General features: G+C 34.2%; 6 protein-coding genes, 2 long non-coding RNA genes and 1 other non-coding gene across 16 annotated transcripts; 3 read left to right on the top strand and 6 right to left on the bottom strand.

The window, feature by feature from the left end:
* Positions 1 to 17,340: 17,340 nt before the first annotated feature.
* Positions 17,341 to 17,447, bottom strand: LOC121218740 (small nucleolar RNA R71). Its single transcript, XR_005915217.1, has one exon. It is a non-coding gene; the product is annotated as a small nucleolar RNA R71 (small nucleolar RNA).
* A 21,943-nt stretch (positions 17,448 to 39,390) lies between these two features.
* Positions 39,391 to 41,251, bottom strand: LOC107915044 (serine/threonine-protein kinase OSR1). Of its 5 annotated transcripts, XM_016844147.2 has the most exons (7): positions 40,934 to 41,248; positions 40,507 to 40,568; positions 40,378 to 40,422; positions 40,182 to 40,263; positions 40,002 to 40,070; positions 39,777 to 39,924; positions 39,391 to 39,665 (listed from the first exon to the last, which is right to left on the bottom strand). In XM_016844147.2, exons 2-7 carry the CDS (start codon positions 40,542 to 40,544, stop codon positions 39,652 to 39,654), a joined length of 396 nt encoding a protein of 131 aa, XP_016699636.1. In that variant the 5' UTR covers positions 40,545 to 40,568; positions 40,934 to 41,248; the 3' UTR covers positions 39,391 to 39,651. The 5 variants fall into 5 exon arrangements, with proteins under 5 accessions (XP_016699636.1, XP_040951677.1, XP_016699633.1 ...); XM_041095743.1 differs by lacking the exon at positions 39,777 to 39,924 and having other exon boundaries at positions 40,934 to 41,251; XM_016844144.2 differs by having other exon boundaries at positions 39,391 to 39,924; positions 40,934 to 41,249.
* A 9,024-nt stretch (positions 41,252 to 50,275) lies between these two features.
* On the bottom strand, positions 50,276 to 50,958 carry LOC107915043 (uncharacterized). Its single transcript, XM_016844143.2, has one exon. The coding sequence runs from the start codon at positions 50,822 to 50,824 to the stop codon at positions 50,477 to 50,479; it is 348 nt and encodes a 115-aa protein (XP_016699632.1). The 5' UTR covers positions 50,825 to 50,958; the 3' UTR covers positions 50,276 to 50,476.
* A 460-nt stretch (positions 50,959 to 51,418) lies between these two features.
* LOC107915500 (eukaryotic initiation factor 4A-13-like) lies at positions 51,419 to 52,163 on the bottom strand. Its single transcript, XM_041095562.1, has 3 exons — positions 52,121 to 52,163; positions 51,603 to 51,922; positions 51,419 to 51,508 (listed from the first exon to the last, which is right to left on the bottom strand). Exons 1-3 carry the CDS (start codon positions 52,161 to 52,163, stop codon positions 51,419 to 51,421), a joined length of 453 nt encoding a protein of 150 aa, XP_040951496.1.
* Positions 52,164 to 69,291: 17,128 nt separating this feature from the next.
* Positions 69,292 to 70,959, top strand: LOC121218496 (uncharacterized). The gene is made up of 3 exons (XR_005914766.1): positions 69,292 to 69,608; positions 70,071 to 70,293; positions 70,517 to 70,959. It is a non-coding gene; the product is annotated as an uncharacterized lncRNA (long non-coding RNA).
* Positions 70,960 to 71,811: 852 nt separating this feature from the next.
* Positions 71,812 to 72,489, bottom strand: LOC121218385 (uncharacterized). Its single transcript, XM_041095561.1, has one exon. It carries the CDS (start codon positions 72,487 to 72,489, stop codon positions 71,812 to 71,814), a length of 678 nt encoding a protein of 225 aa, XP_040951495.1.
* A 3,076-nt stretch (positions 72,490 to 75,565) lies between these two features.
* Positions 75,566 to 78,551, top strand: LOC107915039 (eukaryotic initiation factor 4A-8). Of its 3 annotated transcripts, none has more exons than XM_016844139.2 (6): positions 75,566 to 75,722; positions 76,188 to 76,288; positions 76,379 to 76,448; positions 76,548 to 76,654; positions 76,731 to 77,161; positions 77,691 to 78,551. In XM_016844139.2, exons 3-6 carry the CDS (start codon positions 76,381 to 76,383, stop codon positions 78,324 to 78,326), a joined length of 1,242 nt encoding a protein of 413 aa, XP_016699628.1. In that variant the 5' UTR covers positions 75,566 to 75,722; positions 76,188 to 76,288; positions 76,379 to 76,380; the 3' UTR covers positions 78,327 to 78,551. The 3 variants fall into 3 exon arrangements, with proteins under 3 accessions (XP_016699628.1, XP_016699625.1, XP_016699627.1); XM_016844138.2 differs by having other exon boundaries at positions 75,580 to 75,722; positions 76,162 to 76,288; XM_016844136.2 differs by lacking the exon at positions 76,188 to 76,288.
* A 30,858-nt stretch (positions 78,552 to 109,409) lies between these two features.
* Positions 109,410 to 110,381, top strand: LOC121218495 (uncharacterized). Its single transcript, XR_005914765.1, has 2 exons — positions 109,410 to 109,512; positions 110,243 to 110,381. It is a non-coding gene; the product is annotated as an uncharacterized lncRNA (long non-coding RNA).
* A 902-nt stretch (positions 110,382 to 111,283) lies between these two features.
* Positions 111,284 to 116,288, bottom strand: LOC107915038 (uncharacterized). Of its 2 annotated transcripts, none has more exons than XM_016844134.2 (13): positions 115,538 to 116,288; positions 115,258 to 115,369; positions 115,096 to 115,157; positions 114,648 to 114,698; positions 114,508 to 114,534; positions 113,957 to 114,061; positions 113,733 to 113,840; positions 113,554 to 113,625; positions 113,382 to 113,432; positions 112,994 to 113,056; positions 112,785 to 112,909; positions 112,444 to 112,642; positions 111,284 to 112,162 (listed from the first exon to the last, which is right to left on the bottom strand). In XM_016844134.2, exons 2-13 carry the CDS (start codon positions 115,355 to 115,357, stop codon positions 111,449 to 111,451), a joined length of 1,677 nt encoding a protein of 558 aa, XP_016699623.1. In that variant the 5' UTR covers positions 115,358 to 115,369; positions 115,538 to 116,288; the 3' UTR covers positions 111,284 to 111,448. The 2 variants fall into 2 exon arrangements, with proteins under 2 accessions (XP_016699623.1, XP_016699624.1); XM_016844135.2 differs by having other exon boundaries at positions 113,554 to 113,592.
* Between the last annotated feature and the right edge of the window lie 17,595 nt (positions 116,289 to 133,883).

The raw sequence follows: 133,883 nt of genomic DNA, 5'->3' as shown, positions 1-133,883 counted from the left end.
AATTGATAGATTTACTTAGTTATGAAAGTACTAGGTATGTTTGGTTGTTATTTTACATAGGACTAAAATACTGTGAATTGAGGTGAATTTAGTAATATTGTCACCCCTATTGACCTAGTCGGAATGGTTTCGGCCGCTAACCGAGTTGCAGAAATAATTGAATATAATATTTATGTCTAAAATATGTGATCATGCATGTGTGAATTTGAATGCTTTGATTTTTGTCAATTTGAATGTGTTTCTAAATAAAAAGGACTTATGTGAGAAGCTTTGAATATATGTGTGGCTTATTTTAAGTGATTAATTATTGAATGATGCAAATAAGTGGGTTTGCATGCCAATTTGCCACTTTTAATGCTAGTGGCCGGCCAAGCTTATAAGTATGGGCATTATATGCATGGGTTAATATTATTATATTTATTAGTGGTGAGAAATATGTAATAAAAAATGTATTAGATGAATCAAAGATGAATAAAGAGTATGGGTAATAAAAATAATGTGTTAGTGGGGGAGAAACCAAAGTTGGTTTATTCCTCCATTGCTGTAGCTAGGAAAGGGTGGAGAAGAAATTTCCTTTTGTTGTTAAAATTTTCAGCTAAGGAGATTGCTAGATCAAGGTATGTACATGCTACTCTTGGAATTCATGCATAAATTGAATGGTTAGTTTGAATTCTACCTATTTCATGGCTCAAATTTTTGTTATTTTGGAAGATTGAAATTCGGCCAAGGAGCTTGAATTCTTAGTAGTTGTTCTGATGTCATTAGCATGGAAATTTATGTTGGATGTGTTGAATTTGCTAGTTGTTTTGGCTTGGAAGTTAAGGTTTAGTGTTTGATTATGTGATTGCCGAATGTGTGGATAGTTGAAGGAAAATTTGTTAAAATGCTTAGTAAATGGATATTGGTTAATATTGTGTATATTAATTACTTAAAATATAAACTTTAAATGAGTACTAAAGGTTGTATATAAATTCGGCCTTGGGAGAAGTGTTAGTATAAAATGCTTGAAAGTTAAATAGGTGATTGCTTTAATGACCAAATGTGCCAAAGAATAATGCATGATCTAGTTGACCAATATGTGTTAAGGGAACATGAATAAATATATTTCGATGAGCTATACATTCGGTTATAGTATGAAATGCAATGTTAATACATAGTTGCTGTATGTATATGTGTGCTGGCCGAATTTGAACTTGAATAATGATTTGAGCACATGTATTGTATTGAGAATAGGCTTAAGTGAAATTGTGATGAAATTGATTGGTGATATACATGGTTAAATAATATGTAATGCATTAGTTAGTAAAATGTATGCCATTTATGTGTGTATTAAGTATATAATCGGCCTGAACATAGAATGCATATTCGGCCATAGGAAGAAGATTGGTGTTGCATGTATTCGGTTAGAGGCAAGCATATTGATGCTTTGTCTTGCTTAGAAAATTCGGCCAAGGGGATATTAGCTAAAATGTTGAGTTTGATTCATGATTCCATATATATATGTGACTCTAATGCCTAAAGTATATATGGCTAAGTACCTTGAGTTTTCTTTTGATGTTCGAATGATTGTATTAAATTGCTTGATGTGATTAAAAATGCATATGACCATTGTTAGTTGAGCTAGAAGGTGGCCATATGACCAATCAAACTCCTTTCATATTCGCCATAAGCTAGCATAATGAACTTTAATAAGTTAAATTGTTTGAATTAGCTCAAGAGCTTAGAGGACCACAGTTGGATAGGGAAAGGAAAAATGATCGAATCGCCGAAATTTTCGACCACATCCGAGGTAAGTTTTAAGTGATTAAACGTTGAGTAAATTCAATTATAATAGGACATGATGAGTTGATTTAATAAGATATGATGTGGCCATGATAGTTCTAAGCTCAATGGTAAGTTCTTAAGTGTTTGAGCTTGGAATTCAGTAATGAAATCTGCTAGACAGCAGATACGTATTTAGAAAATCACATAATTTATGATTTGAATTAGAGCTTATGAACATGAAATTAAGCTAATGAGTCTAGTTCTTATAAAAGAAACCGTGTAAGCAAAGATTCCATAATGAGATACTTAAAGTTGTGTAGACAGCGCAGAATGACACTGAAATCCTTGTTCTGTTTAAAAATCATTATAAATGTACAAAATGTTATAAGATAAAATTTATATGCTTAGACTCCTTAATGAGTCTAGTTTCAATGATATCAAATACAACACATTTTGAATTCAGTAAAATGAGAAATTTATTCGTAGTGAAGATGGTCAGATTAGTCAAACAGTGAAACAGGGAAACTTTAAGAAAAATCTGGTATTGATTGGCCAAACCTAAAATTCTGGAATTTTATGGATGGAATATATACGAGTCTATATTCAGGAAAAATAACGGAAAGTGATTTGGAGTTTTGTAGCTCCAGTTATAAATAATTAGTGACTATTGCTCAGGAAAAATAGCTTGTGCTGAATTTGAGATTATGTTGTGAACCTTGATAAACTTGTTTTAGTTGCTCATAGCTATTGATTAAACCCATACTTGAATTCTAAATCGTGATATTGTAAGTTTATGAGTATTCGATATGAAATGATAGTAGGCCTAATGGCCGATGTGATGAATGTGAAAGTGTATATATATGTGATAAGGCTAATGGCCGATGTGATGAATGTGAAGTGTATATGTGTGATAAGGCCTAATAGCCGATGTGATGAATGTGAAAGTGTATATGTGTGATAAGGCCTAATAGCCGATGGATGAATGTGAAAGTGTATATATGTGATAAGGCCTAATAGCCGATGTGATGAATGTGAAAGTGTATATATGTAATAAGGCCTAATGGCCGATGTGATGAATGTGAAAGTGTATATATGTGATAAGGCCTAATGGCCGATGTGATGAATGTGAAAGTGTATAGATGTGACGGGGCCGAGTGGCCAACGTGATGGATGTGAAAGTGCATAAATGTGATAAGTCGCGAAGGGCATTTGTGTCAGTACTATATCCGGGTTAAAACCCCGCAGGCTTTATGCGAGAATATTATCACTGATTAATGTCCGTAAGCTTCGTGCTCGTACTATATCGAGCTCTAAAGACCCGATGACTACGTGTGGAATTTTGTCCGGGTAAGACCCGATAACTTCGTGTGGAGATTATGTCCGGGTAAGACTTCGTAATAAGAATTGCTTATAAAATATTCAATGCGAAAGGTTAAACAGGTATGTACTCCAAGTTTATATGTGAGCTTGATTTGCACTAAATCATAAGGTAGTTATGTGATGCATACGAGAGCAATCTATGAGACTATTCCTATGATTATGTGACATCGGATCAGTGTGAGAGGTGATGTGAAATCATACGATATATCTATGTCACATGAGCTCACTTTTATGTGAAAGTTTATCTGCCTATTGTATATGAGAATGTGCATATTCGGTAAAGGGATGGTATGCCCGAAGGAAGAGTGAAATAAAAATACGAACAACTATGTTATAATTTGATTGTTATCTGTTGACACTGCTTAAAACTTACTAAGCATTGTAATGCTTACTCCATTTACTCTGTTTCCTCTGTTTTATAGATCTCATTGCGAAGCTACAGGCTCGGGGATCGTCAGCAACTAGTCACACTATCACTATCCATTGTTTGGTACTGCTATGTTTTGGATTATCTTATGGCATGTATAAAATAGACTAGTGGCGGAAGAATATTTTGGTTAATGTATATAGTCATGCGAAAATGGCTTATATATGTTTGAGCATAATGTTATAATCATTTGGTATGGAATGGTTAATCACTATCATAATTTGTGCTATTTATGCTAAAGGGCTAGTTGAATCATGAAACTATGAAATAGGTAAGTCTACCTTAAAGGCAGATGCTGGCAGCAGCAGTGATGTAGATTTTGGAAAATCACTAAAAATAGTAGGATTGGAATTAATAATGAATAAATTATGTAAACGAACCTTGATGAATCTATTTTCATAGGAAGTAACGAAACGATCATATGGACAGTATGTTAAGAGATATTCAGGTTCTCGTGAGACAGGGCCAGAACGGTTTCTGGATTCCCTGTTCCGACTTTGGAAATTCATTATAAATTAACCAGAGATAATTAGGAGTCATTCCATATATGTATAGATTCCACTCTGAGTCTAGTTTCTATAGAAACAAACGGCATCAGTATTGAAGCTCTGTGCAGGGAGATATCCAAGTCGTAATGCGCAAAGGTCAGTGTAGTCGATCCCTGTAACATGGGAGACTTTGACTAATAAACTGTACTAATTGGCCCAACCAAAATTCTATAAAACATATGTAGATGGACATATGAGTCTAGTTTCAGGGAAAATTTACGGAACTGGATTTCGAGTTTCAGAACTCAAGATATGATTTTTAAAGCGACTAGTACGCAGACTGGCAGCTTGTCTGGGAAATTTTTTAAGTGGTTTGAGTCTGTTAACACTCGTGTTCGACTCCGGCGACGGCCTCGGGTTCGGGGTGTTACATTTGATTGGTATCAGAGCTACGGTTTAGTCGATTCTAGGACTAACGTAGCACGCGTGAGTCTATTTATACATGCCATAAGTGATAAAATGATAGTGTGATGATTTTGGCTATTAAATGTGTTTGCTGTATTTAATGAATCTTGATCCGATCGAGCTGTAGCAGCTTCTGACTATGAGAATTTGCGATATAACTTCATTTAGATATGCCTAAATTATTAAGTTGATCAGTACGTATCATGTACTCGTATTTGAATTTCGATTTGGATTAGATTATAAGGTATAAGTGATGCAATTTTGAAGGAGTGTTATGACTATAAATGTGATTTTTGTATGTGGCTACGGAACTGGAAGTTGAATGGTCGATAGCATGTTGTGTTTGTATTCAAGTAATGTAAATGATATACTAATGTGTATTGCTATATGTGTATATGTATGTAGAGACGAAATTGTCGAATGTAAAAGGCAGTGAAGCGTATAGAGTGGTTGGTTTTCAGCACTAAGTGTGCGGGCAATAAGTGTTCACGGTTGTGAGATTGGCACTAAGTGTGCGGGCAATAAGTGTTCACGGTTGTGAGATTGGCACTAAGTGTGCGGGCAATAAGTGTTCACGTTGTGAGATTGGCACTAAGTGTGCGAGTTTAAAGTACATGGCACTAAGTGTGCGTGGTTGATTATTAAGCACTATGTGTGCGAACCCACTATATATATATATTTTCTATCAATTATTTATATTAAGGGTGCGACCTTACCAAGTCGATTTCGGACAGCGGAAAGGGTAAGTTCTTGAGTAATAGAGCTTAAATTATGATTTGATTAGATCATGTTTTAAGCAAATCAAAATCATGCTCTTTGTGTGTGGCTATTGAGCCGAAATTGCAAGAATGATAAGTGTCTTGTGTTGAGTTTTGCTAATGAAATGAATACGAATGTGTCATGATTTATTGTTAAATGTGCATGTTATTCGAATGATGTCCGGGCTAAGTCCCGAAGGCTTTGTGCTAAGTGACCATATCCGGACTAAGATCCGAAGGCATTGGTGCGAGTTACTAAATCCGGGCTAAGTCCCAAAGAGCATTCATGCTAGCGATGTATCCGGGCTAAGTCCGAAGAGCATTCATGCTAGTGATGTATCCGGGTTAAGTCCCGAAGAGCATTCATGCTAGTGATGTATCCGGGCTAAGTCCCGAAGAGCATTCATGCTAGCGATGTATCCGGGCTAAGTCCCGAGAGCATTCATGCTAGTGATGTATCCGGGCTAAGTTCCGAAGAGCATTCGTGCTAGTGATATATCCATGCTAATCTTGAAGAGCAATCATGCTGGTGACGTGTATTCAGGCCTTCGTGCCTAGTAGGCTTCGTGCCGGTAATTTGAGCAAAGTTTAAGTATTCATTACTATACGAATTCAAATTTAAATGAGATGATATGTTTAAAAGTGTACATACATGATGTTTATAGACTTGGTTAAGTCATATCAATGTGTATTAACGAATGAATAAGAGCACTATGTATGTGAATAATTAGAGGCACTGTGTGTGTGCGAATTCCTTTAACCGAGCACTATGAGTGCGAGATCGGTCAGTGGGCACTAAGTGTGTGAAGTGGAATTCATGTAAGACCTCGTTTGGGACGAAGGCATTGATTTGAGATAGTGTGTAAGACCATGTCTGGGACATGGCATCGGCTCGATATGTGAGAATATGTAGGACCATATCTAGGATATGGCATTGTAAGAGCTATATGTGCTATTGCTGAATGGACACTATTTTGTTAATCTTGTTCAAGAAATTATTTTGATTAAGTTTCGACATTCGAAAGTTTGAAAGAATTTTGATGAATGTTGATAATTTTGGATATACGAGTTATGCGCTAGAATAAATCTCATGCCAGAGTATTATATTAGGCTTTATGCCTATTCGACTGTATACGGGTAACGTTAACTATGATTGAATGTGCTAAATGAACTAAATGTTCAGGTACGTGGAAGTTGACTTTTCTTTTGGAAATGAGTTAAGTTGAATATTGAGATGTGATAAAGTTATAAAGGATATTTATTGGGATGTTTGAGTATATGTTCGGTTAGGTTACAGCTTATTTATGAATGAAAACATGGGTTACAAATATGTGGGTTGATGATGTGAATTATACATATTAATATGTGCTTAATATGTGTTTGAGATGCAATTGTGAATTAAATTAAGTGATTATTACTTATGAAATCAAGAAAATGAGATATATGTGCATACTTGTAGAAATGTTTATGTATTTGTTTTAAGATAAGAAAATGATTTTACAGATCGATGCGAAATCAATAATGAATTACAATTGCCATCGATGAGCTAATGTTTATATGAATATAATTCAATAAGAGGACGTTATCCTAAACTATGCATCAGTAGAAATTTTCGGGGACGAAAATCCCTAAAGGGGGAAGAGTTGTGACACCCCTAATTTGACCTTAGTCGGGAAGTGGTTTCGGGACCGCTAAACCGAGTTGCAGAAATAATTGAATATAATATTTTATGTCTAAAATATGTGATCATGCATGTGTGAAATTTGAATGCTTTGATTTTTGTCAATTTGAATGTGTTTCTAAATAAAAAGGACTTATGTGAGAAGCTTTGAATATATGTGTGGCTTATTTTAAGTGATTAATTATTGAATGATGCAAATAAGTGGGTTTGCATGCCAATTTGCCACTTTTAATGCTAGTGGCCGGCCAAGCTTATAAGTATGGGCGTTATATGCATGGGTTAATATTATTATATTTATTAGTGGTGAGAAATATATAATAAAAAAATGTATTAGATGAATTAAAGATGAATAAAGAGTATGGGTAATAAAATAATGTGTTAGTGGGAGGAGAAACCAAAGTTGGTTTATTCCTCCATTGCCGTAGCTAGGAAAGGGTGGAGAAGAAATTTCCTTTTGTTGTTAAATTTTCAGCTAAGGAGATTGCTAGATCAAGGTATGTACAATGCTACTCTTGGAAATTCATGCATAATTGAATGGTTAGTTTGAATTCTACCTATTCATGGCTCAAATTTTTGTTATTTTGGAAGATTGAAATTCGGCCAAGGAGCTTGAATTCTTAGTAGTTGTTTTGATGTCATTAGCATGGAAATTTATGTTGGATGTGTTGAATTTGCTAGTTGTTTTGGCTTGGAAGTTAAGGTTTAGTGTTTGATTATGTGATTGCCGAATGTGTGGATAGTTGAAGGAAAATTTGTTAAAATGCTTAGTAAATGGATATTTGGTTAATATTGTGTATATTAATTACTTAAAATATAAACTTTAAATGAGTACTAAAGGTTGTATATAAATTCGGCCTTGGGAGAAGTGTTAGTATAAAAATGCTTGAAAGTTAAATAGGTGATTGCTTTAATGACCAAATGTGCCAAAGAATAATGCATGATCTAGTTGACCAATATGTGTTAAGGGAACATGAATAAATATATTTCGATGAGCTATACATTCGGTTATAGTATGAAATGCAATGTTAATACATGGTTGCTAGTATGTATATGTGTGCTGGCCGAATTTGAACTTGAATAATGATTTGAGCACGATGTATTGTATTGAGAATAGGCTTAAGTGAAATTGTGATGAAATTGATTGGTGATATACATGGTTAAATAATATGTAATGCATTAGTTAGTAAATGTATGCCATTTATGTGTGGTATTAAGTATATAATTGGCCTGAACATAGACATGCATATTCGGCCATAGGAAGAAGATTGGTGTTGCATGTATTCGGTTAGAGGCAAGCATATTGATGCTTTTGTCTTGGCTTAGAAAATTCGGCCAAGGGGGAATATTAGCTAAAATGTTGAGTTTGATTCATGATTCCATATATGTATGTGACTCTAATGCCTAAAGTATATATGGGCTAAGTACCTTGAGGTTTTCTTTTGATGTTCGAATGAATTGTATTAAATTGCTTGATGTGATTAAAAATGCATATGACCATTGTGTAGTTGAGCTAGAAGGTGGCCATATGACCAATCAAACTCCTTGTCATATTCGGCCATAAGCTAGCATAATGAGACTTTAATAAGTTAAATTTGTTTGAATTAGCTCAAGAGCTTAGAGGACCACAGTTGGATAAGGGAAAGGAAAAGTGATCGAATAGCCGCCGAAATTGTTCGACCACATCCGAGGTAAGTTTTAAGTGATTAAACGTTGAGTAAATTCAATTATAATAGGACATGATGAGTTGATTTAATAAGATATGATGTGGCCATGATATGTTCTAAGCTCAAATGGTAAGTTCTTAAGTGTTTGAGCTTGGGAATTCAAGGGTAATTTGAAATAGTCTGCTTAGGACAGCAGCAGTAACGTGACTTTAGAAAATCACCATAAATTTATGGATTTGAATTAGAGGCTGTATGAGACATGAAATTAAAGCTTAATGAGTCTAGTTTCTTATAAAAGAAACCGTGTAAGCAAAGGAATTTCCGATAATGAGATACTTAAAGTTGTGTGAGACAGCACAGAATGACACTGAAATCCTCTGTTCTGTTTTTAGAAAATCATTATAAATTGTACAAAAATGGTTATAAGATAAAATTTATATTCTTAGACTCCTTAATGAGTCTAGTTTCAAATGAAATCAAATACAACACATTTTGAATTCAGTAAAATGAGAAATTTTATTCGTAGTGAAGAGTGGTCAGATTAGTCAAACAGTGAAACAGGGGAAACTTTAAGAAAAATCTGGTATTGATTGGCCAAACCTAAAATTCTGGAAATTTTATGGATGGAATATATACGAGTCTATATTCAGGAAAAATTAACGGAAAGTGATTTGGAGTTTTGTAGCTCCAGTTATAAATAATTTAGTGACTATTGCTCAGGAAAAATAGCTTGTGCTGAATTTGAGATTATGTTGTGAACCTTGATAAACTTGTTTTAGTTGCTCATAAGCTATTGATTAAACCCATACTTGAATTCTAAATCGTGATATTGTAAGTTTATGAGTATTCGAATATGAAATGATAGTAAGGCCTAATGGCCGATGTGATGAATGTGAAAGTGTATATATATGTGATAAGGCCTAATGGCCGATGTGATGAATGTGAAAGTGTATATGTGTGATAAGGCCTAATAGCCGATGTGATGAATGTGAAAGTGTATATATGTGATAAGGCCTAATGGCCGATGTGATGAATGTGAAAGTGTATATATGTGATAAGGCCTAATGGCCGATGTGATGAATGTGAAAGTGTATATATGTAATAAGGCCTAATGGCCGATGTGATGAATGTGAAAGTGTATATATGTGATAAGGCCTAATGGCCGATGTGATGAATGTGAAAGTGTATATATGTGACGGGGCCAAGTGGCCAACGTGATGGATGTGAAAGTGCATAAATGTGATAAGTCCCGAAGGGCATTTGTGTCAGTACTATATCCGGGTTAAAACCCCGCAGGCTTTATGCGAGAATATTATCACTGATTAATGTCCGTAAGCTTCGTGCTCGTACTATATCCGAGCTCTAAAGACCCGATGACTACGTGTGGGAATTTTTGTCCGGGTAAGACCCGATAACTTCGTGTGGAGATTATGTCCGGGTAAGACTTCGTAATAAGAATTGCTTATAAATATATTCAATGCGAAAGGTTAAACAGGTATGTACTCCAAGTTTATATGTGAGCTTGATTTGCACTAAATCATAAGGTAGTTATGTGATGCATACAAGAGCAATCTATGAGACTATTCCTATGATTATGTGACATCGAATCAGTGTGAGAGGTGATGTGAAATCATACGATATATCTATGTCACATGAGCTCACTTTTATGTGAAAGTTTATCTACCTATTGTATATGATGAGATGTGCATATTCGGTAAAGGGATGGTATGCCCGAAGGAAGAGTGAAATAAAAATACGAACAACTATGTTATAATTTGATTGTTATCTGTTGACACTGCTTAAAACTTACTAAGCATTGTAATGCTTACTCCGTTTACTCTGTTTCCTCTGTTTTATAGATCTCATTGCGAAGCTACAGGCTCGGGGATCGTCAGCAACTAGTCACACTATCACTATCCACTGTTTGGTACTGCTATGTTTTGGATTATCTTATGGCATGTATAAAATAGACTAGTGGGGGAAGAATATTTTGGTTAATGTATATAGCCATGCGAAAATGGCTTATATATGTTTGAGCATAATGTTATAATCATTTGGTATGGAATGGTTAATCACTATCATAATTTGTGCTATTTATGCTAAAAGGGCTAGTTGAATCATGGAAACTATGAAATAGGTAAAGTCTACCTTAAAGGCAGATGCTGGCAGCAGCAGTGATGTAGATTTGGGAAAATCACTAAAAATAGTAGGATTGGAATTAAATAATGAATAAATTATGTAAACGAACCTTGATGAATCTATTTTCATAGGAAAGTAACGAAACGATCATATGGACAGTATGTTAAGAGATATTCAGGTTCTCGTGAGACAGGGCCAGAACGGTTTTTGGATTCCCTGTTCCGACTTTGGAAATTCATTATAAATTAACCAGAGATAATTAGGAGTCATTCCATATATGTATAGATTCCTCTCTGAGTCTAGTTTCTATAGAAACAAACGGCATCAGTATTGAAGCTCTGTGCAGGGAGATATCCAAGTCGTAATGCGCAAAGGTCAGTGTAGTCGATCCCTGTAACATGGGAGAATTTGACTAATAAACTGTACTAATTGGCCCGACCAAAAATTCTAGAAAAAAATATGTAGATGGGAATATGAGTCTAGTTTCAGGGAAAATTTACGGAACTGGATTTCGAGCTTCAGAACTCAAGATATGATTTTTAAAGCAACTAGTACGCAGACTGGCAGCTTGTCTGGGAAATTTTTTTAAGTGGTTTGAAGTCTGTTAACACCTCGTGTTCGACTCCGGCGACGGCCTCGGGTTCGGGGTGTTACATAATAAATAGTAGAGGGTCTATAATGAATGTATTTGAGGTCAATTTTCAAACCGTAGCTTAAATTAAAAGTTATGACTATTTTGATTTTAGGGACTAAATTGAATAAAATGTAAAACTTTAAGGGCATCAAAAAATGAAATTTTATAGGTTCATACATATCATGACATAATATAAAAATGTTTGGTACTGATGAATTGTCTAAAATAATTAAATAGATCAAGAATTGGATCAAACGAAGTTAATAGGGGAAAAGCAAAAATTGTCGATTAGTCCATAAAGATTTGGTTGTTTGATGTTTTAACCAGGTAAGTTCATATGGAACTTACTATTTTATTTTATATTATGTTGATTTTGTGTTCTATTTTATATATGTGTTAGATTGAAATGAATTAGTAAATTTGACACTTTTAACTAAAAAAGGAACTAAATTGTAAATTCATGAGAATATTGGTTATATGAAAATAAAACAGAATGCAAATGAGAATATAGATTGAATATATGTTTCATATGAGAAATGAAGCTTGGTACAGAAATTGATAATGTCATTTATACGGAAATGAAACCTGAGTGAACTTAGTAGAAGGTTAAGATACGTATGGCATGTCATTAGGGTTTATACACGTAATTGATCAGAGATTTACATAATGTTACGAGATATAGAATTTATTACAAATTATTGGATTATATGTATCGTTGGTTTAGCTTGAACAGGTAACCTTGATACGTTGTCAGCTTGTGTAAGCAATACCGTTAAAATGGCAGCTTATGGGAGCATAACATTTTCGTATATTCGAGTCTATTTTACTATAGTTCTGTCGGGTGATGTTCATTGATTGGAAATGGAGTTTAAATCATGAATTAAAAATTAAATGGTATTGATGATACTTAACTTATAGATTTTTATATGGATCTATTTTAAATGTTGACAGTATTTAGGATTCGAGAATATAACTAACGTATTCGATTTATGGTGATGTTTCGTGTAGAGATATGTACTAATTTTCCAAGGAAAGTAATTTCATAGATAATATAATAATTTTTTATGCTTAAATGGTCAAGGTAAATTTTAATACCGTATGAGTTTACTAAGCATTTTATATTACTCCATTTATTTTCCCTTTTCCCTGTAGATTGTCACATTGCGAAACACGTCAAGTCGAATCGTTCTGAAGCTCACACTATCTTCATTTCAGTAGATTTTTATTCATCTTGAGTCAAGGATTGTGGCATGTATATAATTGTTTTGGTATATACCTTATTGTATATATCTTGATGTGTTTAGTAACTTATGATGGCTTGATGTTTTAATTCATATGTGGTGGTAAATATATATATGCATTTCATGTTTATTGAGGTGATGATTTATAGTTATGTGAATGGCATATGGAATGTCATGATATGGTTAAGTTGAAAAATACATTGAATTGGTATGTTTGAATGGTACACTTGAGATGTGAAATAGTGAATGGTTGAATTAGTTCATGTTTAAGATTTAAAAGCCATTAATGTATAATGTATACTTATGCGCATGAAAATGAATTGATAAGGTATGTTACAATATGAATTAGCATAGGTAAAGTCTTGTGATTGAATGATTTGATTGGTATATTATTTAAGACCTGAAATTTATAAACCTAATTGATGAATTAGTGTGGAATGTTTGGTTTGAAGTTGAAATTGTATAATTGAACTCAATTGTTATGTTTTTTTTTAATAGATTGGAAATGGTATTTAGGTGCATCTTTGAATGGTTGAATTGGTAAGCATGATATAGGTACTAAATGGTTCATTTTTACCAAAAATAAGAGCCACGTTGTGACCTTGAATTTTGAACGCCACAACGTTGCCATTATAGTGAGTGACATCATGACGAGCTAGGACTTGTCGTTGCAACGTGACATACTGTAATGGCCACATCATGACGAGGACAAGATGAAATCACGACATTGATCCTTACATTTTAAAATTTTTGAAATTTGATCCTATTTAGTGTTTGGGTTGACAAAAGAGCTTTCGTAAGCTCGATTAAAACTCGAAATTTATGTATTATTGTAATTTAATCTTGATTGATGTTTGAATGCATGTGAAAATGAGATTTTTACCATATATTTGACTGTAGTTGCTACGACAACAAATGTAGTATTTCGTAACTCGGACCTAGCAATCGAGTCACGCGAGGGGTGTTACACTACTTGTTCCTTATTTTTTCTTGAAATACTATTATTTCTTGAAATGAAAATTTTATACATCAAATATTTTTTAAAACATAAAATTGATTAAACTACTAAAAATCGATTAAACCGATGCTAATATTCGATTGGACCAAGTTAAAGCTAGTTTAAGAATTTAATTTTTTTGTTATAATAAAATTAATGTTTATTTTTCTATTATTATTTATTTTTGCTCTTAATTTTTTTCCTTTTCTTTTAGAATTTTCTATTTTTTCTTTATCTTTTTATGAATTTTTTTAGAATTTTTTATCTTTCATGATTGAGTCGACAGTTCAATCGATTGAAAAAAAAATAGTGGTCTAACTGGTTTAACTACGATTTCATCTTTACAACAGTGCATATTATCTGCTATGTATTCATATGATCACCAGTTAAAAAGATGAAAGGAACAACACTCTCTTGATTACACATTTCAAACATAAAACATAATACTATTTACCACAATTTTTACATACAGTCGTGTTCATGATTTGTTAATTAGGTTTATTTGATTCATTGAATAATTTATTTGTATTTTAATTGTTAATGTTGTGTAAGATAATTAACTTATAAATAAAATTAATATTGAAATTTAATTATGTCGCAAATATTTGATGTGGCTTTATTCATAACTTAATTTTAGGTCACCTAAATTTCATGATACATGTATATAAGTTGTGATTAGGCTTGTTCAAGGGTCGAGATACACACTTAAGCTCGAAGGTCAATTTGAAATATGAGAAGGTTTAAAAAAAATAAGAGAATTGAAAAATGGGTTTAGGAAAGAAAAACCCGTTTAAAATATGAGTCAGGCTTAGGCTCTAAAATTCAAGGCTCGAGTCTAGCTCGACTGATTTTATACTTTTGTAACATATTGTTTATTTTATTTTTATTTTTATTTTTATATATTATGTAAATTATATTATATGAAATTAAATATATAATGATATAATATAAATATTAATAAGAGACAATAAAGTAGATTAGGTTATGGGCTTCATGATTAATATTAGTAGAATGAATAATTTGCAAGAGAAGTTAAAAGGGCATTCGCAAAGGTTTAAAGTTAGTGAAATGTTTATCTATTCAACCTCTAATTTTTGAAATGGATGCATTAACGATTGTTCATTTTAAAACTAAGCCTCTTTAATGCATGATTGTTCGAGAATAATGGCTAAGGGATTGGTGAAAGCGGTCAAGCTTATTTTCAAGGAAAGTAACAAATGTGTGCATCATCTCGCAAACCTTGTCCAGAGCAAAGAATTAGGATCAGTGATTGTAGATATGGAAATACGAAAATGTACACACTTTTTCATACCCTTTTTAACTCAAATTTATACAGTTTCGGTAAAATTATTTTCAAAAAATTTATAATTATTATAAAATAATTATTTTGTACTTAAATTGTTAACTCATAATATAATTATGTGTATTAATTGTGTATTAATTCACAATATAATTAATTTTAATCCAATTTAATTTGGGTTAAATAAATTATTATTAATTAATTATGAAAAGTGGCCCAGTTAAGCTGAACCAAGAAAATCGATCCAACCGAGCACTGGCCAACCCAAAACCGTCCCACATGCTGACCCAATCAGCTTGTTTAGCTGATTATTTGGCTTGCAAAATAGCCCTTGAAGACTCTTTCCAATTGTATTCAAACCCCTCCGCTATTTATGCATTTCTAGATTTCCCCTACCTTAAAATATCAAGTTTGAAACCTTCAAACTTGCCACATGTGTGGCCGGCCATAGAGAGACTCTATGGCTACTGATTTTTGCTAATTTTAGTAGCTTTATCAACCTATAAATACCCCATTGACTACGCACTTCAAACACATCTCAAATCAGTTCATTTCTTCACTTCTCTCTAACTTTTCTCTCTTCATTCCCTTCCATCGTTCTTCATTTTCTTCCCCCATTCCCTTGTCGATTTCACCTCTTGAAAAAGAGTTATTAAACCACCATTTGGAGCAGCATTCAAGTGTTCGTGGAAGCCTCGGTTCAACAAGAACAAGCAGAGAAGGAGGAGCAGAGCAAACTAGTCAAACCTTGGAGAAACACCGAATTTGATTATTGTTTCCTATCCTTTTAATTTTGTTGTTGTTATGATGAACATGTCTATGAATATTTGTGATGTTGATATGTTTAATTTAATTAATATGGCTTAAATTTAATTTGTGTTAGGTTGATTGCATTTTGTATACTTAATTTATTAAAATTGTGTTTGTGTTGTTATAAGCCTCGGTAAGATTTTTGATTAAGTAAACACATGACTAAGTTATTCTTGAATTACAATTGTAAGGTAACTAATGAATTAATTATTTAAACGGATTGAAATTGTAATTAATTGACACGATACTTAATCAGTGCATATTTAATCATCTAAGGTAGCTGAGGGTTAAATTAGCAACGGTATCTAACGATACATTAGCCTTGCATAACTTGCAAGATTATTGTGATTAAACTTTTTTCAAGGTAGAAATACGTTGTTACCTCGCATAATCTTTTATGTGCCTATGAGATTGAATTAGTTGTTTGAATTGGCATAGAGATATGTACAAGAGATTATTTTAATTTCATAAGTATGTATGGGCATTAACACATTTGCTTATTAAAATTTGTTTAATCGGTTGAATTGACATAGAGATATAGTCAAGAGATAAATGGATTTTGGTAGGTGAGTATGTTCATAAGTTAGCAAATTACCGAGTTGCCGTGAATTTATTTGTAACAACATGAACATGAGTTTAATTATTCTAAGTTAGGAAATGTAATTAATCTAACACAATTATGTCATCTTGATTAAAATCATCTTTTGAAATCGTGCATTGAAACTTTTATTTTATTTTTATTTATTTTTCTTTGTTAAAATCCTAGTTTTTAATCACCTCTTCAAATCAAAATATTTTTCTTCACCAAAGTGGTTTTAAAATTACATTCATAAATAATTCTTTCTGCAATCCCTGTGGGTACGATAACCCGACATTTACTTGTCACTTTATTACTTGTTGCGATTGTGTACACTTGCACATTTTCGTCGTTCCAAGTTTTTGGCGTCGTTGCCGAGGACTTTTTAGAAAGTCATTATTTGTGATTTTGTTAATTTTGGATTTTGGTTTATTTTTCTATCAATCTTAACTTAATTAATTTTTCTGTGTTTATTTCAGGTGTTTATGAGTATTGATCGAATCATCAATTTACTCCCCATAGACCCTGAGTTTGAAAGAACATTTTGATAGCAAAGAAGACAAGCAAGTCAAAGAAGGACCGAAGAGATGAACTTCGAAACGGAGCAAACCCTGCTCAAAATCCTATCCTTATTGTTGATGATAGGGATAGAGCTCTAAGACAATATGTCGTGCCAGTGCTTCATGATTTTAATTCGGGTATTAGGAGACCCGAAATTGAGGCACAATAGTTCAAGCTGAAGCCAGTCATGTTCTAGATGCTTCAGACAGCGGGCCAATTTAGTAGAATGCCTACCGAAGATCCTCACCTGCACTTAAGACTGTTCATGTAGGTGAGTTATTCTTTCAAGTTAGCCGGAGTACCCGAAGATGCACTACGATTGAAGCTATTCCCATATTCGGTAAGAGACAGAGCTCGAGCCTGGTTGAACTCATTGCCACCAAATTCAATTTCCACATGGCAAGAGTTAGCAGAAAGATTCCTCATGAAGTATTTCCCGCCTAGCAAGAATGCTAAGTTGAGGAACGAAATCACTGCTTTCCAACAAATGGATGATGAGTTCTTGTATGAGGCATGGGAAAGGTACAAAGAATTATTACAGAAGTGCCCTCATCACGGAATCCCACATTGCATCCAACTTGAGATATTTTATAATGGTCTCAATGCTCACACGAGGATGGTAGTGGACGTTTCTACTAATGGTGCTCTCCTTTCTAAGTCTTACAATGAGGCTTATGAAATCATTGAGAGGATTGCCAATAACAATTATTAATGACCAACCAATCGAGCAGCGTCAGGAAGACGATTCGCTGGAATACATGAAGTAGGCGCTCTCACTTCACTCACATCTCAGGTATCCTCGATTTCCTCAATGCTTAAAAATTTTACCACTAATGGGTTTAATAGTTTTGCACCACAACCAGTGAATCAATTTGAAAATATAGCCTGTGTCTATTGTGAGGAAGGACATCTGTTCGAAGAATATCTTTTGAACCAAGAATCCGTTTATTACGTAGGTAACCAGAACCAAAACCGAGGAAGGTAAGGACTACAATCCAATTCCTATAACCCATCGTGGCGAAACCACCCTAATTTCTCCTGGAGTAACCAAAGGGCTAGACCCAGTAACACATACGCCCAACCTAGACCAGCCTAGCCACCTATTTTCACCCAACAAGTTCATAAACAACCTCAAGCTAAACCATCCAATGGCTTGGAAAACTTGTTGAAGGCATACATAGCCAAGAATGATGCCTTAATCCAAAGCCAAACAATTACATTGAAAAACCTAGAAAACCAAATGGGCCAGCTTGCAACTGAACTCAGAAGCCGACCACAAGGTGCTTTACCTAGTGATATGGAGAATCCGAGGAATTCAGGGAAGGAACATTGTAAAGCATTGACATTGAGGAGCGAAAAGACATTAAAGCCCAACACTATCGAAGTTGAAAATGAGCCAACTAATGCTCAAGGCTCAAAGGAAGTTCAACCGAGTGTTGAAATTTAAATTTCACCGGAACTTGAATCTATAAAATTTGATAAGGTAACTTCTAAACCAGCTAATTCTGATAAACTAACAACTCTACTAGATGCAGAATTGACATAAAAGACAAATCAACCAGTTCCAGTAAAGAATCCTCCACCACCTTACCCTCAAAGACTTCAGAAGTAGAAGCAGGAAGTTCAATTCAAGAAGTTCCTAAACGTACTCAAGCAACTTCATATCAACATTCCGTTGGTTGAAGCACTTGAACTAATGCTGAACTACGTCAAATTCATGAAGGATATCCTATCAAAAAAATAAAGACTTGGAGAATTTGAGACGATATCCCTGACAAAGGAATGAAGTGCATATCTTCAAGACAAACTACCCCCAAAGTTGAAGGATCCTGGATGTTTTACAATACCTTGCAACATTTGAGCTGCATATTGTGGTAAGGCACTATGTGATATTGGTGCGAGTATCAACTTGATGCCCATGTCAATATTTAGGAAGTTGGGGATAGGTGAAGTTAGACCTACTCGGTTACACTTCAATTTATTGGTACGTGTTGGTATGTATAGACAAATTTATTTTTTCTATTGACTTTGTTATTCTAGACTTTGAAGCAGACAAAGAAGTGTCAATCATCCTAGGAAGGCCTTTCCTAGCAATTGGAAGGACCCTTATTGATGTGCAGAAGGGCGACCTTACTATGTGTGTTCAGGACGATCAGGTAACATTTAATGTTTTTAAGTCTATGCAATTTCCTCACACAATTGATGATTGTTCTGTAGTGTCCGATTTAGACGAATTAATCATGAAAAAGGAACTCAAATATGTTGAGGACCTATTGCAACAAATTTTGACATCAGACCCTCCAAATGATGAAGAGCAGGATGAATACTTAGCTTTGCTAGAAGCTAATCAAAGGGGATTTAATCTGCAATCTCGTTTTGAATCTTTGTAGTTAGAGAATAGGGATTATGCCCAACCAAAATCGTCAATCGAGGAGTCTCCTAAATTAGAACTGAAGGTACTTCCTCACATTTAAAATATGTTTATTTAGGAAACGCTTCTACATTGCCTGTGATTGTTTCAGCGGAATTAACCATTGAGCAAGAAGAGAAAATCAGCCTAGTATTGAAACAATTCAAGAAGGCTATCAGATGGACCATAGCCGATATTTACGGCATTAGTCTGTCTGTATGCATGCACAAGATCATCCTGGAAGATGGCGAAAAAGGGATGATTGATGGACAATGAAGACTAAACCCCATCATAAAGGACATGGTACAGAAAGAAATTATCAAGTGGTTAGATGCGAGTATAATTTACCCCATCTCAGACAGTTCGTGGGTAAGTCCAATGCGTGCCAAAGAAAGAAGGTATTACAGTCATTGAAAACAAGAATAACGAGTTGATACCGACTAGAACGGTTACAGGATGGAGAATTTGCATCGATTATTGAAAGCTGAATAAGGTGACTAGGAAAGATCACTTTCTTTTGTCATTTTTGGACCAGATGCTGGATAGACTCACAGGGCGAGACTATTACTATTTTCTCAATGGATACTCGAGGTATAATCAGATTACGGTAGCACTAGAAGATCAACACAAGACAACACTCACCTACCCATATGGTACATTTGCATTTAGATGCATGTCATTTGGTTTATGTAATGTACCTGCTACATTTTAAAGATGTATGATGTCTATTTTTACTGATATGGTTGAGAAATACTTAGAAGTATTTATGGATGATTTTTCAGTATTTGGAGATACATATGATGATTGCCTAGCCAATCTAGACAAGGTACTAATGCGATTGGAAGAAACAAACCTCGTACTCAATTGGGAAAAGTGTCATTTCATGGTACGAGAAGGTATTGTTCTAGGGCATCAAATAACAAGACATGGAATCGAGGTAGATAAAGCAAAGGTAGATGTTATTGAGAAACTCCCACCTCCAATATCTGTAAAGAGTGTTAGGAGCTTTTTGGGCCACGTCGGTTTCTATCAAAGATTTATCAAGGACTTTTCCAAAATTGCTAAACCCTTATGCAAATTATTAGAGAAGGACACGACATTCAAATCTGATGAGGAATGCTTAAGAGCTTTTAAAGATTTGAAGAGTCGGTTAGTTTTGGCACCCAAAATCGTCACACCATACTAGGATCGCAAGTGACTTCACGATAAAAGCTGTCATGGGCCAGCGGAAGAACAAAGTTTTTCATCCCATCTACTACGCAAGTCGGACTCTGACAGGAGCTCAACTGAATTATACGGTAAAAAAGAAAGAGTTACTTGCTATTGTATTTGCTTTTGACAAGTTTCGATCCTATCTTGTAGGTACTAAAGTGACTGTCTATACAGACCATTCGATAATTAAGTATTTACTTGCCAAAAAAGAAGCTAAGCCGAGACTGATCTAATGGGTACTTCTACTTCAAGAGTTTGATCTAGAATTCAAGATCAAAAGGGAGTAGAAAACCAAGTAGCAGATCACTTGTCCAGATTGGAGCTGTAAGAAGGGAATTCTCCACTTATACCCATTCAGAAGACATTTCCAGATGAACACATATTGAAGGTAAATCAATGTCCATAATACCCCTTGGTTTGTTGATATTGCTAACTATTTAGATTGTGGTTTGATGCCGATTGATAAGACGTATAATCAAAAGAAAAAAAATTTCTTTACGATATGAAGTACTATTTCTGGGTGCAAATCAACTGATTAGGAGATGTGTGGTAGAAGATGAAGTACATAAGATTCTGTATCATTGCCATTTAACTTTGAGTGGGGGACACTTCGGAGGTACACATATTGTAGCCAAAGTATTACAAGCCAGATTCTTTTGGCCAACACTATTCAAAGACGCGTATGCTTACGTAAAGAGTTGTGATCGATGTCAAAGGGTTGGAAACGACACCAACAGAAATGAGATGCCCTGGACAAACATCATTGAGGTAGAGTTATTCGATGTTTGGGGTATTAACTTTCTTGATCCTTTCCCTCCGTCATTTGGTCACAAGTACATATTGGTAGCAGTAGACTACGTGTCTAAGTGGGTTGAGGCCGAGGCATATCTGACGAACGATGCTAACGTTGTGATGAAATTTTTGTAGAAGCATGTGTTCACAAGGTTTGGATCCCCAAGAGCTATCATCAGTGATGAAGGGTCCCATTTTTTTAACAAATGGTTGAAAAGGTTACTCGACAAACATGGAGTGAAGCACAAGGTTGCCACAACTTACCATCCGCAAACGAATGGGTAAGCTGAACTGGCAAACAAAGAGATCAAAGGCATACTCGAGAAGGTAGTTTGTCCAAACCGACGAGATTGGTCAAAAAGACTGGATGATGCCTAATGGGCCTACAGGATAGCATACAAGACACCTTTAGGGATGTCACCCTATAGGTTGGTCTTTGGGAAAGCCTATCATCTGCCCTTGGAGTTAGAACACAAAGTTTACTGGGCTCTCCAACAACTCAACTTGGATCTTAAGCTTGCTAAAGAGAAACGAATGCTCCAACTCAATGAGTTAGAAGAGTTCTGAATGTTCTCATATGGGAATGTCAAATTACTCAAGGAAAGACTTAAGAGATGGCATGACAAACACATTCAGGTTTGAGAATTTGAGGCAGGTCAGTAAGTCTTGTTATTCAATTCCAGATTAAGGTTCTTTCCAGGTAAGTTAAAATCACGTTGGTCCGGTCTATTTACAATTCACGAAGTTTACCCATATGGAATTGTCGAACTTCAAAGTAAAGGAGGTAATTTTCAAGTCAATGCTCAGCGCTTAAAACATTATTGGGGATATAAAATTGAACGGGATCAAATCTCATTCATTTTACCATATATTTATTTTTTCTTGTTTTTCTTTTTAAATAAATGATTTAGGGTATATTTTTGTGATTATTATGTTTAAATAAATTCGTCTAGGAGATTGGAACTTAAGCGGGATCGTTTGTGACCCCTCCAATCTTTCCTGGGAATTGATTTTAACATAATCTTTCGAGAAATTATTCCTTAAATGGAAAAATAAATTTTTAGTATTTCAAATAAAATGGTCAATTTTGATCCAAGTTTTAATTGCAACTCAATTTCAAATTTTCCTTAAGTCTAGGTACTTAATTGAATTATTTTTCAAAATTTGGTTGCTCTTTTTTGTAATATTAAAAATTAGATGTCTCTTTTTATAAATATTTTCAAAAGGCATCTAGAATGAATGTTTTTAATTTAATTTAATAAATAAGATGATAATCATTAATATATAATTATATCAATTATAATATATATTAATTATTATCAACTTCGCATAGAATTAGGATTAGTTTAAATTTGATCATAATTTATTTAATAAGTATTTAATTTTAATAAATTAATAGAAAATAATAATTTAATATGCATTATATTAATTATTAATTGTTGTTAACTCAATGTAGAATTAGAACTTGGAATATCTTAATTATTAATTTGTTCTAAGAATCCTAATTAAACTCCTACTCCTTTCACTATAAATTTCACCCGCCTTTGCCATTTCTTTCACTCATCCCTCCATCAATCCTAGCATCCAAAACCCACCAAGTACCGAATCACCTAGTGTCGTACTCTCTAGCTGTAATACCGTCTAGCTCCGCATGTCACCCTCACGCCTAGCAATAGCCCCATTCGGCCAGCAGCTCACACACGCACCAGTAGCTCACGCCGCTACTGCCGCTCGTGCTAGACCTGCACTAACGTACCCACTCATACGCACCAACACACCAGCCATGTTGTTTGCCCCACAGTGTCACCTGTTGTCTGCACATCTATTTACACCGCACCTTGCTACTCACACCAACACCCTTGCCTATCGTACTACACCATCAAGACACCCTACAACCATCCCTAAACCAACCCCTTTTTCTTTATATTTATTTTCTTTGAGTTTTTAATTTTTATAAAAAAGTCGCAAGACAAATTTTGCTCCTAAACTTTAATTTTATTTAATTATTTAATTTTCCAATTTATTAAATTATTAATATTTTATACTTATTAAATTTTTAAGAAAATATTTGTTTCCATCGTATGTTCAGGTTAATCATGCCTTGCAAGAGAACTCGTGCCTCTGTCCAAATTGACGAATCACAAAACAAATTCCACTGTGAAGAAGCCAAAGCAAGATACGAAAGCGTTTTCAATAACCAACAGATGCACCCAAAAAAAGGTTTTATGCTGAAAGAAAACAACTATATTGATTTCATGGCGCGCATTCAACAAATTGCAAAAGCTCTCAATTGGGAGTTATATTGTGATAAAAGACCTAGTGCAGATGAGGAGTTAGTTAGTAAATTTTACGCAAATTTGACCTCAAGCGAATTGACGAAAGTTTCTGTTTGCGGAATCAAGGTACCAATAACCTAAAATACTATTAATGAATTCTTTAAATTACCTGACTCCGAAGACGGTGAATATTCTTCCTTGATGAGCAATATTGAGTTTCCAAATCTGCAAGAAATTCTTAAGGAACTTACAGTTCCAAGTTCTAAGTGGACTATGTCAAAAGCAAGGAATTCACACTTGTCGTAGAGAATATTTGACACCACTAGTGTAACCCCCCAAAATTTCTAATTTTTTTATTGTGAAAATATGACACAAATATCTGTTAGCTTTAGTGGTTATGTGTTTTGAGAGTGTTTGGAAGGTCCCAAGTTCAAGCCTTTCCTTAGGAAATTTTTGGTATTTTGAATGAATTAGGTCTTACTCTTGTTTAGTATGCTTTTATTTGATTGTTGGGTAAATTACATCAGAATGGACTGCTGGTTTGGTGGTTAAATGGTGTGTTATTATGGTGGAGGTTTTGTGTTCGAATCCCTATGCAGGCAAGGGTATTATTTTTTTGCTCAGATTTTGGGATAGAGTTGTGTAATAAGGTGTTCTGAGTAGTGGATGTGTAGTGGGAATTAGGGGAGAAGATTAAGTGATTTTGGGGGTTATCGGGATTTTTTTTCCCATAACTGAATTTTGACTCTCTTTTCCAAAAAAATTATGTCGTCTATTCTTCTCCCTATCCTCTTTCCCAAATTCTCTAATTTTTCAATCTTTCTCTTCTTTTTCTTCTTCTTGATTTTTCTCTAATCCATTTATTTTCCTTCGTTTTCGCACGCGGTTAGTGCTCGCTTAGTTTCAGTAAGTGTTTCTATTTGTTTCTTTCATGAATCTCTTAATGACTGCAATGGTAATGTTTTTTCTCTACGATTTGGGCGTAGGGGGAGGCTCGGACTGGTGAATTTACTGTTCTCGTCATAACAATAGTTAAACGGAGGGTTATCGTTGGTGGTAAGTTGGGTTTCGGTTCGTTCTTGGTTGTCAATTCCCTTGTAAATCTGTTAAATTGATGTTGAGTGTCTTGATTATAAGCTTTGGAGTGCTCGAGGACTGTTTTAGCATCAAACAAAATCAAGTGTGTCCCGAAACGCAAAAAAAAAAAGAATTCGGTGAAAAGTCAAAATTGCTTGCTGTTTGGACAGCAACAGTAGGCTAACTTTGAAAAATCGCCATAAATTTTGGAAATTGAATTAGAGAATTAATAAAATATAGAATTAAATCTTATTGAGCCTAGTTTATCATAGAAGAAAAAGTGTAAGTAATGGAATTGTAAATCGTGAGGTATAATAAACTTTGTTAGACAAGGTCAGAATGAATTCAGATTCCCCTGTTCTGACTTTGGAAAATCATAAAAAATTGGAGAAAAATAATTAGGGGTTAAAATTTACATGTTTAAATTATTAATGAGTCTATTTTCAATATAAACAAATGTAAACATCATCCAAATTTTGTACAAAGAGATAATTAATTTTTAGCAAAGAAGGGACAAAGCTGTCAAATAGCAGAATAGGGGTAAGCTTGAAGATTTTACTGTACTTATTGGCTGAACCAAAAATTCTGAAAATTTTATGGTAGAAAGGTATTTGAGTTTAGTTTCAAAGACATGAAGCTGATTTTTATTCAGAATTCTGTATCTCAAGATATAAATAATTTAGTAACAGTGACTCAAGTAGACAGCTTTGAAGGAACATATAAGTAAATAGTGAAAATGTATATGAATAATCAACTAGCACAGGTTACATTAAAAAATGGATCACGTGGCCAAGGCTAATTTGGGTCGGGTGAGCCACATGGGTGTGTGAGCCCATTTTTTTGAAAAGTTCTGTAAGGTTGCACGGGTCTTCCAAGTTGACTGTGGACCTACTGTAGGGTTGGTAAGCTTTACTTAGACCCCTATATGTATGATTTGTCTGTCTGGTTTCTATACCGAGCATGACTTATGATATCTGAATGTATGTACTATTAATTGCATAATGGCATGACATATTTTGTATGTTGCATTGCATCGGGGTGGGTTGATGATATTTGGAGGAAGTCTCTGAAATGCTATTAAGCCTGTTATCTGGTAGCTCAACTTCTGATTATGTGCCGTATTTCGATACAGCATTGTGTGTAGGGATGGGTGGGTTGATTGAATCCATACATGGTGTGGAGGGTTAGACGGAGATGGTGTGTAGAGGATGGTGGGTAGGATTTTGATTTACTGTATCTACATTCTATATCTAATATGGGTCAAGGCTTTAATGTCTTTCTGAGACTGTATCTAAATGGGCTAACGCTAAAACTGATTCTGTGATGGGTACGGGACCCAGACTGTATCTAACTAAATTCTGTTGATTATCTGTATGCATGTTTTCTGTGGGGATTACACATTGAGTTTACGAAAACCCACCCTTTCTCTGTTTAATCTGTATAGGTAATCCCCAGACTTGATGGGTCGGTGCAACGGAGGACTCGATAGTGGCCACACGTAAATTTTAGACTATTTTCCGTTAATGCCTGGAATTTATTACTTATTTGGGGTTTTTTATGTATCTTCTGGACTATGGATTGGTTGGCTTTAAATTTGGGACTTTATACTGTTTTTATGGATTTTTTTTTAAAACTGAACTCTACAAAACACGGGTTTTTTTTAAAACTAAGGTTTTTCGTAAATAGAAACGATTTTCCTTAAATTAATTGGTTACAAAAGCTTCCGCTAAGAGATAAGTTTTAAAGCAAATCAACTAATTTTTTTTCGAATTAAATAAAAGCTAACTTACTATAACAGTTTTTAAACTCGATAATTTTGTCTTCAAATTCCTTCCATGTGACATCGCCAGATTCGACCATAACGTCTAGACCAGGTTTGGGGTGTTACAACTAGCGAAGGTATGGTTCTATTTCATTTGATTCAGCCTTATGCCTATTTCACATGGGACTACAATTTCATTAGAGCGAATGGTCTTATTATACTCAATTTTAACTGGAAATACCATTGATGTGGGAAAAATCATCTTGAGCAAAATACGGAATTGTGCCGCTAGACATTCTGGCACAGCTTACTTTCCCTTTACGATAACAATTTTGTGCTTGAAAGTTAAAATTCCTACAAACGTAAAGAAGACAGGTTATAGCCAGGGCACAATCACAAATTGGGACCTCTACCGAATAGCTGGAGACTTTTTCCACAATAACAAGTTGAAGAGAGTGAGGATCCCGAAGAAGAAGAAGAAGAAGAAGATCCCATAGAGATCGAACCAATGCAGTCAGCTGAAATCCCTGATAAGTCAGAACCAATGGAACTAGTAACCGAACTTGACGTCGCAACTTCAATGTTTAGGACTCAATCACCTCGCCCAGATCTTCGAGATGAGCTATTAAAGTTAATGGACATCATACAACATATGCAATGGTAGCAACAAGCTTACTAGAGATATTTAAAAATACGGGATGAATTAATGAGAAATGCTCTTATGAAAATATACAATGACCCGTTTATTTTTGTGCCTGAGTTTCCAGATTTCATATTTGAACCATGAAGCCATAAGTTAAACTTAATGATTACAGCTTAATCTTGAATAAGGGAATAAAATCAAATTGGTAAGGATTTAACATGTCTTTATTAGAAAGCATTTACTCTATTTTTGCTATCATAAGAATAATTGAGATTAATTTGAATGATATGTATACTTAAGTAGCGTAAATCTCAAATTTTTTGTTCTTGAGCATAAGTATATCAAATTCATAATTTTGGAAGAATGTTGTTCTGAAGGAATTTTTCAAAGGTGTTTTTGAAAAAATTCTTTCCAATTTGTGCATTACTCGGGATGAGCAATGAATTAAGTTTGGGGTGCGGAAACACGAAAATGTACACACTTTTCCATGCTCTTTTTCACTTAAATTCATGCAGTTTCGATAAAATTCTTGTCGAAAATTATTAACATTTTGAATATTAATTAATTTTATATCAAATTTTTATTAATTTTGATTATTTTTGACAGATATGCACAAAGGGTGAAAAACGGCTCGGCAGACACTACTAGAAGCGCAAAATCGAGAAGCAATTTTGAAGCATCAAGATGAAATAATTTTTCAGCCTAAGACGATCCAAATTATGTGGATAAATTCATAATATAATTTATTTTTATTTTAATCTAATTTAATTCAGGTTAAATAATTTATTATTAATTAATTATGAAAAGTGGCCCAGTTGAGCTGAACCGAGAAAATCGATGCAACCGAGCACTGGGCAGCCCAAAACCGTCCCACATGCTGACCCAATCAGCTTGTTTGGTTGATTATTTTTCTTTCAAAATAGCCCTTGAAGACTCTTTCAAATTGCATTCAAACCCCTCCACTATTTATGCCTTTCTAGATTTGCCCCTACCTTAAAATAGCAAGTTTGAAACCTTCAAACTTGCCACATGTGTGGCCGGCCATGGCGGGACTCTATGGCTGCTGATTTTTTCTAATTTTAGCAGCCTTCTCAACCTATAAATACCCCCTTGGCTGCTCAGTTCAAACATATCTCAAACCCATTCATTTATTCATTTCTCTCTCACTTTTCTCTCTTCATTCCCTTCCATCGTTCTTCATTTTTTTTCCCCATTCCCTTGCCGATTTCACCTCTTGAAAAAGATTTATTAAACCACCATATGGAGGAGCATTCAAGTGTTCATGAAAACCTCAGTTCAATAAGAACAAGCAAAGAATGAGGAGCAGAGCAAACTAGTCAAGCCTCGGAGAAACACCAGATTTGATTCTTGTTCCCTATCCTTTTAATTTTGTTGTCGTTATGATGAACATGTCTATGAATATTTGTGATGTTGATATGTTAATTTAATTAATATGGCTTAAATTTAATTTGTGTTAGGTTGATTGCATTTTTTCTACTTAATTTATTAAAATTGTGTTTGTGTTGTTATAGGCCTCGGTAAGATGTTTGATTAAGTAAAATCATGACTAAGTTATTCTTGCATTACAATTGTAAGGTAACTAATGAATTAATTATTTAAACGGATTGAAATTGTAATTAATTGACACGATACTTAATCAGTGCATGTTTAATCATCTAAGGTAGCTGAGGGTTAAATTAGCAACGGTATCTAACAATACATTAGTCTTGCATAACTTGAAAGATTATTGTGATTAAATTGTTTCAAGGTAGAAATATATTGTTACCTCGCGTAATCTTTTATGTGCTTATGAGATTGAATTAATTGTTTGAATTGGCATAGAGATATGTACAAGCGATTATTTTAATTTCATAAGTATGTATGTGCATTAACACATTTGCTTATTAAAATTTATTTAATCGGTTGAATTGACGTAGAGATATAGTCAAAAGATAAATGGATTTTGGTAGGTGAGTATGTTCATAAGTTAGAAAATTACCGAGTTGCCGTGAATTTATTCGTAACAACATGAACATGAGTTTAATTATTCTAAGTTAGGAAATGTAATTAATCTAACACAATTATGACATCTTGATTAAAATCATCTTTTGAGATCGTGCATTAGAACTTTTATTTTATTTTTATTTATTTTACTTTGTTAAGATCCTAGTTTTTAATCACCTCTTCAAATCAAAATATTTTTCTTCATCAAAGTGTTTTTAAAATTTCATTCATAAATAATTCTTTTCACAGTCCCTGTGGGTACAATAAATCGACATTTACTTGTCATTTTATTACTTGTTGCGATTGTGTACACTTGCACACTTCCGTCATTCTAAGATACTCTACTAGCAAGTCTTGTTCCTTTACTTCAGACGGATGCATATGGTAAAAGAATTATTAGAATGTTTTTTGTTTTCTCTTTTTGTATAAAATAAAACATAAATATTAAAAAGATATTTTAAGTTGTATGTGTTTAAAATTTTAATTAAAAAAATATCAAATTATTAAATATCAAATTAAAAATAATATACTTGTAATCCTTCAAAATTTTGGTTTTTGAAAACAATAAGTACATTGAATGTGAAAAAAGTATTTGGAAAAGAAGTATGAATAATGAATTCAATAAGGATTAAATTGAAAATTTTTTAAAGTTTGAGGATTAAAAGTGTAAATTTACCCTTTTAAGAAAAGAGAGAAATTTTAAGAAATCTTTTTTTGTGGATGTGACATGAAGACATACTGATATGTGAAGTTGGAAAATCAAAATATGGACTAAATTGAATAAAGTGGAAAAATACATAGAGTAAGTGCAATTTTCCCATTCTGTGGAGGCCTAGACGTAACTTTACCATTATTAATAGATTTTTGAAGACATAATAGTGGGATTAAAATTTCCATACAATGAGGTGCAAAGTGTCACATCCCAAAAACTGGGTTAGAAGAAACTGCGTTAGTGACACCATGAGTAATCACGTCCGGCTTTTGAGTTAAGATTATGAAAATTATGACAAGTGAATTGATTTGGTTTAGTGGTTAGGTGTAGTGTTTGTGTGTGAGAGGTCTAGTGTTTAAATCCCTTCCCTTGAATTTTTGCTACTTTTTGCCTAAACCTCTATATTTGAACTTCTAGTTTATAAATTATTTTCACTTGATCGTAGACAAGAATGAGCTTGTTGATTCAGTAGTAAGGCTTCATTTTATCATTTGATCTTGTGTTTGTGTCCCCTTATGTGCAAAATGAAAATTGTTTTTGTTTTGAGCTATGAGAGAATCTGGTGGGTGGTTAATTAGTGGGATATAGTGGGTTGTGGGTTGTGGTTAGTTATGAAATTATCTCTCCCACTTCCCACTCTCACATTCTTTTCTCCTACTTTCCCCCTTTTCTCTATTTTTTTCTCTCTTCTTCTTTCTTTTATTTTCTTTTCTCCTTCTTCTTTGATTTTTGCTTGATTCCATTCCATTTTTTGCTAGTGGTCGTTCATAGTGCAAGTTTCATTAAATTATCTTTTTATGATACTCTATTCTTAGTTCATTCTTTGATTAAGATGGAGTTCTGTTAGTATAATTTTCATTCTATGTTGTGATTAGTAATTTTGTGGTTCTTGGTTAGTCGATTTGGGTGGAAATCGAAGCCCTCCTACGGATTAAATTTGGGTTTGATCGTTGTTTTGAAGAAGTGCTTGAATTTGATATTAATGGTCTAAAAATTCGGTGCTAGGATGTCTTATGGTTGGGTTTTTTTTGGTTAGTTAATACAATTTATTAAACGAATGTAGGTATCGTGAGTTCCTAGCTATATGGTTGATCGTTTTCGCTATCAGGTGTGTAATTTTATCCCGAGACCTCATTTGAAACTCGAGAAAATCATGAAACTGGGTTGTTCTTCGAAACTTCCCAGAACCACACAGCCGTGTGAAATCATGCAGACAGTGTGGGTAGACCGGATGGACTACACGACCATGTGAAATCATGAAGACCGTGTGGACCATACGAGCTAATTTTTTGGGTCATGTGGGCCTTTTGGACCAACTTTGAGGCCCGATTAAGGGACTCAAAAATTGGGTCCGTGGGCATTATGTAGGCCCAGAAAAGCATAAGTTTCAGTAACCAAACATGGGTAAGTGTAGGGGGTTTGTTAAATAAGCTCTGATAAGTATAAAAATGTGTTATGTTTTACAATCAATAGGCACGTAAGTCAAGCATAAGTATTTTGTAAACCATGTATGTTTTACATATTCTATTATATGTTCTGATAAGCTATTCGATTCAACTATGTAAAATGATATGCTATGATCTGTAAAAAATATATATATGATTAGGTATGCATGTCATACCATTTATATGATATGTATGTGCGTTATTATGATTGTGTATGTGCATTGGGGTGGGTTTTGGATATGATAGAGGAAGTGATTTCTACCAATTTTACTGCAATTTTGGCGGTTAAACCGCAATACCTGTCTGGCAGCTCAACTGCACTATTATGAGTGGCATACCTCCACGCCCCAGTATGATTGGATGGATGGACTCTTATAGTCTTATTTGGTGTTATTGGTTGGACGGAGTTGGTGTGTAGCGGATGGAGGTAGGATCTTTGATTGCATTTGTATCTGAATATGAAATACATCTGATTATGTATAAGAGAATGTGTTTAAGATTTTGATTCTGAAATTAAGAATATCGTTTCAATATATGATTATGAAAATATGACATTTCGATCTGAAAAATGTTTCTAGATGTGACCTTCTGATATAGTTTTTGCATATGTGATTACTAAAAATAAAACTCTGTTTTTATTTTTGCAATTGTGCGGGTTGCAGTAAGAAAATTCTATACGTGGGTTAAATCACTCACTGAGCTTCTAGCTTACTCGTTTGTTTGATACATTTCAGGAATTAGGACTGGATGGTGTGTGGGAGCTCGGATTGGTCTTTGAAATAATATGGTTTGATTTATGTTAATTAAGATTTCTAGACATTTGGTTTTGGACTATGTTTTTTTGAATTTGGTTTCGTTTTTGGGTTTTGATTTGTTTGTCATTTTTTGGAAGTTTTAACGTAAACTGTAAAATCATACTAGCTAACAAATTAGAATTCGGTTTTCAAAACTAAAACAAGCTAAGGATTTTCCGCTGCAAATTTAAAATGGGTTTTATGCAAATTTATAACAAATGTTTTAAGATATTCCCAATTGACGAACTATACTCTTTCACTTATCAAGACCACAGTTTCCAAATTATCAACTCTAGAATTTCCATTGTAAAATTTTATTCAAAATTACAAGTTTTATAAAACTTTAATTTTTTGTTTTGTATCAAGTCACGTTTTGAAAAGTAAATATTTCAACGTATTATTGTAACTCTTCAGATTCGACTATAATGTCTAGGTTGGGTTTCGGGTGTTACACAAAAGAGAGAAATTATTGGCAATTAAGCATGAAATGTGTTGAAATGTGATTAGTTAATAAGATAAGGATGAAATTGAAAGAAAAAGAAAAATATAGAATTTTCTACACAACTGAAAGGCTGAATGGAAGCAGCTCGGGCCAAAAAATTAAAAAGGGAAAGAAAGAAAAGGAGAATAAAAGAAAAAAACGGAAAAAGAAAGAGAGAGAAAAAGAAAGGAAAATCTCTCATGCATTTTTCTTGAGTTTTTCCTTTAAACCATAGCTTAATTTCATATCATAGAGTGCTATGGAAATATTTTCAATCATGGGAACTACTTAGTTAAAGAAGAAAGTGAAGGAAAAGCTTAGGAAAGTGATGAGAAAGTCAAGGAGAAATATGTGATTTTATGGTTTTCCTAAGATTTTCATGTTACTTGGAAATGAAATCATGTATTGATTTTCATGTATTTATGTATGAAGAGAAATAAGTTGGCAAAGGAAAAAAGAAAGCTTTGAATTGAAAAGAGGGAGGTTAAGTTCAAGTGAAATGAATAGGTAAGTACTTAATTGAATTTATGTTTGCTTACTTAATTTAGATATTTAAGTATTTAAATTTAGTATGAAATAACTAAGTAAGATATTAATTTGAAAGTATAATATGATGAACGAAGTTTAGAAGTTATGTGATTAAGTTAAATTATTGTAATAGTTATGTTTAGAAGTAAGCTATGAATGTCAAAATTTATAAGTGAGTAAGAATGAAAGTGAATAAAATATTTATATTTGAATGTGTATAATGAATTTAATGGTAAACACATAAATAGAAATAAGTTACTAATGTGAGAGAGAAAAGAAAGTGCATGTGAAATTGAAATGAAATGTTTACATATACAAGCATTGAAAGGAAATTGAAAAGTTAGTAAATGATTATATATGAAGCTAAATGTCAAGGAACTAAAATGAATAAATGAAATGATACATGATATGGTTATGGTGTGATAAGGGGTTGGGGGTTCGGCTGGGAATAGGGTTGGTGAAACAGGGGCTATGGTAGGATATGTCATGTTTATGTTCTTTGGAACATGGTGTACAGGTTGGATATTAGATTTCTGTTACCAGAGTTCTGTTAAAGGTCAGGTGTTCTATTTTGGTTTAGGACTCTAGGAGTTATGTTATCGATATTCCGGTCGTGATCATGATCTGTAAAATATATAAGTAACATGTGACATGTAAATAAAAATTTATATGATATGATAAGCTATAAAGTGAAAATGTAAAATATTGTGAGAATATATAAAAGAAAAAATAATGAATTTAGTTTAATGATCTATAAAATTGAAAACTAAAATACATGAATTATGTAAGATAATGTTCATGATCTGTAAACGATAAAAATGATATATGACATGTAAATGACAATGTAAGAAATTATATGACCAAATAATATAAATTAATAATGAAATTAGCTAAATACTTTGTAAGTTTAATAGTAGGTTGCATGAAATAAGTAAGATTATGTTATTTCATACTATAAGTAGTTTATTAATTTGTTTTAATTTAAATAATTTAAATAATTTAAAATATGCTTAAATAAATGAATTGGTAAGATACTGAATTCAATTAGGTACTTACCAAGCTATTCACGTAGCTTAATGTGTTTATTTTAAACACATAGGTGAAAGAAAAAAGAAATGAAACTTCAAAGATTTTTCCTTCAGTTTGGATCGCATCACTCCTCAAGGTTCAAGTTTAAGCCCTTTGGTATATAAATTTTGAACCTTAGTTTGGCATGTGCTTATGTCACAGGCCACAGATCAAAGCTCATGACGATTGCATAAAGAGCATCCCATGGAGGTCAACCAATTAAAAGGGGCTTATTCGACTTACTTGAACTGGCCTGATTTGTGAAATATGTAGAGATGTCCGTCTACTTGAAGCCTTTGTGGCCTAGTGAAGCACTAGGGAAAAATTAGGGCTACCTTGGTAAATATGGAAAGTAATCTTAGAAGATTTGATTTTGTAATCTTAAAGGATTGAGCCAATCCTGTCACACCCTCATTTGGCGAGCTAGTACTATTTCGGGAGATTGTGCTAGCTAGATTGCCTAAGTCACGAGACTTAGATATGTTAGCATTGGTAAGCTTCCTGGTGAAGTATTTCACTGAACTTCACCGAGATTACGGAATCTCACTTCACGGATTGGTAAGTTTCTTGTTTTGAAGATAATCGTATTTGGCGAACTCTCCTACAAATAAGTTTGCCACCCGTGTTTTGTGTTGCCATAGATGAGAGTTTAGTGGGTAGTGGGACATGTTTAAGTAATCTAGAATCCTAATGGAGATAACATGTCTATAAATAGGACACCTGAGGAGCCTCGTAGGATGTGATTAATTAGAGGAAGCATGTGAGTATGATTACAGATTAGAGTTTAACCCTGAGTGGGATTTGGGTTAGAGATAACTATAAATAGGACAATCTGGTAGTGGAGAGAATATTTTTAATTCATTTTCTCTGCTAGCCTTCATTATCATCAAAGAAAACCAAAGGTGTTCTTCATCGCTAACGAAAGAGCTTTCTGGTCAAGCTTATAGAAGCTTTTTTCCTTAAGTTGTCTATTGATAAATTCTTAAATCCCTTTTTAAGTTTACCAAATAGAAAGAGTAGTTGCAAGAACTGTTTGTAGGGATTTCATTTGAATACTGGGTAGGAAGAAACTTCCACCCAAAAATTATTTGCATGTTCATCGAATCATGTTATTTCATTAAGTTTTGATTGTTTTTATATTTAAAGAATTTACTTGATTATTTTAGCCAAAGAAATGGGAGAAGGTCCCAGTGATAAAGGAAAATAACCCATTGAATAGGAAAACCTCTGAGTGAAGATTTATGGTGAGTTCCTTTGTGCCTCGAGTCTATTATCTGCATTATTTTGTTTAAATCTATGCACCTTATATTTGGGTAAGTGGCTTCAACTTTTGGTTCTGGTACTTGCTATAATACCCCTAACCCTTATTTGTCACTAAAATAGGGTTTCGGCACATTACTGAAGATTACATTTCAAAATACTCAAAAATTTAAATCATTTACTTCATAACATCAATCATGGCAAGTTCCATTAATAACATACATATTTCCCCTTAAACGAGCCCTCGAGGCCCTAAAAACACAAAAGAAACAAATCGAGACTAAATCGAAAATATATAGAATCTTTCAAAAAAAGGTGAAAATTTTTCAAACTATAGGGGTCACACAGCTGAGACATACGCCCGTGTCTTAGGCCATGTGGACATTCGAAGTAAGGACACATGGTTGTGTCTCAATCCGTGTCCATGCCTGTATAACTCTCTGACTTGGGTCACATGGCCAAGCCACACGCCCGTGTGCCAGGCCGTGCACCCATCGAAATGGCCTCACACACCCGTGTGCCAGGCCGTGTAACTGCCTGACATGCAACCCTTAGTAAGCTACAAGGGACACATGGTCGTGTTTCCTGACTGTGTCTGACACACGACTAAGACACATGCCCGTGTCTCTAGCCGTATGGACGAAAAATAGGTCATTTCCAAGCCATTCTTCTCACCCTTTCATGCACATACCTACAATCAATTTTCCACATATAAACAAGCCTTCAAGTTGCACTTAAAACATGTGTAACCAAGCTAAATTAATATGACATATATTCATACAACCAATATGCCCAAAGGGCACCTCAATCACAACAACTAACAAGTACTTTATAGATGCATGATTTAGGCACAAAACAACTAACTTGTAAACAATTTCAAGCCAACATTTATCTCCATGTTCACATATTATAGTCACACTCATTATACCAATTTTTCCATTTGATGTTCATTAACAAGCATTAGCACAAATAGTCATAAATGTCAACTAAATTTCCTATATCAAATAACCACATTCAAGCATATCAAAGGACAACCCATAGCATTGATTTTTAACTACCATTCCATCTTCCATCAATCAAGCACAATAAGCCATGATATCAACCATTATAAGTCCATACATATATATACCAAACACAACCATAATTCCATCATAAGGCCACATACATATATCAACATATCCACAATTTCAATCATTCAAAAAAAAAACATAATTACAAGCCAAAACAAAATGGCTAAAACATCAACCAAAACACCTATACATGCCATTATAACTAAGACTTAGAAATATCAAAATCTACTTATTTCGTCATTGGATAGTGTGATATAACTTCGACAAGCTTCCAACCCGAGAGAGCTTCCGAATGCACTATAAAACATGGAAAAATAACATAGAGTAAGCATAAATGCTTAGTAAGTTCGTATAATATAAAACTTAACTTATCATTTTAATACATAACATTTATTAAATTAACATGGCATGATCCAACCAAAGCTTGGCCAAAGCCTAAGCATCCACACCAAACATGTTAGCATGCACGATTTGTCTAAATCTAAACGAATAAATTCAACTCAATTCAATAATTATTTTATTCAATTCAATCCAAACTCATATTTTAGCAAAATTACATTTTTCCCCCTATAATTTTGACTATGGGTGAATTGTATGAATTTTTATTTTATGAGCTAGGGACTAAATTGTAATAAAATCAAAATTATAGGGGCAAAAATGTAATTTTTCTAAAATATGAGTTTGGATTGAATTGAATAAAATAATTATTGAATTGAGTTGAGTTTATTCGTTTAGATCAAGACAAACCTCGTACGGCTTTAGATCGAGGTAAGTTCTTATGGGATATATATAATATATTTTTCCATGGAACTCACTAAGTTCTTATGAACTTACTTAGATTCTTTTCTCTTATTTTTAGGTTAGTAGGTTGGACGTTTCGTTTTAAGGATTCAGCTAGATTTGCGGCCTATTTGTGAGCCATTTCTTGTCTTTGTGTAACATGTAATTGCTGAGGTATTAGGACGCATGTTAAAAGCCGCCAGTTTGAACTTAAAAGTTTGTAATTGAAATGTTATTTTGTATTTCAAAATATTTTTTGTGTAACCTTGTTGGGCTTCATGCCAAATCACTTTTATATGAGATTAGAATTTGAAAATGAATTTTAAACTACTTTTTGAGCAATAACTTGAATGCAAATTTTTATTCGAACTTGCAAGTATTTATTGAGCTTTCGCCAAGTGCAGTTCACTCATATCTCAAGTTTAAATGGTGTAGTATTATATTTAAGTTGTTTCCAACCTAATATATGTTTTTCAAAATATCGAGACACCGCTCTAGCAAGCTGGTACCTGCCAAGCTGGGATATTTGGTATTTAGTTGGTGTTGTCAATTTAATGGTTTCAACTTGTGATTCTCCATACTCGAATCTGACGATCGGATTGGGCGTGGGTTATTACAAATCCCTTAAGAACCTCAATTGTAGATAGGATTTAATCTCGACCATCAATATAACTCAATTTGTACCGTTGGTTTTGGGGGAGGCCAACTATAAATAGAGGCCTTCCCCCTTACTTGTAATCATCCTATTCTTTGCATTCTTGTTAGAGTAATAAAATACTTTGGGAGCATTTACTCAAACACTTGGCAGGTTTTACTTTCTTGCGGTATTTTCTGTTCTTTCATTACTCTTTCGTTCTAAGTTGTTTCCACTTTATTTTCAGTGCCTTGGAGAATTTCTATCAAGAATTCTCACTTTGCAAGAGTTAAGCTGACTTAGGCGAATTTGAAACCAAGAAATTGCCTAAGGTTGCACGGATTACGAGACTGAAGTTTTAGCCCATGACACTTAGGCCTATTAGTAATATGTGAATTATGTATAAAAGATAATTTTTTTTATAAGTTACCTCGGTTATAATAAAACGAGAATAAATTTAAATGATGAGTTTAGTGTTCAATGTAGCATTTCTTACTTAGATCTGTTGTAGGACCGGTGAGGGGTGTTACAATAATTTTTTTAAAAATACGGATGGACTTAAAATAAACTTGAGTTTATAAGAGAAAAGATTAAGGAAAATAAAGAAAAAAAAAGTAGATGAAGGAAGAGGATAATCGAAAGGAGGTTTAGATAGAAAAAATATGTAAGTGGACAATGGGTGTGGAATTAGGTTAATTGGAAAGGAAAACACAAGAAATGTATTTAGATAAGAGAGAATTATCTATATATGAGAGGAGGAAATGTTAAATTTGAGATTTCAAGCGGTCAAATTTTAATATGAATATTTTCCCACATTGAACAACTTAGTTTAAGTGCAATTATTTGTGTAATTGAGGTATTCCAATTATATTAAATTTAATGAGACTGATTAATTATAATATTGAAATATACCATAAATAATTTTAGATAATTACACTCAAATTTAATTATTAAATTAATAAATGTGTGTTAATTAAAATTACAATCAATATCCGAGTAATCCCATTATCAAATTTTGAAAGGGTGTTGAGTGTAGAGGTGCTCATGGGCCGGGCCCAAGAAAAAATTTAGGCCCAGGCCCGACCTGGCCCAAAATATGGGCCTAAAAATTTGTCCAAGCCCGGCTTAAGAAAAATTCCTAGGCCCAGGCCCAGCCTGACCCAACCCGTTTTTGACATGATTTAAAATTTAAAACTTAATTCAAGTAATCCTTTGCGTTTAAACAATTGGGATTAAACAATTTAAAACTTAAAAATTCCTAATAAACCTAAACTTAAAAATTGAGTTTAAACAATTTAAAACAATTCAGTTTAAAAAATTTAAAACTTAAAAATTCCTAATAAATTAGAGAGTGAAAACGCAAACAAAAAAAGAATTCATATCCAAAGTTATATAATACTATCATATTTTTTGACATACAGATATACATGGGCATTATCCATCAAACTAAAAGTAGCTGCAATAGTTTCGCTTAGTCTTAAAACCTGAGATGAATGTGGAGCTGGTAGCCTCGAATTATGTTTCTATGACTCAAGTGTGAGATCCAAATACAGGTATGTTCAAATTTTCCAAGTTGTTTTCATGTATTTAGAGGTCATATCCCCATACTTGTATCAAGATGTGTTTAGGACACTGATACTTAAAGAAAATATTAAAAGTTGGTGTAACAAAGCACTAGAATACAAAAACCTAAACTACTAGTACGACAGGAAATAACCTAGTGTTATCAGTTACTTTTGACAAATATAAGAACTCCAGTATTTACCTATGATAATTGCTCATTGTCCTTGTAGAGAGCTTTATTCTGTACAAGAAGATCAGCTTCTTTTGTCTGAGATGTAAGAGACCAGATCAGATTCTACATTAATCCCCCATCTTAAACAAATAACAGATGAAATAAATAAATAAAAAGGTAAGCAAGAGGCCTTTAGCAGCCTTTCACCTAATGGAGAAAGGCCATCCAGAATGGTATGAACAAGATAATCATAGGAGCGTGCATGTTTAAAAAAATGATGCTTCAAAAGCTTCTCGGATGCTGGACGTTTCTTTGGGTCCTTCACTAAGCAAGTGGCTACCATCTCCTTGAAAGACTACCAAAAGTATAACATTACTAGAATTATATTACAAAATGACATGGGTCAGTAGGACACAATCAAATAACACAAACCTTTGAGAACCTCTTGTCCCTTTCGTAGTCAAGACCAGGAGGAGCATTTTGCAAGGTCATCAACAAAACCTGCCAGCAAAAATAGGAGTAAACAATCAAACTAAGAAGTAAAAAAAGAATGAAACCACAAAATACATGCAATAAGAAACTCATTTAATAATCAAAAACTGAGATGTTTACTTTCATCGGTGGATGCTTGGAAAATGGGGCATGGCCATGAGCAAGTTCAAGAGCTGTTATTCCCAAAGACCAGATGTCTGCTCTGTTTACAGGAAAGAAGAAAATGAAACAGAATGATTAAAAAGGTATAACAAAGCAAAATAATGGAAGGAAATGAAAAGAAAAGAAGTATAGATAAGAAAAGTGACTGACTCACTTAAAGTCATAACCATGCAGTTGCTGCATAACTTCTGGAGCCATCCTGATATAAAAGTAATGATAATGAGATACATAGAAGTCATTGTCAACTCTCAAAATCCAACTGGATTTCACACATTAACTTAACATCCTTTTTATCAACTGGATTTCACACTTCCAATGCATGCCCGGAAATAGAAGAGAAACGAACTGTGAACAAAGCCCAACATTAAACTTCAATCATCATATAAAGCAGATTCTTTGATTTGTCTGTATTTAACCATATTAAGATTTAACAGAGAGACAAGCAGGGCCTCCCTTGTTAAAGGCATTAATGTTCAACTTATTTGCTATTTCCATGGTTCAAAGAGTTCCAATGGAAAAGAAAACCAAACTTTTTATTCCAGAGGAGAAGTAAAAGTATTACAAAGGGGACAAGACCCAGAAATCCAAGTTAGAAAGACACACAAGCACTTTAATAAAGAAAACTAACTAAATGTCTAACTAACATACGGTATCATGGATCTTCAATAGTCTAGGCCCTAGGGTTAACACTGTTAATAAAGAAAACTAACCTCTGATTCTGGAAATGGGTGGAGCCGTGGAGGACTGGAGGTGGATCGGTGCCGGAGGTGAAGGGTGAGAAAAAAAAGAGATGAGTGCAATCGGGCAAGGGGTTAGGGATTTGTGGAAAAAGGGAAACGGGAAATAGGGGAAATGGGTGGAGCCATGGAGGACCAGAGGTGGATTGCTACCGGACTGGAGGTGGATCGGTGCCGGAGGAAGAGGTTGAGAAAAAAATGGGGGAGGGCAGTCGGTGTTAGGGATTTCTGGAAGAGGAGAAACGGGGAAATGGGGGAAATGGGGAAGAAAATCAATAAATGTTTTAAAAAATAAAATATATATTATTTTCGGGTCGGGCCGAGCTGGGTTTGGGCCAAAAAAATTTTGCCCGAGGCCCGGCCCATTTTTTAAACGGGCCTCATTTTTTGCCCAAGCCTATATTTTGGGTCTATATTTTTACCCGAACCCTCCCATATTTCGGGCAGGCCGTCGGGCCGACCCAAGCCGGGCCGCCCGGCCCATGAGCACGCCTAGTTGAGTGTCGTCAATTATAATATTTTCGGCTGAGTTTAGATTGAAGACCCTTGTCAATCCTGGACCAGGAAGCTTCAAACAAATACGGTTAGGGTTGGGGAAAATTATTTTTCGAGAAATTGAAAATGGATTCCAATTATAATATCTGAATCGAATTTTTATTAGATAAAATAGATATTTTATATTTAAAATAATAAAAATAACCAAAAAGATTTTAAAAAATTAAAAGTTATTTATGAATTTTTTTTGGAAACTTATTAAATAACATCTAAAAATTATAAAACACAAATCTTATCAAAATAAATTCAAACATCAAACCCAAAATTAATATAAAAAAATAAAAATTGAACTGAATTAATTTGTCATAAATGATTGAGAAAATCTAAAAAAAAAAAACTCATCCTGTCATACTAAACTCTAGCAAGTGCCTATATTTCTCTTATACATGTTCAATAAATTTAAATTCCTATCCTTTTCGAGTCAAGCTGAATATTTGATTTTGGGTTGTAAATTTAAAAAAAAAACATACAAAAAAGATAATAAGCATTAAGCACAACATATTTGGGCATTTTATCAAAAAAGCCCTTTTTTTAAAAAATTACCGAAATGGGCCCATTATTTAATTATTTACCGGAATGGTCCATTTTTTGACAAATCGCGTCCACGTCAACGCGATTTCCTGAGCCACGTAGCGCGCTCCGGGGGACGCGATTTTGCCGTTTTTCCCACGTTAGGTTTTTTCAGCTTTTAGGGCTTAGGGTTCAGGCTTTTAGGGTTTTTAGGTCTTAGAAGAAATAATTTCGAGTTGACGTTTCTGATCAGATAGTATAAAATCGCTTCTAGCAGAATGCTATTTGAGAAGAATTTGTGAAATCATGCCCTCGTGGACGCGCTTTTGCTACAGTAGGTCATGGAAGAAATAATTTTTTTTGACATTTTTGAGCAAATAGTATAAAATCGCTTCTAGCAGGATGCTATTTGAGGAGAATTTAGAAAATCGCGCCCTCGTGGACGGGCTTTTGCTACAGTCGGTCATGAAAGAAATAACTTTTTTTCACGTTTCTGAGCAAATAGGATAAAATCGCTTCTAACAGGATGCTATTTGAGAAGAATTTGTAAAATTGCGCCCTCGTGGACGCGCTTTTGCTACAGTAGCATGTTTGGGTTGAGGCTATAAATTAGGCGGAAAATGTTCTCAGAATGCATAAGTCACAGCAAAAACAATATAGAGAGGCTAAGAAGGTTAGAGTTTCAAATATGAGTGAACGTATTAGTGCTGTTATTTACTACGATGGTGAGGTTTGCCACACCGAGAATGGTGTTGTTTTTTTTCGGAGAATACGGTGCGACTGGTTTTTAACCAGAACATAGATTTGACAGAACTTCGTAAAAGAATTAGGCGTAAAATTTTCGGAACGACACCAATGAAAGTTCTGTCTATCACGTATCGATTTTGTTCTTCTGTTGATCCGGTGACATATGACTCATTCGACATAAAAGGTGCTCGTAGCTTAGAGGCAATGGTGCAGACTCATCTTGCTAGTGGAGCACCTTATATTGAGTTATATGTACAATTTATATCGCCAACTGATGTACTTGCGACCGGTGTTCGAGATGTATACATGACCCTTAGCCGACACTCAGTTAACGGGTTACAAAATACGGAACAGCCCATGTTCGGTAACGGTGTCGAATGCACATTCCCTGCAAGACACTCTGTTGGTGGATGAGACATGTACGTCAGTGGCTCGACATTTGATGCTGCAAATACATACTAGGGAACGGCATCAAGTTCTAGTGGGTGGAAATCTACATCCAATTGGGGATGTTATCAAATGCCCAGAAGAATGGATGACGTACTCCCTACGACGTCAACCGGTGAGGGGACCTCGTACGCTGTAGATGATTGTGGGTTAGAAGATGACTCCAATGTGGATCCACCTCGAGATCCCGGGCTGGATGGTGCAGAAGTTGGCTTATTTTCTGAACCGGAGCCTATTCTAACAAAACCTGAAGATGCTGAAAGGAGTTCAGATGAAGAAGAAAATCCACGATTCAGAGCATACTCACCTCCAGCCCACATGCATAATGTCGATCTGCCCGCTGATGATGCATTAGAGTTTTCAGATCTACCACACCGGTTGCGTGATCGTACAAGTTCGGGGGTAGATTCTGGTGAATTTGAAGTTGGTAATCTGTTTACCAACAATGAGAGTTTTATTGGTGCTTTGAAACAACATAGCATCAAAAATGGTGTTAACTACCACGTCGCTAAATCCAAATCTGATAAATTTGAGGCGAAGTGTACGGTCTAAGACGGCACATGTTCTTGAAAAATCTACGCCTCGTTAAGGAAAAGGACAGGGTTATGGGAGATTAAAAAGTACAAAGGTCCACATACATGTGCTGCAGGTATAGTATTGACGGTTTCTGAATAATACTTTTATTATGCAATGTTGCATTATTTAATGTACTCGGTTTATAGGTGTTTCACAAGATCATCCCAAGATAGATTCAGCTATGTTAGCTAGCTTGATACTGCCCACGGTAAAAGCAAATCCCAGGACTTCAGTGCCAGTGTTAATTGCTAATATCCGTAGCCAAATGGGGTACACACCCTCTTACCACAAGACTTGGATAGCTATGCAAAAGGCGTTGGAGAAGATGCATAATGGGTGGGACACCTCATATAATAAAATATGGCAGTGGTGTCAGATGCTAGAGAGATATGTCACAGGTGCCATCACAAACCTTGAAACGGAACATGCGTACTACAACGGCCGATTGCTACGTGGATGCCAAGTGTTCAAACGCCTGTTTTGGACCTTTAAGCAATACCGAGACGCACTTCCATACTACAATTCGTTGGTACAAATTGACGGTACCTTTATGTTCGGTAGGTATACTCATCGGCTATTGCTTGCAGTGGCACAGGATGGCGGTGGGAGAATCCTTCCAATTGCATTTGCAATAACACCGGGGGAGTCGTCTGATGACTGGGATTTCTTTCTCCATAGGTTAAGGAGGCATATGTGCCCCCAACCTGATATCTGTGTTATTTTAGATCAGGGCACCGGTATATTAGCTGCATTTGATCGACAGGGAAGTTTATGATAGCGCACACCCCATAGATATTGCCTAAGACACGTTGCTTCGAACTACTACAAGCAATATCCATCTAAGAGCAAACGACGACAAGTGACCAACATGGGTATTTAGTCTATATATGTGTTATTTCGTTTGTCAATTTGAATTAGTTTTATTGGTAGAAGTCATATAAATTATTCGCTATGATCTTATATTGGCAGGGTATGAAATAAATAAAGATCGTTTTCACGAGATGTTGGCAATTTTACGTTCAATTAACGGAGAAGGGGCGGACTACCTTTGTAACATACGTTTCGAACAGTGGGCACAATCATACGACGGCGGCCTACGATATGGCCATATGACATCGAACCTGGTTGAATGCATCAATTTTGTTCTTAAAGGAACGCGCCATCTACCGATAACATCGGTTGTGCGAGAGACATATTTTCGTTTGGCGGCGCTATTTCCAAAGCGAGCAGCAAGTTATGCAGGCCAGATGCAGGGAGGACATGTATGGTGCAGTAAGGTAGTTCAAGAAATTAACATGGCCAAGGCGAGGGCAAACATCATGCACATAGTGTGTCACGATCGAGACAATTTATGGTTTCGTGTGACAGAGTTTGACAGACCGCACCAAGGTGTTGTTGGCCAGCAATATCGTTTACACTTGCAAAATAGAACTTGTGACTGTGGGATGTTTGATGCACTTCGTTATCCATGCGCGCATGTTATTGCAGCTTGTTAGAATCTCCATCTGGATCCGATGAGTTATGTGGACGAAGTGTACAAATTAGAAAACATGTACAACGTCTAGAGACACGTTTTTCTACCGGTCCCAGATGAACGTAAGTGGCCGCCCGTACCTCTTGCTCTTGTTAAGCTGTTACCGGATAGAGAATTATGTCGCAAACCAAATGGTCGACCTTGCTCGACTAGAATACGTAATAATATAGATATCCGAGAAACAGCCAGTCAAACGAAGTTGTGCGGATGGTGTAGGAATCCAAGCCATACAAGTCGATCATGCCCTAATCGCAATAGTTGAATGCAATTGTAAAAAAAATAAAGTTTGTGAAATTATTAATTGATAATTTGTATTAATGGTTAGTAAAAATTATCAAATTATGTAAAATTATTAATTGTTAGAACCAGTCAAAACATTTTTCCAAATCTAACATTATGTGAATGTAAAATTATTAATTGATAAATTGTATTAATGATTAGTAAAATTATCAAATTATATAAAATTATTAATTGTTAGTACCAGGAAAAAACATTTTTCCAAATCTAACATTATGTGAAAGTAAAATTATTAATTTAGTTTAGGGTTTTTAATTAAATTAGGTTAGGGTTTATAATTTAATTAGGTTAGGGTTTTTAAGTTAAGGGGGTTAGGGTTTTTAAGTTTAGGGTTTAGGGTTTAGGGTTTAGGGTTTTTAATTTAATTACGTTAGGGTTTTTAATTTAATTAGGTTAGGATTTTTAATTTAATTAAGTTAGGGTTTTTAAATTTAGGGTTTAAGGTTTTTAATTAAATTAGTTTAGGGTTTTTAAGTTTAGGTTTAGGGTTTTTAATTAAATTAGGTTATGGTTTTTAAGTTTAGGGTTTAGAATTTTTAATTAAATTAGGTTAGGGTTTTTAATTTAATTAGGTTAGGGTTTTTAAGTTCATTAGGTTAGGGTTTAGGGTTTTTAAGTTTAGGGTTTAGGGTTTTTAATTTAATTAGGTTAGGGTTTTAATTTAATTAGGTTAGGGTTTTTAAGTTTTGGGTTTTGGGTTTTTAATTAAATTAGGTTAGGGTTTTTAATTTAATTAGGTTAGCGTTTTTAAGTTTAGGGTTTAGGGTTTTTAATTAAATTGAGTTAGGGTTTTTAATTAAATTAGGTTAGGGTTTTTAAGTTTAGGGTTTAGGGTTTTAATTAAATTAGGTTAGGGTTTTTAAGTTCATTAGGTTAGGGTTTTTAAGTTTAGGGTTTAGGGTTTTTAATTAAATTAGGTTAGGGTTTTTAATTTAATTAGGTTAGGGTTTTTAAGTTTAGGGTTTGGGATTTTTAATTAAATTAGGTTAGGGTTTTTAATTAAATTAGGTTAGGGTTTTTAATTTAATTAGGTTAGGGTTTTTAAGTTCATTAGGTTAGGGTTTTTAAGTTTAGGGTTGAGGGTTTTTAATTTAATTAGATTAGGGTTTTTAAGTTTAGGGTTTAAGGTTTTTAATTAAATTAGGTTAGGGTTTTTAATTTAATTAGGTTAGGGTTTTTAAGTTAAGGGGGTTAGGGTTTTTAAGTTTAGGGTTTAAGGTTTTTAATTAAATTAGGTTAGGATTTTTAATTTAAGGGTATTAATGGTTAGTAGAATTCTCAAATAATATCAAAAATTTCTATTTTATTACATCAAATAAACTTTTATTTTATTACATCAAATAATATCAAAATATTCAAAATATTTGTACAAATAAATTTAAATACGACAATCAATGTCTATGCCGGGGGGATTCAGTGCCACATCGCGGCCGTCGACGGTTACGCGCTGGATTCCTCCTTTCTTTAGCTTTCGCGGCGGTTGTTGTTCGTCCGGCAGGGATTTTGGTTCTTCCGGTACGGTATCTGGTTGTCGGACTTGGGACCGATGATCCACCTTCAAAGAATAGTGTATGTAGAGGTGTTTGCATCACGAATGGCGACGGTGTTTGAAACCCATACGTTGGTGGGGATTGGTAAAAAAGAGAGCTCCCCAACAGGCCCTCTTGCGACCCCTCGTACGTCGCTGGCCTATACATCGGCGGTCCACTCGGCATAACAGGAAATGGAGCTGAACTGGGCATTTGGCTCCAACCTACCATAGGACTCGGAAAATGGTACATATAAGGGTTAGGATACATATAAGCGCCAGAAAATGCACCTGGCATTATCTAAAAAGGCGGTTGCGTGGGTATTTTCGATTGAACTGTTGCATCGGATGACTGTGTCGGTGCTCTCGTTGGGCCTGGTGATTGCATGGCCGCTGATGATGAGCCGGGTGAATGTCTGGGCCTCGTTGAGGGGCTGCCTTCATCGTCTTGTCGTCTTGGATTCAGAGGCCCGTGCCTTTCCCTTTCGACATGTATTTGCCGCTGCCTCTCATCTAGTGTCAGTAAATACGGTTTGCCATGGATCCTAAACCATGGCATGTATTCTGGAACGCACGCTAACTCCGGAACGATGATTGGTTCCCGAGTAGGTATATATTCATATCGATCTTCCCACATTTCCATGTACCCGGACCAGCATCTCGTCCAATCCGTATTCAATTGCCAAAGGTCGACTTTGTGTTGATCGTCAAACACCTCAGGATCCACGGGAATCGGTTGTCTACATCCAAACTATCGTAGCACTCTGTCTGTCTGGTGCGGCTCCACGGTTGCGTAGTTGATCAACACGACTTTCATGTGCCAAGCTTGTGGATTTTGTAAGAACTCTTCCGGGATTACTTCCTGAATTGCCGGATCCTCGTATGGTGTCCATTGAAACTATATGAACATGATAGAAATATTAGTTATATACATAATACTAAATACTAAATACTAAATATCAATCGACTAGCGAATGTATCGAAATATCTATTTTATTTAAAACTTACTTGTGCTTCCGACCGTTGGTCCAATAGAAGTCGTATATCTTCAAGAGAGGACGGTAATCGAGCATGACTTGCCGGATGGTTCCACCTAATTAAATAAATTTTTAGCATACTTTTATTTTTAAAAATCTACATAATAATTGTAAAATCTAATATAAAATTTACCTCGTTATGAGTGGGAATGTATATGGGTGGTCCACTCGAGGATGTAGAAATGGAAAGCGAAACCGTGCCCACGACTGCAGTAGTGAAAGCAACCTCTGATTTTTGCTCTCCTCAATCGCGTCGCCCCGCACATCTCCCGATATAACGTTGCGAAGACGGCAGACCCCCAACTCAATTCACCGGCTGCTATAAAATCAACGAGTTTCAGCAGCCATCTTAGATGTACGCGGCTCCATGACGTGTCAGACATCAGATAACCTCCAATTAATTGAAGAATATATGCCCGAGGATATCGGATTCTTTCAATTTCGGTTGAATCTTTATCCGAATCAGGGAATGTGTCACGTAACCAGCCCATCTTGATCTTACCTCCCTCCATTTTCTCCGGAATAGCGCCCAAAAGCTCGTAGCACACCGCCCCCAATCGCTAGATTGGGCAGACCCGGTGACTGGGCTCCCGTCCACCAACAATCCCAATTGCAGACTGACATCTTCTAGAGTGATAGTGCACTCTCCACAAGGAAGATGGAATGTGTGCGTCTTGGGTCTCCACCTCTCGATCAACGCACTGATTAGTTTCGGGTCCACTTTGCATCCCCAGCCTACCGTCGCCACGTGCCTAAAACTCGCTTCCCGCAGGTAGTTCTCTACCAACGGTGATGGAGGAGCATGCATATTCCGGATATTGCATTCCAATATCTGATCTACAGACTTTTATAACAAATAAAAAATTAATAATTATCTAAAAATGCATAAATAAAAAATTCTTAAATAATATTTAAAAATTAAATTTAATACTTACTATTTTCATTTGTTCCACCGATTTTTAATGCTTATCAAGACGAGTCAATTCTTCGGCCATTGCTGAAATCGTACAAATTTTTACGGTTTAAAAAATTTTTAAAAATAGTTTTAAAATTATTTTTAAAAAAGGGAGTTAAGAGAAACTTAAGAGGAACTTAAGAGAATTTTTGAAGGAAATTGAGAGGAAATTGAGAGGAAATTTGAGAGAGGATTAGTTTGTGAAAAAAAAGTGTGGGGGTATTTATAGTTTTTTTTTTACCGTTGGGGGGGGCAATGGTTAAATTTTTGACCATTGGAGCACTGTTCACGCCAAGGTCAGGCGCGATTTGTTGCCATGTCAGCAACTCGCGCTGACGTAGACGCGATTTCCTGGCGCGTCCCCTGACATCGCGTTGACGTGGACGCAATTTGCCAGAAAATGGACCATTTCAGTAAATAATTAAATAATTGGCCAATTTCGATAATTTTTTAAAAAAAGGTTTTTTTTAAGTAAAATGCCCCAACATATTTTTCAATTTTAAAAAATCTTTCACTCATTTAATTAATTATTGTCTATAAATAAAGAAATAGTTGTGGTTTGATTTTATTCCTAACGCTGTTATATTCGACATTGAAATACATGTAACAGTTTCCCATGAAAAAGAAAGAAAACAGATTAGACGTAAGGGCAGAATGAAGACTGATTCAAGCCGTGCCACATTCGATAATGCCAATTGCAATTCACCACACTCATGCCTAATGTCTAAATACTGAACCTCGTTTAAAAACAAAAGTCTTGATTGGCTTGTCCTCCTCAATTCAGATTTTTTATTTGCATTTCTAATTCTCATCATTTTAAAGTTTTGGGATTTCTAGATATTCTACAACATTTGGTAGAGCAAAAGGAAAAGAAACCAAACTTTTGGATTTTTTTTTTGTATACATTATATTATGATTCTTGAAGGAGATATGAATGGCAGGGCTCGAGAGTTCCAATCTCGGCGAACCTAGAAGGAGACCCAACATTCCAAACAGATGAACAAGGCTCTCCATGGAGAACACAATCCAAGGAACAAATGCTTACCATTTAAACAAGACTCTGTGCTCAAAGCTGTTTAAAAAAACCTCAATCACCAAATTGGAACCCTCATTCAATATGCTAACACACTGGCAAAATAATCAATCATTTTAACATATAAAGATACACCTAATAGAGCAGAATTTAACCAAACTTACAATCAAGTTAGTCCACATCAAGAAATTTTATCATAAGCCTTCCTTTTCTAAAATTCAAACTTTTTCTTTCTCTTTCACAACATACCTTGGATACAAGCAAAGATAAACATAAGATGAACAAAAGCTGCCATAATCACCACCACCCATAAACGACTTGTGTGTACTTCACTTTAAGCCACCTAAAGCTTCTCCTCAAGGACCCTTTGACCTTACCTTCAACACTGTACATCTTGTAGCTAGCAACCCTTTTCTTCCGTTGGAACTCAGGGTCAGCAAAGCTCCATGATTTTGAAGATGAAGCAGAAGTGCTCTTCCCTTTCTTCAACTTGAAGTCCCTGTTGTTAGCCATCTGAGACTGTGCATAGGAAACACTATAGGACCTGAGCTCATAACCTGAAGAAGGCCTAGGTGGCACCCCATGGTAGGTATCTAACTGCATCATCCCAGTACCATATGACCTTGATCTGTTGTAGTCTTCCATTGAAAGTTGTGGGAAGATCTCAAAGAGAGATTCCTCAAGGAAGATGGTGGGCTGGTGGAGGCGTTTGTTTTGTTTTTTTTTTGCCTGAATATATAAAACTGTGGGGTCTTATTAAAAAGTAGAAAAAGCTACCGAATAGTTAACTTTGGGAAATAATTTAAGTTGGTAGATAAAATAGTGATTGACTTTGGAGACATGGGAATTGATTCTAGATGGCGTGTTTAAGGGGAAATCATGGTGTCCAATGATCTAATAATTATATGAATCAATTGAAAAAAAATCATCTTTTTTTTTTATAATTTTAAGTTATCAAACCCAGCTCACTAATGTTGATCACGTCGGGTTTGAAAAGTATTTTACTATTTTTCTCCCAACTCGTATACTTTGAAGCAGTCCAAATACTCAACTAAATACATCTTTTTCCATTTTTACTTGGTCGTTGAGAGCTTGACAGTTGAAGTCTACGCATACATTAATCATAACCGTTCATGTGTAAGACCATCCGCCAATGGTGAAAATCGTACTTGTGTGAATGGAGTAGAGCCATCCCGATGAGCTGCATCACGGACCAGGCTCGACAGAAAAGCTAAAGCCTTATCTTAATTGCAAGGCTACAAGCTTTGCTCTTGCTTGGCCTGCAGATGCAGGTGACAAAGGATGGAGGTGGAGAAGCAAAGTGCTAACCTAAAGTTCATGAGTCAATAGGCCATAAAGCCCTGGCTGTTACAAAATGATAAAAACATGTGACTAAGAAATAGTCTAGCAACTAACAAATTGCCTTAACTTTCTTGAGCACACGGCTAGGTGAACCCCACTGGAGAGAATCTGTAGGTCGTCGTAGATACTGGTCACCTACGCAAACATCAACCTTAACACCAAGGTAATCACCTAAAGCCTGCATGATTTGTTGTGCTAATTTTCGGGTTGGTACAAGGACCAATGCTTGGCACTGAACTAAGCTGTAGAGAAGCTGCTGTAGAACTCCAGAGCATAGAGTTGTTGTGTTTCCTGTTCCGGACTGTGCTTGTTGAATCACATCAAGTCCCTTGCAAAATGGTACAGTCCCCCTTTGCTGAATTGCAGATTGCTTCTCAAACCCTTCACTGAAACATATGACTTAGCAAGCAGCTTTCAGTACAGTACTAGACATGTAAAAGAGTAGGTTCTTGATAAATACAAAGAAATGAAAAGCTTAAAAAAAAACCTTTACATGTAAGTTAAAACCTAAATTCAAAGCAGCGGAATTTGAATTCCCAGTAATTGACCAACAAAGTAGTAGCAATAAGACCTAGTTACCATAAGCATATATGCCTCTAAGAAGATTCTCTTGCAATCCCATAGCATTAAAACTGCCATAGATTTCTTTCATTAAAAACCGAAGCCTGGTGAACTATAAACAAACCAGCTAAAGAATCGTAGAAAATAGGAAGAAATATAACAAATGAATCTGAAAGCTTAAATACCTAGAAATCATATATAAGGGTTTAGAGAATAAATGGAATATTGTTAGTCCATTTCATTTGACCAACTTTGAGCCATATTTACCAAACCGTCGTCAACTATACCCGTAGCTAACAACCTAAATTTCGGATTAAAGTACAACATATATGTTAGAGTAAACAGTTAGTTAGTTTGTTAATATTGGTTAGTTGTTAGCATGTGTTAGTTGAGTCAGTTATTCATAACTAAGTTTGCTTCTATAAATAATCAAGCAGCAACTGTACTAAGTAAGTTTTTGATTCAGTAAATACTTTTGCATTTATGATATCTTAACATGGTATCAGTTTTTCTTCTTTTCTTAACGATAGGTTCTTGAGGTCCTGTGTTCTTTATGGCCCTACCTGCTAGTCCATCTGCTGTGCAGTCCGCTACGCCTGTGATGGCTTCAAATCTTTCTGATGCTGTTGTTGACAGTCGGTTCTTTGCTACCAAGAAAATTGGTGTGCTGCTTGATGATAATAATTACTTGTTATGGCGTCAACAAGTTCATTTGGTGATTAAAACTTACAAACTCCAGCATTTTCTTGATTCTAGCACGGTTCCTCCTCCTCGACAGGTTATGGATGAAGATGGAGTTCTCCAGGAGAACCTTGAGTTTGCTTGGTTCGAGCAACAAGATTGTGCTCTAGCTTCTTGGATGTTGTCTTCTGTCAGTACGGTTGTTTTACCGCATCTCATTGGGCTAGATTCTAGTGCACAAATATGGAATGCCATTGTTTCCTTGTATGGTAGCAAAACAACATCTCAGTTGATGTCCTATAGACGGGCTCTACACTCTCAGAAAAAAGGTGATCTTTCTATGAAAGACTTTTTAATGAAAATAAAAAGTTACTGTGATAGCCTTGTTAGTTGTGGAGAGGTTATCAGTGAACATGAACATGTCACTGCTATTCTTAATGGGTTGCCACCTGATTACGAGTCAATTATTACAATTGTTACTGCTAGTCAGGTGCCGTATAATGTTCAGGGGGTGACTACGATTCTACTTGATGTTGAAGCACGTCAGCATGTTACTGTGTTTGAGACTCCTAGTTCGGCTAATCTAGTGTCTCATCAAGCTTCAACTTCGATGGTTTAGGGTGTTCCTACACCTGTGTATCGTTCCTCGTCAAATGCTAGAGGACGAGGGCGTGGTCGCTCGTATAGGTCACGACTCCAATGTCAGCTCCATCTTGTTAACCAATGCTATTATAGGTTTGATGTCTCATACAGGAGTATAGGACAAAGCTCTCACGGTTTTTTTCAAAGAAGGGCCTGTAACTCATTATGAACTGCTGCTTGCCAACACTCGTGTTGCATTGCTTCATAGATGTCAGCAGGTGAATCATTTGACTTAGCAGGAAGGTGAATCGTTTTGTTTCATATATTGCAGTAGTTCATAATGAGTTACAGGCCCTTCTTTGAAACAAAACATGGGAGCTTTGTCCTCTGCCTACTAATAGGAAACTCATCAGGTGCAAGTGGCTATTTAAAGTGAAGAAAATAGCTAATGGGACTGTTGAGAGGTATAAGGCACGATTGGTGGCTAAAGGTTTTTCCCAACATGCTGGTTTTGATTTTAGAGATACATTTAGTCCGGTGGTTAAGGCAATTACTATACGGACTGTTCTTGCTATTGCAGTTATGAAGGGCTGGTCCTTAAGGCAGGTTGATGTGAATAATGCCTTCCTCAATAGGGATTTAATAGAAGAAATCTATATGGCTCAACCACCTGGGTTTGAAGTTGCAGGTGACAATGGTCAGAAGCTTGTTTGTCGATTGACCAAAGCATTGTATGGTCTTAAGCAAGCTCCTCGAGCGTGGTTTCAGACACTAAAACAGTATCTTGTGGATCGTCTTGGTTTTTGTACCTTAAAAGCTGACCCTTATCCATTCATTCGAGCCTCTGCTGGTCAACTACTATTGCTTATGGCTTATGTCAATAACATAGTAGTCACAAGCAGTTCAGTTACTGAGATTGACAAGGTGGTAAGTCAGCTTCATGCTAAGTTTGCACTTAAGGACATGGGTAGACTCAACTTTTTCTTGGGCATTGAGGTGCAACACACGGCTCAGGGCTTATGCCTAACTCAAAAGAAATATGTTGCAGAGATTCTTCATAAAATAGGTATGTCAGGAACTGCACCCACACCTATACCCTTGGTGAGCACTCCAAAAATTGTTGCCTCGGATGGTAGTTCGTTGTTTGCTAATGTTCACTTGTATCGGAGTACAATTGGTATGCTGCAGTATTTGTGTATTACGCATCCTGACTTGGCATTTTGTGTCAATAAACTAAGTCAGTATATGAATGCACCTAGTAAGGATCATTGGAAGGCTGTTAAGCGTGTTTTGAGGTATCTTATAGGGACTATGAATCATGGTTTGCATCTCTCAAAAGGGCAGTTTTAGTTAGTGTGTTATTCTGATGTTGATTGGGCTGCCTCTATTGAAGATCGACGATCTACCTCAGGTTATGTGGTTTACCTAGGACCGAATCCGGTTGCATGGTGCTCTAAGAAGCAAGCAGTGGTCTCCAGGTCATCTTCTAAAGCTGAATATAATAGCCTGGAAAATTGTGTCTCAAAGTTACTATGGGTTAAGCAGCTGTTAGATGAGATTGGACTGTCAGTTTGTCAGACACCAATTGTATGGTGTGGTAATACCTCTACAGTTACATGGCTGCAAATCCAACTCATCATGCTCGAATGAAACACGTGGAGATTGATCACCATTTTGTGTAAGAAAAATGCTTGATAGTGTTCTTCAAGTTAGTTTTGTTCCATCAGCAAGACAAATTGTTGATGTTCTTACTAAGCCTATTCCACCGAAACAATTTGCTACATTCAGACAAGATCTGCAAGTTTGTTCTAGTAGTGGTGAGTTTTCAAATTTTTCAACAGACAAACAAAACTAGGAGAATGTTAGAGTAAACAGTTAGTTAGTTAATATTGGTTAGTTGTTAGCATATGTTAGTTGAGTCAGTTATTCATAACTAAGTCTGCTTCTATAAATAATCAAGCAGCAACTATACTAAGGAAGTTTTTGATTCAGTAAATACTTTTGCATTTATGATATCTTAACAATAAATATGTTATACAATAATAAATTATATTTTAACTCTTATAAAAATATATAATTTAATAAAAAATTTCTGTCAATTCTTTGTAGGAAAAAAGATAACAAAATAAAAAGAGTAAAAATGATGAAATGAGTGTAAATTCAGCACAATCGAGAGACCATCCATTACAAATTGATAGAAAAACAAGTGATAATTAAAAATTAGCCATGATGAATCAGTAATAGCATAAGAATTTTAATAGACGGTATTCGACTACCCTTTTCTGTTTTCTCGATTTTAGGGCAATTTACCAGAAAAAGCTATTTTTTTTCAAAATTTACCGAAATGGGCTGACTTTTTTATTATTTACCGGAATGGACCATTTTCTGGGAAATCGAGCCCACGTCAGCGTGATGTCAGGGTAAATGGCAGGAGGTCCCGTCCACGTCAGTGCGATCTGCTGACGTGGACGCGACCTCCTGTCATTTACCCTGACATCGCGCTGACGTGGGCGCGATTTTGACGTTGATTTTACGTTTGGGTTTTCTGGCTTTTAGGGTTTAGGGTGGAGGCTTTTTAGGGTTTAGGGGTCCCGAAAAAAATGATTTCGAGTTGACGTCTCTGGTCAAATAGTATAAAATCGCTTTTACCAGGATGCTATTTGAGAAGAAATTGTGAAATCGCGCCCTCGTGGATGCGATTTTGCTACAGTAGGTCATGTAAGAAATACTTTTTTTCTGATGTTTCAGAGCAAATAGTATAAAATCATTTCTACGAGGATGCTATTTGAGAAGAAATTGTGAAATTGCGCCCTCGTGGACGCGATTTTGCTACAGTAGCAAGTTTGGGCTGAGGCTATAAATTAGGTAGAACATGTTGTTAGAATTCATAAGTCATTGCAGAAACAATTTAGAGAGCCTAAGAAAGTTAGAGTTTCAAAATGAGTAAACGTATTAGTGCTATTATTTACTACGATGGTGAGGTTTGCCACACCAAGAATGGTGTTGTCTTTTTGTCGGAGAATACGGTGCGACTGTCATTTAACCAGAACATAGATTTGACAGAACTTCGTAAAGAATTAGACGTAAAATCTTCGGAACGACGCCAATGAAAGTTCTATCAATCACGTATCGATTTTGTTCTTGTGTTGATCCGGTGACATATGACTCGTTTGACATAAAAGGTGCTCGTAGCTTGGAGGCAATGGTGCAGACTCATCTTGCTAGTGGAGCAACTTGTATTAAGTTATATGTACAATTTACGTCGCCAACTGATGTACTTCCGTCCGGTGTTCGAGATGTATACACGACCCCTGGCCGACACTCGGTAACCGGGTTACAAAATACGGAACAACCCATATTCGGTAGAGGTGTCGAATGCACATCCCTTGCAAGACACTATATTGGTGGATGGGACATGTACGTCGGTGGCTCGACGTTTGATGTTGGAAATACGTACTGGGGAACTGCGTCAAGTTCAAGTGGATGGCAATCTACATCCAATTGGGGACATTATCAAATGCCCAGAAGAAGGGATGACGTACTACCTACGACGTCAACCGGTAAGGGGACGTCGTACGCTGCAGATGATTGTGAGTTAGAAGATGACTCCGATGTGGATCCACCTCGAGAGCCCAGGCCGGATGGTGTAGAAGTGGGATTATTTTCTGAACCGAAGCCTATTCCAACAGAAGGTGAAGATGCTGAAAGGAGTTCAGATGATGAAGAAAATCCATGTTTCAGAGCATACTCACCTCCAGCCCACATGCATAATATCGATCTATCAGCAGATGATGCGTTAGAGTTTCCAGATCTACCAAACCGGTTGCGCGATCGTACAAGTTCGGGGATAGATTACGATGAACTTGAAGTTGGTAATCAGTTTACCAACAAGGATAGTTTTATTGGTGCTTTGAAACAGCATAGCATCAAAAATGGCGTTAATTACCACGTCGTTAAATCAAAATCCGATAAGTTTGAGGCGAAGTGTGCGGTGCAAGAAGGCACATGTTCATGGAAAATCGTCGCCTCGTTAAGGAAAAGGACGGGGTTGTGGGAGATAAAAAAGTACAAAGGTCCACATACATGTGCTGCAGGTACAAGATTGAATGTATCTGAATAATAATTTTATTTTACAATGTTGCATTATCTAATGTACTCCCTCTGTAGGTGTTTCACAAGATCATCCCAAAATGGATTCAGCTATGTTAGCCAGCTTGATAATGCCCACGATAAAAGCAGATCCCAGGACTTCAGTGCCGGTGATAATTGCCAATATCCGTAGCCAAATGGGGTATACGCCCTCTTACCGCAAGGCTTGGATAGCTAAGCAAAAGGTGTTGGAGAAGATGCATAGTGGGTGGGACGCCTCATATAATGAAGTATGGCAGTGGTGTTAGGTGCTAGAGAGATACGTCTCAAGTGCCATCACAGACCTTGAAACGGAACATGCATACTACAACGGCCGATTGCTACGTGGATGTCAAGTGTTCAAATGCCTATTTTGGACCTTTAAGCAATACCGAGACGCATTTCCATACTACAATCCGTTGGTACAAATTGACGGTACCTTCATGTTCGGTAGGTATACTCATCGGCTATTGGTTGCAGTGGCACAGGACGGCGCTGGGAGAATTCTTCCAATTGTATTTGTAATAACACCGGGGGAGTCATCTGATGACTGGGATTTCTTTCTCTCTAGATTAAGGAGGCATGTCTGCCCCCAACCTGATATCTATGTTATTTCAGATCGGGGCACCGGTATACTAGCTGCATTTGATCGAGAGGGAAGCTTGTGGCAGCGCACACACCATAAATATTACCTAAGACACGTTGCTTCGAACTACTACAGGCAATATCCATCCAAGAGCGAACGACGACAAGTTATCAACATGGGTATTTAGTTTATAACTGTATTATTTCGTTTGTCAATTTGAATTAGTTTTATTGGTAGAAGTGGTATAAAATATTCGCTATTATCTTCCAATTGGCAGGGTATGAAATAAATAAAGATCATTTTCAGGAGATGTTGGCAATTTTACGATCCCAAAATGGAGAGGGGGAGGACTACCTCTGTAACATACGTTTCGAACAGTGGACACAAACATACGATGGAGGCCTACGATATGGCCATATGACGTCGAACCTGGCTGAATACATAAATTATGTTCTTAAAGGAACGCGCCATCTACCGATAACATCGGTTGTGCGAGAGACATATTTCCGTTTGGCGGCGCTATTTCCAAAGCGAGCAGCAACTTATGCTGGCTAGATGCAGGGTGGCCATGTATGGTGCAGTAAGGTGGTTCAAGAAATTAACAAGGCGAAGGCGAGGGCAAACATCATGCACACGGTGTGTCACGATCGAGACAATTTATGGTTTCGCGTGACGGAGTTTGACAGACCGCACCAATGTGTTGTTGGCGGGCAGTATCGTGTACACTTTCGAAATAAGACTTGTGACTGTGGGAAGTTTGATGCACTTCGTTATCCATGTGCTCATGTTATTGCAGCTTGCTAGAAACTTCGTCTGGATCCAATGAGTTATGTGGACGAAGAGTACAAACTAGAAAACATGTACAACATTTGGAGACATGTTTTCCCACCGGTCCCAGATGAACGTAAGTGGCCCCCCGTATCTCTTGCTCCTTTTAAGCTGTTACCGGATAGAGAATTGCGTCGCAAACCAAAGGGTCGACCTTGCTCCACTAGAATACGGAACAATATGGATATCCGAGAAACATCCAGTCAGCAGAAGTTGTGCGGATGGTGTAGGAACTCAGGCCATACAAGTCGATCATGCCCTAATCGCAATAGCTGAATGTAATTTTAGAAAAAAATATATTTTCTTCAATTATTAATTGATAATTGTATAAATTGTTAGTAAAATTATCAAATTAGTTTAATTTCTTAATTGTTAATACCGGTCAAAACATTTTACCAGATCTAACATTATGTAAAATTATATAAAATTATTAAGCCAAAACAATTTTCTTAATGGTTAGAAAAATTTATCAAATAATCTCAAATTATTAAGTCCAAAAATTGTGTTAATGGTTATTAAAGTGTTCAAAATATGTAAAATTATTAAGCCAAAAAAATATGTAAAATTATTAAGCCAAAAAAATTTAGGTTAGTTTTGGGTTTTTAATTAATTTAGGTTAGGTTTAGGGTTTTTAATTAATTTAGGTTAGATTAGGGTTTTTAATTAATTTAGGTTAGGGTTAGGTTAGGGTTTTTAGTTAATTTAGGTTAGATTAGGTTTTTTAATTAATTTAGGTTAGGGTTAAGGTTTTAAATTAATTTAGGTTAGATTAGGGTTTTAAATTAATTTAGGTTAGATTAGGGTTTTAAATTAATTTAGGTTAGATTAGGGTTTTTAGTTAATTTAGGTTAGGTTAGGGTTTTTAATTAATTTAGGTTAGATTAGGGTTTTTAGTTAATTTAGGTTAAGGTTAGGTTAGGGTTTTTAGTTAATTTAGGTTAGATTAGGTTTTTTAATTAATTTAGGTTAGGGTTAGGGTTTTAAATTAATTTAGGTTAGATTAAGGTTTTTAGTTAATTTAGGTTAGGTTAGAGTTTTTAATTAATTTAGGTTAGATTAGGGTTTTTAGTTAATTTAGGTTAGATTAGATTTTTTAATTAATTTAAGTTAGGGTTAGGGTTTTAAATTAATTTAGGTTAGATTAGGGTTTTAAATTAAATTAGGTTAGATTAGGGTTTTTAATTAATTTAGGTTAGATTAGGATTTTTAGTTAATTTAGGTTAGCGTTAGATTAGGGTTTTTAGTTAATTTAGGTTAGGGTTTTTAGTTAATTTAGGTTAGATTAGGGTTTTTAATTAATTTAGGTTAGATTAGGGTTTTTAGTTAATTAGGTTAGGGTTAGGTTAGGGTTTTTAGTTAATTTAGGTTAGATTAGGTTTTTTAATTAATTTAGGTTAGTGTTAGGTTAGGGTTTTCAATTAAATTAGGGTTTTTATTTTATTATATCAAATAATATCAAAATTTTCTTAAAAAATTTCTATGCGTATTACATCAAATAAACTTCTATTTTATTACATCAAATAATAAAATTAAATACGGCAATCAATGTCTATGACCGGGGGATTCGGTTCCACATGGCGGCCGTCGACGGCTGCGCGCTGGATTCCTCCTTCCTCTAGCTTCCGGCGGCGATTGTTCTTCCTTTGGTGGTGATTGTGGTCCTTCCTTCGGTGGTGGTTGTGGTTCTTCCGGTTCCGCATATGGTTGTCGAACTTGGGACGATGATATACCTTCAAAGAATAGTGTATGTGAGGTGTTTGCATCATGAATGGCGACGGTGTTTGAAAGCCATACGTTACTGGCGATTGGTAAAAAAGAGAGCTCCTCGAAGGCATAATCGATCCCTCCTGCGCCACTGGCGTAGATATCGACGGTCCGCTCGGCATAACAGGAAATGGATCTGAACCGGGCATTTGGCTCCAACCTGCCATAGTATTCGGAAAAGGATACATGTAAAGGTTAGGGTACATATAAGGGCTAGGAAACATACCTGGCATCATAGGGAAAGGCGGTTGCATGGGTATCATCTGTTGAATTGCTGCGTCAGGTGACTGCGTCGGTGCTCTCGTTGGGGCCAGTGATTGCATGCCCGCTGATGATGCGCCGGGTGACTGTCTGGGCCTCGTTGAGGGGCTGCCTTCGAAGTCTTCTCCTCTTGGATTTAAAGGCCCGCGCCTTTCCCTTCTGAGACGTAATTGCCGTTGCCTCTCCTCTGGCGTAAGTAAATACGGCTTGCCATAGATCCTAAACCATGGCATGTATTTTGGAACACACTCTAACTTCGGAATGATGATTGCTTCCCGAGTAAGTAGATATTCATGCCGATTTTCCCACATTTCCATGTACTCAGACCAGTATCTAGTCCAATCCGTACCTAATTGCCGAAGGTCGATTTTGTGGTGCTCGTCAAACTCCTCAGGGTCCGCAGGAATCGGTTGTCTACATCCAAACTGTCTTAGCACTCTGTCTGTCTGGTGGGGCTCCACGGTTGCATAGTTGATCAACACCACTTTCACGTGCCAAGCGTTCGGATTTTGTAAAAACTCTTCCGGGATTACTACCCGAATTGCCGGATCCTCGTATGGTGTCCATTGAAACTATATGAACATGATAGAAATATTAGTTATATACATAATACTAAATACTAAATACTAAATATCAATCAACTAGAAAATGTATGGAAATATCTATTTGCAACAATACTTACTTCTACTTCCGACCGTTGGTCCAATAAAAGCGGTATATCTTCAAGTTCAGACGGTAATTCACGAAAACTTGCCGGATGGTTCCACCTAATTAAATAAATTTTTAGCATACTTTTATTGTATAAATCTACATAATAATTCAAAAATGTAATATAAAATTTATCTCGTTACAAGTGGGAATGTATATGGGTGGTTCACTCGAGGACGTAGAAATGGAAAGCGAAACCGTGCCCATGATTACAGTAGTGAAAGGCAACCTCTGATGTTTGCTCTCCTCGGTCGCGTCGCCCCGCACATCTCCCGATATAATGTTGCTAAGACGGCAGACCCCCAACTAAATTCACCGGCTCCTCTAAAATCAACGAGTTTTAGCAGCCACCTTAGATGTACACGGCTCCGTGACGTGTCCGGCATTAGATAACCTCCAATTATATGATTGAGCATATCGAATTCTTTCGATTTCGGTTGAATTTACATTCGGCTCGGGGAAGGTGGCACGTAACCATCCCATCTCGACCTTACCTCCATCCATTTTTTCCGAAATTGGCAGATCGTAGCACACCGCCTCCCAATTGCTAGATTGGGCAGACCCGGTGACTGGGTGCCCTTCCACCGGCAATCCCAAATGCATGCTGACATCTTCTAGAGTGATAGTGCACTCTCCACATGGAAGATGAAATGTGTGCGTCTCGGGTCTCCACCTCTCGATCAACGCACTAATCAGTTTCGGGTCCAACTTGAATCCCCGGCCTACCGTCGCCACGTGCCAAAAACCCGCTTCCCGCAGGTAGTTCTCTACTAACGATGATGGAAGAGCATGCATATTCCGGATATGGCATTCCAATACCCGATCTTTAGACTTTTATAACAAACAATAAATTAATACTTATCTAAAAATACATAAATAAAAAAATCTTAAATAATAATTACAAATTAAATTTAATACTTACCATTTTCATTTGCTCCACCGATATGTGATTGCTATCAAGACGAGTCAATGATCCGGCCATTGATGAAAATATAAAAAATTTAAAATTATTTTTAAAAAATATAAAAAATTATAATTATTTTAAAAAAATGGATTGAGAGAATTTTGGAAGGAAATTAAAATTAAATATGAGTTTGAGAGAATTTTGGAAGGAAATTGAGAGAATTTTGGAAGGAAATTAAAAAAATGCATGCTGACATCTTCTAGAGTGATAGTGCACTCTCCACATGGAAGATGAAATGTGTGCGTCTCGGGTCTCCACCTCTCGATCAACGCACTAATCAGTTTCGGGTCCAACTTGAATCCCCGGCCTACCGTCGCCACGTGCCAAAAACCCGCTTCCCGCAGGTAGTTCTCTACTAACGATGATGGAAGAGCATGCATATTCCGGATATGGCATTCCAATACCCGATCTTTAGACTTTTATAACAAACAATAAATTAATACTTATCTAAAAATACATAAATAAAAAAATCTTAAATAATAATTACAAATTAAATTTAATACTTACCATTTTCATTTGCTCCACCGATATGTGATTGCTATCAAGACGAGTCAATGATCCGGCCATTGATGAAAATATAAAAAATTTAAAATTATTTTTAAAAAATATAAAAAATTATAATTATTTTAAAAAAATGGATTGAGAGAATTTTGGAAGGAAATTAAAATTAAATATGAGTTTGAGAGAATTTTGGAAGGAAATTGAGAGAATTTTAGAAGGAAATTGAGAGGATTAGAGAGGAAAAATTAGATAGGATTTGTTTGTGAAAAAAATAAAGGGGTGGGGGGTATTTATATATATATATATTTTTTGATCGTTAGGGGTACTGTTCACGCGCGGAGAAGGTCGCGTCCACATCAGCGCGATCTGCTGAGGTGGAAGGAAATCGCGTCCTCAACCCCCTGCCATTTACCCTGACATCGCGCTGACGTGGGCGCGATTTCCCGGAAAATGGTTCATTCCGGTAAATAATCAAAAAATCGGCCCATTTCGGTAAATTTTGAAAAAAAGGGGCTTTTTTCTGATAAATTGCCCTCGATTTTATCCCTTTGTTGCTATTGTGCGGCGTCGTTTGGTTATTGTTATTGTTATTATCCGTTTACATATGTTGATCCAATGGGTCAAAAGGAAAACACAAATGTACTTAAAAGCTTAATTGAAAATAATAGTAATAATCTATAACTATATATTAAAACGTAAGCAGCTGGGTTTTTTTTCTTGAGAAAGTAACGGAGAAAAAAGGTATAATTATCCCTCAGTCCCTGTACTTTTTTAACTTTTGGATTACGTCCCTCTACTTGCTTTTAGTTTTAGGAATTGCATCCATCTACTTGTTTTATTTAAAAATTAAAGTTAAATTGATAACATTATTAAATTATGTCTATAAATTTAAATATGAGTTATCAATTAAATTTAAATTTTTAAATTAAATCTTTAAACATTAAAATGTTGCATATTCAATCGATTTTAATTTTTCAATTAATTGCAGAGGAGCTAAAAGTATTAATTTTTATTTTGAATGAAGTATTTAGATAATTTTTGTCCATGCATCTATTTTCAAATAGATTGAAATCCATATTTTAGGATTATTATCCACTTAAACAAAATTACAAATCTAATATAAATTTAAATAAGCTCTTTTTTCAAATTTAAATAATAATTTATTTAAAATAATTAATTTTGATAAATTATCATAATTTTAGTTTAAACAATTGATAGAATATATTATTAATAGGCATATTTTTAATCTATACATAACTCTAAAAAAAATTTAAAATAGTTCTACTGTATATTTGCTTAGAGTTTGATTTATATCCAAATTTAGTCCATTCAAGAATGATCTTACTTTAAAATGATTCACACATTAATATATAGTCAATTTTAAATGGTTGTCGTCATAATATATTAATAATATTATTACATAATAAATTACTTAAAATAATTTGTTCAATATTTAATTATAAAAGGTGATGCTCTTTCCTCTCTCTTTTTAATGCCGGTTGAAGAAAAAATTGGTTATGATTCCGGCGTCGTCCATTTTTAATTTATTAAATTACAATAATAAGCTTCGGTTCTTTTGGAAAGACCCTAATGTATTTAAAATATTGTACCCATACAAAAATGGTGTATGTTTAAGTTTCTAATGTATTTAAAATATTGTACCCATTTAAGGTTCAACATATCAAAATATTATACTTAATTGCGTTGGTTACAAGGCAATATTATTTAAAGCACGTAAGTAATTTTTAAAACAGTTGATAAAATGGCTTGTATTAGAGAAAATTTTGTGTGAAATTTAAAATATTTGTATAGATGTTGTGTTATTAAATAGCGTTTTTTTTTTAAAGTAAAGAGTATTAATTGTATTTATTTGTTTATTTATGAGATATTTTTAATATTTAATTTTATTTTAGTTTTATTTTTATTTTATAATTCATGTTTGAAGTTCGGGTTTTTTATTAAAATATTATAAAAGAAATTAAAAATAACCAAAATATTATATATTTTTTATTTACCAAAATATACCAAAAAATAACAAAAAACAGAAAAAAAAGCTGCAGTCGATTTGACAGGCCACTGATAGATGGCACCAAAGGTGTCATTCCCATGGGCGGCACTGCCCTTATAATGGGGACCATTCGGCTGGTGGGTGGGGGGAAGAGAAGGAGAGGGAAAGAAGAAGAAAGAAAGAAAGAAAAAGAAGGAAAGAAAAGGAAAGGAGAAGAGAAAAAAAGAAGAAGAAGAAGAGGGGAGGAAGGAAAAAGAAAGAAAGAAAAGGTAATTTTTTATTTTTAATTTTAATTTTTTGTAATATTTGTGTGTAAAAAAATTATGTTATGTATATTATACGTGTTTTATTATGTTATTTAGCATATAAATTTTATGAAATTTATTTAGCATGACAAAATTTATGAAAAAATTCATGTTATGTACATTGTATTAGACTTGTCCATGGGTCGGGCAGCCCGGCCCGGCCCGAAGGCTCGCCTGAAATATGGAAGGGTTTGGGTAAAAATATAGGCCCGAAATATGGGCTTGGCAAAAATTTAGGCCTGTTTAGAAAACGGGCCGGGCCTCGGGCACAGTTTTTTTGGCCCGTGCCTGGCCCGGCCCGGCCCAAAAATATATTAAATATATATATTTTTTATTTTTAAAATATAATAGTTTTTATTTTAATACTTTACTTTCATTTCCTCATCAGAACAGAAAATGTACCAAAATCCCTAACCCTTGTGTTGTGCCTCACCCAAAATCCCATTTCCAAAATCGACAGTCTTCTAGTACCGATCCACCTCCACCGTCAAGACCTCCACCGATCCACCTCCGGCCGGTTTGTTTATTCCCGAATAGCCAAGTAGAAGCAAGCATACAAGAACGAGGAGTTTGGTACAGGTACGGGTTTGCTCATCTTCTTCGGTTTCCTCGTTTTCATTCTCTTTAAGATACTTCATTTCTTCTGAATCAATGGTTACGATTATGTTATCTTCCTTGTTAATGGCATTTTGGGAAGGAAATTATATTAATGTTGTTGTTGTTGATGAATCCTTGTGATTGTATGATCAAATATGGCTAATCGAAACTTTCGAACCGCCAAAATTTTATGTTTCCTCGTTCTTTGTTTTGCTTATAGGAGTTCCTAACACGTTGAATGTGATCACCAATTTCCCATTTCTGATTGTGGGTGTTCTTGGGTTTGTTCTTTGCCTTGGAGGAGGAAGCTTTTTCAATATAAGGTGTTTTTTGCCCCCTTTTTTTTAAAAAAACTTAGATGTCTTTAAGTTGTAATTTGTAAAGGATAAATTTGTGACCATTTGCTGATTAACTGATGTTTATGGACGGTGGATTGGTGGCAGATTGCCAGGAGAGCTGTGGGGCTGGCTGCTTTTCTATGGAGGAACTGCAAGTGTGGCTTTTGGTTCTGCTTATTATCATCTCAGGCCTGATGACAATCGAGTACTGCTGGACACCTTGCCGGTTAGCCTTGCAACTTTACTTCTTTATATTTTTTTATTTGTTCCTCTAGCTTTCGGTTCTTGATGGTTGTTTCCGTTATTCAAATGTTGTTCTTAACACAGCTATTTGCCGTAGTTGAAACCATGAACTTCAATATTTTATTTTTGTCTACCCTTCGAATTTGCGCTTCATTGCTGAATACCAAATAGTTGAAATCTCACTTGCTTTGTTTCTAATTTGTGTTTTTATTGTGTTTTTACATAGAAAGAATCAGAAATTGCAGATGAGTTTCCATTCTATTTCATCCACAATCATAGCCCCTTTGGAATTTTACTACCTTATTTCTGTCAAATGCTCCATAACATCAAGTTAATTCACATATGTGCAGATGATGATTGCTTATTCCTCACTTTTCTCTACTTTTATACTCGAGAGACTCGGAGAAAGAATTGGATTAAGTTGCCTTTTTTCACTAGTAGTTCTTGCTGTTCTAAGCACAAGTTATGCAAGGTTTGATTCTTTCTTGAGATGATCTTTTCATCTGTTCACTGAATTGGTCAAAGCTTGTCATTCAGATTTCGATTTGTTTTGGCTAAATAAGACTTCATTATTGTTTGCATAACATTTAATGATCTTCGGTTGTGCATGATATTCCAGTTAATTCCGTGCATTGCTATTCCAATCATTTTAAAATAATTTTTTTTTATTTTTTTTATTTTTAAAATAATTTTTTAATGTTTATTAAAAAAATGGGCCGGGCTCAGGCTTATGATATTTTTCCTGAGCCGGGCCTGGGCAAAATTTTAGGCCCATATTTCGGGCCGGGCTGGGCCCGGGCCTAGGAGGCGGGCCAAAAAATTTTCTGGGCCTGGCCCAGCCCGGCCCATGGACAGGTCTACATTGTATGTTCATTAGGAAATTTTTTTTATGAAATTTATTTAGAATGTTGTAATTAGTTTTTTTTTAAATAGCATTAAAAATAAAATGATAAAAAAATATGTGTAAGAAAACATAAAATACGAAAAGAAAAAACGGAAATTGTATATTCACAGAAAGTAATAAAATCCGAAAAAATGGTATATTTAATAAATTTCAAACATAATGCACTGAAATAAAGTAAAAATATAAAATTAGAAATTATAAAATTTTTTAAAGTAATAAAATGCAGAGAAAAAAATACGAAGAAATGACCGAGGTAAGAGTGTTTTAGAAAATTTTTTAAAAATTTAGAAATAATTAATACAAATATTTGAAACAAAATGTACTGAAATAATATAAAATAATAAAATACGAAAATAAAATTATTTTATTGAAAGTAATAAAATTCGGGAAAATAATACGAGTAAATGGCGGGAATAAGGATTTTTTTTACACTAAATTAATTTAAAAAACACACTGAATTAATAAATCCGCTTCAGCTTTTTTTCTATTTTTTTTGTTTTTTAGTATATTTTGTAAATAAAAAATATATATAATATTTTAGTTATTTTTAATTTTTTAATAATATTTTAGTAAAAACCCTTAAAGTTTAAAATTGCCCATCTCAACCATATTATTTTCAAAGTTTTATTATTATTATTATTATTATATAGAGATGTATTAGGCAGTGAAAGGGGGCGGCATACAATACACACCAATGATTGTTCTTGTTCAGCTTTAATTACTTTAATTATTTTCCTTTCTTAATTATTTTCCTTTCTTGTTCTTTAGTTAGATTTAATCTAGCTTAAGGTCAATTATTTATTCGATGTTGGAGATCCCATTTGTATTCTCTGTTTCGATATTCGTTAATTCTTCAATTCAAGGTATAAATTAGTCACCTCACAATGTCGTTTTAGCATCAAATTACGAAGGGTATTCCTTAGTTCAGTGTTAGACGACATGCACTCGATGAATCGATACAATCCATAATTGTCAATCCACTGAAAAACAAATTGACGTGATTAATTGAATAAATTGTTTGATCTGTCACGGGAATTAACAATCAAGTTTAAACAATCCACTCACTTGAGGCAATTAATTTGAGTTGAGTCCTTCTAGTTCACAAGACCGTCGTAGAATTAAACTGTAGAAGTTTCCTTCAATGTTATTTGATTGGTAAGGGTTATCAGTCGAGTTGTTCCCGCAATTAATTTACATATAGAAGAGTTGATGGTTTGAAACTGTTCCTCGATCACTATAATTAATTTATCGGTAAGAGGAGAAAATTCATTGTTCGGGATTATTCAAGGTCGGAGTCAAAATCATGCTTGAGGCTATAGTTTTCATGTAGTTAATTTATTTATATTTAATTTCAATTTGTATGTTTCAATTACATTTTTATTTTTATTTAATTTTCTTTATTTTTTGTTTTTCATATTTAATCCCCATTGTTTTTCGTACAGGTTTCACGAGTTGTGGACACGAAAATTGGCTACGGCATGTTCTAGTTATAATGAAATACAAATTTGGATAGATTAATCTTTGTGGGATTGGACATAATATTTATACCACAAATTTAATTTTGATTTTAGGTGTAAAAATTTTATTTTTGGTTGATTTGACATCCATCAAATTTTGGCAGCTTGGTCATGACTAACACTATCTAATTTTGTTTATTTTTCTTTATGACCAGATTAGATCCAAAAGACCCACTCATATTCGACCCATAAATATTCATGCCAGATAAAAAGAGGCGGTTAAACGAAACAAACGACCAAAAGAGTCAGATTCCCTTCATTCTAAAGAAGATGACGAGATTGAGAAAGAAAACAAAGTGATTATAGAAAACGATGAGGAACCACTTTTTAAAATAGGAAATATGGCTCAGAATCGAACTATCAGACAACTTGCCGAGGCACTAGATGAACTACAACTGCTATGCATCATCGCCTACCCCACTGTAAAGGCACCATTTGAGCTAAAATCAGGCCTAATACATTTATTTTCTACCTTTCATGACCTACAAAACGAGAACGCCACAAACATCGTAAAGAGTTTCATATGGTTTGCTTGAGCAAGAAACTATAGAGAGTCCCGGAGGGCCACAAGAAAAAGAAGTATAATAAAGGGTATGACAAGATACACTTCTATGTTGTTATTCATGAAGCTATGAACGAGCTTATTGCGAAATCAGAGGCCTTGAACATAAATCCAGAAATTGCCCAGGGGGTGACTATGCTGTTGTTGCATACCGTCGCGTATCCCGCTATCACTCTACCACTATATCCAGCCTCTTGAACATAAATCCCAAGTCGGATATTTCAAATAACAACCCAATATCCTCAAATCTCAACAAAAATGTTTGAATTTCTAACTTCCCTATTTCACTTTTCAGCAGTCAAAAGAGACCCAAACCAAAACTAAAACTTTCCCTCACCTTGAACAAAATGTAATAGTTGTGATTTGCAAAAGGGTCCAAGCTTCAAAAAGAAAAATCATGAAACTCAAAAATGTCCTTTGGTTTCTTCTTCTTCTTCTTCCCTGTGCTTGTTACTGATTTTATTCTTTTTATTGATTCAACCAATATACAGGAGTCTTGATGATGATAGCTCAATGATTGCATCGGCAATCGGAGTTTGAGTTGGTGCTTTGAACAATGTTCTTTCTAGCATAAACAACATGGTGGGACCAAAAGCGACTCACATTTTAGGCTTAATCGCATGGGAGTATGGTTACTTGATAGGGGAAGTACTGTCTCTTCTAGTTTCTCATGTTGAAGAAAACAAGGTCAATAGATACACAAATCTAAACAAGGTAAGCTGAATGCTTTGAATGGGTATTAAATGTAACTAGTTTACAACTTATTCCCATCTTCATTTGCCTTTCACTAATTGGGTCTAGATGAACATGACCTCGAAACTATTCTACCTTCACCCTCAGATCCCTTGGCTTCTGGTTTTTTATTTATCTCTCCAGACATCTGTATAGTTTGCTAGAAATTCTCAAGTCCTTTTAACTTAATTCCCGAACTTAACAGCATCACTCAACGATCAATTACAAGTGCCTCTAGAACCCAAAAATGTATTGGGCTCCCTAAGGTTATCTCGATCAAATGGCAACCACCTGAACAAGGTTGGTTTAAACTCAACACCGACGGTTCCTCAAGAAGCAACCCGGGACTAGCCGGAGTGGGAGTGGTAGTCCATAATTCGGATGGACTGTGGATAGTCTAAAACTGGCTATTGATCTTAATATCTAGAATATTGGGTTGAAGTGGATGCCACTATTCTGGAATGAAACACTCATCTTCTAATTTGATTCTTGAACTTTTGGAGACTGATTACAGGACCTCAATGGGTACATTCCAGAATAGTTTGCGGATGTAAAAACAGTAGTTTCTTTGTTTCTTAATTGAACTTGCCAGACTTTATGGCTACGCTTGTTAAAGCCGACATGATTGACTATCCTACAATTAATACCTATGAAATGCTCTTTTATAACTACTGCTTTCGTATGTAAAAACAAAAGTTTGTTAATTATAATTTCTGGGTTTTCTCAAATTTTGATTTTTGAGATTCTCTTGTGAAAACTATTTAATTTTTATAATAATAATTATTTTCATATTTGAACATATATTTTGTTAATAGCGTGGGCCATGGTTTTCAATCCTAGAAATTGCTTTTTCTTTTTTAATTTGTAAATTTCATTTTACCAATCAAATGTGGATAAACTCTGAAACAAAATAACCCGAAAACCTAAAAGAATCTACCCTTTACGTGAATGCTAAAAAATTAATTACTAAAGGTTAAGCTTTTTTTATATTATTTTATGAATTTAAAATTAATTTACTAATATATCCTAAATCTTTAGATTATTAAATTGTCAAATGATAATTACTTCTTATACCTGCACCCCGCATATATTTTTATCCCTTCCACAAATGGAATATAATTATTTAACTTAATACACTTTTCTTAATTATTAAAATTATAAAATATTATATAGCTATAATAAAACTTTTTTTTTGTTAAATCTTTATTGAAGTAAAACAAACCCAAACAAAGGAAAAAGCCCAACAAAGTTAAAGACAACCAACCCAAAGACCAACACTAGAGCCCAACCAGAACAGAAAAATCTAGAAATAAAATAAAATAATAAAATAAAAGAAATGCGTAGATAATCCTAGTCTGCCATTAATGATTTGTCTCCAACTTTCCTCTTTTCAATATTTTCTTTTGATTTTGTCAGATTTAGAAGCCTGAGAGTTTTGTGACCAAATCAGAGAAAAGGGACCTCTCATCTCCCCGTTCACCATTTCACCCTCTTCTTTCATCAATATGCTTCTCTTGGTCGTTCCATCTCCAATCGTCGTTGAGCATATCTAGGAACACCTCCCATCAAGTAAATCGTTTCTTTCTTCTTTAGACTCATCATGGCTATGTTATGGGCTAACTGGTTAGCCGACCTAGAAACAAAATGAAAAACTAATGACCGAAAACTTTTATTTTCCTTTTGAATGTTTCTGATGTGTGCGCTAATTTGTGATTTATCCACTGATCCTGTGTTGCATTTGGTAATGATGGATCTGGAGTCCCCTTCTACTATTACATCTGTTAAACCCAACTCGATCCCTGTGAGCACAGCTTCGAAACAGGGGAGGGCTTCTGCATCAAAGGCCGTGCCGACCGCCGTGTGCAAACCGGAGTTAAAGGCCAGAACTTCTCCGTTCGCATTTCGTGCCACAATCCCCGAAGCTGACTTAAGACCCAGGCAGTCAAACGGGGCATCAAAATTGAATTTAATAGACTGACCATCAGGAGGTTTCCAGTTCTCCTTCTCCCCCACGAAGGTATTCTTTCTCTCTATCAAACAATCAAGTTCACGAATGTAGTTTTTGGTGAAATTAGCTACCCCTATTCCTGACTGAGTTTTCCCTTCATAGAGGTTCCTATTTCTGTCTAACCAAATCGACCATAATCCACAACCAAACAAGCGTCGTTGGGACTCCATGCAACTTCAAAATATCCAGGTAAGCCATTCAAAACAATCTGTCTGTTGCCTTAGAATTATCCATTCAAAGTTTAAGATTTGCCATATTTCTACTGATATAGGACATTCGCCAAAGACATGCCATATGGTCTCAATTCCCACCTTACATTTGGGGCATTTGTTGCTTTGGGTCAATGGTTTGGCATATAAGTTGACCATCGTGGGGATGAAATTCCAAGACACTCTCCAAATCAATATCTTAATTTTATTGGGGAGTTGTAGATCCCATAGTTGTTTGCAGAATTGTTTTGTTGTAATCTGTAAATCATTAAATCTAGGAGTAGAGTTCTATGTCTGTAATAGTTTATAGGCACTTCTTACCGAAAACATACCCGAGGGCTCACCGCGCCCATATTACCATGTCAGCATTGCTCATCCCTCGCAAGTGGAACCTGCAAGATTCTGTCTGCATCATTCATCTCGAAGCTATTGTGAATAAGCTCCTCTTTCCATACTCTATTAGCACTATCAATTAAGCATGCAACAGTAGATAAGTTTGCATTATTAATTTGATTATGTAAGCTATAATTTTTTGCCTCAGGCAGTCACGCATCTTCGTTGATTAATATGCTTTCCCCCGTACCAACCCTCCAACCCAGACCGTTGTTAAAGAGACCTTTTGCCGCCCAAAAACTTTTCCTAGTGGACGTTGGTGTGCACCCCAACTCTGCCTGTAAGAAATTAGTAGATGGGTAGTATTTTACTTTTAGAACCTGTGCTAATAACGAGTCAAGCTGATCAATAAGACGTCATCCTTGCTTAGCAAGTAAGGCCACATTAAATATCGCCAAGTTCCTAAAACCCATACCACCTTCCTATTTTAGTTTGCACATTTTATCCCAGCTACACCAATGAATTCCTTTGCGCCCATGCCCTTTCTGCCACCAATACCTAGCTATTATAGCTTCCAATTCTCCACATAAAGTTTTTGGTAAAAGAAAGCACATCATGGAATATGTAAGAATCGCTTGCAGAACCGATTTAATGAGACTTCCTTACCTCCTTATGACAAGAACCTCAAACTCCATCCATCAATTTTTAGCCGAATTCGATCTTTTAAACTTTGAAAGGATGCCTTCTTTTTCTTACCTACCAAATTAGGGAGACCAAGATACTTCTCAACATCATTCGAGCTCCTCACCCCCAACAATCCCGTAACTGTCTGTCTGTTAGCTTCCATAGTATTAGTACTAAAAAATATTGTGGATTTTTCAAAGTTCTCACACTGACCAGGACACAACTCATACGTATTCAGAATTTTCTTTATCTTCTGAGCTCCCAAGGTCGTTGCCTCACCAAATAAAATGAAGTCATCTGCGATGAGAAATCTGTGGGCTTCTTCTGATTGCTTTTGCCCCTTTAATCTCCCCCCTTCTCAATGCCGAATTCATAAGGGACGAAAGTCCTTCACTGCAAATCAGAAAAAGAAAAGGGTTAAGCAGATCCCCTTGACGAAGCCTTCTGATTGGTTTAAAACATTCTCCTTTGCCCCCATTTAAGATGACCGAATAGGAGACCGACGTAAGACATTTCATAATGAAATCCACCCAAGATTACACAAAACCCATTCGCTCCATCATAAGCTTTAAGAAATCCCATTCCACCCTGTTGTATGCCTTGCTTATATCAAGCTTGAGTGCCATGTGTCCTTTTATTCCAATTCTTTTATTCTTCAATGTTTGCATGATTTCATAGGCCACGAGCACATTATCAATAATTAAACGTCCTGGTACAAAGGCACTCTGTGCACTATCAATACATGCTTCCAGAACATGCTGAAATATATTGGCCACCACCTTAGCTATCACTTTATAAAGAACATTGCATATACTAAATTTCAAATAGGATCTACTTTTTCAATGAGTATGGATAATTAACCCGTCTTTTACAAATATATGAAAGTTTTTTTTGTTATTATTATTTTAAAATTACCACAAAATTTAATATATTTAAAGTATTCCATTAATTTTTATAAACTATAATTACAGTTAATTATAAAAATTAAAATAGAACATCGATGGAATTGATATTGCATGAAAAAAATGAGAAAAAATCACACCTTACAAATATCTAAATTAACTTTATTATAATAATTTATTATTTTTTACTAAATTAATTAAAAAAACAAATACAGTAATTGAATTTAAATTTTATTTTAATTAAAAAAAACTAAAATATGCTGAAATTTTATTTCCCTATTATCATTTATAAATAAAATTTAAAAATACACGCATTAAACTAGTGTATGGCATGAAAATGAAACTAGTTTTCAAGCTATAAGATATTCGATTAACCAAAATAAATTTATAAAATTATTTTGTAACTTTTTATAATTAAATAACGTGTAAATTTTAACATATAAAACTTGTACTGGCCGCCAAGGCGATTTTTTAGTTAAAATTTTCTATTATTCTCTCGTGAATTTAATATTTGATTAAATTTTAATTTTTATATTTTTTAAAATTTAAAATTATAGTGCTCATCAAATAATAATTTTTATATGCATTAAATTCTGTTATTTTCAAAATTTTGATTTGACAGGTCTTTTCAACTTTTTAATTTCATATATTATTCACTAAAAAATTAGTTAATGAACTAATGACTATTAGTTACATTAAGATTGAAATTTCAAAATTGGTAAAGTATGAGACTTAAAATGATCCAATTGAAAAATATTAATTAAATTTACAACCATACTTATAGTAAATGATTAATAATTAAATTTAACTAAATAAATTGATTAATAATTAAATTTAACTAAATAAATTTGATTATTATTATTTGGTTGAAAGCTAAAATTTCAAAATATAAAAAAATATAAAACCAAAATTAATCAAATCAAAATATTAAAAAAAAAAACAGAATTTAACTGCTTAATGGTAAAGGTAAAAGGGACAACTTCCTGACGAAGCATTTCACGTGGCATGATTCTTCCTGCAACCCAGCTCATCATCTGCTGTCATATACCTGTAACATCAGTACGTGGCATAATCACAACGGTCACTTAAACCCAAATTTTTACAACTAAGTCCACTAAATCATAGTCTCCCCCTCCAACTCCGAGTAAGTTTCGAATTTCCCAATTTATGTCGAATTAAATGTTTCTCCAATAAATAAACAACACATTTATATTCACCTACTCTTCGCCCCTAAAACCTTCCAACTTCAGGAAATTCGACGATCAAATCAAACAGGTGACCTTTGATTATCTGCTTTTCTTCTGCTCTGTCTTATGATGTTTGTTTAGATTTGTCTTGTTTTTATTTAACCTGTAAAGGCGCTGTTTGGCTGGCTTTTCTTTTTTCAATTACAGTTCCCTGATCGTTGCGATCAGTGTCTTTTGAGTTTTGTTTATTTAGGATTATTGTCGATTACGTTTGTTAATCAGTGATTAGGGGGATTCTTTGCATTATGCTCCAAGATATTGTAAACTTGATTATTTAGGCCTTAGTAATTGCCTGTATTTGATGCCTTTAAGTTGTTCTACTTTAGGGCTTTACAAGGAGATTTTAAGTAGCTAAAATTTCAAACTTTATGCATCCACACCTTCACATTATATGTTGTTTTAACTGGTGCGAAGTTATTTACATGTCCTTCTCTTCCCTTTTACTCGGTTGTGAGTGTTGGATACAGTATGTGTCTGACACGGGTATAATCAGATTTTTCCAAGCTTTTCATGTATGCGGAGGATCTTTGGGGGTCATGTCTCTGCATTCACTTGTCCAACGGGAGTGTAGGGCAAATGAAGTGTAACAGCAATGTAGGTTCTCTTAGGCATATGGTTGTGCATTCATATGTTAACGTCTCTTATGTGATGATTTTTTTGTTATTTCTTCTCTGTTGTTTACAGTCATGGCTGGAGTTGCACCTGATGGATCACAATATGATGCTCGTCAATACGACAGTAAAATGAATGAATTGTGAGTTTTTACTGCACTAGCCTCTTTATGCAATTATTCTTTGTCATTTGTGCTTAGTAGTTTCGGTTTTTTGGCTTCTATTTGCCCCCGATTATATAGGATTGCTGATGATGGAAATGACTTCTTTACTACTTACGATGAGGTCTACGAGAGCTTTGATAAAATGGGTTTGCAAGAAAACCTCTTAAGAGGCATCTATGCTTATGGTAATCTTCATTCTTTTCTGATCATTAGGCCTTTCTACTGTCATGATCCAAATTGACCTTATAATCCTCAATATAGGGTTTGAGAAGCCGTCAGCAATTCAACAAAAGGGAATCGTGCCCTTTTGTAAAGGTTTAGATGTAATCCAACAAGCACAATCAGGTACCGGTAAAACGGCGACTTTCTGTTCTGGGATCTTACAACAGCTGGATTATGGTTTAGTACAATGTCAAGCTTTGGTTCTTGCTCCCACTAGGGAGCTTGCGCAACAGATTGAGAAAGTTATGCGTGCACTTGGTGATTATTTGGGTGTAAAGGTTCATGCATGTGTTGGTGGAACTAGTGTCCGGGAGGATCAACGAATCCTTGCAGCTGGCGTCCATGTTGTTGTTGGTACCCCGGGTCGTGTTTTTGACATGCTTCGTAGGCAGTCTCTTCGTGCAGATTATATTAAGATGTTTGTCCTCGATGAAGCTGATGAAATGCTCTCTCGTGGTTTTAAAGATCAGGTCCGCATCTTGACTTTATATGGTTTTATGGTTTAGCATCATAATAAGTGCCACATTTGTTCACTTCTAATAAATTGCTACTTTAAGTACCTAGTGCTCGATTTGAACTTGGCTATGGAAATAAAAAAGATTGTTACAGTCTTTGATTAAAATGTAGAAGAGGATGAAATCGAATAGCCAATGACCTAAGGTACTAGAAGGCACATCTTGAGATGGTCGACATTAGGAAATTTTGAACAGGAGTATAGTAAACTGATCCACTTTTCGCTATGACTATGAAGTTGTAGTAGAATGTGTGATTATGCTGTATGCTACATTTTATGCCTTTCATGAAATTTGCCGGCTCTTATGTTTCGATTCTTTGTTTCTGGTTCCATTGTTATGCTTTGGAGATTCAGTTTCCTTTATGCTGGAGTGTTGCACATAATTTCATATGTTTTGCTCCAAATACAGTGACCTAAGCTGATGTGTTAAATTCTGTATTAATATTACATTTGTGATTGATTAACCGTAACATCTCCATTTTCAGATCTACGACATATTCCAGCAACTCCCTCCGAAAATACAGGTTGGTGTTTTTTCTGCAACCATGCCACCCGAGGCTCTTGAAATTACCAGGAAGTTTATGAACAAACCAGTCAGGATTCTTGTGAAGCGTGATGAGCTCACCCTCGAAGGTATTAAGCAGTTTTATGTCAACGTTGACAAGGAGGAGTGGAAGCTCGACACGCTTTGTGATCTCTATGAAACTTTAGCTATAACTCAGAGCGTGATCTTTGTTAACACCAGACGCAAAGTTGATTGGCTTACCGATCAAATGCGGAGCCGTGATCACACGGTATCCGCCACCCATGGAGAAATGGACCAGAACACTCGTGATATCATCATGCGCGAGTTTCGATCGGGATCTTCTCGTGTGCTGATCACCACTGATCTATTGGCTCGAGGGATTGATGTCCAGCAGGTCTCGTTGGTTATTAACTATGATTTGCCAACACAACCGGAGAACTATCTTCATCGTATTGGTCGAGGTGGTCGGTTTGGGAGGAAAGGTGTAGCGATCAACTTCACAACACGAGATGATGAACGGATGCTTGCCGATATCCAAAGGTTCTACAATGTAGTGATAGAGGAACTGCCTGCAAATGTTGCGGATTTGATCTGATTGAGTCAGCATTTTCATACACAAGAGCAAAGGTTGCTTTAGTAAAAAAAAGAAAGAAAGATTGTCTGTTTGTTTTGTGAGTGAAAAGGTTAAAGTGGATTTGGCATTCTTGACTTCATTGTATTCATTGTTCTCTTTATTTACATTACTTAGATATTTTAATTTTTTTTAAAGAATGGTATTTAATTCATATTTTGATATATAGACACAAAGTTTGGTTGCTTACTTTTTCTGTCCCGCGCCTTATCTCAATTGAGTAAATGGTTTACTATGTGTGTATGACTCGTATACTTTGATACATAAAAAGTTTGAGTTAAAATAACTAAAAAGCCGAAAATTGGTATATTGAGTATACAACTTTTATACGACATAAATTCATTTATAATAGTGGAATTTATAGCTCAATAAAGGGTAAATAGTATTTTTCTCATTAGCATTACATGCTAGATTAAAAAGTAACATGGCCACGAATCATTTGTTTAGGACAAATGATTTAATTACTAATTGTTAGTAATTGATTTATTCATGAAGGGAGATATAATGTTTACAATGAGATAAAATAAGATTACATTGGATGAACGAAAGGAGAATACAATTATGGTACTTTACTGGAATGATTCCATAATTAAATAATGTTATAATTAATATATGAAGAGCCAAAACTTAATTACAAATTATTTGAACCTTAATTATATGTTCAATTGATCCCTTTTCTAGCTTGATATAACCCAAAATGAATTGCATATAAAATCAATACTCTAGAATGAATGAAAACAATGATTAAGAGAAATAGATCGCATGTAACACTATCCGTAGTGAATATGTTTTCTCATTAAGTATAAAAAATGACTTAAAATTTAATTTCTTCAAATTATTATTTAATTTATTGCAATTAAATAAGTGAAGTTCGAAACAAGAATTAAACTAACCAATCATTGTAGTTTTATTTAAAGGAGAAATTAAATGCATTTCCTCATAGATTCTAATACGATAAAGTTACTATGACTTTACCGAAATTAGAATTGAGTTGAAAAAATAATTTAATTGGGTAAATTAATTAATTAAACTTTTAGGAAATAAAAGAATAATTATTGTGTTGGGTCAATTATAAGTATTGGTTAAAAGACTAAAGAACACATAATATTGTATCAGTGCACAAGACGGGTCCAACGGGCCCATCCCATGTGAAAGGGGCAGCAAACCCTAGTATTCCTTAGGGTATGCCACTGCCATTGATATTTCAAATATAGCGGAATATTTTATTTTAAAAAAAATATTATTATTTAATTATCCATCATTAAGTAAAACTCATGTACTATTTTCCTATAAAATGAAACCATGGGATGACCAAATTACACATGTTGAGCGTCATTACTCTATTAGAAAATAGTAGTAATTTATTTATAAGAATAAATCCTATTTTCTGAAAAATTCAAAGTTTTCAGTTTCCCGTAGAGAGAGATAAACGTTCTCAATAAAAATTAATTGAAGTTTTCATTATGTGCATTTAGTTTATTTTGTTTGAGCCCACACTCAAAATAATTCAGGGTTAGAGAATAGCGAAGAAGATTGTTTGGTAGAAAGCTGGAAAATAACTTAGATCACCTCGAACAAAGCACAAGCGATAATTTAGTTTAGGGTTTATTACTATAAATATCACATGGCTCCTTTTTAAGAAAAATATTTTTGTTGTGCCTAAAAATACTATTTTCTAAACCGATTTTTCTTATAGGAAGTTCAGTCTTTGGGCGGATGTTGTTGTTGTAGTTGTCGACAACGCCATGGCACCAACAAACAGTTTAAAAAAGGACTAGAAATCAATTAGACTGAATGGATCGAGAATTGATTGGGGTATCATTCTGGAGAGAGACTTCAAACTAATTGACCCATAAACTAATACAGATCGATTAACTCGTGCTAAAAAATTGATTGAAATAATGGTTGAACCAATTTTTATTTTTTAAACATATATATATTTTTATGAAGTTTTTAATGATTTATTTAATCGAATTGTATAAACCAATCAAACTATTAATCTTGTAACACCTAAAAAATTACCAATTTACTGTACATCGCTATAGCAAGGAATTTAGTAGAATTTTGATATAATGAATTAAATTAATTTTAAATCTTTAAAAGAGAATTTTAGTTCACTGAATTGTTACTGGTTGAATTGGGTAAAAATATGAAGTGAAAGGTAATTAAACATTTAGAACCTATATTAAAGTAATTATGATGATGATGTTGAATTTTTAAGCATTAAATTAGAAGAAATTGTCACATGTTCAAATGAATGATTTTATAATATAAAACTAATGATGAATATCATCTCTTTTCTTCCATTTAGCAACCGAGGGAGAAGAGCATTCTCCCTTTTTCTTCATTTTAAACCCTATACACATTTCTCACCTCACTTCTCATCAGTTTTCACCAATTACTGCTAATATCTTCTTAACAAAGCTTTTATTGGGCATCTCCACCATCCAAGTAATTAGGGTTTAAAGCCTAGTGATAGGAGTGAGAAAAGAGGTAATTAAATTATGGGTTTTGAAGATCTCATCTCATACATGCATAAATCCTTGTTTATTTAAAGATTTGGGTTGTAAAGCCATATTAATCGCTATTTAATATTTATGCTTTTTTATGAAATTTCTTTTAATATTCATGAAAAGTGTTGAAGAAGAACCAAAGAAAGCATGGGGAAGGAAAAAAATAGTGAATTTTGTAATAACCCATTTTTTAGTGGTGTCGGCATCACAATTTCGATGTGAAAGTTAATTTTTTAATATTTATGAGATTATTTGAGTGCCTTACTAAATTTAGGTCTAGTAATTTTTATTGTTTGTTTTGTTAATTAAAGAAAAAAAAGATAAATCGTAAAAACTATAAAATTCAGTTGCTATGTATTTAAAAAGGGTTAATTGTTTATAAAAGTATAATTGGAAGTAGACCTGTCCATGACGGCTCGCCCGAAATATGGGAGGGTTTGGGTAAAAATATAGGCCCAAAATATGGGCTTGGGCAAAAATTTAGGCCCGTTTAAAAAATGGACCGGGCCTCGGGTAAGAATTTTTTTGGCCTGGGCCCGGCCCAAAAAATATTAAATATATATTTTTTTATTTTTAAAATATAATAGTTTTTTATTTTAAGTTTATTTACTTTCATTTCCTTGACTAGTGTTACAAAATAATAATAATAAAACATCAAGTTTGTTTTACTAATCAAATGTTAGATTTTGTTACAACAATTAATACAATTAATAATTTGATAAATTTACTAATCAAATGTTAGATTTTATTACAACAATTAATACAATTAATAATTTGATAAATTTACTAATCAAATGTTAGATTTTATTACAACAATTAATACAATTAATACAATTAATAATTTGATAAATTTACTAATCAAATGTTAGATTTTATTACAACAATTAATACAATTAACAATTAATAATTTGATAATTTTACTAACAATTAATTTTAATAACAATTAGTTTTAATTTTATTGAAAAACTAATTTTAATTTTAATTTTAATTAAAAACAGGCCGGGCCAGGCCGAGCTCGGGCCTCATATTTTTTCTTCGGGCCGGGCCGGGCCCGGGCCTAGTAAAAGGCCTAGTAAAAGGCCTAGTATTTAAATGGTAACTGTAGACGGTATCGTGCTTAATAAATTAAGTTTATAATTAAAATGTTATTAAATTTAATGTTAAAATATTATAATAGTAAAAACAAAAGAATTAGGTGTTCATCTTCTTTATGTTTTCTATGTGTTGGCCGAACCACAATTTTTGGAGTTGGGAGGATCAGATTGTCTCTATGTTTGCATGTAAGTGTTTTCCTAGTCCGTTTTTCATGAATTTTGTATTTTTGTGATCGTTGTTTCAATATCTAGCTAGAATAGAGATTATTTTGTGAAACTATCAAAGTTTATAAAGTTTGTCATTGATGTTCTTGAATTTTTCTTGATGTTTATTTTTGAGTTTGAAGCTTGATGATGATTTTGATCTAGTTTGTGAAGTGACTTGATTAGTTTTTATGTTTAGAGATTAAATTGAAATTAAGTTAAATTATACATGGTTTTCTTGGAAAATTTCAGCATGTAAAGACTGCTTTTGGGTGTTAATGAATTCGGCACATGGGTATACAAATTAATTGTGAAAAGAATCATGTTTTGGTCATAAGAATCAAATTGAATAAAATGCAAAAATTTGAGGCAAATGTGAAAAATTGTAAATAGGAATACATGTGCATTAAATTGAATATTATATGAAGTTAAAGCTAATAAATTGAAATAAACTACTTTATAGATCAAGAACCAGTAGATAATCATGGAAAAGAGAATGTTACTTATTAGTCCCTAAATTTTTCTATTTCTGCAGTTTAGCCCTTGTAAGTTCATACGGTTTAAATTAAAATAATTTGTAATATTATATTGACTTGTGAATTATGACTTGTTGAATATCCGTATATATATAATGTAATAATCATAAAGTTAATTCAAGGTGAGATATATAATTGATTTGTAAGATATTATGCAATTACTTGTATCGAGCCCGGATGAATATAGGATAGGATACAATTGGCATGCCAATAGGTTATATTGTGTGCGGTACGGGATTGGCTTGTGATGAGATGATGATTATTGACTTGTTACTATCCACTGAATATACCAGAGTCCAACGTTTATTGTGGACTATCGTGTTATATTTACAGTGATTCTGGTGTGTTACTGGGGTGGATGTAAAGCCTACGGGCTTGGCACTTGGTGCCGAGGCATGTTTCTGGAGGGATATTAGCCTACGAGCTAGGCACTTTGTGCCTAGGCATGTTCTCGGTTGGTTTGGCTCGTTTGAGCTTTTTGGCGTGTCTTAGGTGGATAACCGCATATCCGTATCTATTCATATCGTTCATCGGGTAGTTTTTAATGACTTGTTATTGAATTATAAAAATGTTGCATGATTTTCTGATATTATACCCTGACTTGTTATCGAATGATCTTGAATGATTGAATAGATTATGCAACTTGTATGTATGTAAAACTCACCTATTGAATGGTTGTGGTTGATAGGAGTAATGTTTATTAACATATTTATTATACAATTTGCTATGTTTATTCGGTAAATTTTAACGTTTCAACCTGTGAACTTACTAAGCTCTTAAAAGCTTACTCGTGTCATTTTCCTGTTTCCTTGTAGATATTAATATGTTTACTTTTGGTTTATGTGGCATGTAATAGGTTTTCCTTGTATATGTTTTGAATACTTACGACAAGTGGTACATCTTATACTTGTGTGATGTCGTTTAATCTTGGTTTTAGCTTACTTGTGTATATGTCTTTGATTATGGCTTGTAAAGGTCCATATATATATGTTTTGGTCATTTTGTTTATACTTCTTGTGAGTGAATAGGTTATGGTAGCATTGTATGTGAATGGAATGGATGAATTGGTAAATTTGACATGTGTTTAAGGTAAGGACTTGTGATCTTTGATGTGAATAAGCTTGGTGTATGAATTATGGTGCCAATGAGGGCATATTGGTTAGGCACTTAGGTTAAATGTTTTAGTATGTTTTAAGCTTGTTTAAATGTGTTTTGAAGGCATGTGAGTGATTGATTTTGGATTGGCTTGGCACCTAAGAAATGAGTAATGTTTTGCCTTGTCACTTAAATTGTCGCAACACCTATTTTAGGATGTTACGACACCACTGTGATGAGGTCACTTAAATTGTCAAGGGTATTTTCGTCTGTACGGATTTGTTATAGCATGTCTGGATTATTGTATGGAGCTTAAAAGATTCATTTAACAACTCGACTATAAATAACAAATCGGAGAACATTAAAGGGGACTTCTCCACTTTATCTTAGTTTAGTTTTTCTTAGATTATGGTTTCAAAATTAGTTTTCTTTGTAAACTTTCGATTTTAATTTCAATTGTAATTTTATTCAGTTATTTCAGTGTTCTCTGATTCAGATTGTGGATCACTCACTACTTGTTATGGATTTCAGTTTTTACACACAATCAACATTCAGGATCAAATCGCTTCTTTGTATTTTGATATTTATTAATGTTCTAAAATCAAATTAGGGATTTCAGTTACTAGATCCATGGGTAACTAAATTTCGAGGGGAGATCAACAAGTAGATGTGAGATTAGTTGTAACATCCCAAAAAAACCGGGTTAGAAGAAATTGAGTTTTGAAACCCAGAGTGGTTATGTTCTGAGTTTGAGTTAAGATTTTGAAATTTTGACAAGTGAATTTGATTTGGTTCTGTGGTTAAATGTTTTGGTTATGTATGCAAGGTTCTGAGTTCGAATCTCATTCATTGAAATTTTGCTATTTTAACTAAACCCTATTTTTAGAAATATGGGTTATAAGTTATTTTCGATCAAATGATAATAAGAATAAGTCTGCTAGTTCAATGGTTAAGCTTATGTATACATTCTAGTCTTATGTTCAAATCCCCATGAAAGTAATATGAAAATGTTTTTATTTTGTTGCCTCGTGAGGTAGTTTTGGTTGGTTTTAAATTAACCAAAGTTTCTCAACTTTTTTTTTCCTGTTACGTTCTTTCTATTCTTTTTGTTCTTAACTATCGTTCTTTTCTCTTATCTTTTATTTGTCAAGTTCTTCCACTTATGATTTTCTATTGAATAGTTGTGGCATCGATTCTTCTAACTTCTTTACGTTGTTCATCTGTAATCAGTCATGTAAGTATTCTTTGTCAAGTTCCTGCGTGAGCTTGTTGTTGGATGGGGTGGTAATTCGTTTTTTTTGTGATGAAAACGTTAACTTGCATCACTCTTTGTTAGGCGAATGTCTTGATTTTAACGTTTTCTCGACGGCTTAAGGTCTGTGAAATTGCATTTCGATTATCGGTAAGTGTGTAGTCTGATTTAGGGTTTGTGCATCGAAGTTCTTCGACATAGTTTCGGTTTGAATGATAGTTAGCGCTTTGGTTTGATTAATTCGTCTGAATAGTCAATTGAATGTTGTTTTTAAGTGTCGGGATCACTCTGGCTATTTCTACATCGAATCTGTATCAAGCCGAAAAACATGGCCTTCGACGCCATATGGTCGTATCGTCGTTCGAATCTAACGAAGGCCTTCCACAAAGTCCATATGATATGTATTAAGCTATAAACCTCAGTATCTATTGATCTGTTAGTGTATAATTTGTCATCTGTATGTATGTCTATTCTGATATAAGTTAACTAATGATGACTTGCTAATGTATAATGTGCCTCTGTTTAGATGCGTTAAGGTATTTTCTTATCTAGGTACGTTTTGTATTTTGCTAGGTTTGTTGGTGTACCTCTGCGTCGTTCTGTTGATTAAGAATATGTGATATCTGAATATGTTAAATTAATTGGCACTAATTCTGATTCTGATTTGTAATCATGCATATAACTTCATGTAAAATCTGATATGATTTGTTGAGGTTTGATAAATCTGTTTTACAAAGCATGGACTCACATGCCTACTGATTTTGTTGTTGTATGATAGCATGACCTACATACTTATCACTCTAATTTTGTGTGTACATGCCATGACACATTGCATGGGATTTGGGGTGATGTTTAAGGATGAAAATTATGTACTGGCAGTTTAAAGATCTCATATTTAATGGCTTGACCACATATATTTGATTTGACAGTTTTGTAACAGCTCGTTTTTAGTGAAATTGGAACAGTAGTTTCGAGACCGAAAGGAAAATTATTTTAATATTTTTGCATTGTCTGCATCATGATAGGAAAGACATATGAAAATTTTGTTATGAAAATTTTACCTATTATATGTTTAATTCTATAGAAAGGACCAAATTGCATAAAATACAAAAGTTGAATTCTAGTAGCTAGAGGGATTAAATAGTTATTGAATTCAAAATTTGAGGTCCTTATAAGGCAAATAGACCATTAATAATAGTTAGTAGATATTTATGATGATTCATCAATGGAAAATTAGAAAAAGAAAATGACTAAATTGGAAATTGAAATAATTAAAGATGATAATAAACTAATATCATCTTATTTCATCATCTTCCCCAAATTAAAATAGCTAAGAGAAAGTGAGTTCAAGCAAGTTGTTTTGGCTCAATTAAGTATGAATTCTTGTCTTGTTTTTAGTAATTTTTATATTTCTGGGATCGTAATAACCTAATCTATCTATTTTGGGGATCAATTTGCAAAGTTATTATAATGGTCTAATTTCGCCCGGGCCCAGTTTACAAATAAATTACAAACCAAAAATAAAAACCAAATTACATTAGACCCAAAAATCCCAATTTCTAAACCCAAAATTAAACCAAACCCTAACCCAAAGTCTTATCCCACAACTTAAATATTTTTAGAAAAAAAAACCTAAACCCTAATGCCCCTATATGTGCCGCACCCCTTACTGCCACCTACGTGCCTCCGCAGCGGCCCACTGCTCGAGGCCTTTCCGCCTTGCACCAAAATGGCAAGATCCCTTCTGTTGACTTCGCCTTGCCTACAAAAAAGGGACAGAAACGAAAGAAAAAAAGCAACAGAAACAGTAACAAAACAGTAAAATAGGACATGTAAATCACTTATAAAAGCCCCAACAAACAATGTAATATTTTTACGGAGAAAATCAATACAAAAAATAAATTTTCAAAGGTAGTTATCTTTTTTTCATTCTTTCTTTTTTCGGTGTTTATTTTTTTCCATTCTCATTTGTTTAAAGAGAAAACAGAAAATATAAAAAGGGAAAAGGGAAAAGGGAATAAAAAACGTACCTTTTTGCGGGAGGTCTGCCGATTCTGATGAAAATCAATGTTTTTAGGGTCTTGGAGTCGAAAAGCCAAAAAAATGGCCTTTTCCTGACTTTTCGGCCACCATGGACGGCGGCGCCGTTACCAGCGACCTGCGGCCGCCACAGTGGTCCAACGCCGGAGCCATGGCCGGATTCCTAAGAAGATGGGAGGTTTTGAGAGTTTTTTTTTAGTTTTTTTAAGAAAAGAGGAGAAATGAAAATTTTCAAAAAAAAATTGGTTTTATAGAAGGTTGAAACAACGCCGTTTTGAGCCTTAACTCCAGTGGCCAAAATGACACCGTATAAGGCCCTTAACCCGCGTGTCGACCAGACCCAAGGGAAGGATCCGCGTGTTTTGCTTCGATGGGCAATTTTTGCCTTTAGTCCTTCCATTTTTTTAGCCTGCTTCAATTTAATACCTTTTTTTGTTTTTTTTTATTTTTATCACCTAATCTTACTTTATTTTCAATTTGGTCATTGGACCATTTGAAGAGACGGACAGCTGAAATGGTGTCGTTCTGATGATTCGAAACCCGACTTGGTTTCTAGATAGGATCCGCGCGTTTAATTTCTTCCCTGGTCCTTCTGATTTAAATGGTTTACAACTTGGTCCTGTTTCTTATTTGTTTTATTTTTGTCCTACGATTTTGGTTTTGTTACTTTTTAATCCTTAGTAGCTTTTTATTACTTATAATTTATACTCCCTAATGTCATTTTAATTTCAATTTGATACTTGATTTATTTACCTTCTATCCTTTTTTTTTTGTAAACTGTTTTATTCATTAGTTTATTTATTTCATTTATTCATTTATTTATTAGTTCTTCAACCTTATTTAATAATTAAAGTTCATTTATTTATATTTTTATGTACTTTTATATTTTACTATTATTATTTATATAATTTATTACAAATTATATCATTAATTTCATTTATGCTTTAACTTGGTTCTTTATTTCCGATATTTTATAAATTATCTTCCCTTATATTTATTTATGTATTTGTTTCTTTGTCTTTGTTCATTTTTGTTTGACATTGTCCTTTATGTGTATGCATTGATGCTATTATTATTTTTATTATTTATTTTATTTATCTTTTGATTATTCTGATTAATGTTAAACTAGTGTACATTATATGATTCTCGTAAATTGTTTTATTAGTATATTCATTATTGTCATTTATTATGCGACATTTCATTCATGTATCATTTTAAATATTACATATTTCTTACCCAAATTTGTAAAAAATAAATTTCGAAAATAAAGGCAATATTCCGTATTTGAAAATTCGAGAAGTCGTGCCCTAACTTACTGGGTTTCCATTTTTCTCGCATTGAACCTAAATAACTTAATATCCTTTTAAAATTAAAATAAATGAGGTTTAAATAAAAAATAAAAGACAAGCTTATTCTCAAAAATACGAGGTGTCGTGTCCTAACTTATGGGATGTGACATTTTGTGACTTCGAGATAAGGAGGCATTTTATACCTTTTCGAGTAATTTTAATTAAAAATAACACAATACAAAGAATGGTCGTATTTTAAATTCTTTTAGAGTTTTTAATTTTCGACATTAAGACATTAAGTAATCAACTGGGTACCAATTTTGGGCGTATCGAGGGTGCTAATTCTTCCTCGTGCGTAACTAACTCCCGAACCCATTTTCTGGATTTTGTAAACCAAAAAATAATGTTTTAATAAATCAAACTATTTATTAAAATAGTCAAATTGCGAGGTGATCCGATCACACCTAATAAAACGGATTGGTGGCGACTTCCATGTTCGTTTTCATTTTCAAAAATCAAAGTCGACCCCTTCTTATAAAAAAATGGTTTCAACAGCTTGACGACTCCACTGGGGAAAATAAGAGAGTCAAGTCGCAAATTAATTATTTTTTGTCTTTTTGTCGAAAATTGATAATTTGGTTTAAATTTACAATCCTTTCATTGCATTTCATTTTTGTGGTTTTCATCATTTGGATATGTCTTCTTTTTGGTTCGAGACTCTTAATATTCTTTTGCACATTGCATTACATGACCGCTCGATTATACCCTTTTAAGTGGGAATGAGAAACTAATCCTTCGTGAGGTCTTCACCTCTGTGCAAGATAGTGGATCGCTTTCGAGATACATCCCTACCTATGTCTTCGTGAGATTTTCATCTCCGTGCAGCCATAAGGAAATGTATTCCCCTGAACTGAACTCGGTCCATATGAGCCTATAATGGTGAGGATCAAAGAATCTGCTGGTTCGGGTACCTTTACTTTAGAACCAAACCCCATATAGTGAGCCTTAAAAGCCTACCCTAGGTAGAACCGCACCAAACCCCTAGTGGTCATCCAAATAGGTACTCTTTTCGTTATTTATGATTTTACTGACGTGTTTTCTTTTGTTTTAATTATGATTGCATTGCATTTAAATTATAGAAAAGAGGTGTTGATTCATGTTCAGCTGTTAAATAGAGAGCTTGTCATGGAAAATGGATTTCTTGATAAAGTGGAAGACAATGCGTTCATCCAAATATGGTCCGAGAAAATGTAGCGAGGTAAGTGTGATAGTCTAATGAATGAGTACACGACTTTGCTTCGTTGACCGAGGATTCAAGATGAAAAAGGTTATTCGAGAGCCGCCGAACTTTCTTAAAGAAGCTAACGAGCATTACAAGAATGAGTGAATAATGGGTCGCGGCTCAGATCAAGCAAAAATGAGATAAAAGAGGCACCCTTTTGGAGTCGCGAGATTTGATCTTAACATTTGGATATGAGGAAAAGGATCGATGTCTTCACTTTGAGTATTAGGGCAAGGCCGTATATGTAAATATCTATTTTATGTAAAGAGATTTGTTTTCTAGTAAAGTTGTTCTAATAGAATTGAATCAGAATCAACGCCTCTTTTTGCATTCATGCATCTGCATTGCATTTCATCATATACGTTAAATTTCACAAAAGGATCCTAATTAATTAGAATTATGGCAGTTACCCTGGAATATCGTTACGGTACATGCGAAAAAACTAAAATCATGGACCAAAGATTAGAGAGATTAGAGCAAATGCAAAAGGATATGCAAGACAAGCTGCAAGCGCAGATGCAAGAAAAACTAGCCAAAATTCAACAAGATATGAGGGATCAGATGCTAGAATCCCAAAGAAGTATGATGAGCCAATTAACGCAATTACTAGCCGGAAGGCTTGAAAAAGGGAAAGGCCCAGTGGTCAACAGTGGGGATGATAATGAAGCCCCCATCTATCCCCCAGGTTTTACCCCAATAAGCATCCAGGCCCAACCAGATGCCCATCTACAAAGGGCACCCGTTACCATCAGACCCCAACAATATCAGACCGATACCTCGACACCAATGAATTACCCGACAGGCTCAGGTTCCAATGCAAGGGACAATCCAACCAATCCTGTAGTTCCTGATCTAGACGAAATGGCAGAAATAAAAAAAACAAGGGTGGAACTACCAAAACAACTAGAAGATCGGTATAGGTGGTTAGAGAAAAAACTGAAAGCAGTGGAAAATGTTGATTACCATTGCGGGGTTGACGCCAAGGATCTGAGTTTGGTCCTAGATCTAGTACTCTCGCCGAAATTCAAGACTTCAGAATTTGAAAAGTATAATTGGACTAGTTGTCCTGAAGCTCACATCATGATGTTCTGCCGAAGAATGACAGGATACGTTAATAACAATCAACAGTTAATTCATTGCTTCCAAGATAGTCAGATTGGGTCGGCTGCCAAATGGTACAACCAACTGAGCCATGCCAAAATTCACTCATGGAAGGACTTGAAACAGGCTTTCATGAAGCAATATGACCACATGACTGACATGGCACCCGACAGAATCACAATGCAGAATATGGAAAAGAAACGAAGTGAGAGCTTCAAGCAATATGCCCAAAGATGGAGAGAGGTAGCAACACAAGTCCAGCCACCTCTTTTGGAGAAAGAAACCATGATACTTTTTATCAACACTTTGAAATCCCCGTTCATTAACCACATGTTGGTAAGCGCTACCATGAGCTTCTCAGATATGGTAATGTCCGGCGAGATAATTGAAAATGCAGTAAGAAGTGGGAAGATAGATGCGGGGGAAAGCGTCAAAAGATCAACCCCAAAGAACAAGGAAAATGAAATGAATAACCTGAGCATGTATAATAAAGGGTATTCCAAATTAGTCACTGTAGGCCAGCCGAAGGCTGTGACTACTAGATATAAGGGCACCTCAAGGCAAGAATCCAACTCAAGGCCAAACACAGAAAGACTCTAGTTCACACCCATCCCAATGACATATAGAGAGCTGTATCAGAATCTGTTTGATGCGCATGTGGTATCTCCGTTCTACTCAGAAACTGTGCAACTTCTATTCCCGAAATGGTATGATGCGAATGCCCAATGCGAATACCATACGGGAATAACAGGGCACTCAATTGAAAACTGCATTACATTTAAAAAGTTAGTTGAAAGGTTCATCAAGATGGGCATCGTGAAGTTTGACAATCCATCAGGACCTAATGTGGCAAAAAATGCGTTACCCAGTCATTCAGACCCAAGGGTAAATGCGATAATTGAAAATAGAGGAAAGAGAACCAAAACCAATGTTGCAGAAGTAAAAACCCCACTGAAATGGGTTTTGAAACAAATGATAGATATGGGATTAATCATTCAGAATTCAGAGGAGATACCAAAAGGGATAAGAAGCTACTGTGAGTTCTACGCTTAAGAAGGTCATGAAATCCAGAAGTGCATTGAATTCAAAGCTTTGGTGCAGAGCCTAATGGATAATAAATAGTTGAAATTCCTTGAAGAAGCCAAAGGCCAGGAAGGAATGTTGGGAAATTTGAATGTTAACGTCGTCTCCAAATATGGAGCTGAGGAATAGAATTTATAAGGCATTTTCCCTTACACACCTGGGAGTGTCTTGAACAATGGGACTGCGGAAGAGATTCTTGTAGTTTTTAGACCTAATTCGGAGTAATGTTCAAAACACGCTTCCTGCTGTAAGCCTAGGAGCAATAAGAATCCTTTTGTGAGATAGGCTTATGTCCAACATCTTTATTTCAATAAAATGCATCTTTGTTTCTCACTTCGAGGAAATATTCTTTTATTGTTTCCATTTCATTCATAATTATACTATACATATAAATATTCTTAGATTCTTGTATTCTTTGGATCTTCCTTCGTCCCTATAACAGGTCTCTAGATATCAATGATGTGAGCGACACTGCTATTGACTCAGAACCTCCTTTTGATCAAGATATGTATCCAAAGGAACCTCAGGACTTTGAAGGTGATCGAGACTATAGCTTATCTCTTGATTTTTCAAGGATGGGAGAACAAGATAAGAAATAGGCCCTATCTTACAAAGAATCAATAGAAGTCATGGCCTTTCTCTATGTGGGGCACGGATGTCATTGGGCTGATCTCGCCAAAAGTTTAGCAATCATCGATTCATCTTTGTGGTCGTCGATTACTTCACTAAGTGGGTGGAAGCTGCTTCTTATGCCAATGTCACCAGGTCGACAGCCAGTAAATTCTAAAAGAAAATAAAATCATATGACGATATGGAATGCCAAAAAGGATCATATCTGACAATGCACTCAATTTGAATAACAACACGATATTAGAAGTTTGCAGTCTATTCAAGATTAACACCATGTCGCCCCAAAATGAACGGTACAGTGGAGGCAAAAAAAAAATAAAAACAAAACAAAAAAAATAAAATAACAAAAACCTCTACCAGGGCAACGCCTTTCTCTTTGGCTTATCGCGGTTTTGCCCATTAAAGTCGAGATTCCTTCTCTCTAAGTTTTTTTATCCAATCGTGATTAAGGAGAAAGGTTCAAAGTTATCCGTAATGGTCAAATGTACCAAAAGCAAATGATGCTAGCTCACCAAAAAAGGTTCGCCCTAGAGAATTCCATGAGGGGGACTTGGTATCGAAGAAGATCCTTCCCATACAAAAGGACTTCAGAAGAAAGTGAATGCCAAACTGGAAAGACCTTTTGTGGAAGGCTTTTTCTAGAAAAGCATCGATATTGACCAAGATGGATGGCAAGAACTTGCCTAATCCTGTAAATTTTGATTCAAGCAAGAAATAATTCATATTTTTTAAAAAAAGAAAGAAAAAAAGAAGAAAAAGAAAAAGGAGAGGCCAATGTGAAAACCCGCAAAGGGCGTCTTGAGACCAAAGGGGTTTTGAATTGAAAACCCAGGAAAAGAGCAATTCAAAGTTTGATCGAATGTGGGGCATGTGGTAGTCTTGTCCTCTCTGAATTAACAAGAAGGAGAGATGCTACATCTTGGGGCATCAACAAAGTCTTATAGGACTTCTAAACATGTATCACGTTCTCCTTAAGAAGTTTTGTGCAGAGAAGCTCATGCTACGATATCTGGGGCACCTATTTTCATCTTATTCTTTTCGTATCTTAACAAAATTTGCTATCTTGATTAATTTATTCATTTCGAGCTTTGCTCTCAATAAAATTCCATCTTGTCCATTGTGATAATCTTTTTCAAGTATTTTTCATTGAAATGACGATTAATGGACTGATAATATTCAAGCAAAAAGAGTTCTGCATATTGCTTTGAAAGCTTCTAAATAGTACGAGGACATGAAACAGGACTATTATTTAGAACTAACAAAACCTAAGAGTTGGAAACATTTGGGAAAAAAATAGTCTAAATTATGACTATTTCTTCAGGTTTTTTGTCAAGGCTACCAGCTGAGCAAGAAGGCAGCGTAATACGTCAGTGATAGAACCTTGATAAACAACGAGCAATGACAACCTAAGCATTAGAAAGGGATCATTCTCAAAAAAATGATGACAATCTACATTCATGCAAATATCATTCATACACATCTAGTTAGGAGCATTTGTGTAACAGCCCGAATTTGGGACTAGTCGGAATAGTGGTTTCGGGACCACAAATTCGATGAGAAAAAAATTATTTTCATTATATTTTTATGGTCTACGATTTCACAAAATAATTTCGTGAAAATTTCGTTCGAAAGTTTTGACATTTGGGCACTCAATTTAGTCAAAAGGACTAAATTATAAAAAAGTGAAAAAGTTGAGTTCTATATGTTAGAGGTGTCCAATTGTTTTTTAAATTGGAGGTATTTATATGGTAATTATACCATTGGTTAAATTGGTGGACAAAAATGGGTATGGTTAGGCATGTTTCCAAAGTTTTTCATTAAGGGCATTTTGGTTATTTAATTATTAAAATGAATTAAAAACAAATTTAAAAGTCAATTTTTGTCCATATTCAACCCCTAGGCAGAAAATTGCATGGAAAAACCATGGCTATGGTTTTTCAAGCTTCCAAGCTCGATTGTAAGTCCGTTCTATCCCTGTTTTTAATGATTTTTACGTTTTTGAAATCCTCGTAACAAGATTTACCTATTTTTACCATTGTTTTGAATTAGGGTTTGTGTTTAAAAATTTACCCATGAATGATATGGATGTATTTTGATGTTTTATGGAAGAATATGAATGTTTGGAGTGTGATAAACGATTTGTACTAAGTAATTTTCGATGAAAATGCCTAAAATGATTAATTTGTAAAAGTTATAAAATATGTCACAAGTGTGTGAATAAGTGAGTACTGTGGACTACTATAGTTATGAAAATGGTTCAGCTAGGCCTAAAATGTAAGGAAATTGAATAAAAATTATTTTACGAATCTAGGGGCAAAATCGTAATTTTGCCAAAGTATGATTTTTGGACTGGAATGAATAGTTTGAAGGTTATATAAGTTAAATGTATTGCTATAAATCAAGAAAGATGAGAAATTGAAAATGATCGATAAAAAGAAAAGTGAGAAAAAGTGAAAAATTCCCGAATGAACCTTTGGAATAAAAAGGGATACAAATGAAGTGACAAAAATGATCACATGTGTGGCACGGATTGTGTGTAGGCCACTATGTAAAAGTGAAAGTGATGGTCACGTGTATAGTACTATGTGCAGGCTACTACGTGTACCGGAATGATAGGTCGCATGTGTAGTACTATGTGCAGGCTACTATGCGTGCCGGATAGTTTCGATCACGTGTGTAGTACTATGTGCAGGCTACTACGTGTATCGGATGGTAATGGTCACATGTGTAGTAATATGTGCAGGCTACTATGTGAACCGAACATCATTGATTAGTAAGGTGGTTGCTATGTGCTGATTCCACCGGACATCATTGATTAATAAGGTGGTTGCTATGTGCTGAATCCACCAAGTATCTGTTATTCTTCTGAAGTGTTTATCGGGAAATTGACTAAGCGTAATTGAATAATGAATATATTTGTGGAATTGAATTTAATATCCACTTAGAAATGGAAAAGTGAATTTTGAATTGAATTGTGATTGAAAGTGAAAAAGTGAAATTATGAAAGAGTACATTTAGCAATAAAACAGTATAGATAGCAACAGTTGTGTGATTTTAAAAAATCACCAAAAATGGTGAAGATTGAATTAGACGCTGAATAATATATGAAATTGAATCTGAATGAGTCTATTTTCACGTAAAAGAAATAGAGCAAGCAAAAGAGTTGTATATTTTGAGATATTTGAAGTTTAGTTAGATAGAGTCAGAATGAGTTTGGAATCCCCTGTTCTGACTTTGGAAAATTGTCAAAAATTGTACAAAAATAATTATAAGATAAATTTTATATGTTTAGAATCCTCAGTGAATCTATTTTCAATAAAAAAATCAGAAACAATATCTGAATTCTGTAAAATGAGATAATTAATTTTTAATGAAGAGAGGTCAGAACTGTCAAGCAGTGAAACAGAGGAAACTTTAAAGAATAAACTGTACTATTTGGCTAAACCAAAAATTCTAAAAATTTTATGGTAAGAATATATGTTAATCTATTTTTAGGGAAAATTTACAGATCTTAATTTGGAGTTTTTTAGCTCCAGGTGAAAATAATTTAGTGACTCTGACTCGAATAGATAGCTTTGAATATACATGTGAGTGAATAATGAAATTGTAGTTAATGTTGTTTAAGTGTGTTATACACATTAAATATGTGGAATGGAGAGGAGTAGGAGGAAAATTGGAAGAACATATGAATGATTTGTGTATATTTCGTCATATTCTCGATTATAATCGATAAACGATTGAAAAGAAATGATGTTTATAATTGTGCATTATTAGTTATAGTTAAAGTTCATGTGAGAAAATAAAGTTTCATAGTATGTGTATGTGGTATACTTGGTATATGATTTGGTATGTAGCAATGTCAGAAATGGTTTATGAATTAACTCATGTTGATAAGTTTGGTACATAAATAAATGTGGTGCTTATCCATGTTTATAATGCTTATACTATATGTTTATTTGGCTAGCATGTTTGGTGTGTATGCTTAGACTTTGGCCAAGTTGTGGCTGGATTACGCCACATTAAATTTATAAAATTATGCATTGAGATGGTAAATGTCTAGATAGAAATATGCTTGTGATCATAAAAGGGTGGTAAGGTTTAAAGTTTGTAATCTTTATTAAAATGATTTATCATGTGGTTAGTCTTCAAAAAGACTAGCTTGCGACTATGGTTGAGTGTAATGTTTATATCTTGTGTGATATGCATAGGAAACGGGAATGGAAAGGAAGAAATACTAGGTTCATGCTTGAAGTGTAAAATGATGCAAAAAGGGGACGTTAAGTTAAACGATAAATATGTATTAGTATTGAACTTAATGAAATTGAATTGTACGTGAATTAAATGGAAATTGCAAATGATATGATTTGAATTAAATGAATTATTGTGGTATTGAAATGTATATTGGATTAAGAAATTGAATTGAATCGTGAACATGAGAATCGTGAATTAAATGAAATGGAAATGAAGTATTGAATTGCATGAGTATGTATTGGGTCTCAGAAGCCCTATTTGTTACAAATATAGTATTTTGAAGTTATAACGTGAAGATTTATAAAAGCATGTTAAAAATTTGAAGAGTTTAAATTTGAATGAAATTTAATAACTCGGTTTAACATGTTTATAAGTGTATGTGTTTTGGTAATGCCTCGTACCCTATTCTGGCGTCAAATACGGATAACGGGTGTTACAATGTGACATCGCCAGATTCGGTTATAACATTTAGACCAGATTTGGGGTGTTACAATTTGATTCATTCTGATCATGACATCCTAATCACTAGGCATAAATAGGTCCATGAAATGGATTCTACAAGTCATGTTCCCCAAAAACAGATCAATGAAGTTACCCATACCTCTAAAGTTGCAGTGGGATTGATTGAAGTCATTATGGCAAATCTTATCTTCCTGAAGTTGCAGTGAAGCAAATTGAAGCCACTGGCCTTATCTCTCTGAAGTTGCAGCCGAGCAGACTGAAGACAGCAAATCTTATTTCCATGGCGTTGTAGTGGAACGAATTAAAGCTACAAATTATGACGAATCTTATCTTCTTGAAGTTGCAGTGGAGCAGATTGAAGCCACCAACTTTATCTCTCTGAAGTTGCAGCAGAGCAGACTGAAGACAGCGAATCTTATTTCCCTAACGTTACAGTGGAACAGATTAAAACTACAAGTTATAGCGGATCTTATCTTCCTGAAGTTACAGTGGAGCAGATTGAAGCAACCAGCCTTATCTCCCTGAACTTACAGCGGAGTAGACTGAAGACAGCGAATCTTATTTCCCTAGCATTGCAGTGGAACAAGATTAAAGCTGCAAGTTATGGCGGATCTTATCTTCCTGAAGTTGCAGTGGAGCAATTGAAGCCATCAGCCTTATCTCCTAGAAGTTGCAGCGAAGTAGACTGAAGACAGGGAATCTTATTTCCATGGCGTTGCAGTGGAACGGATTAAAGCTACAAATTATGGCGAATCTTATCTCTCTGAAGTTGCAGTGGAGCAGATTGAAGCCACCAGCCTTATCTCCCTGAAGTTACAGCTGAGCAGACTGAAGACAGCGAATCTTATTTCCCTGGCGTTGCAGTGGAACAGATTAAAGCTACAAATTATGGCCGATCTTATCTTCTTGAAGTTGCAGTGGAGCAGATTAAAGCCACCAGCCTTATCTCTCTGAAGTTGCAACGGGTCGGAATGAGGCTACTTGAAGAGAAGAGAAACACTAAAGAAGTCAAGATTCGATAAGACAGGCAAAATTAGCCCTTTTAAAGTCTTTGCTTCATTCTTGTTACACGACAATGAGCAAACTGTAATGGCCCAATTTCGCCCAGGCCCAGTTTAGAAATAAATTACAAACCAAAAATAAAAACCGAATTGCATTAAACCCAAAAGGCCAAATTTATAAACCCAAAATTAACCCAAACCCTAGCCCAAAGTCCTAGCCCACAAGTTAAACATTTTCAGAAAAAAAAACCTAAACCCTAATGCCCCCATATGTGTTGCACCCCTTACTGCCACCTACGTGCCTCCGCAGCGCGCCCACCACCTGAGGCCTGGCCACCTTGCACCGAAATGGCATTATCCCTTCTGTTGACTTCGCCTTGCCTGCAAAAAAGGGACAGAAACAAAAGCAAAAAAAAGCAAAAAATAGTAACAAAATAGTGAAATAGGGCATGTAAATCTTCTATAAAAGCCCCAACAAATAATGTAATATTTTTACGGAGAAAATAAATACAAAAAATATATTTTTTCAAAGGTAGTTTTCTTTTTTTCATTCTTTCTTTTTCCGGTGTTTATTTTATTTTTTTCCGTTCTCATTTGTTTTAAGAGAAAACAGAAAATATAAAAAAGGAAAGGGGAATAAAAAACATACCTTTTTGCGGGAGGTCCGCCGATTCTGATGAAAATCAGTGTTTTTAAGGTCTTGAAGTCGAAAGGCCCAAAAATGGCTTGTTCCTGACTTTTCAGCCACCGTGGACAGCGGTGCCGTCGCCAGCGACCAGGGGCCGCCACGGTGGTCCGGCGCAGGAGCCATGGCCAGATTCCTGAGAAGATGGGAGGTTTTGAAAGTGTTTTTTTAGAAAAGAGGAGAAATAAAAATTTTCAAAAAAAATTTTGGTTTTATAGAAGGTTGAAACTGCACCGTTTTGAGCCTTAACTCTAGTGGCCGAAACGACACCGTATAAGGCGCTCAACCCGCGTGTCGACCCGACCCAGGGGAAGGATCCGCATGTTTTGCTTCGATGGGCAATTTTTGCCTTTAGTCCTTCCGCTTTTTCAGCCTACTTCAATTTAATACCTTTTCTATTTTTTATTTTTATCAACTAATCTTACTTTATTTTCAATTTGGTCCTTGGACCATTTGAGGAGACGGACACCGGAAACGGTGTCGTTTTTGATGATCCAAAACCCGACTTGGTTTCCAGATAGGATCCACACGTTTAATTTCTTCCCTGGTCCTTCTAATTTAAACGGTTTACAACTTGGTCCTATTTCTTGTTTCTTTTATTTTTGTCCTACGATTTTGGTTTTGTTACTTTTTAATCCTGAGTAGCTTTTTATTACTTATAATTTATACTCCCTAATGTCATTTTAATTTCAATTTGATACTTGATTTATTTACCTTCTATCCTTTTTTTTGTAAATTGTTTTATTCATTAGTTTATTTATTTTATTTATTCATTTATTTATTAGTTCTTCAACCTTATTTAATAATTAAAGTTCATTTATTTATATTTTTATGTACTTTTATATTTTACTATTATTATTTATTTATATAATTTATTACAAATTATATCCTTAATTTCATTTATGCTTTAACTTGGTTCTTTATTTCCGATATTTTATAAATTATCTTCCCTTTTATTTATTTATGTATTTGTTTCTTTGTCTTTATTCATTTTTATTTGGCATTGTCCTTTATGTGTATGCGTTGTTGCTATTATTATTGTTATTATTTGTTTTATTTATCTTTTGATTGTTCATATTAATGTTAAAATAGTGTACATTATATGATTCTCGTAAATTGTTTTATTATTATATTCATTATTGTCATTTATTAATGCGACACTTCATTCATGTATCATTTTAAATATTACATATTTCTTACCCAAATTTGTAAAAAAGAAAATTTCAAAAATAAATGCAATATTCCGTATTTAGAAATTCGAGAAGTCGTGCCTTAACTTACTGGGTTTCGATTTTTCTCGCATTGAACCTAAATAATCAAATATTATTTTAAAATTAAAATAAATGAGGTTTAAATAAAAAAATAAAAGGCAAGCTTATTCTCAACAATGCAAGGTGTCGTGTCCTAACTTACGAGATGTGACATTTTGTGACTTCGAGATAAAGAGGCATTTTACACCTTTTGATTTATTCGAGTAATTTTAATTAAAAATAACACAATGTAAAGAGGGATCGTATTTTAAATTCTTTTCGTGTTTTTAATTTTTGACATTAAGACATTAAGTAATCAGCTAGGTACCAATTTTGGGCGTATCGAGGGTGCTAATCCTTCCTCGTGCGTAACCGACTCCCGAACTCATTTTCTGGATTTTTGTAGACCGAAAAATAATGTTTTAATAAATCAAACTATTTATTAAAACAGTTAAATTGCGAGGTGATCCGATCACACCTAATAAAAAAGATTGGTGGCGACTCCCATGTTCGGTTTCATTTTCAAAAATCAAAGTCAACCCATTCTTACAAAAAAATGGTTTCGGTAGTTATCAAAGTATAAAATTTTTTCCATGGATGAGTATGCTGAAATTTTGAAATTCATGGTAGAAAATGAAAGGTTATTGATAGATAAACAACTTTTGTAAAGGAAATTTTCATGAAATTGTGATTTTAGGACTAAATTGAAAAGATGTAAAATTCATGGAAAATTTTTGAAATTTGTGAAATACATGGGCTGTGAATGTTATATGAAAATTTTGGTTAGGCTTGGAATAAGGATTAAATTGCATGAATTTTATTTTTTGAGCCTAGGGACAAAATTGGAATTAATCAAAAGTATAGGGGCAAAATGGTGCTTTTGCCTAAGATGTAAATTAGATTGAATTGGATATGAAATGATTGAAATTGTTGTTAAATTCATTTATATAGATCCGGAAAGATCAAATAAGGAGTTGGATTGAGGAAAATAAAAAGTATCAAATTAGTAGCCTACGAACACGAACAATTATCGAGGTAAGTTCGTGTAACTAAATTATGTATATTAATTTGTTTGAATTGAATGTTGTATATGTGTGAATTGTATAAATGTCTTATGTATGAAAATCAGTCACATATCCGATAATACCTGATAAACGTTAAGTCTCGTTTAAATAAATAAAATTCGATGGATATAGGATTTCTCATATTGGTTGTGGTCCTACATATGTTGCAGACACACCATAGCTCTTACGAGCATTCTATTATAAACCCTTTCGATTTTCCCGTTACATGGTTGCTACAAGCATCTTGATCGGTATTTATCCTGCATATGTTGCGGATATACCGTAGTTCTTTGTGAGCATCCTGTTATATGATCGGTATGAATCCTGCATATAATGCGGGCATACGGCAGCTCTTTATGAGCGTCTTGATATAGGCTCTTTGTGAGCTTCCTGATATGGCTCATTTGAACTTCCTATTATATGGCTATCCGGAACTTCCTGATAATAACTCTTCAGAGTTACCTATTAAGCTCAATGAGCTTCCTGTTTTAAACTCTTATGAGTTTCCTATTATAGCCTGGATAAGCTTCTTGTTACATGGCTCACATGAGCATCCTGTTATATGGCTCGAGAGAGTGTTTCCTGATTATGTGCCTTAATAGGTACCCCTGAATATGAGTTGACGGATTACAGTTTTATACACTTCGAGTGTACTACATGTGTATCCATCGATATTTCAAATAAATTCAACAAGCAAAGTTCTGATATGGTTAAACTAAACTTGAGATGATTTGTCATGGAAATGTATATGGAAATATGGAAATATGATTTGAAAAGCATATGTATATGAAAGTTATTACATGATGAGTTCATTCATGTTCTTGGTATTTATGCGAATTACTTGACTAACATGATTGGTAAAGTTGTGTTTTAGGCTCTTATCCAAATTGCTTGGATGTCATTTATATGTTTATTTTAATGAAAATGAATGGTAAGTTAAATTTCTAGTTATATGAACTTACTAAGCATTAAATGCTTACTTGGTTTTTCTTTCCTCTGTTTTATAGTACTTGAAAGCTCGTGAAGGTTAGAACCATCACACTATCCCTCAGACTTCTCGGTATATAAAGTAAGTTAACTTTTGGTATAATGGCATGTATAAGCTAAGTAGGCATAATGATGAGATGTTTTGGTTGTAACTAGCCATCGAAATGGCTAGTTTTAATCATATTTTGATGTAGTTATATAAGGCCTTATCATGCTTGATGTGTGTATTGAAATGGTTGAATGATGGAAGTTACATAAATATGTTTATATGGCCAGTAGGTAAGATTAAATACTTAGATAAATGGGATGTTATGACATGTATCGAACATGAAATTGGCTTGAATTGAAGGTATTATTGTGACTTGTAATGGTACAAAAATTGGTTGGATAGGTTGATGCCAGGTTGGGTGAGAAATAAAGCTTGGAATCGGCATTATTTTGTCCACACGGGTGTGTGTCTCAGTCGTGTGTGACACAAGGCCATGCGCACGGGCGTGTGGTTTGGCCGTGTGTCTCCTGCATCTTAAATTTTAAGAAATAGAATGCTTTGAATTGCTCATACGAGTAGAGACACGTGTGTGTGTGTCTCAGTCGTGTGTGTAACACGGTCTAGCACACGAGCGTGTGACTTGGCCGTGTGACCCCCGCACTTAATTTTCGAAAATTAAATTGTCTACACAGCCTAGCACACAAGCATGTGGCTGGCCACGTGACCCAAGTCAGAGAGTTATACGAGTATAGACAGGGGATAGGACACGGCCGTATCACTTAACCATGTAAGCCACACGGCCTGACTGCACGGGCGTGTGTCCCCTGTACCTTGGATAAATTTTGAAATTTTGCAAAAAATTTCCTGAGTTCTCGATTTAGTCCCGACTTGTTTCAAATGCATAAATTGGACCTTGAGGGTTCATTTAAGGGACAGTATGATTGAATATAATTGGTTTCGGATATGAATAGTAAATAACATGAATTATTTGTATTTTTTCTATAAACTCCAGTAATGCTTCGTAACCCTATTCCAGCGATGGATATGAGTTAGGAGTGTTACAAGTTTAATTGCATATTGAGAAGCCATTGTTGCCGGGCAACCCGAGGTGGCAGGTCATCATTTTCGAGTAACCCGGGATGACTATAGTGGTGTGTTTTGGGTGGATGAGTTCATAGGGGAACTCTAATTTGGTGTGTAGTGGAGTTGGGTAGGACGTTTTCTAAAAAAATCTGCATTATGTTTTTTTGCAAATATTGCATTGGCATAGACTCATATCCTCTGTTCTATTCTTTTTTGTTCTTTTTGTTTTGTTGGACTATCATTATTAAAATATCATTGATATTTTGATCTGTATCGTTCTAGGTATATGATCTATTTCGTTCTGGTTATATGATCGCTATTAAGTTCTCTGTGTTACTTCGAATTATATGTTGTTTTCCATTGATTTGTATTTGGGGTTGGTTTTACACTGTGCTTTGTAGCTCACCTCTTTTGTCTTATTCTTGTCTGTCCAGATAAATCTCTGATTTAGGATCAGACGGTGTGTGGAGCTCAAATTGTTTTTGCTCTGATGTAAATATGTTTTAATTTTTTTGGATTTGTAATCTGTTTCTTAACTCGCCTTGCTTTATGCTAATCTCGTCAGTAACTGACAAAAATTACTTAAGTCGACTAAAACAGATTTTGGTTTTAAAGTTAAAACCCTGAAAAGATTTTTCATTACACATCAAGTAACAATTTGAGTGTTTTCTGAATTATTGTCGAAACTAGATTTCAGTGTGTTCGTGTAACCCCTCCGGATTTGATCTAAACTTCTAGGCCGAGTTTGGGGTGTTACATTAGTTAGTAATCATTTTAGTGCTCTCGTAAAATTGGTTGGATCGTGTTGAAGGAGACTAAACCTTAGGATTGATGGCCCTAGGAAGTTGTTTAGGTAGATGAGGTCAAGAGTTATTGTTTTACCTTCCATAAACCTCCCCCATACATCTAGAAGCAGGGTCATATTTATTACCTTTCGTTAGCCTCCCCTCATGCTTTTGGGAGCAAACCCATATTTATTGCCTTCCATAAGCCTCCCCCGTGCGTCTAAGAGCAAGGTTAGTATTTTACCTTTCGTAAGCCTCCTCCCATGCGTCTAGAAGCAATTTTATTATTTTACCTTCCATAACTCTCCCCTCATAAGTCTGGGACAAAGGTTATGTCTTCTTTATCTTAAAAAAATGTTTGTGTTAATAAAATGAATCATCCGTGTGCAAGACTTATAATCAATATTTCCACGTAAGCCACTTAGGCATGCGTTTGCACTAAACACATTGTTAACCTATGCGTTGACTCCGTCTAAAGTAATGCCTCAGTAGGCCACCCATGTTTAAGTGTAAACACTATCCTAGTGTGAACACAATTCCAAGGCGATAAGGAGTCCATTTAGGTATAACTATCTCGTATTGATAAGGTTTCATGATATAAGGACATGATTATCCTTTACGCATTTAGGATGGCTGGATGAATATCCTGCCACGTCATATCAACGAATAAGAAGTCCTATCCTATAAATACTTAGATGAACGATGAAGAAGGGATTGAACTTTCAATGCCATAAAGTTACTCTACATAATCATCTTCTCAAATCAATATGTTTTTTTATCCTTGCTCTGGCTCTCAGCCCTTTTAGGTGAACTGGCCTCCATTACACCACTATGATCTCGTCTTTGTCCGCTTCCCTTGTTATATGATGTATCAACAATTTCCAACGTTTATAAAATATAAAGATTAAATTCTGATAAATCGGAGATATTAACTTCTCAATCGTTGAAAAGTTGAGGCCTATATATGTTTGAAACTATTTGTCTAACACCTTTTTAAGACATGTGACCAATAGAAAAGGGAAAAAAAAAAGGGAGAAAAAAAGGGAATTATCCCAGATGGTTGATATTAGCTAAGCGATAAACGGAGAGAGGTGATTCTTGATTGGACACCATTAGTGAGCAATGCTTTGGAATGCAATTTTTGCCTTTCTTTTTTAGCTTTGACTTCCATCATTTATTCATTACACACATGGAGATGATGGAATCATTAAAGGCAAAATGAAGAAACTCATGGCTGGGTCTCAGCCAGCAAGGGTGAAGCCACAAATGTGTAGATAAACCCAATCTCCAGCCACTCCGACTTTTGGAAAGTGGCATAAAAGATATACAGAATTTTGACCTTCCTTTACTGTTTATAACACAACAACATGATAATGTGATGCTTATCATAATATTGTTGAATGAAGTTGCGGTTGGGGTCTAGATGGGGGTTTTTTTTTTTTGTTCATTAAATCAGACATGGGTCAATTTTAAATTGATTTTGGGATTATTCATATACTATAATAATATCAAGTTACAAATATTATTTCGTGTAGTTATAGTTATGTCAATTAACAGTTTAGTTTAACGACACGTGTAGACGTTAATTGAGATTAAAAACCAAGCCAAAAATTAACTAAGTTAAAGTTGTTTACATTGGGTGGAGCAATTATGGGGTAGAATTTATTGATTGTCCTACCGATTCTCATCATATTTTGTATGAAAATTCTTGAATTTGAGCACATATTTTCCTAACTTAATTTTGATTAATCTTTTCTTATCAAATTTCATCCCATATATTAAGATACGTACTTACTTCCATGGTTTTCTTCATACTCTACATTATTGTGAACACAAGGTAAATTCATTTTCCGCTGTATGCAAATTTTCAATTAATTATTTTCACAAATCTACTTTTTTTCCTATAAAATTTATTCAAAAGGAAACATTATTTTTGGTGTGTTTTGTTTTTGCAGTTCAGTACACACTTTCAATGGTGCTTCTATCAATACTACATTCTTGGTTTTTTTAGTAGCCAATTTTGCATCTCATATCTCCTTCAGATCATTCACTCACTTTATATACATGTATTAATTGAAAATTACTTTTAATACTGAACTATTTTCAAAAAAAAATCAAAAAGAGGATAATTAGGTGCAACAAATAGAGATCATAGAGTAATTAAGACTTATTTACTCAAGCGGCCAAAGAAAGTACTAAGCTAAATAAAGGTTTAATACGAGCTAAATGTTTGATTTTGTAAAAGAATTGTCATTCATAATATATATTTGTCATCCAAATTAAAAGTATTGAAAACTTTTAAAGATACATCAACTTTGATTTAATGTGCAATTGTATACTTTATTTTTATTTTGAATAAATATAATTATTTATGTATCAATAACTGTGTTAATAATTTGTAAGAATGAGATCAAACCAAAACTTCATATATACAATTGCACATTAAACCATAGCTCATGTATAATTTTAAAATTTATCCCTCAAATTAAACCATTTAAGTTTGGATATTCAAAGTTGAAATAAAAACTATTTTTAAGATATTCCAACTTTTTAAAGATTATATTAAAACACTTAAATTTGGTATATAATATTTTCATCTTTGTATTTAATGTTTAATCTTTTATGTTATAATTAATTTTATTTTGATTAATAAATAAATATATAACTTAAAATATATTTTACGCTATTTAAACTTATACAATTTTTAAGGATGTTTTCATTTTAAAATTTTAAATATAGTTGCATTTTTAAATATATATACTTAATTTTTTAATAAAACTATAATATATTTAAATTAATACATACAATCATTCTGTGCATTGCACAGGTATACAAACTAGTTGTAAAATATTCTGTTTGAGTTTTTAAAATAAAAAAAGTATTGTATTAATCAAATTTTTCTATCAATCTCATCATCAGGTTTGGTATTATCAGATTAAATAATCAAGGTACATTGTACTTTCAAAAGGAAAATGGGGTTCAAATCTTGGAAACAATATTATTGAGAAGGACAACCACAAACTTTAAACATGAATCGTAAAAAGAAATTTGAAAAGTACTAAGATAGAGACCAATTAAATAAACACACGAAATATATTTTTACCTTATGCTCAACTTAATGTAAAAATGAAAAATGCATTTATTTATGGTTTTAGCATTTTATTTTAATCCAAGTTGATAGTTAGATAGGATAATATACGCATGTTGAAATTAATTTCTTAATTAGATATGTTACATATAAATTAGTATTTAGTGTTCAAGTTTTTGACTAAATTGCTAATAAAAAGATTTGATTATACGAATTTTAAGTTTAGGGTCACATGCAAAATCATCTATATTTGTATGCAAGGTGGAGATGCCACTGGAGAAATGGGGAATATCCATATGTATGGCAGGCGCCTGCCGCCCTCATCTTCCACTCTTGAAAGGGAAAGTTCAGACCATAATTAAGAAAATACCCACTTCCTTAATGGGAAAATTTTATAATTCTTTTTGTTCTATACCCACCCTATTTCATCATTCTTCCATTAGCTAACTTTTTTAATGCAAAAGCTATATATGGTTGAAAATTGGAAGTGATAATTCTGAATGATAAAGAATTTGTTGTTGTTGTTGTAAGCTGAATTTAATCAAAAGGATGAAAGTGGTGTGTAGGTACTTTACGCAAGCATCTAATCTATTTAGCAATGGAGATTGATTGAGGGAAGGGAATTTTGGAGGAGTGGGGAGGGATTTTACATACGTCAAATGATTCTTTACATCATTTATAATTAGGGTTTTAATTAATAAAAAAAAAAGCACATATACTTGGAAGGTGCTTTAGCGCCGTATTGGAGCCTTTGCATGCGTTCATATGAGGGTTGTGTATAGCACTCATTGGCTGATGCTTCCTTTCATTAAATAATTATAATCTTTCTCTTTTTCCAAAGGCAAAGAGGGCAGGGACCAGACCAGACCAGACCACACCGGCTGCTGTTTATATTGTAACCAAAATGTAGTTGTTTAAAGTAAAAAAAAAATAAATCTAAATTGTAAATATAATTTAAGATGTATATATTACCTTTCCCGTATTACTAGAAAAGAGTGGTGGTACATTGATCATATAAGTCCCAACATGAGATAGCTAGGGTTCCAATGGTGATATTTGTTTAGGTTTATTCTTTATGTTCCTTTGTCTCTGTTGTTGTTGTTAACTCTTGACATTTGGCAGCCTACGAAAGTGTTTTATTATTATTATGACTGCTGCTACTACTGTGGTTTTGCTTTATATTTTGGTGCTGCTCTTTACCTTAGTAGTCTCCTTTTCTATTAACAAATTTCAAACACAAAACTAACTTATAGTAAAGATATTGGGAAGGTATTGTTATCTTTGGAAGCACATCTTTAAGGTCTTATTGGGACACCACTTCACTAACTACTCCGAACCATATACATATATATATATATAATTTATAACAAGGGTTTTAAGCAAAAAATGACAATAATCCTAAGTGGCAGGTTTCATTGCTTGATAAGTGACACCCTGGCCTATTTATATGTCGCATGTACATTAAATGTTTGAATACTTTTATGGGAATGTAGGCAAATACTCATTAAATGCAATGTTTTAGCATAAATATGAAAATTATATATTTTTTTTAACAATATCATTATAGATTTAATTTTTTTATATATAATGTTTAGAATTATTTATAACCCTTCTCAACGCATAAATAGAATGATAATTTGCTTCAGCACACTCGAACCCGCATCCTCCTGCATTAGCAACAATACCCATATTAATCGAGTTAAGGCTTAATCGGCAAAAAAATATTTTACTGATAATATTTAAATATTTTATAACCATTATGATTGCAATTATTAAAAAAATTAAATATCATTTCCTTAATTTTTGTATATTTTTTATTTTTGCTGAATTACAATAATAGGGTAAAACCCGAACAATAAACGCGGCTAACACGACTCAAATCCAGACCACACCTGGAACAATAAACACCCTTCACCATTTAATTGTTGTATATTAAAAAATCATAGAAATATAATTCAACAATTCAAAATTTTGAATTATTTGAAAACATATCAAACCATATCAAACATAATTTCCCATATTTATTAATTTTAAAATAAATAAATAAAAACAATTTTGAATAAATGTGTAAGGATCTTGCTGGATTTTGTATAGACCTGTGGGGATGATGAAAAGATATTTACGCTTCCTCTATCTGCAAGAAAAACTCTCACTGAATAATAATGGAGTTTAAATATTTGGGAGTGACCAATAAAATAAACCCACAGTTATTCCAAACCTGATGCAGACCCACTCTCTTTTCCCTTCTATATAAACCCCCTATATGCTCCTCCTTTGCTTCCCACCCCAAAGCAAACCAAAAACAGTAGTCTCATATTCAAACATTTCTTGGTATTTTCCTATACCAAGCTAGGGATGTATGTATACCTAAAGAGATCCATAAGGGGTACTGTCCTTGTTTCCATTCTTCAACAAGCATTCTTTTTGTAATAATCTGTCTGCTATAAAAAAGAAAAGGGGGTTTTAGGGTAAGGGAGGTGACAGAAGAGAGTGAGCACCCAGGGTGTTCTCTTGCATGCTTGGGCTTTCATGCTTGAAGCTTTGAGTGCTCACTCTCTATCTGTCATCCACTTCTCTCTCTCTTTCTTTTCAATTTTATGTATGCATGAACCTGTATATGCAAGGGTTTTTGTGTTTATTTTAGCATGAATTTGATACCCAGCATAGAATCTACTTTGTACTAACTCTTTCATTGTGTCAAAGGAGAAAAGAGTCAATGACAAATCATTCTTATGGGATTGGAGTGTACTTGGCCTGCACTTTTTTCAGTCAAAAACCAAAACCTAAAAAGTTCCGTAGTTCTTGTAAATCACTCACCAGATGCAAACAACAATTCAATTAAAACACTATTGTTTGCAATTTTCATGGTTATTTGGTTTCAGTCTCATGCTTACCCTATATATCATGAATAGGTTCTTATTAATTGCGTCTAAACTAGATCTAACTTAGGTTTTAACTTAATACATGTTTCTCTATTTTGCTTGCATTATTTATTTATTTTTTTCAATGAATTGATCTAGCTAGGTAGCATATAATCATGAACATCAGTGTTAGTATATATCATGTAAACTATATGATTCTATTATGTTAGTTAGCTTGTTTATGTGAAGATGCAGTTGCATGGTGGAGTGGAGAGTGAAGAAGGATCAGATTTTGGCAGTTCAGTCAAGTGTTTAATTAATACATATTACATGATGTTTTTGTAAAATGATTTTTTAAGTTTATATAAGGTATAGCTAAAGTTTCTTTGTCTTTCCCTCCGCTTTATGATCTTACTTGCTGCTAATATATATATATATGGGAATGAATCTCTTCCATAACTTGTGTAATCAGATCTATAGATATCACACACAGTAGCATACGTACATACAACCAAAATCTCCAAGCTAATGATCCATGAACATGAGCACAATGTTTCAAGGAGAGATAGCTGGTTCTTAATTTGTCAACTCTTATATGAAAAGCCAACTGCTCATCATAGCAGAAACACCTTGAGTTATGCATAAAGATTAACATATTATGTTCAACTTCAGCATAGACACAGAAGATGGAAGTTTCTCAAGTATACCTAAAACCAAGGAGGAATAAGATTAGTTTCCATTTCTTTTAAATGTATCTATTTTTTTTTCCTGGTGGGGAGAGCTTGAAATGCTGTAAAAGTGTTTCAGTTGTGGTCCTTGTGGAGTTCATTTCATTCTGTCAAGGTTCATGATTTTACCTGGCCTATTCAGTATATTTATATATATTTCCTTTGCATGCTCAGCTGCAGAAAAGGGAAACAAAGTAATTAATAATAATATCTTTGTTCCATGTAAGTTGTATTTTAATTTAGTTATATTACTCTCCCTTTGATCTGTAATTGGTGTTCTTTGGTGAAGCAAATCTAATGAAAGTAAAAGATCCCACTAGATTATGTCTGAGTCATAATGGAAGCTGTTTCATTACAAGAAGAAAAAAACAAAAAACCACCATCTTGGGTGTTTTGGCTTAATCAGTCTCAACATTCAAAAACCACCAATCCAGCATTATATGTGGAATAGTGTTACTTAAGACAAAAATTTGCAATTACATTATTGAAGTAAATCTTTATACAAAAGACCTTCCCTCTCCATTTGATCGATGTTATTCCATTCTTCCGCTCTTTAAGCATAACTAAGTGAAAGGAATTTTATCAACTTTTGTATCGAAACAGGGAAACAAAATGGTACAATTGTACCACATTTGCATGAATGAATTCAATACTAACGTATACATTAAGTACTTATTTTAAAAGCAAAATCAAGAAAATACTATGATTGAAGTGAAGGCTTATATGATACTATTCAATCTAATTGGAAATACATGATATTTAGTGCTGAAGTTGGGATATGCTCCTCGAAATTGTTCTCTGGAAACCAAGAGCTGATTAAGCTTTGAGACTCATTGTTTGGACTTCCTTTCGCCCATTTATCTACCAATCTAAAGCCATATCTAGATGCAGCTGAAAGTAAAGACGGTTCGTCGACTCGTCGGAAGATATGACACAGGATAAGAGCTGGTGCTTGATCTTTCTCAGCACTTTTGTTGGATGAAATCAACTCTCTGGCTGTTGAAAACAATGGTAAAATAGCATCGGGAATGTAGGTGACATCTGTTCCGATGATGACTTCAAAGCCTTCGTTATTCATGGCTTTAATGGCATCGATATCATCTCGGTTTCCCCATTCGAGTTTCTTAATAACAAGTTTAGTGAGAAATGGTGGTCTAAGGTTTGATATGATGTTTTGGTTCAACAGTTCAAGCGCTGTTCTATCTCCGTCAGTGGCAACCATAATGCTTGCCGATCTAACTGCAACCATTGAACAGATGCCTCCGCAGCCAGACCCCAATTCCAAAACCCTTTTCCCTGCAACAATACTAGGATTTCTTGCAAGGATAGCAGCCATCAAACGAGCTGATTCCCACAACATCAAGCCAGTTGATTTGCAGGTGTGCTGATACTCTTTGGATAGTACTTTGATCTTGATATCACAGCCTCCGAGCTCAATCTCAATAACCTGAGGAAAACATTAGACAGAGAGAAACTTGATGTATTTGAATAAGTAAAAATAACAGGCATTTTAAGATATGCAACTGACGCAAAGTCCAAGCAAAAATTTGATCCATAATTTTGAAATATGGAGCGCAATGAAGGAAAAGATGAGCAACAAGGATGCATTTCTTGTTTGAATATCAGAAACATTAAAAAAGACCAGAAAAGAAACTGAACTATAAATAAATAAATATATATATAACATTCATTCGTTCATCAACTTTCAAAAAGTATTCAGATATTTACCTCAGTATCATTAGTTAGAGCTCCAAACATTTCGACTGCCATACCTTCAGACATGTCAACCACAAAATCTTTAATGGGCTCTGCATCAGCTTTAGGCTTAATGTTCTCTTGACAACATAGGTCAGACTTACTTAGAGCCTCGGAAGAAGGTGAATAGTTTACACTATCTGAATAGCGAAATACAGCTTGGACCCAACGCCTAAAATAACAGGGACCACAATTCCTTTAGGGAAAACATAACTATTCCAAGAAAAGTGAAAAAAACTCAAAAGTAAGAAATCAGAGTAAGTATCATTTCATAATGGGGGAAAAGTTCTCTAGTTAAACCATTTATCATTTACCGATTCATAACCAATTCATGTGCTCGATTCTCAACTTGTTTGCAACACAAACCAAGTTCTTCAGCATCAAGTCCTTGTTCTTTAAACAAGCTTGTCAAGAACTCATTAGAAAAATAGAAAGCACGCTGCAAAGGAAAAACATAGAGTAAAAATTTATCTTGTTTAAAAAAAAAAACCTAAGATTAATGCATAACATAAGTGGGACATACAGTGCCATCACCCCTGACATAGAAATTTTCACTGATTTGCTGATCCTTGGTAGAGAACCTTTCCTGTAAAACCAAGGCATATATGAAAATACGCATCAGAAGAAGACTAACCACCCTCATAAGGTACAGTATAAACCAAAAAGTTTAGGACAAGGTCAAGTGAAACAATGTAGACTCCAGGAAAAGAGGGAAAATATCACCTATCAAATTGAACAAAATCTGAATATATATTTCCTGATAGCAAAGGTATCATCTAGGGGCAAACAAGACCTTAATTAAAGCACAAAATCTAAGAATGTACTCAGATTATCACAAGAAGCTATTAACACATTATAGGATCTCATCACATTAATCTCACTGAAAAAAGTGCTTAAAGATATGTGCATACCTGAGCAAGGTCACCAACAGCATAGTCTCGAAACAGCACATAACCATTTGGCTGGAAATAGAAGAAATATTTGAAAAAATAATAAAGGTCCAAGTTTAGTTTTGTCTCATCAAGATAGATAAGAAATTCTTCTTATATATATTGCTGTGATGCAAATACTGTTATCAATTACCTTGAGAACTTTTTTGATGTTGTGCAAGACTAGAGGCATCTTCTCTGGTGATAATGCAGATAACACAAAAATCTACTTAAAATGTCAGCCCCTTAAAGTATAATAAACATCATTAACAGAAAAAAGATATATAAGCGCTCGTGGCAGACAATGCAATATCCAAAGGATTATTCAAATACCATGGTTACAACATCGACAGAGGCAGGAGAAATATGTTTGCCAAGGTCATCAGAGGTCAGGTCACAGACGAAAGCACTTACACGAGTCTCGTTGAATTCTTTATGTGCCTACAGTAATAAGAAAAAATAATTCATTCATGCTACAATACCTATTTAATCTAGATATCTAAATAATAGCAACTCCCAATTATGGAAAACAGAGCAATTAGGACAAGAAATTAAACCTTAACTAAATTAACTGCTCGTTGTGAAAAGTCACACGCATAAACAAAAACATCTGGGTATGTAGCAATTAAAGGGAATACAGCATTTCCAGCGCCACAGCCAACCTGCTTATCACGGTAACTCACGTTAACTCAATAAAAGGTGAGGAGAATTTAAGAATCTCAAACAAGGACACTACTTAACATACACTATAAGGAAAAGTGTAAAGTGCTACCATAAATAGTGACCAACAATATGAATAAAACATTGAACGAGGTTAGTCACATGATTCACAAATAAAAATAGGGGCATCTCAAATAAGATTACCAGCCTGTTTAAGCAAATAAAATAAGAACTCATAGGGAAAGCTGAAAAGTTAGCACAATTCTCATTTACTCGAACTCAGTTTCTCATTTACTCGAACTCAGTTAACAAGTTAATTTCCAAATAAGCTGGCATTAACAGAAAACCTATAGCAAAAGTAACTCAAGAAAATAGTAGGTAGTCTAATTTGTATGCCACATAGATACTGAACGGGGACTAAGGTGAATGATAACGATCGGTGATTTACCTCCAAAATTACTTTTCTTCCACTTCCCTGAGAAAAAAGGTAAACAAAGGGAGGGGAAAGTTAAAATTTAATGAAAAAAATCATCTTGAAGAATTATAAAATCGATAGTAAAGAGAAGAAAACTGTTAGCTTTGACTCACAGAGAAATACTGATCCCATTCCTTGTCCAAGTAGTGCCGATCTTTGAAAAACTGAAACAATACGAATTGAGCAATGTCATAATCAATACAAGTAATCATAGCAAAACTAAATAAATAAATAAAACTTTTGGCAGTGGTTCCATAGAAGTTTCAGCTTTTGTAGAAGTGACCCAAAAAAGAAACTTGGCAACCAGCACTATAGCTACTACAAAGACCAAACCAAATTTCTAACTTACGAGCCTAGATGTTAGGTACTTGAGAAGCTATACATATCAATTATCATTGCATTAAACGTCATCAAAAGCAACTTGTAACAACCAGTCAAAAAACTGGTTTTGGATCAGAGTAGTGGTAGAGCATTGAAGTAATAACACAGCATTACAACAATGGTAGCAATAGCTAAGAAAAGGGTGAAAAAATAACTAAAGAAAAGTGCAAAGGGACTTGCTTTATCTTGATGCCGCCTGTAGAATTGATCCCAGTACTTCTTAGCATCTCTTTCATACTTAGCTGCAAAAACAAAAAATAAAAATAAAAAAAAACTTAAAACACCAAATATCGACTCGATGCAGACCAAGAATTGTGAGCAAAAAGGGAGTAATTTGGACACCTATCCAAAATGGGGAAACTCCAGTGGTAGTGGGAGGGTATATTTGTATCCTCTGTGCTGGTTGTTGTTGCTTCACATTATTCTCTGTATTGGACTCCATTATTGTATAACCCTTATTGAAAGAAAAAAAAAAGACTTTTAAACGCCATGAAATAGAAATTGTAATTGGCAAATATTAGAAGCGAACAACTAATATAACAAACATGTACCAATGGATTCAGACATTATCTCATAATTTCAAAAACAAAAAAAAAGATGAAAATTTAATGAATTCATCTACCTGAGTTTGAATAGGCGTGCGATCACTGGAGAGGAGAGAGAAAGTCAGAGAAAACAAAGAATTAGGGTTTGCTGCTGAAGCTGGCTTAAGCTAAATGTTAGGATGACGCCTAAAACGCATCGTTTTCGTACGTTTTTCTTCCTTTTTTATTTTTTTTTTCTAAGACTTCCCTGGTACACAAAGTCACAGTCGATCGCATTGAATATTTATAATTAAATGTTTAGCTGATATTTACTTTTAGGTAAAATAATAATTATATTTTTATAATTTCACAACTAAATTGAAACATAATTGATATTTAATTTTATAATTATAGGAACAGCAGCGGGTGGATGAAGGAACGGCGGGGATTGAAGCAGTGGTACAACGGTGGCAATCGACTGTGGTAGCAAAGAGGGGGATTAAAATATTCTTTCTTCTAACAACTCCTCGTCCTTTTCAGGATAGAGAAAGTAAAATGCGTCTTACAACATCTTGTAGAAAGCGTTTTCTTTTTTTTTTTTAAATAACATATATCAATAATTAAAAAAAAAAACGGAGTATAGATACTAAATTAAACCGTACAAAACTCAGTTGGTCTGAAATGAGTTTCAGGTTGCTAAGCAGCAGCATTATCAACTACACAGAGTGCAGTGGCCTTTGTTCCTAATTGTATTTTTAGTTAACAGGGTTTGGTGTTGCAGTAAGAAGTACAGTAATTGGAAATGGAGGATGATGCTGTCTCTAAATTCACCCTTATCAATGTCGCTCAACCACAAGATTTCCACCATTCGCAATGCTGGCCTTTTTAAACTCCACGTTCTTCCTAAATGATTTTCCTATATAATGTTTGTTCCTTGCTTTACATATTCCCTTAGATTGCATTTACTCTTCCTTTTTTCTTTTTTCTTTTTTCTTTTTTCTTTTTGTCGTTTTTTGATATTCTTATAGTTTCCCTTTTAGCTATATATGTTTTAATTTGTAAATACATGTTTTGTTTATTTTTTTAATTTTTTATTTAATTTAGTCCCTATAATCAAAACTATTATAACTTTCATATTTAAACCCCAATACTTGAAACCGATTATAATTTCATCCTTAACCAGCCTTTGAATATTAAAATTTACAAAAATGTTATGTTAAGATTAATATATTTTCATATTAGTCCCTAGTTTCAAAACTAATAAAAATTTATTTACAAAATGGTCTTATTTAGCTACCAAGCTTATAAATCTACCATATAATTTCAACATCTAAAAATCATTAATAGCAAGTTTCAAAATTTTTAACAGTTTTACGAAATAATCTTCAGATTAGCTAGATTAAGCTACAACAATCTTAAAAATATAAAAATTACTAACAATGGACTTAAGGAGTACTCATACGCAAGGGCCGATTATGCTTCAAGAAAATGACTATGGCTTCTTGTTTCTTTTGTGGTTTCAGGTGGAAGAAAATAAGATGGGGAAGATGACCCTTATTTTGTTTTATTAAACTAATTTTTATTTATTTAAAATTTTAACTTAACATTATAATATAATTACTCACCATCCAAATATTATAAATACCACTTAAATCCCTTAACAAAATTTAATTAAGCCACTAGACAACTAAATTCAATGGAAATCAAATTTTTACGATTGTTACGATTTAGTCATTTTTTCTTAATTAACTATTCAATCACTAAAATTACTTGATCAAACACTAATACGAAACTCTAATAACCTCTTAAATATTAAATAAATAATATTTATTTACTCACGAAATTTTAGTCCTGAAGCCACTATTCCCAACACCATCGAAAATGAGTTGTTACAAAGCACTTCAAAAAGATGTCTGCAAGTTGCCCATAACATGTCATTATTGAACAATTCCTTTTACAATACTTCTACAAAGGATTACTTCTTGTAAAAATAGAATGTCGATAATGGAAATAAAAGAGAGAAAAATAGAACACACAGATTTTATGTGGAAACCCTTTTGGGGAAAAACCACAGGTAGAGGAGAAGAAAATTCACTATGTCGAATTCGAATGATCCAAAGGAAAGACGACTACGTCTATTTATAACTTTGTAAAACTATATTCTAATCAAATTCAAATAGAAGTAATGCAGTAAGTTTAAAACACCTTATTCTAATCAACATCAAATAGAGAAAGCATACTTCTAAACGGATTTCACTTGTGCAACCTGTACTATACCGCGAGTGTAACAGGTTGTTTTCAGTGAAATCGGAATAGTGGTTTCGGGACCACAAATCCGAGTCTGTAAGAAAAAATTATTTTAAAATTATTTTATGGTCTACCATATGATAGAAATATCGTATAAAAATATTGTTAAGAAAATTTTACCGATTTCATGTTTAATTAGATGGAAAGGACCAAATTGCATAAAATGTGAAAGTTGAGTTCTAGTACTATAAGTATCAAATAACTATGGAATTCAAAATTGGAGGTCCTTATGGCAAATAGACCATTAAGAGGAGCTAGTATATAAGTTTGATGATTCATCCATGGAAAATTAAATAAAGGAAATGATGAAATTGGAAAGTGGAAAGTGGAAATAGTAAAAGATGATAAATAATTAAATAACAAAATATCATACTTTTCATCATCTTTCCCAAATTATTTTACATGGAAACCCTAGCTAAGAGAAAATAATTCAAGCAAGCTTACTTGGCTTAATTGGGTAAGTAATTTTGTCCCGTTTTTAGTAATTTTTATATTTTCGAGATCATAATAGCTTAATCTAGCTATCTCGGGGATTAATTTGTAAATTTATCAAGATATTAAAGTTTTACATGGATGAATATGCATGAATTATGAAATTTATGGTAGAAAACTAAAGGTTGTTGATAGATACATAACTTTTGTAAAGTAAATTTTGATGAAATTGTGATTTAGGGACTAAATTGGAAAGATGTAAAATTTATGGAAAAATTTTGAATTTTATGAATTACATGGGCTGCAAATGTTACATGTAAAAATCGGTTAGACTTGGAATAAGGATTAAATTGCATGAATTTTATTTTCTGAGCCAGGGACGAAATCGACATTAATTAAAAGTATAGGGACAAAATGGTAATTTTTCTTAGGACGTGAATTGAATTGAATTGAATATGAATTGTATTAAATTGAGCTAAAGTTACTCGTATAAATCCAGATAGACAAAATACGGACTAGATCGAGGTAAAAAAAAGTAACGGATTAGTAGTATACAAGTTCACGAATATTGTCGAGGTAAGTTCGTGTAACTAAATTGAATCTAATAATTTGAATGGGTTGTCTAATGTGATATCAGTCATGTCAGCATAGAAATATGTCAGAAAAGGTTATGATGCTTACATTGTTTATGTATTGGATACTAAAGTATCTGAATCAAAGATTAAATCAGTGATAGTAGTCTGTGAGTATCCTGATGTGTTTTCGAAAGAATTACCTGGATTACTGCCGGTCAGAGAGGTTGAATTCTCTATAAATCTTATTCTGGGGACAACACCAATATCTATAGCACCCTATAGAATGGCTTCTACTGAATTAAAAAAGTTAAAAGCGCAGTTGTAAGAACTGACTAACAAAGGCTTTGCTAGACCTAGTTTCTCACCTTGGGGTGCGCTGGTCTTGTTTGTCAAGAAAAAATATGGATCATTGAGATTGTGTATTGATTACCGACAACTCAATAAAGTTATAATTAAAAATAAGTATCCACTACCCCGCATTAATCACTTGATTGATCAGTTGAAAGGTGTTATAGTATTTTCAAAGATTGATCTTCGTTCTGGTTACTATCAGTTACGAGTAAAAGATTCAGATGTGCCGAAAACAACATTCAAAACCAGGTACGGACATTATGATTTCTTGTGATGCCATTTGGCTTAACAAATGCACCTACGGTATTTATGGATTTAATGAATAAAATTTTTAGACTGTATTTGGATAGATTTGTGGTGGTACTTATTGATGATATTCTGGTATATTCCCGAGATGAAACCGAGCATGCTGACCATTTGAGAATTATTCTACAAACACTTCGTGAGAAACAGTTGTATGCTAAATTTAGTAACTATGAATTCTGGCTTTAGGAAGTTGGTTTTCTTAGATATATAGTATCTGCTGAAGGCAATAGGGTGGATCCGAATAAAATTTCAACAATTATTAATTGGAAACATCGAAAAATGTGTCTGAAGTTAGAATTTTTTTGGGATTAGCCGGTTACTATTGAAGATTTGTACAAGAGTTTTCGATGATAACTTCTCCGATGACAAAGTTACTACAGAAAGATGTGAAATTTGAGTGGTCTGATAAATGCCAGCAAAGCTTTGATCGATTGAAAGGCCTTTTGACCGAAGCACCAGTTCTGGTTCAGCGTGAATCGGGAAAGTAATTTGTAATATATAGTGATGCAACATTGAATGGTTTAAGTTGTGTATTGATACAAGAAGGTAAAGTGATAGCTTATGCATCTAGAAAGCTAAAACCACATGAAAAGAATTACCCGATACATAATCTGGAATTAGCAGCTATTGTATTTTCTTTGAAAATTTGGTGACACTACTTGTTTGGTGACAAATTTCACATATTCACTGATCACAAAAGCTTAAAGTATTTGATGTCACAGAAAGATTTGAATCTAAGACAACGGCGGTGGCTTGAAATGCTAAAAGACTATGATTTGGTTATTGATTATCAACTGGGAAAAGCAAACGTGGTTGCAGATGCTCTGAGTAGAAAATCTCTGTTTTCTTTACGAGTAATGAATACCTGATTGTCATTTTCAGATGATGGTTCAATTTTGGTTGAGTTAAAAGCTAAACCAATGTTTCTGCAACATATCTGTAAAGCTCAGAAAAGTGATAATAAGATGCAAGCTAAAAGGGTACAGTGTGAATCGACTTCTGATTCAGAATTTCAGATTGGACCTGATGACTGTCTATTATTTAGAGGCAGAGTTTGTGTTCCAAAGAATTCAGAGCTTGTAGTGAAGATTTTATATGAAGCTCATAGTGGTATTATGTTTGTGCATCTGGGGAGTAATAAAATGTACAACGATTTGAAACAAATGTACTGGTGGCCGGGAATGAAGCGTGATATTTCTGAATTTGTATCTAAATGTTTGATATGTCAGCAAGTTAAAGCTGAACATCAGGTACCTTCGGGACTATGACAACCAGTTACGATACCGGAATGGAAATTGGACAGAGTTACCATGGATTTTGTGACGGGATTACCCTTATCTCCAAAAAAGAAAGATTTTATTTGGGTAATCATCGACCGTTTGTCGAAGTCTACACACTTTATTCTGGTACGTATGGATTAATCTCGGGACAGATTGACAGAATTATATATTTCTGAGATTGTCAGGTTACATGGTGTGCCAGTTTCTATTATTTCTGATAGAGATTCGCAGTTTACATCCTGATTTTGGGAAGAACTACAAGAATCTCTAGGTATGCAACTACATTTCAGTACTGCATTTCACCATCAGATTGATGGTCAATTCGAGCATGTGATTCAGATTCTTGAAGATATGCTTCGATGCTGTATTTTGAAATTTGAAGGCAATTGGAAAAAATATTTGCCTTTAGTTGAATTCACATATAATAATAGCTATCAGTCTAGCATTAAAATGGTACAGTATGAAGCTTTGTATGGTTGTAAATGTATAACTCCATTGTATTAGACTAAGCTTAGTGAGAAAAAGATACATCGAGTTGATTTGATTCGAGAAACTGAAAAAAGGTGAAAGTGATCTGGGATAGCTTGAAAGCAGTTTCTGATCGTTAGAAATCCTATGTGGATCTTAAACGAAAAGAAATAGAATTCGAAGTAGGCGACAAGGTATTCCTAAAAGTTTCACCTTGGAAGAAAGTTATTCGGTTTGGCCGTAAAAGCAAATTGAGTTCGCAGTTTATTGGGCCGTATGAGGTTATTAAAAGAACCGGACCTGTTGCGTACCGATTGGTATTACCACCAGAGCTTGACAGAATTCATAATGTTTTTCACGTGTCTATGTTACGGCAATATCGATTAGATCCTTCACATGTTATTTCTCCGACAGATGTTGAAATTCAGCCCGATATGACATACAATGAGGAACCGATCAGAATTCTAACTCAAAAGGTAAAAGAACTGAGAAATAAAAATGTAGTTTTAGTGAGAGTCCTCTGGCAACGACATGGAATAGAATAGGCTACTTGGAAACCGGAGGAAACTATGAGAAAGCAATATCCAAACCTCTTTATTGGTAAGATTTTCGAGGACGAAAATTCTTTAAGGATGGAAAGTTGTAACAGCCCGTTTTCAATGAAATTAGAATAGTGGTTTTGGGATCACAAATCCGAGTCTGTAAGAAAAAATTATTTTAAAATCATTTTATGGTCTATCGTATGATAGGAATATCATATAAAAATTTTGTTAAGAAAATTTTACCAATTTCATGTTTAATTAGATGGAAATGACCAAATTGCATAAAATGCGAAAGTTGAGTTCTAGTAGCTATAAGTATCAAATAACTATGGAATTCAAAATTGGAGGTCCTTATATGACAAATAAATCATTAATAGGAGTTAGTAGATAAGCTTGATGATTCATTCATGGAAAATTAAATAAAGAAAATGATGAAATTGGAAAGTGGAAAGTGGAAATAATAAAATATGATAAATAATTAAATAACAAAATATCATATTTTTCATCATCTTTCCCAAATTATTTTACATGGAAACCCTACCTAAGAGAAAAGAATTCAATCAAGCTTACTTGGCTTAATTGGGTAAATAATCTTGTCCTGTTTTTAGTAATTTTTATATTTTTGAGATCGTAATAGCTTAATCTAGCTATCTCGGGGATTAATTTGTAAATTTATCAAAGTATTAAAGTTTTTTCATGGATGAATATGCATGAATTATGAAATTTATGGTAGAAAATGAAAGGTTGTTGATAGATAAACAACTTTTGTAAAGTGAATTTTGATGAAATTGTGATTTAGGGACTAAATTGTAAAGATGTAAAATTTATGAAAAAAATTCTAAATTTTATGAATTACATGGGCTGCAAATTTTACATGTAAAAATCGGCTAGTCTTGGAATAAGGATCAAATTGCATGAATTCCATTTTCCGAGCCTAGGGATGAAATTGACATTAATTAAAAGTATAGGGACAAAATGGTAATTTTTCCTAGGACGTGATTTGAACTGAATTGAATATGAATTGTATTAAATTGAGCTAAATTTACTCGTATAGATCCGAATAGACCAAATACGGAGCTAGATCGAGGTAAAGAAAAAGTAACGGATTAGTAGCATACAAGTTCACAAACATTGTCGAGGTAAGTTCGTGTAACTAAATTGAGAATTTATATGTGTTAATTGAATTGTATGTATGTGTTTGTATTATTTTCATGTACATGAAAGTATTCACATATCTGACAATGATCGATAAGCATAAAGTCTCGTTTGAATATATGAAATTCGATGGATATAGGATTTTTCGTATTGGTTATGGTCCTGCATATGTGCAGGCACACCACAACTCGAAAGAGCGTCCCGTTATTAACCCTCTCGAGCTTTCTATTAGATGGTTCTTGCAATCTTCTCGATAATATCTCTTCGGAGCATCTCGATCGGTTGTGATCCTGTATGTGTTGTGGGCACACCACAGCCCTTATGAGCGTTCCGTTATATGGCTCTTTGTGAGCTTCTCGATTAAAGGCTCTTTGTGAGCTTCCTGATTAATGGCTCTATAGAGCTTCCCGATATGGCTCGCTTGAACTTCCCGATATATGGCTATTCGAAGCTTCCCGTTAATAGCTCTTCGGAGTTACCCGTTATTGGCTCGCATGAGCTTCTAAATTATGGCTTTTATGAGCTTCTCGTTATATAGTCCGGATAAGCTTCTCGTTATATAGCTCATATGAGCTTCCTGTTATATGGCTCGAGAGAGGGTTTCCCGATTATGTGCTCTAATGAGCACTCTTGAATATGAATTGACGGATTACAATTTGTACACTTCGTGTGTACTACCCGTGTATCCATCGTTATTTTAAATGATTCAACGGGTAAAGTTCTAACATGAGATAACATGAAATTGAAATGAATTTACCAGTATATACCCGAAATATGTGAAATTGATGTATGAATACAAGATGTGGAAAGTTTATAAACATAGAAATTTGATATTTGATGAGCTCATATATGTTTCTTGAAATTCATGTAAAATACATGACTAACATATTTGATGATGATATGTGTATAGGCTATTGGCTAAATTGCTTTGGATGTATTTTATATGTTTACCTTAAATGTAAATGAATGGCAAGTTAACTTCCCATTATACGAACTTACTAAGCATAATATGCTTACCCTATATTATTTTTCCTATTTTATAGTAATTCGGAAGCTCGTTAGGTTGGAAGCTTGGCAGAAATCACTCATACTATCCATCGGCTTATTTTGGTATAAATAGTAAATTAATTTTGGTTATAATGGCATGTATAAGGTTAAATAGCCAATGTTGGCATATAAATGTTTTGGTTGTAATTAGCCATTGGAATGGCTTTGTGCTTAATGTGTTTTGATGTATATATATGAGATAATGTCATGTTTGATATGAGTGTTTAGTATGGTTAATTGATAGTAAACTTTATAAATATGTCTATAAGTATTTTTGGTCAAATAGGTAAGTTTGGATATATGGATTTATGAAGTGATATATCATGCATAAGACTTGATTTTGGCTTGATTTAAATGTATTGGATTGGCTTTTGAATGTGTTAAAATGTTAGTGTAGGTGGAAGTTCAAATGGGTGTGAAATATGGCTTAGAAATGGCCTTATTTTGTCCATACGGGCAGAGACATGGGCATGTGTCTCAGCTGTGTGTGACACACGGCCTAGCACATGGGCATGTGTCTTGGCCGTGTGTCCCCTACATCTTAAAAAATTTCAAAATAGAATGCTCAGAATTGATCACACGGCCTAGCACACAGGCGTGTGGCTTGGCCGTGTAACCCTTGCACCTACACACGGCCTAACACACGGACGTGTGACTTGGCCCTGTGACCTAAGTCAGAAAGTTACACAGGTAAAGACACAGGTTGGGACACGGCTGTGTGCCCTATTTTGAATGCCCACATGGCCTAAGACACAAGTGTGTGTCCCCTACACCTTGGAAAATTTTTTTTAAGATTTTTGCGAAAAATTCTCTGAATACCTAGTTTAGTCCCGACTTGTTTCTAATGCATATTTTAGGCCTCGAGGGCTCATAAGAGGGACAATATGATTAGTTACATATAAATTTTGATATGATTGATAAATTATATGAAATGTCTGTTATACATTCTGTAAATTTTGGTAATACTTCATAACCCTATTTCGGTGACGGATACGAGTTAGGAGTGTTACAGCGGGGGCCCCATTACGACCCTAGCCCAGTATTTTTATTGAATAATAATTTGGGTCACATATCTTAAACACTTCTAATGGAGAAGAAAATGATCGACACCACAAGTGGAGGGGCATTAGTCAATATGAACCCTCCAAGTTGCATGAAATTTGATATCCACTATGGCGACCAGCTCCCAACATTTTAAAGCCATTACGAGGCCCATGAAAAGGGTTCACGAGATAAATACTCCTTCCTTAAAAGATAAGATTGATAAACTCACTAACATTGTTCAAATTTTGGTTCTAGGTAAGACACCCCCAGATCGAGTTTACGATATTCGTGTAGTCCTTGATCATACGACTGATGTGTGTCCAATCCTTCACAACAACTCTATTGCACAAATGAGTGTTGTTGGAAACTTTCCTGGTCCACCACAGAGATTACATGACCCATATTCCAACTCTTACAATGTTGGATGGAGGAACCACCCTAAATTCAGCCACAAAGCAAAGCCCTCATATAATCAACCATACCAACTCAGGCCTCTTCATCCTCCTTAACAACATCAACCCTCAGGTATATCTCTAGCAGACATCGTGAATACTCTTGCTGCTAGCTCCCTTAAGTTTCAACAGGACACAAAAGCGACGCTCCAAAATCTACAAAGCCAAGTGACCAAGCTTGTTGTTTTGGTCGATAGGTTGGAGTTGCAAGGGAAATTGTCATTCCAAATAGAACCAAATCAGAGAAAAAAATGTAAGTGCAATGACTCTGAGAAGAGGAATGGTTCTAGAATTTTGTCCTGGTAAAAAATCGTGCCTAAAAATCAAGTTATCGATTGGAAAAGAAAACCTATTGTCTGGGATCAATTCGAAGCTAAAGTCAAAATCGTGCATGAAGCTAGAACCTTTTTTATATTGGTTTATTCAAATTTGAGTTTGTTTGTTTATTTTTATCACATCTTTAGTTTTTATTTATTTATTGTTATTTATTTTATGTTTAAATTTAATTCCCCTCTCTTTAATTTTGCAAATTAGCATAATTCTTGTGTTAAAAAAATCGACTTAGAAAATAGTGTTTTTAGGCACAATAAAAGTTTAAATTTTTTCTTAAAATTGAGCCTTGTAATATTTATAGTAATAAATCCTCAATTGAATTATTACCTATCCTTTCTATGAGGCGGTGTAAGCTAGTTCCAAACTTTCTATCGAATGGCTTTTTCGTTATTCTCGAATCTCGAATTACTTGAGTGTAAACATAAATAAAACGAACCAAGTGCACACAATAAAAACCTTTATTAACTTTTAGTGGGAAAGTTAATTCTCTTTATTGTTTATTGGAACCAAAAACTTTGAGTTTTTCCGAAACATAAAATTTATTCTAAAACTAAATTGACACTATTTTTCGACAGAATAACAACGCTTAAAAACTTATGTAATTAGGTTAGCTCAAAGTTCGTATTTATAAGGAAACGGTACGAGAGTTTTGTTTTAATAATGGTTAATTAAATAATAATATTTTAATAGAAAATAAAGTAAGAAATACAGTAAGGAATACTTATAGTATAATACAAGTGATACGATCTAGCTTCGATTTAGTGAGTTGAGTCGCTTTTGTTGCCCGATTGTCTAACGATGAAGTTTCGTTCGTTTTGTGAAGGTAGGAGGATATTTGGCTATGAATGGGAATCGGTGTTCAATTAGGTTCAAAAGGGGTAAGGTTTAATGCTTTGGGTTCGACTATTAAGGAAGAATTAATATAGGTTGATAATAATTCGGCTACGATGAAAAATAGAATAAAATGGGCTTAAGAAACAAGAATGAACCAACACTATACTTAAGTGCTGACCCGAAATTTATACGTTCTTAAGATGGCTTGGTGAAGGAAAGATAGAAACCTCGACCCACTATCTATGGAAGATAGGAACCTTGGTATAAAGGGTTCGAATGCTACACTACTAAAGTAATGAGTTCGGTTTAAAGAACTAGGTTGACACCACTAGCTATGTAAATAAGTCAGCAGAGTCTTTGGACGAAATTGAGAGAAGTTAATCTCACAAAATACTTAGTTTCACTCATAAAAATGGCAAAAGTCCTTTACAAGTTGAAATGATCCGAAATTTATAGACAATGCATGGGATAGCTGAATAGGCTCTAAAGCTAAATGGTTAGTTGAAAATTTCAGAATTATTTAGAAAGGTTCCTTGAAGTTTCTTGTGCATGGAGAACGGCAATGGCAGCTTCTAGATGCCTTAGTTCAGCTGGGAAATTAAATGGAATGATTGGGAGCTGAAATGAATTAAGTAGGTTCGGCCATATGCTTGAATGTTCTTTAATTGTGCTACTTGGTTCAACCGAATGGTCTTGGGAGTAAATGAGCTGCTTAAGGCACTTCATTGGTCATGAGGTGTGAACAAGCTGAATTGAGTAGACATGTGTGTGTGAACAAGCAAAACCAAATAGTCCTTGGTGTGAAAGGAATAATCTGCTCGTGTGAAAAGCCTTAAATTTTCCTTGGGCAACCAATCGGCCATATTGGAGAGTTGAAGGGCTTGGCCGAATAGTCACTTGGGAAACACCATGGACCAGCACACCTTCATTAATCCATCCATGCACCTATGCCATCCAAGGGGTAGTGTACCTACATCAAATAAATCAGCAAATTAAGTTCCATTTGGACACATTAATTCGGCAACATAAAAACACATTAATTCTGCACATTAAATTCGGCCAAACATATTTAAGCCTTGTAATAGATTAAGACATATTAAAAGCACACAATTAATTGAGTACTTAATTTAGAACATAATTAAAACACTTAATTAATTATATTGTCCAGATTATGACAAATTAATAACTTAAACTAAATAACTAATTTAACTAAAGACAAATTAAATATCTTAATCCAGCATAATAAATGCAAGTTAAAGTAAGTTAAAACGAGCTCATTGAGCTAAGTTTGAGCTTGAAGAAGATTGCATGGCTTGCTTAGCTTGCTAGTCCAAGAGCTTTCAAGAAGGCTAGCAACGTTTCGCCCTAAACTCTATCAACTAAGGTTGTTGTTGCGTATTTGAACCTCTTAGCTCGAGCTCGGGTTATCGGACCTAAAGGTAGCTCGAATGGATCCATGTCAGCTCTTGGTAACCCTTGAAACTTAGCCGTATCAACAAGGGGGTGGCAACTTAAGGAATACTAGGGTTTGTCACACCTCATCCTTCGGTATGGGCTTTCAGGGCCGTCTCACGTATTAGGTACAATTATATGTATTGTCTGAACTTTTATCCTACATTTATAATTTATCCCACCCAATCACTATCTATTTCCCAAAATATTAATTAATTAAACTAATTTTCCTAATTAAATTATTTTCTCAACACAATTTTAATTCTGTTAAAGTCATAACAACTTTACCGTGTTAAAATCTATGAGGAAATAAATTTAATTGCATCAATTAATAGATCTATTATGACTAATTAATTTAATTCGAACTTCAAACTTTAATTATTTAATAATTTTAAGAAATTAAATTAATTTCTAGGTCATCTTTTTTACTTAGCGAGAAAATGTATTCACTACAGATAATAATACATGTGATCTATTTCTCTTACTTATCATTTTCATTCATTCCACAATTATCAGTTCTACATGCAATTCGTTTAAAGTTATATCGAGCTAGCGGAGAGACTGATTGGACATATCAAATTCGAGCTCAAATTATTTGTAATTAAGTTTTGGCTCTTCGTCTATTAATTACAACATTATTTAATCATGAATTCATTCCACTATAGTTTCATGATTGAGCTCTTCCATATTATATACCATTACGAAAGTTATTCAACAAGTGCTCGTCTAATGATATTATTATAAATGTGTTACCCTCATAGAATATCATTAATATTTTTGGGATAAAATTCGTTCTCCCAATGTGATTTTATTTTATCTCAAGGTATCCAGTACATCTTTCGATATGAAAAAGTTAATTACTAACGCATAGTAATTAATTCATTTATCTTATGACAAATGACCTATGGCCACGTTCCTCTTTGAAATGTCAAAGAGAGGATATCATTTACCCTTATAGGGCTATGGTTCCACTATTGTAAAATGATGATGCATTATGCAAAAGCCGTATACCCAACGTACTAGCTTTTAGTTCCTTATCTATTTGAACTTAGGCTTTTAATACATCAAAATATACGAGCCACACATACATAGCCTATCATCCACTCAGGATTAAGATATACCACGCTATGAATGTCAAAAGTGGATAAATCTATAAATGGATCTAAAATAAATTCAACTTGGGTATTATCAAATGTATTGTCAATCCAAACAATCATACCTATGTTTCTAACTTCTGGGAGTGATTAACTCAGATACTCAAGACAATATATCTTTTCAAGTGGACTTGATAGACGACATAATAGTCTTTTTAATCAATTTGCTCAATTTCAATTATATTATGAACTATTTATATTATCTACTAATAAAAGTTATATTCTCGCATTATAATCTGGCCACATAATGCAACTTAATATTAGTTCAACATTATATAATCAATAAACCAATATTTGCTTACTTTTTACTTTGTGAGCAAAAATCATTGAGGACATATATAAATGATATTAATTAGTAATGAAATTTTATTTAAACCAATCTATTCAAAAAATTATAAATACAAAATGATGAATACACTACACTTAGGGCATTAGATCCTAATATATTGGTCGAAAGAAATAATAAAATTAATCAATTCAGTCTCTATGTGATCGACCCTACTCTTTATACTACAAATTTAATTTTGGTCTTAGGCGTAAGAATTTATTTTTGGTGAATTCAACCCCTATCATCCATAGTTTGAAGAATCAAAATTAAGCAAATTGATTTTAAAAAAAATTATTATATTGTCTATCAAGTTAATTGAGGAACATTGTCTTGGGTATCAGAGCGAATGACTTTGAAAAAGATAGTGACATAAGTGTGAATTGTCTAGACTGACAATACATTAGACAAGACCCAAGTTGAATTTATTTTAGATCTGTTATATATTTATTCACTTGTGATGTTCATGGTATGACTTACCTCAATCTTGAGTAAATAACTAATTATGTGTATATAACTCATACACTTATATATATTAAAAACATGAATTCAATTGGCAATAGAGCCGAAAGCTGGTATATTAGGTATATATCTTATGTATGACACAACTTTACTTACAACAGTGGAATTCATAGCCCAATAAAACGTAAAAGGTATCATTTCATTGACATATCATGGTTGATGAAAAAGAAATATGATTATGGGTCATTTGTTTAGGAAAAATGATTTTATTACTATTTGTTTGTAATAAATTTTTTCATAAAGGAAGATACAATGGTTACCATGAGATAAGATATAATCATATTGGGTGAACAGATTTAACCCAAAGAGTTAACGAATATTCTATGAGGGTAACAGACTAATGACAATGTCACTGGATAAGAAAAATTATAAGTTGTTTTTGTTATGGTATATAATAAGGGAGCGTTCAGTCATGGTACTTTTAGTGTATTAATTCCACGACTAAATAACGTTACAACTAATAGATGAGGCGTCGAAACTTAATTACAAATCATTTTATCCTTAATTGTATATCCCAGTCGATCCATTTACTAGCTCTTACGTTTAGAAGCGATATGTTAAATGAATGAAAACAATGAAAAGAGAAATAAATTGCATGTATTACTATTCGCAATAAATGCAAATTCTCATTAAGTAGTCATCACAATTTTATAGAATGAGACAATTAAGTTTATTTACTCATAGATTCTTGTATGGTAAAGTTGTCATGATTTTAACAGAATTAAAATTGGGTTGAGAAAATAATTTAATTGAGTTAATTAATTGAATTTATTTTATTAATCAAATAAATAATATTTGGGGAATATTGTTAGAGTTGTGTGACCCAAATTCTAAGAGATTGCTTGCAAGTCAAGTTAAACAAAAATATATTTTCTTTCTAGAAGATTTAGTATTTATTAGTATAATATATTTAGCATTTATTAGTATAGTTTATTTGACTTACTAATTTAGCCTATAAATAGGCTCTTTTACAATCTTAGAAAAATATACCCATTAGATTAGAACTCATAACACATTCAGAGAATTTTGTGTTTACGTTTTGAGGGTTCTTTGTTTTTCAGGTTTTCGGGGTTTAGTGTTATCTCCATCGTTTGTACTCTTCATTCTTTTGCCATTATAGTAAAATTATCTTTGCCCGTGGTTTTTTATCCTCTTTGGAGGGGTTTTTCCACGTTAAATTTGTGTGTTCATCTTCTCAATTTCTTCTACTATTTTTACTTGTTCGTTGCTTAATCGGGACGATCTTAACAAGTGGTATCAGAGCTAGTTCAATTTTCATAGAGTAGTCCGTTCAGAAATGGCAGCAACAAGATTTGAAATTGAGAAGTTCGATGGTGAGACAAATTTCAATCTGTGGCAAGTTCGGATGATGGCAATTCTAGTTCAAAACGGCTTGAAAAAGGTTGTTACAGGGAAAAAGCCTGAAAATCTAAATCAAACAGAATGGAAAGAGCTTGATGAAAATGCCTTGTCTGCAATCCAGTTGTGCCTCGCGAATATAGTATTGCAGGAGGTATTGATGGAGAAGACCTCATTCGCCTTATGGAAAAGGTTAGAAACTCTTTATGCGACTAAGTCTCTGGCTAACCGTTTACTGTTGAAACAACGTCTATTTACGTTTCGTATGAACGAAGGTAAGCTTCTTAAAGATCACATTAGTCAATTCATTACTCTTTTAAATGATTTAAAGAACGTTGAGGTTCATATTGACGATGAAGATCAAGCTATGCTATTATTGTGCTCTTTACCCTCTTCATACAAGTCTTTCAAGGAGACCCTGATTCATGGCAGAGACAAACTCTCGTTCGAAGATGTGAAGGGTTATTTGTTGAGTAGATACAAACTCGACAATGAGTTTGGTTTGAATAGCAAAGCAGATAGGCAAGCTTCCGTTTTGGTAGCATCAAAGAAACGAGACAAAAGGTGTCGCTATTGTAAAAAGTTAGGTCACGTCAAAGCAGATTGTTTTAAATAGCGAAATAAAAGAGCTGCTGAGAGTAACGAGGAAGATGTAGTTGGTGTTAATTTGGTCGATGAAGGTGGTGATGATTTCTTGTTAGTGTCAACGAGTGATAACTCCAAGCTTAAGTCTGAGTGGATCCTAGATTCAGGATGTTCTTTCCACATGTGTCCCAATAGAGAATGGTTCTCCACATACAGTTCAGTTGAAGGTGGAGTTGTGCACATGGGAAACAATTCATCTAGTAAGATAATCGGTATTGGTACTGTTAAAATTAGGATACACGATTGGACGATTATGACACTCTCAGATGTAAGGTATGTACCTGATTTACGAAAGAATCTCATCTCCTTGAGTATTTTAGACTTAAAAGGATGCAGAATCAACATCGAGTCGAGCGACATTAAAGTATCTCGTGGAGCTCTCGTTTTGTTAAAAGGTAAAAGAACTGGCAGCCTTTATATTCTGGAAGGTTCTACAGTGACCAGTGAAATCGGATGTCCCTCGTTCGTTACGGAGTCAAAGTCAACTCGTTTGGAGCAGAGGCAACTTGGTCATAGGAGGGAAAAAGGTATGACCGTTTCGTTGAAGAGAGGTTCTCTTTTGGATACAGGTTTTAAAAAGTTAGGTCACTGTGTTCATGAAAATCAGACCCGGGTTAGTTTTGATTTGGCAGTGCACAAGTCGAAGGCTAGAAGTCTTCCAGCTTCTAAGCATAGATTCGACTCAGTTAATTCCCTGCATAGTTCAAGATAGGCCCGTGGCGGGTTTTGACAAAGATGGCATTGAAAGAATTCGTGTCAAGATGGAGATTTTAGAGTTGTGTGACCCAAATTCTAAGAGATTGCTTGCAAGTCAAGTTAAACAAAAATATATTTTCTTTCTAGAAGATTTAGTATTTATTAGTATAATATATTTAGCATTTATTAGTATAGTTTATTTGACTTACTAATTTAGCCTATAAATAGGCTCTTTTACAATCTTAGAAAAATATACCCATTAGATTAGAACTCATAACACATTCAGAGAATTTTGTGTTTACGTTTTGAGGGTTCTTTGTTTTTCGGGTTTTCGGGGTTTAGTTTTATCTCCATCATTTGTACTCTTCATTCTTTTGCCATTATAGTAAAATTATATTTGCCTGTGGTTTTTTATCCTCTTTGGAGGGGTTTTTCCACGTTAAATTTGTGTTTTCATCTTCTCAATTTCTTCTACTATTTTTACTTGTTCGTTGCTTAATCGGGACGATCCTAACAAATATAAAACTTATGTAGATTAGTTTAAAGATTAGATAACATATATAATTGTACTCAGTATATGAATGTATTTGAATAAATTATGTGAGAGTATAAAACTTATTAATATATTTTATTATTTTTCAATAAATTTATTATTAATAAATATTTGAATTAAATATATAATAATAATGTTTATAATTAAATAATATTTGAATTAATCCATAAAGTATGATTTTCTCAAATTTTGATCTAATCCATTATCTGAATACAGTAAAAAACAACAACTTGCATATTAACTCAAGATTGTGGATATGTACAATTTGTAATTTTTTTCTCATTACATTGTAGGTATAAGTTCAAGTATATTCATATATTACTTATATGGCTTGAAATTATCATAATAGTAAATTTTAAATTAGTAGTTTGATTTAGATGGATGACATTTTTTTCTAGATACCAGATTTTCCATTTTTAACACGTAGGAATTTTCATGTAAGCTTAATTAAGGTGGCATGTATCTTTCTTGATGAGAAAATTGCGCAATGAACTAGTTGAAAAATTGAATTAGAGAGTCGGTGATGTTGTTGGAGCAATAGGATATTATAGTGAATAAGCTTGTTTTCACACAATTACTTAATTCTACAAGTTCTCTTTTTAAGATTTCTAC

This window comes from Gossypium hirsutum, chromosome D06 (genome assembly GCF_007990345.1).
Source record: "Gossypium hirsutum isolate 1008001.06 chromosome D06, Gossypium_hirsutum_v2.1, whole genome shotgun sequence".
NCBI classification, from domain to species: Eukaryota; Viridiplantae; Streptophyta; class Magnoliopsida; order Malvales; family Malvaceae; genus Gossypium; species Gossypium hirsutum.
The sequence above is the reverse complement of the archived record's forward strand: the minus strand, read 5'-3'. Positions and strand labels throughout refer to the sequence as shown.

Bases quoted from the DNA above. Each gene is read 5' to 3' on its own strand.
- LOC107915044 (XM_016844144.2), bottom strand. From the start codon at position 40,544: ATGCATTGGAAGTGTGAAATCCAGTTGATAAAAAGGAT. The intron at 40,264-40,377 runs GTGAGTCAGTCA...TCCTGTAAACAG, and splicing joins CTGCATGGTTATGACTTTAA to AGCAGACATCTGGTCTTTGG. The intron at 40,071-40,181 runs GTAAACATCTCA...TTTTGCTGGCAG, and splicing joins CCAAGCATCCACCGATGAAA to GTTTTGTTGATGACCTTGCA.
- LOC107915038 (XM_016844134.2), bottom strand. From the start codon at position 115,357: ATGGAGTCCAATACAGAGAATAATGTGAAGCAACAACAACCAGCACAG. The intron at 114,062-114,507 runs GTAAATCACCGA...CGTGATAAGCAG, and splicing joins GAAGAAAAGTAATTTTGGAG to GTTGGCTGTGGCGCTGGAAA. The intron at 113,057-113,381 runs GTATGCACATAT...TTGGTTTTACAG, and splicing joins CTGTTGGTGACCTTGCTCAG to GAAAGGTTCTCTACCAAGGA.
- LOC107915043 (XM_016844143.2), bottom strand. From the start codon at position 50,824: ATGGAAGACTACAACAGATCAAGGTCATATGGTACTGGGATGATGCAG.
- LOC107915039 (XM_016844136.2), top strand. From the start codon at position 76,381: ATGGCTGGAGTTGCACCTGATGGATCACAATATGATGCTCGTCAATAC. The intron at 76,449-76,547 runs GTGAGTTTTTAC...CCGATTATATAG, and splicing joins GACAGTAAAATGAATGAATT to GATTGCTGATGATGGAAATG. The intron at 77,162-77,690 runs GTCCGCATCTTG...CTCCATTTTCAG, and splicing joins CTCGTGGTTTTAAAGATCAG to ATCTACGACATATTCCAGCA.
- LOC121218385 (XM_041095561.1), bottom strand. From the start codon at position 72,489: ATGGAGTCCCAACGACGCTTGTTTGGTTGTGGATTATGGTCGATTTGG.
- LOC107915500 (XM_041095562.1), bottom strand. From the start codon at position 52,163: ATGGGATTGCAAGAGAATCTTCTTAGAGGCATATATGCTTATG. The intron at 51,923-52,120 runs GTAACTAGGTCT...GTTTCAGTGAAG, and splicing joins TAGAGGCATATATGCTTATG to GGTTTGAGAAGCAATCTGCA. The intron at 51,509-51,602 runs GCAATTTGTTAG...CATGAACTTTAG, and splicing joins GTGTGCTCAAGAAAGTTAAG to GTTAGCACTTTGCTTCTCCA.